The sequence below is a fragment of the Callorhinchus milii genome, unplaced genomic scaffold, assembly GCF_018977255.1.
Source record: "Callorhinchus milii isolate IMCB2004 unplaced genomic scaffold, IMCB_Cmil_1.0 Scaffold22, whole genome shotgun sequence".
NCBI classification, from domain to species: Eukaryota; Metazoa; Chordata; class Chondrichthyes; order Chimaeriformes; family Callorhinchidae; genus Callorhinchus; species Callorhinchus milii.
This window is the reverse complement of record NW_024704763.1, coordinates 2,408,981-2,553,159: the sequence shown is the minus strand read 5'-3', so window position 1 is coordinate 2,553,159 and position 144,179 is coordinate 2,408,981. Positions and strand designations below refer to the sequence as shown.

The following is a 144,179-nucleotide window of genomic DNA, read 5'->3' as shown; positions in this document are numbered from 1 at the left end:
AATAAATCTTTCATATGGAAAATTTCTAATTTATCATCAACATTTTTGAGGAACTGATATTTGCCATCTGAAATATTTTTGTAATGATTTCTGTCTAACCTTGAAGATCAAACAGTGAGCTTGCATCAGTTGCTTTCTCAGAAGGAGCCTGTGTGATGGGTAGAAGATAAGATCTGTAACCCTTCAATATGGAGGCCATGAATCGGAGGAAGACTTCTTGTATTTCCATCTCCAACACCTGCACCTTCTTACCAGAGTTTAAATCACAGTCATTCATTGTCATCTCCATTAAAGCCTCTTCCCTCGGCCTTTGCTGCACTGTAAGGAAATGAGTCCCAGTTACACAAGTTATAGGTTTATTCACCTTATTACAAAGATTAGTGCATAAAGTGGAGGGCTGATGGCAACACACATTAGTGCAGTGTAGCAATGCATGGTAATACATAATGGAAGAACAAATGAATGGCTTACAGACCCTACACTTCTATAACAATGGGGTTTGGCCGAGGTACCAGAGGGTTGGCAGCACACTTGGATTCGTACTCCAGTAAGTCAGTGAGCTTCAGGATAAATTCAGTTAAATATAGCTTTACAATGGTCTTGCCTTTAAGTTTCCTTAAAAATCATTGTCCCATGAAAAAAAAGAGCTCGCTTACAAATACTAAAAGACCTGTGATCAAAGCGATGGCTTTTTATTCTTGATGTCCAGAGCTGGCACTGTAGTGCCTCGTGAGGCATTCTTAACCAATCCCTACCTGGAGCTTTAATTTACTGTACAAATCCCCAGGGCTTATTCCCAGTTTGAAGAGCACTAACAAGCTGTAGCGTTATACAGCTTTTTCTTTACTTACGTTCTGCAAGCTGTTCGTAAAGATTGTTTAAAGAGTTCATCAGATTTTTACAAGCTTTCTTCGGCAGGATCTTCCATGTAAGGTTCTTTCTGTCTTCAGTTCTGAAATAATTTTTTTTTCAAATTACAAGTCTTGGGGACAAATAAGCAACTTTAAAAATTGCTCTTTCAGTCATTTTCACCAGATTGCCAACAATATCCATTGTGAATGGTGTTGGAGGCAAGTACAAAGCTGTAACAATATCTTTGTACCATCAGTCAGATTTACTATTTTAATTATTTAACAGATTACAAAGCCACAATGTTATATATATATATTGCTGCTTCCAGCTTCAAGTGAATTGCTTTGTGAACATGAATAGAACTCATTTGTAGTGGGGGGGGGGGGGGGGAGGGGAAGTGCAAATTTAATAAGGAACACATAACTTCAAAGGAACACAAAATCAAATTACAAAGTTTGAATGCAATGTACAGTGGGATCCATTTGTTCAAAATGTAGACAACTCATAAAACTGCATCCCTTTTCTCACTCCATCTCTATTTCCAACCTAGTTTTAAACTCCCAAACTGTAAAAGCAAACAGCAACATGATGAAAGGCTTACTGTGAGATGGTGTTGGTATCCAGGTCCACACAGCTTACGTCATTCGGTGGATCATAGAGGTCAAAGTAGCGTGAGTCAACCCCTACGATGAAGGGACAAGGAGCACTGAGCACATCGGCAAGAGCCAGGGGGCACAGAGGAATGTATGGGCATGGCCAATGGAATGGAAATATCATCTGCAAATAAAAAAAACATTGTCAATATTTTCATCATAGCTTGAACATTTCCGTCAAGCGTTGCTTCATTGTACAACTGACTCAGCATCGATTTGTCAGCAGTTTCACATTAAGCTATTCTCACAAACTTGCTTAAAAAAATCTCAAATCTCATAACCGTTTGAATCTGTCACTTACTCTATTTACGTGCTAGGATCTGTAATAATTTGAAAAATAACCATAAAAAGAATAAAGTCTAACATATGACTAAAATAGTTTTCACAATGTACATTGTCATTGATTACACAAATAGAAGTCAAGGTTGGTTGAGTCTGTTCAATAATTTCACTCAAAACTTTCTTTTAGAATGAGCCTGATCCAAGTTTCCAGTTTATGTAATTTAGTTAGTTACATTATAGCTCACATTGCAGAGATTATTGCCAAGACAAGACTGTCAGTGTGCTTTGGCACATCTTCCTGACGTGAAAGGCACTATATAAATGTAAATTTGTATTGTATTAGTGTGACTCCAGAAGGTCGAGCTACAGCCAATAGCATTGTGCTGCGTGGCATGGATCATAGTAGCTCACCCAGATAATCAGGAGTCATGGGATCCTGAATGCCTTGTTAAACATTTGACATCCTTTTCTTAATCTGGAGAGGCAGTTGGATTTAATGCATAACACAATGCTTAAATCATAAAATCTGGTGACAAGAGCAAGCAAGTGTACATATATTTTCAGAATGAGTTCAACTTTGTTTTTTGCATATTTTAATTAAATTTTCTTCCCCTTTATGGCAGTGCCAAAATCTATGACCTAAATAGAATCTGTGTTTCTTTATGGTCTTCACTAATGCAGCCCAAGTAAAACATGTATTTGATAACCAAGGTCAAGCTGTCAGAAATAAGGTCATGTTCCTGGCATTAATATCACACCTCCATGTTTATGGTCGCAACACGAAAGCTGTTACAGTTATCCATAACTTATCAAAAAAACAACTTAACAACAACAACTTGGATTTATATAGCGCCCTCCACACCGGAGGGCGTCTTAGAGCGCTTTAAAAAAGAAAAGAAAAAAAGAAAAAAGAATTTGGATGTTAATCCCCAAGCTGCAAATTGTTCAGCCACAGAACATACAGTCTCTGCACCTTATAATATAGCCTTTTAAGAGCTTTGGGACATCCTCCTAACCTGAAATACCAAGTATAAAGATAATAAATATTCTGCTTCTCCTGCTTCTTATTGTCCTTCAGAGCCTAATTGCCTGAAACTCTGTTCACTGTATGCAAAAGTTATTGTAGTGCAGAATTAACCAGTGAACTACAAGGCAAGTTTTATTACTCCATAACACCTGTTTACCTAGCAGTAAGAACCCAGTTTTTAGTTAATTGGTGGATCGCTTTCTGGGGATAGGAATCCCTCATGATAAATAAATTGGTAACTCAATCCACGACTGTTTGTGGGACACTGCTCTGCAAACATTTGACTCTTACTCATGTACTGTTGCAGTGACTATTTTTCTGGTCCTCGATAAAAGTTAGAGTTATCAGATTTACAACTTTGCAGCCCATACACTAAATAGCATTTAACTGCTCAAATGTTTCTCTTAGTTTATTATCAGTCTTTTGAGTCTGAAGGGCAAAGAAATGTCTGCTGCTGAAATGCAGTTGAATATTAAAATTAAACTACTATTCAGCATTAACTTTTAAATTCTGAAATTCTGTTTTTAAAAAAAATGTAATTCCTAAATCTTTGCAGAATGGGATTGGTAAACATGACTGATGATAAAATTCCCTCATTAACAACTGAATTACAGAGGAAGCCCCTTTGTGTCAGTGAGTAAATATTCTCTTTGATTACTGCTAACACAGCTCGCATTATACTGCGAAATGAGGCAGTCTGACAAAGCCAAAATAGACAGAACACATTCTAATTCCATAACCTTTGCAATAAAATCTCTCCTCAAATGTAAATTATAACCAGATCTTTTAAAAGAAAATTATTCCAACTTAGGTAATAATGTCCATCACAAATTTACATAACAATATTTGCAGATTTTAAATGAAAGATGTGCATAAATTTTGAAAGCTGAAAAAGTCTGATTATCAAGTGGATTATTCCAACAAATGAAAAGAGAGATTAAACTCAAATAACCCATTTTGGGAACAAAAGTGGCAAATAAAAAAAGTCTAACTGTGCCAATTTCCTTACAAAGAATCCCTCAACAAGTCCAGTTTTGTACTCACAGATACAAGTGCTTCCGCCACACTAGTCAGCACAGCTGGTCGGAGAGAGTGGATGAGAATTTTGTGTTCGGTCACAGCGTATAGCAGCATTGATATAGCATTTTCAGGTCCCAGATTTTGTAGCAAAGTAATGAAACTGCCACCGCTGAAAGCAAAAGGACAGATATCAGCATTGTTCTGTGAAGAAAATGATGATTTGTGTTCACCTCCTGTCAGCTCCAACATTTTCAATAATTTCTCCCCTGCTTTAGACCTTGCATCACAAGGCTATTTGCCCACGTCTATGACTTTGAAACAAAGAGGTCCCTTTGGAAGTGTAGACAAAAGGTCATACAATGAAACATTTAATGTATCTTTCTCTTTCAGATGCTGATTGAACTCCTGTGAATTCCCAATACTTTCAGATTTCCAATTCCTTTTTTAAACTAAAATCTTCTCTTAGATAAATTGCTCTACCTCCAAAGTTGGGAGGGAAGGTGGGGGAAAGGAAGGGAAGCAGTGCAATGCTGGGGCAAATCTTCATCTACCTCGCTTTGCTCTGGAAATTTGTGCACAATTCAGAAGTGTGAAGAAAACTGAATAAAAATGGGACTCGAATGCTTGGAAAAAAAAGTCTGGATAACAAATTAGGTACCAAGTAGAAAGTGAATGATATGCTTACCTCAATGGGAGTGGGGATGATACCGGTTGACAAAGCATCAAAGAATCATGAGGTGATTGCTGAAATAGAAGATTGTGTGGCAGATTGAAATTCAATAGCACCTAAATAATGTAATTCTAGCTGCAGCAAATTTCCCCTCTCCCAGTCCCAGGAGAAGCAGGACATCAGTCAAGAGAAGCTCCAATCCTTTTACCTCTTTTATTTCATGGATCCTTAATTTTCTCAACACTTTTCTACCTATTTTAGGCCTCTTAACGGACCCCCATTTTGCTTCTGGAGGTAAGTATTTTCTTATTGTAAAACTATCCTAAAATTTGATCTTATTGCGAGACAAACTACATCACTGTACAATGATCAGTGCAGATATTACAGTGATATATACTTCTCGTATAAATTATATAACTATCAATAAGGATACATTTCACAGTAACATATTCCAGCTGGAATGATACTGTAATAATATACATCAGATCTTTTTTTAACAATAGATTGAATATAAGTGGTTTGTCATGCAGATACACTCACCTGCACGAGAATCCTTGGCCTCTGTGGAGAAGGAAATGGGGCATTGTGCATAAAATGGCAGATGTGTCTGCAAAATAGAGATATAAACGTTATTAAAGCATGATGCATACACAGGGTGAGTGTGTGCAGGAATCTGTATTTGCCAACAACAAATAAATGTTATTTTGTGATTTATTATTAAAATCTGCATCAACTCCAAAACTTCATTAAGAATCGTTCACTGAATCTATTAAGTAACTAGCATCATGTAGTGTTTAATATATTTAGAATTTAAGCATCTCCTGTAGACAGGAAAGAATGATCTTATTAAGTAAGAAAGACTTACTTCTCAATAGGTAGTGCATGAGGTCCAGAGATGGAATATCGATACAAAAATGTGAGAAATTTTCGAAAGGCATCAAAGAATGGCCAGTGTGACAGGAGGCAGATGCACTTGTTTGTGTGAACTGTTTTGGAGAGGATGGGTTTTCGGTCCATAGCACTGACCAACCCCAGCTGTGATCGCTGCTTATCTGTCAGGCTCTCTTGAGGAAGAGGCTCATAGAACTGAATAGCTGCTCCATAAACCTAGGAACAATGAGTAAGTTTGAGGCATTATTATATATTATATTATCATCAAGGCACAAGATCAATATGTAATTACCTATTTGATAAACTGCGATGGTGAAAACAGAAACATCCCACTCAATCAAGTACAAATGATTGCAATTAGTTCGGGAATACACTTCAAACACTTTCTTCGTATAATTTACTCATCAGTGCTCAGGCAGCCAGCAAAATACATCTGGTTTTGTTTTGCACTTTCCTCCAAAGTATAGTAAATAGTTATTAAAGAGGCTAAAATGGGATTGTATTTCACATAACCTCGTATACACAAATGCTGCAATAACAGAATTGGAAATACACCAAAGCCATTGCAATTTATTTTAATTAAATTTAAACCTCCTGTTCCATCAGAATAGTACCCTTACTTATCATGACCAACTAGTACACCCAATTTTCTCCCATTTTAAGTCCGTGGTCAACGGGTAAGAAATGAATTCAATATGTCACGTGCTGACAATTGGATTATATAACAAGTGTGGATAATATAATAGGTAAAAACAATTTGGTACAATTTTGATCTAAAAATAGAACAAATTAACTTCAAACAAGACTTACATAACCAGTATCGGAGAAATGCATTGAATATTGCATCACAACAAGGTTGTTATAAATGTACCTTTTCTCCCGAAGCTCCAGTTAACACGAACGTAGAGAAGACAGGGAGTGGATATTTGGTATTACAAGGCCAACACTCAATGGTTGCACCCATAGGCAAGCAAAAGAGAGGTACAGATGCAGGCAATGGAAAGGATTCATAATCTTCTTCTGGATACCTGCATATCAAGCCTTTGAAAGACAGAAAATCATAGCGAGAAATTAAAACATTTAACCTTTGTGGACACTGTATACAATAGCAAGATTAGAAACCAACGCCTGCAACAGCAAGACACTGTTCAAAAATGTGCATGATGAAGATCCAAAGCAATTATATGTGGCTGGGTACCTCACAAAATGGGCAGCATTTGTGTACCACGTAAAACATTGAAGATCCCTGAAGGAGTGAACGTTTAAACTTTTCAAACTTTTACTAATCATGATCCTGAATAGATCACACAGATATTATTCTACACCGCACGTTACAGAGCAGATATATTCTTGTAGGCTAAGTGACAGATTTTTCTGTCATTTTAGTTTTGCAAATTTGTCCTCGTATTGAAAAATATTATTTCATTTCATGTCTTTGTCATGTTATTCACATTTTAGAAATGTCATTAAGAGTCACATGTGCAAGGGAACAAATTAATAAATATACCAAATGTAGATTTTGAAATATCCACATCAAAAAATATGCTACGTGGAGAGTAAAACATATCACCTCCCACTAGGAGGTTGCAGGGCAGCCAAGAATTTATCCTATGATTTCTTTCCCTGTCGGACACCTGCAGCTTTCCATTGATATATTCTTCAAAGACTGCAGAAAAAAGGACACATCTACATCTCATTGCTCCATACTGAGCACACAGCACAGTGCTGGCTTCCCATTCATAATATCTTTTAAAGTAATATGCTGAAATAAATGGACCAGCAAAAGAGGCAATACAGTAGTTAAAGCAACAGAACAAAAAACAAACATATTAATGTTACTGATCTTTCCAATTATACATTGTACAAAAGTGTGGCTTTTCACTGCTCCTGTCCTCAATTGCAGTGTCTTTCAATCTAAAAATCTGAATACAAATTTTGCTCCCACAAAGAGCAATTTCCAGAAAACTGAAACAACACTAGAGTCCATTAAGAATGACTGCTACAAAAGCTACTGAAAGTTTGCGTTAAGCCATATTCAGGTTGCAATTAAAAGTGAGCAAACAGTTTGTATCACCCAATGAGTGCAATTTCCATATTCCAAATCAAGTCAAAACTATTTTATAACTAGTTACACCAACAAAAATTGCACAGTTTGGCATATGTTTTAAGAAGAATTCTTATCAAGAGAGAGTTGATATCTACATTTCCATGACATGTAGTACCTTAGTGACTATAAGGAGAAATATTGTAAGCACAATATAAATACCTCCTTTACATCTTCCACAGATACAGCCTGGCTTTCCATTCAAGTGATAGCTAGCCTGCTTACAGAGCAATCATTAACCATCTCTCTCTTTTTAAAAAGCACTCCCAAGTTTTCATTATGTTCTCAGTTAAGCAACTGCAAATCTCCATGGGGAGGACTCTGAAAAATAAAACTATGGCTCCCAATTGGTCTGCAGACAGACTGACTATGAAATATTACTTGCCAACCAGCAGGTAGGAGACCCAGTATCTCCCATTTAGATGGGTATATAAATCTAAATAAGTCCTCATGCCTTAATCCGACTCATTATATGAAGGGTTTTGACTTCTTGGTTGACATAAAGACCTATATCAAGTGCAAACTTCTTTTATGATTTCAGTCTCTGGAACAGTAAGTATTTACAATTCTGGTAACTCAGAAAAAATATTTTTGGCCTTGACTTTTTAAAAAAATAAGGTACTTAAACGCATATCAGAAATGAAAAAGATTACTGTATAGACAGGGATCTGATTTCATGTCTCCAATACAAACAGTAAACTATAGTGTTGATCACTAACAGCATCCAGTGCTTTGTCAGCAGCAAGCAAGTATTGGCTCAATGCACTTGTGCTACAAGACTGCCAGCAAGGAAGTTAAAAACATCTGTCAACAGTGTAATTTCCTGCAACAAAATCAAATTGCAACAGATTTCTCTAGTCATAGGTGCCATAGGAGAACAGTCATTGCTAGGTCTCATGGCTGAGGTCAATCCTCTGTTGTAATTACCTCATTACATTAAGGAACCAAGAAAAACATTTCAGAAATAATTCCAGGACTCAAATGACATCATAACCTAAGAGAATGAAGTCTTGTAAATGTTTTCAAAATCCCGTTCCATATTCTTGTCGATCTACCCAGCAATACGACTTGCAGAAAATGTTCACATCAGTATTGCTCCAAATTAATTCCATTTCACAGTATTATTCCATTTCAAAGAGCTCTGGGATACTATCCAGTGTGAGGGGCACCATATAAATGCAAGTTGTTGTTGTAGTTGTTATTATATACGCAATAAACCCAATAACAGAGGAGCCCAACAATTCAGTGTTACCCATTTTTCAAAAGCCCAGCTTTACTTATCCATATCTCTTCAACGATGCACTACTCACCGGCTTTGTAAGCTATAGCATTAGTCTTGGCCAAAGACTTCTTATAAGACAGGTACACTGCTGATCCCCACTGCAAAAGAAAATTCATTAAATCAATGAATTTATCCGTATCACATTCAATATGTCTGCAACAACAACAAAATTACATTTGTATAGAACCTTTCACGTTGGGAGGACATCCCAAGGTGCTGGACAGACAGAGTTACGGCCCGAGCTGAGGATCTGGGTGGGGGAGGCAGGGAGATCGAAAGCACGGTCGAAGAGGAGGGTCTTGAGGTGGGTCTTGAAGGTGGCGAGGGAGGGAGGAGGGTGGCTGGGCGAGACAGAGGGACTGCGGGATGGAGTTCCAGAGGGTGAGTGCAGAGTGGCAGAAGGCCTGCCCACCGATAGTGGGGCGAGCAAGGCGGGGGATGTGAAGCAGACTGGAGCCCGATGAGCGGAGGGAGTGAATAGGGTGGTAGGGGATTAGGAGGTCGGAGAAGTAGGGAGGAGCAAGACTGTGGAGGACTTTGAAGGTGAGGGCCAGGATGTTGAACTGCATCCTCTGTGTGATGGGAAGCCAATGGATTTGGGCAAGGATGGGGATGATAGGGTCGGGGAGCCTAGTGCGAGAGAGGACACGGGCTGCAGAGTTCTGAATGATCTGCAGCCTGTGGAGGGAGGAGTTGGGGTGGCCGACAAGCAGTGAGTTTACATAGTAGAGCCTCGATGGAATGAAGGCATGTATGAGGGTTTCGTCAGTCTGCGGTGTGAGACAGTGTCGAAGCCGGGCAACGTTGCGGAGATGGGGAAGGCAGAGCAGGTCATGGTGCAGATGTGGGGTAGAAAGGATAGTTGAGGGTCAAACAAGACCCAAGGGTCCGGACTGGCTTAGCAAGGTGGAGTGTACAACCATGGATGGTGATGTTGTCAGCGCCTGAGGTGAGGAGGCGCTGACGGGAACCAATCAGGAGAGCCTCAGTCTTGTTGGCGTTCAACTGAAGAAAGTTAGCTCTCATCCAGAACTTGGTGTCTGACAGACATTCTGCCAGCAGAGTAGTGGTCCTGGAGTCAAGGGTGGAGGCAGAGAAGTAGAGTTGGGTATCATCTGCGTACATGTGGAAGTTGACCCCATGTCTGCGGATGATATCACCAAGAGGGAGCATATAGATGTTGTAGACTGCAGTACGATTATTCTCAGTGAACTTTGCATGGCCAACCTTACAGTGCTAGAAATGGTTATACAGATTATATCATGATGCAACATATGTATGCAAATCACGACTCAGAAATAAATATTTAATAGTGCCATGTTAGGATTAGAAACATCTTCCCTTTTAATAAAATTGTGCAATTTATGAAAATAGTTCTAGATATTAATTGGAGAAAATGAACTGGAATAAATCTATTCTCTTGATTGATGAAGAGCTCGTCAGTGGAGGAACGCATTGTTACAGACGAGAAAGGAACCGATACAGCTGAACAAACTAACAATGAAGGATTGGAGATGAAAGGATAAATATCAGTTGCTAATTCTCCAATTCCCAAAAGAAGAAAATAATTTGAGTCTTCCAAACCAAGTACATTATAATGAGCAACCTGAAAAAATACAATCTCTTTAATTAGGATGAGATCATTTTCAGATAAATCACCTTGAAACCAAATCAGAGATATCTAATGCAACATAATTAACCCATAGGGGAGCCACGGAATCCATCATAACAAGATTTTTCTTCGGTCGTTTCAATGATATGCTGAAGAAAAAGGGACAGGAGCATCAATACACGATTCAGCAAAAAGGCAAGTAAAGCTAGGGAGACTCCATTAGAGCAAGCCCCGGTTTAGCACGTCCCCTTATAGTATAGATGTACCATGGACAAGCCAATTTCCCATGCTATATGGCCACTTCCCAGCTCGTCAGGTTTCCGCCGAATCCACTCACTTCCTGATTTTGTACATTTATGCTACTATTGCTGTTTCCTCTGCACTCCAAATGTGCACTATGTGCAGGAAGTGCCACTAAGCCCAGGAAATGCTACTAACACCACCACATTAGCAGCAACCTGATGACACACGCCAGACATACCTCAAACTTTGCTTTAACACAGAAGTCTGTATTTAAGCACCGTGTTATAATGAGGTTGTCCCATAACAATAAAGAAACGTAATTAAGATATCACTACAGATAACAGACCAAAGAAGAACGAGACAATAGCAACATCTACCAAGCACAATGTCACAAGTTGGATCTCTCCAGATCTGCACAGAATTCACCATCTTTTAAATAAAGCTAGCTTTTCCTTTAAAAGTGTTATCTCTGTGGGAAAGTTTCAGGTAAGTTCAGTTCTTGGTAAAACTAAGAACAGCTTGCTCTTAAAACTCTGCAACACTGCCAACAAGTTGATGGCCAGGGAAAGGTCACTCTGCAACAGATACTATATCAGCTATAGTACAAACTTCTGTGATGCAGTTCTTGTGCATTACTTTTTTTTACATTAAGAAAAATTGGTATGAAGATTATTGATGACACAATTCTGAGGCTCTGGAACTCCCTTCCTCACTCCCTTCGCCTCGCTACCTCTCTTCCTATTTTCAGGTCTCTGCTGAAGACCTTTCTTTTCTACCACGTCTTTGCTCAGCTTCCTCCCCCTCCCCCTGGCTGGGCCCCGGGATCCGTTACTGTGAAGCACTCTGAGATACCGTCCAGCATGGAGGGCGCTATATAAATCCAAGCTGTTGTTGTTGTTGTATCTAATCCCATTGCTGCATTATTGTCTGGTCAACAACTTGTAAAACTGTCAGACATCAATGTCCTTATAATTTTAAATGCAATCTGAAAAGTCACGGGTTGATCAGGAAGTGTTGCACAACTCAAGGTTAGACAGAGCAGCAGATGTACTGAACCTATCAAATATCACTGGACTCTAAAGCCCTGAGCCAACACACACACTGCTGCAAGCAACTCTAAGATGACATATGGAACTGGATTTGTGCTCGCCAGTCTTCATTAAACTGACTTCATGTGGTAATTTTAACAAGGCATTGGCTGGAAGCTCGAAGCTGCAAACTTATTCCAATAAGCCAAGAACATAGAGGGAATGGAATTCTCTAAATCCTTTAATTAATTCTCTAACCTCATAAAGTTACATTTCCAAGAAAGATTCCAAGAATTGTATTAATTCTTATGCAAAAGCATGCAATGAATTCAATAAAAAGAAAGACAAACTCAAAATATCTCTTTATATCTCAGACAGTTGTAAAACTACTGAATTACACTTAAAAATTTGAATTGAGGTGAACCAACCAGTTTGATGGCTGGAAGAAATTAGTTCTCAACCGGATATTTTGCATTTGCCAAACCAATGTAAGAACATTGATAATAAATATGAAGGCCAAATTAAGTCCATTGTTAAAAAAGTATGTTCTGCATTCTATATACTTTGACCTAGGGATTCTGATTTAACTGGTAACAACCTAATAACTCAGGTTGCTATATTAACAGCAGGGTGGATTTGAATGATACAGCCGAGTTTCTTACAATTAATGATGTTTTTAATTTGTTTTCTTTATCTTGCTTTAAAGCTCATGTGAAAATGGATTGTAGAGCTTACCATGCTGCTGTTTAGGTTCTTGTCCACTTTGCAGAAAGTGTGTGGCGGTGTCTCTCCCTTACTAGGAATAATTATGCAAATATCAGTGACAGCCAGGGAATTCTGGGCTATGTTTTCTTGTGCCCTGCGATATGTTATGTAGATTCGCTGAGATGAAGTCCCACCACTTATATTAGCAGGACGACCGTAAGGAGTTGTTTGAATAATCTGACATCCATGCTTTAGCCTCTCTTTCCATTCATATAAAACCCTGTAAAATAATACAACAGATTAGAAAATGCAACCAGATAACAAAACTATTTAACCATGGAGCACTTATTGGTAACCACATTTACTGTAGGAAATAATGGGGCTTATTTCAGTATTACTCAATAACTCATTATCTGGTTAAAATGATCAATATATTTAATGAGTAGCATTGCTGTTATTTTACTGAGTACTAACCACAAATGTTGCTGATTTTTTTTTAACTGGACATTTATTATTTAAGTGTGTCCATTAAGACCTGAACATATCACACTATGCTCATTTACATAACACAACCTTTAACTCACAGGCTATCATTAATCTCTAATCTTGGATATCAGAATTTTGCAATTTCAGTAATCTATTTACTACTGTGCATTTAATGCTTCAGACTGCTCTTCCTATTGTGAGCTTTTATTATCATGATGAGTTTGTATAAGTGCACATCAAGGGTTTAACAAAGGTAACGATCATTTTCACAAAAATAAAACAAATAGTTTTTATAACCTTTCACACTTTCTCACTTATTTGACATTAGATTCTGTTTCTTTTAACTGATTTATTTTTAAACCAGTGAGCGACAAGGAGCTGTTAAGTATAAATATACATTTCAACAGAGCAAAGTGAGAAAACAATAACATTTTAAAATCAGTATTTCCAAGGAGCATAATCTGCGATATAAATTTCACAGAACCTGATGAATCATCTATCAACAAACTTCAGCCTAAAACACTATACAATTGCAGTGAGTTTGATCATTCACTTTAATCAATTCAAAACGATGACACGCAATCAAAAAATACAAAATGGCAAAATATTTCTTCCTCCAAATATATTGGATTTCCCAGTAAAACAGAATAAATATCTAAATGATTCCCTTGAACTTGAAGGCAATGCAGACAGGGTCAGAGTATACAACATAAAAACCAAATCCAGATAGCTCTTTACAGATTAAAGCTAGATGTTGAAATTTGAGTTTGACAATATTTATAGATTTTTTTCATTTCTCACACTCAGCCAAATGGAACTCCCAATTTGTGAAAAAGCAGCAAGAAAACGACCTTGCTGTAGAAACTTCTGCCATCAATCGTGAAGCTAAAACCAGCATCTGATGGTGATTAATGTACTGCTTGCTCTCAGCAGCAGTACTCTCACCCAGAGATCCAGCAATGCAAAACAACAGATTGCATAATATTTGAGACCACAATAAAAATGATCTAATCTCCCATTGTACTTAAGCAATATGCTTTCTGATGTGACACAACATCACGACTATCCTCTTGAAAATGTATTTCAAAATAACAAGATATTTCCATTATTATGTATGAAGAACCAGTATCTTCTCAAGATGCTGGGTGTGACTTGGGATAAAGAATTGAGTGAAACTTTCATAGCCTAGGATTGAAAAATGACAATGTTCTTTGAATGAAACACCCATTTATATTGTATTTCACCCACAAAATATACAATTTACTTTGCAGTATATTCTGTGAAGTGCTTTGAGACGTCTCAAAGACATGATAAGGCTCTATATCAAATGCAACGATTATTATTTTTGAAACATCAAGCAGACACTCCATTTGATGGCACAAGTTTCTTATTTTGTTTCGTCCACCTAAACTAACTGTGCAAACTATACACTTGATGTTATAGTATTTAGACTAGATTGACCAGTGGCTGCATTCATGTGTATGAATGTGAAGCGCTTTGAGACGTTGAGAAGACGTGAAAAGCGCTATATCAAATGCAAGGATTATTATTATTATGAGTTGAGTTTGAAGTTACCTACCCCAGATCAGTCAGTGGTGGCTTATCTCTCCCTCTTTTGTAGCACAGGAAAATCTGTGGTCCCATCAAACTCCCATTGTTAAGATCAGCTGATAATCCAGTTGGAGTGACTTCCACACACGTATACCCTTGGGGAACGTCCTCTCCTAATGACTTCACAATGACAGCCACATCTGTGATCGGCGCTTTAGGTTTGGCGATTTTGTGGCAGCTGTCATTGAACTGAATTTCTTCTTCAAGTGGTTTGGATGCACTTGTCATACCTGCCACTACAAAGTAGTCGGCAACACGTGGACCTTTATCTTCCATCATGGCTGCTTATCTGAAATTCAAAAGAAGATTGTGATGTAGAGTGGTATCTCCGACATCTGGTTCAAAATCTGGCATAATTGAAATGTTCCTCTCAGGTTAAGGAACATTCTTGGATCAGAATATTCTTTCATTGGCATTGTAGTAAGGTCACCAATTTTCCTATCAATTCAAATCCTACAGTAACCATTTCTCTATACAGCACATGGAGGACTGGAATGTACTGGAAATGTTACAGTTATAATCACTCATTGAGTGGACAGAAAACAAAATAGATTACACTTAATGCTTGAGAGTTGCAAAGCAAATCCCAAATTCAGGATTTTGCATGTTAAGTGGTTCTTTCGTTTTGCTTTTAAAAAGACAAGTTGAATGATGAAAGCAAATATTACTTTACCTAGGCAATTGGCATTAAAGCTGAAATTCGACCAGGATAAAGGGCATGATGCCCTTGCAGTGTTTCCAACAGGTGCAAGATTCTGTTGCACACAATTATGCAAGTAACCTGACCAATATTAAACCCATTACAGTACAATGTTCTAGAAAATACTGACATAACATGATGTTGCCACTCTATTTCTTTACTAAGGATAGAAGAAAGTAATTGCTTCCATCTAAAAGCTTTGAATTTCCATAGCTATTAACTACATGTACTTAGTAGTTTGGCTTTCAACCAACTCAGAGCAATAGAATGAAAGCCTCCTCACTGAAACAGCTTTACGTATACTAACTTTGATGAGTGGCAAGATTGCTCAATGTCCAGTCCATCTAACAAAACAACTTATGCTGTATTTCATTATTAAACTAGGCCCTTTAGTAGTTTGGGCTTCAGAATGGAAATACTGATTTTACTGTTAAGATACATTGTTGTGGCAGAAAAGAGAGAGCTTTAATCTGGTTCACACCAATGCTATGCCTGACCTGGGAGTACATGTTGGTATCACTGGTTGGCAAAAGAAGAAAAACATATTATTTCTTGTACTGATATTCTAAAATCAAATAAATGAAATAAAGGAATCTAAAATAAATGTATTCAAAATTGATCCATTAATAAATAGGTAGAAGGCAAAGATCATTATGCTTAATATAACTCTGCTCCCAATTGATAAATCAATTAAAAACTGCCTCTCCGTCCCTATAAATAGAGTCAATCTATTCAAGATCCCTTTTACATTCTATTTACCTTATCCCTCAGAGGTTGTTGTCTCTTCCTGATTGTTATTGCACTGACTGAGTAATCTGCTTTAGAAACAATCTACAGCTACTTTAAATAATAATAAACTCAGCACCAGTTTATCTGCTATTATTTATTAATGCCAGTTAGATAAGAATGAACAGATAGGAATGAACAGCCACAGTTAGGAATAAAAACAGCAAAATAACAGCTTAAAAGGAGTACTGAAATTCCATGACTTTCTTTCTTGTTAAGATCAATGTAGATATAGTTTCCACAGTGAGGTTGCCACGCTGTGTCAGGAAAGGCAAGATGGTCATTTTTAAATCAGATTCACTGACCCACCACAGATGAAGTCTTATAAATTATAACATTTTATCTGGATATGACACAAATACAGGTATTTTAATAGAATGGTAAGAGCCCCAACTGTGCAGATAATCTGCATGGTGACTCAGAACCATAGAAATTCACAGGACTGGAGGCCATTCAATCCATCAAGCATGTACTGGCTCTTTGAAAGAGCTATCCATGAAGTTCTCTATACTTGATGTGCTAATATACATATACTTCAGTACTGTCTCTGATCCTTTGATATTCATTTACTCCTTCCTCCAACTGATCTCTTCTTTATTAGCTCAATGACTTCCTCCTTTGTACAATTTAACAACACAATATGACAATAAATGGCTATTGTATATTTAACATCTGGTTTCCTAAACACTAACCTGGGTTGCATCAGATGCTAAGAGGTGACACAAGATAGTTTTATATCTTTGCCAAGGTTATTTATTATTATTATTATTTGGATCTTTTCAAGCCATTTTATTGACATGCTCTTGGCTGACCTCTTCTTCCTCCCTGCGGTCTGCCAAACAAGCCTCATGTGTACATCCACAACAGACAGCTAGCTATGCCAACCTTATACTTCGTTGGAATCTCCTGGCAGGAGGTGGTGCTTTTAACCTCATTAGGTGTTATTTTCTCCCTAGTTTATTATTTTTAGCATGTATTCCATTTTATTTTGGGGATTTGAGTATTGGTCCAAGTTTCCGCTCCATAAATGTCTTAGGGTTGGATTACGTTAAATTGGTGTCAATTCCACTATTTTGTGCTGAATAACGTTGCTTTTACGTCATGCCGATACAATTACATTTATGGATCACTCGTATAAGGCAAAGGTAAGTACTGAAGATTAGAGTGAAGTGAATGTTCAGACAAATATCTATTCCACTAAAAATTTGTTTTCAACTACATTTTCAAGCTAAAACATTCCATTATTCTATTAACTGCACACATCTTTTTTTGTCTATTTTCCTCAAAAGATGACATAAAACATTGCCACCCAAATCATCTAACTAAGGCCTTTGCAATTTCCATCTAGATATTCTCATCTTCCATGCGACAATCAAACAATCAAGCATTCGGGATACTAGGCTTTATATATAGGGGTATAAAATCCAAAAGTCAGGAAGTTATGAAGAACCTTTATAAAACACTGGTTAGGCCTCAGCGAGAGACTGTGTTCGGTTCGGGGCACCACAATTTAGGAAGGACGTCAAGGCATTGGAGAGGGTGCAAAGGAGATTTACCAGGATGGTACCAGGAATGAGGGACTTCAGTTATCAGGAGAGGTGAGAGAAGCGAGGATTATTCTCCTTGGAGCAGAGAAGGTTAAGAGGAGACTTAATAGAAGTTTTCAAAATTATGAGGGGATTTAATAGGGTGAACAAGGAGAAACTATTTCCACTGGTGGGTGGTTTGGTAACCCGAGGGCACTGATTTAAAACAGAAGGACGGTGAGGAGAAATTTGTTTTACACAGCGAGTTGTTCGGACCTGGAATGCATTGCCTGAAAGGGTGGTGGAAGCCAATTTGATAACAGCTTTTAAGAGAGAAGTAGATAATTATTTGGAGAGGACAAATTTGCAGGGCTATGGGGAGAGAGCGGGGGAGTGGAATTGAATTGGAGAGCTCTTTTCAAAGAGCCGACACAGACACAATTGCCCGAATGGCCTCCTTCTGTGCTGTATAATTCTATGATTCTAGTACTGGTAACAAACACATACCTCCTGTCAGATTCAGATACAAACCCAAGAAATTCTATTCTTTTAAAACTTAGCTTAAAACTACAAATAATGAATCATCTACATTTTGCTTTACATGCACATATCACACAATTTCAGATCTGGTGCAAAAATGGGCTTAATAGCCTCTGACTGAGTGGTACAGATCTACGGCATGGATCTGTCAATAAACCACTTGAGATTTTCTGAACAGTTTTAAAGTTCTTCATCTTGTGTCATCACATTTCCTCTTTTTTTGCTAGGTTTTTAAATTTTACATGTTGCATCACTATCCGGTTGGTCAAAATCTACTGCTGTAGAACCTTATGTAGAAATTTCACAAGACCACACCAAAAAGCTCACAAAAAGAGGATATGCTGGTTTTAATAATGTGGGATAGCAGAGGTGAAATAGCCACCATAGGGGCAATATTGATTTGACATTTATTATACGTGTATTGATCAATTTTACATCGCTGCTGTGGGATTTAAATTTAGGAAGCAAACTGAATTGTATGCATTTGAGAAAAATACTTAGCTCAACTTTGAGATTTACTCAACATGTGCTTGATAAAAAAAATACAACTCAAAATACTGTGTAAATAGATACTTCAAGATGCTCTGTCTACTTGTACATTTCATTTAAGTGCTGTCAATCTGTCAAAGAAGTAGATAACTGCTCAAGGAGATGGATTGTATTTGGTTACAATGTCAATTTAAGTTAACAAAAATCCATTTGGTTAAACACTGTATAATTCTTTGGGTCATAAACCAGGCATTCAGAACAAATAAAATGTCATTTTCTCAAGACACTGGACGTAAACAAATAATGAACATGTGTATCCAGTATCAAAGAAACCACCATGGAAACCACCAGCACTGCAGTGGAAAGAGGGGGAAGATAAACAATTTGAATTGAATTCCTTTACATATAATGTGGTGAACAGGGAACCAAACAAAAGCGACACTAGAGACAGATACCATCAGCAATTTCAGGTAGAGATGAGTCTCAGAATGTAATTGTACATTAGAACCCTGTTATAATGTAGGAATTAGAGTTCATAAAATTCCAACCTGCTTTATAACTGCAATCACAGAGCATCCATCTCATAAGCAAACCTATAATTGTAATCAAACATGTTATAACAGGGTTCTACTATATTTAAAAAAATACAGTCAGACAGATAGAGAGTAATGGTCTTTCTGCTGTTGTACATTCCTACATTCCTAAAGAGATTAGAAGATAAGCTTGATTTGTAAATTGTGTTTAATAGATTCTGTCCAGACAAAAACAGATACCATATCTTCCAATTACAACCATCTGTTGAAATAGTAAATGCCAATTAAGTGGCTGGATACTGTGGCACTATCTAATTAACATGGAGGTTTCCCTCAAGGCTCAGTTCACTCCAATGAGACCTCATGCAGCACAAAGCAACAACAGTAGACAAACAAAACAGGCAGCACTATTGTTAAAAGGAATATAAATGTTACATAAAATAAGATTCCGCCACCAACTGCAATAGTGTGCTTCTAAAATTACTACAATCCTTTCATTATTATTTAATAATAGTATTTCAGTTCAAAATCCAGAATCTATTGCTTTTAATTCTGTTATAATTCTGTGCTGAATACTCTCTCTAAATTGTCTCTTCCTTATTTTTATTTTGCTGCTAAAATTACACTAAATAAAAGCTTCAACAATGTCAGATCATATTTATGGAGCTCATTGTCTTTCAATCTGATGTTTAAGATGGTTAAACTCCAGCAATGTGTTCTCTAGGGTTCCCAAACCTTTGCTCTTGCCAACCTGTGCCTAAACTCTCCAGGGTTGTGTAAGCAGGGTGTGGCCATTTGAGGAGACTGAGAACTCCATGCCAGATAAATGGAAATCAAATGCTACATATGTGGAATTCTCAGTAGTTTGATTTGGAGATTCCTAAGCATGGTGATAGATTTCTGCATCAGACCAAAAAAAAGACAACTTTCATTTTTCACTGAATAATTTAAAGCTCTCACAAAGGAAACACCATCTTCCACTATCACAAAGTGAGAATCTCACAAGAATAGGGAGCACTGTTTAAATAATATACAATTTCTGACTAGACTTAACTCAATGATTGCTTTCTCTCTTGTGCTGTAAAAATGTCTCCCATGGCTGTTTGTGGGACATGGCTATGCACAAACTGGCTGCTATGTTTGCCCACAAAATATAGTCACCACTTTACAGTATATCTTGTGAAGCATTTTTAGGCATCTCGCCAACTTGATGAGGCGCTGTATCACATGCAAGGATTATTATCATCATTTTTCTTTGCTTTCTATTCCATAAGACTGTCTCGTTCTCATGAATATGATCAGATAGCAAGAAACAACTACCTGGCCTACAAGTGACTTATAAGGTTAAGAACCCAATTTAAAATTGCATAATACAGGGCTAATTCTGACAAACATCTGCATAATCCTTGACAAATTGCCTCCTTTCACCCACCACATAATATACAGCAAGTTCTAAATTTTAAAAAGAAAGCAAAACTAGTTCCAACTGGCAGAAGCTGAAAAAAGTCAGGTCATGTCAGCATAAGAATGGAGTTAAAGGGTAATACATCAACATGAATAAATGCTTTCACATTTATTACTTAAAAGTCAAAGTGAGTTTTACAGCATATAGAAAGTCACTCAATGTCAGGGTAATTTCTCTTTCAAAGGACTGTCTGCGCACTTCTAATTATAGCATTCTTCACGGAATAATTTTTCAATTGTAACTATGTTGTCTGGGTTTCAGACCTTGATGTGAACGTCTTTCAGACAGCTGTCTGCTCTATATAAAAAGAGTACATAAAAGCATCATCACAACAGAAGAAAAATAAGACATGATTGGAATGCAGAATTTTTTAATATAAAATACTCCGTGAATTAATGCATTGCACATCCAGTGACAGTGGAATCATGAATGCAATATTTTATATCCCACTTAAAGATTTATGCATAAGCTTTAAGTAGTACTCAACGTATGCCAGTAGACATCAGATGATTCTGACTGTTCTACACCACAAGGCTTTGATTCGGGTATTAAACTGGTTTCATTCAAACATGTTGCAAGACTGTTGATGACATAAAGAAACGCTGTAGCAGCCAGGTCTGTGAAAACAGATGACAAGGAACAACCATTATTCAGGTTTAGCTTCAGTTTTGTTCTTGCTACAAAAAGTAAACGTGTTAACACTTCAGTCAATAATTCCAAGCCAGTTGATTCCAAGTTGATTCATGAATGTGAGAGAGAACTCGCACGTGAAAGAATACGGACTTCTCACGGACAAGTTAAATTTATTTTGTACATAAGAGGCTGAGCAAATGGCAATAATAAAACTGGGCAAGTTTCTTCTGGCATATTTCTCTGTACATCCCAACTGGATTTTTAAGTTGCTTTTGACTTTGCTCATCATGTTTCTTTGTTTCCTTTACAACCTTCTTTTGAACTCAGTCTCCACATATCACAATCCTTCAAGTACAGAAAGAATACCACAAAAAAAAACATAAACTACTGTATTACCATTTTCTTTACTAACTTGAACAAACCAAAATACATCTTAAACATCTGTTAATTCCTTTCCATCTTTAATGCACAGTTTGAAGAGTTCTATTTAATTGTGATTAAATCATTAGATTCTGCTATCAATCAGAGAAGAAAATGAAGCCTGAATGAAGCCTTGGGAGTCTCACAAAGCTACTCACTATTATGCAATATTAACATGGCTACCCTACATACACTGGCAACATAATTGATTCATCCTTGTAAGTAACATATTTGTAAACTTACTTTCGTCTTTTTGCATCTGGAAAAAGTTACTACCACCATTCTGGACATGATTCTATTAAAATCAAGTCATTCAGATCTTCTGAGTCTAGCCCAGGCCAATTTTCTCTTTCCTGTTCTGTTAGATTCTCATTAAAATATAACTACAATCAAGAAATTTCCACAAGGCAAATAATAGACTAAGTTTCTTCACTCCACAGACCGGCGCATTTGTACTCTAAAGAACTGTACTATTATTCTGCCTTGCATGCTGCAATTCTGAAATGAATTTTATTTTGGAAAAATTCACCAACTTCCACATCCTATCCTACAGTTCTCTTACTTGCCCACATGCCTTAAGGGGCTGAGCAATGATGTGCACTTTCCCTTACAAGACATATGCTCTTTAATCTACCATCCTGCAGCATTTCACTACTGAGGGCAGTCAAGGCTTTGGCAATTCTGTAGTTGTTCTTCAGATTTTATTAAAAACGTTAAGACTCTAATGCTACAAGAGATTTAAAAGTAAGGTGGGGGAGGGAGGGGGGATGGGGGCGGCATATCCATCACTGTCTCCCCATCTACCGAACAAATAGATTCTAACCATGGTTTTAAAATAAATTGGCAGAAATAGGTCACAATTGGCAATCACAAATCAAGCTTGTGAAGGCAATTGTTCAAAAAATGTATTTTCTTTCTTAGGTATTGGAAAGGATTCAAGTTCATAATAAATGCACAAAAAGATGTTAGATGTGAAAGGCTCATTATAATCCAGAGGCACAGGAAGTTTAATTAACCAAGAAATTTTAAGCTTGCTTATTAAATTGTTTTGAAAAGTCTAATCAACTTATGAAGGTTTAACACAACCCAAGAGCAAGACAATTTCCATTTCCTCTCTACCCTACTCATGAAATAGTGCCTTTAATATTGACATATATGTATTAAAACGAGTACACGCATCACAAAGGAACCACATTCCATCTGTGCAGAAAATGTACACCCTTTTTTGCACCTGATGCTGTATCTATTTGTTAAAACAAATATATAGCCATTCTTCTATCTCTCACAGTGTGACCTACTGTCAAATCTGGTCTACGGTGATCCAGTAGTTCTCAGTTGCTCTGCTGTGCACTCTGCCTGCTAACCTTACCTAATGACATACAGTGTAATACTCTCCATATATAAAATAAACTGTCTTACTAACTTGTAATACATATTGTTTTTATAATTAGCAGAAGGTTACAGCTACAACAAAAACGATCAAAGTATGATATTGATATTGGTTAAACTTTAGTAGAAACAAATTAACAGATGACATTTGCAATAGTGGGACAAGGTTTAGCTGTATGAATAGCAAAATGTTATGCTTAAAATAGGTTTCCTTGTGTACTTTGTAGAAGAGGCTCTCAGAAGTAACTGAATTCTACACTTCATACTCCACAAGAGTAGTCAGTTTGACAGAGGTATGGAAAATACAACTATAACCATTGAAATGTCTTATAGCTCCGTGGTAGATTGCATCATGTCTCCTTTCCTGTAACCATATAGTAATAACAGGCATCAGTTCCCAGTTAAGTAGTGACTCAACTGCTTTAAAAGGATGATGGTGGCTTATTTAGATTCAGTATAAGAATAGTGGGAATGCTGCAGCCTAACAAGAGTGACAATTACAATCAATGACATTTTGCATCTTTGCAACATAATTAACACCAGATGGGCTGCACATTATGCCTGTAGACCGACCGCACTGTAAAAATAGACAACTATTTTCAAAAGCATAAATTCTCCCTCTATTACTGAATATACATAGCTCACAGAGTTTGACATAAAAATTGCTACTGTCAATCTCCAGTCTTCTTTTGATACAATACTGAAAATACTTAGAATCATATCCATGATAAATTACAAATTGAAGACAGACCAGAAAAAGGTAATCAGCATTCTCAGTTATTCAAATAAGTGATATTAGGAAAAAAAGGGACCAGCAGTACAACGGTTTAGCATACATCCTATCTACATGACTAAGGCGCAGTGTTAGCACTCTTGCCTCTGAGTCCAAAGGTTGTAGGTTCAAGCCCCACATCAAGACATGAAATCACATAGTCTAAGATGACTGGGGGGGTGGGGCTTGTTGCATTGTTGGAGGTACAATCTTTTAGATGAGACGTTAAACCGAGGTCCCGTCTATCTGTTCAGGTGGATGCTAAAGATCACATGGGGCTATTCGAAAAAAAAGGGAGAAGGGAGCTTCTGGCCAATAAAACTGGTCACTCACACCATGTAAGACATTATTGTGCGCAATTATGTATTTTGTGGGCGACAGTATATCCAGTGAAGCGATTCAAGACGTATGAATGGAACCTGATCTCAGAAGTCACAACTGAATTAACAGTCTATTCAAATTAATTTGTTAACTTGGGTAGTATCAACCACACCAATTACCCTATCCATAGTTTGTACTAAAATGACAATCTCACTCGGACTCCAAAAGTATTATAAGATCTGTCTTACACAGAAACTACACGTGTTGGGGTGTGCGGTGGGGGAGGGAAGTGATACTAATGGAGCAGAAGTACTTTCTGAGGTTCAGGAACAAGGATTTTATTAGGCTATATTGTTGGGACAGCTTTAATAATAATAATAATAATCTTTGCATTTGATGTAGCGCTTTTCATGTCTTCTAGACGTCTCAAAGCGCTTCAAATAAACTGTAATAATAATACTTGCATTTGATATAGCGCTTTTCACGTTGGGAGGACATCCCAAAGCGCTTCACAGAATACACTGTAAGGTGAATTGACTGTGTATTTGTGGGCGAACGCGGCAGCCAATTGTGCACAGCAATGTCCCACAAACAATCATGGATTGAGTGACCAAATTTTTTTTTTTTTAGGAATTATTATCAGCCGTGTGGAGTAAGGAAACTTGCCCAAGGTTTCACCCTGCTGGGAATCTAACCCAGGTCTCTCACTTGCAAAGCGAGTGCTCTAACCACTGATCTACAGGATTCCACCTTTAATTTACATCCAGCAATATATATCTATGTTGCATCTAATTAGTCTTGCCCCACATCCCTCGAACCCACTAGGAGCTCAGTAAAAACTTAGAATTCTGAGAAAAATGGAGAAGTTCTCATTCCGTTATGTAGGTTGGATTCAAACAAGGCTCCTTGAACCATAAGGACAGCATCCTAAGAAAAAAATGTATATTTATATAGTTATTTTTAATGGAATACAATAAGTACTCACAACAGCTCAGTGGTTTGGGGCCAGTTAAAGGGAGAGCTAAGTAATGATCACTAATCTGTTATCCAATAATCCTGCGTTATCAACAGATGAGTCAACACTTCAATTTCAAGCATCTGAAGGCTTACATATTTTTACATTGAGAAAATAATGATACGAAAAGTCTGTTCTGCTCTTCAAATCGACAAAAAGGTGCCAAAATAGGTTATTTCATTGGTTATATTATACTGTATTGCAGGCATAAAAAACAGATTAAAATTGCTCACCTAGTCTGATCACATATCTTACAAATCTGATATCCAGGCAACCCAGCAGCTACACATTTCAATTCCATTTATCACATATGATGAACTGATAAATCACTATGTCATGAGGCAGGCTGCTTCAGATTAATAGCAGTACAGTGTCACAATATTGTTTTCAAAAAAATAAAAAAGGAGTTTCCATCTCAGACAATGCATATCTGCCACATAACAGGGCAAATTTAATGGAATCGTCTCCAACGCTCAGCATAGTTACAGAGCCTAGAAAATTGTGATGATAATGGGATTTGGGAAAACTATACATTTGTCAATGTACGTTAATCAGCTTATGTATATTAATGTACATCATTCAGTAATAAATGCCATAAATGGTCACTGATTGATGGATGGTGGAGTCGGGCGAGAGAAGGAGTGATGGGGTCACAGAGCTTAGTATGTGAGAGTACGCGAGCTGCAGATTTTGGATGATCTGCAGCTTGTGAAGGGAAGAGTTGGGAAGGCCGATGAGGTGGGAGTTCCCGTAATCAAGCCTTGAGGTGACAAATGCATGGATGAGGGTTTTGGCAGCCTGAGGGGTGAGGCAGTGGCAGTCTGGCAATATTGTGGAGGTGGTGGTAGGCAGTGACCGTCATGGCACAGATGTGGGGGAGAAAGGGCAGTTCAGGGTCAAACAAGATACCCAGGTTCCTGACTGGCTTAGTGAGGGTGAGTGTGCAGCCGTGGAGGCTGATGCTGCCACAGCCTGAGGTGCGGAGGCGCTGGCGCGACCCATCAGGAGGGCCTTGGTCTTGCTGACGTTGAGTTGGAGAAAGTTGGCCCTCGTCATTGATGTCGGACAGGCAGTCGGTCAGGACGCCAGTAGTTCAGGAGTTCAGGGTGGAGGCAGAGAGGTAGAGTTGGGTGTCATCCACATACATGTGGAAATTTACCCCATGTCTGCGGATGACATCACCAAAGGAGAGCATGTAGAAGGTGAAGAGGAGGGGACCGAGGACAGAGCCCTGAGGAAAGAAACTAAAAGTCTAATGAGAAAACATTATCCAATGAATTTGGTGAAGTCCTGTAAAGTAAATGTGGTACATTGACACTCCATTACCACCTATAATCAAATACTGTTTCTGAATTAAATATGTATAAAGGAGACAGCCAAATGCCACAGCGTTTTAGTGCATTAACATGCTCAGCCACTGAGGAATACGACACAGGTTATCAATGCAATTCCCTAGAGGGTTGATTCTCAACCTGTCTGGCCAGATGTGGAAAATTAATGAGGAGTTAATACAGGCTGCTCTTTCACAGCTGTTCGCAGCTAATTCCATATGCAAACAGATGATCCTTTAAGTAATCTACATTAAGAATAAGGTATTGGTACAAGTTTTGAGTCTCTCAGAAAGACTCATGTGCACAAATCAGTTAATCACTTCAACAATACAATCTGAAACAAAAGAAATCTTGATGACATTGGAGAGATAAGGCCCAGAATATCATGCTGTCTCAGGAACTGACAAGACACTGGGGACTTCTGATCAAGTTTTTGCTCCAATTGGGTAATGATTGTATTCCCTGGTTCCTATCTTATTCTAATCAGTGCTCCATTTTCACGATAGCCCAATTCTCAATGTGAATTCTTAATTTAAAATATATTCACTAATTTATGAATATAATGTAAAATAAAATCACTGCCTCTAAAAGGAAAAACACATGGCATATCATTAGATGGTAGGACACATCATCTTTCCAATAATACAGTTTACTAACCTTAAACAGGCAATCAGAGGATGGAACTGATCAGAGGGAGGGAAGGAGGGGATTAATATCAATGACCATCAATACACACTTCACTTCCACACCTAAGCAGAAGACTAAGAGTACAACAACAGCAGCAACTTGCATTTATATAGCACCTTTCACGCCGGACTGTGTTTTGGAGTACAACAGAAAAGGAGAAGAGAAATCCGTAATAGTTTCAGCTATATAAAGGTTGATGAAGAGTTAAAGAACAGATAAATCCTTTCAGAGATAAGTGGAAATTTTATGGAAGATCAGGAAATGGCTGTTGTGTTAAATACATTCTTCACTAATGAAAGCTATGGACAAATTCCAAAAAAGTCAGTTTGGCACAGGACATATATAGAGCATGCGTTATGAAGAAACACAAAAAAAAATCTACAAAGCATCTAAACCAGATGGGAGACACCCAACAATCCTCAGGGAAATGAGAGAGAAAATAAGTGAGGCTATGGTTAGTTGCTTAGGAATTCCTAACTAGTTTTAAAAGTACCATAAATACCTACCCTGACATGAAAAACAGAGTGAGGCAAGATCCCAGAATTGCACATTGAGAAAGGATGTTATTTATGTACCTTACTCTGCATGGACACAGTGAAAAGTCTAAAGTACTGGCAAAATATTTTTTTCTTGGCAGCAAAGGTGCCAACTTATTTTGTTATTAACATTTTGCTAAATGTGTTGAAAGTATTGAAAGTGTGAAATGACTCTCGCGGGTCCCTCAAAATAAAATAACCTATTTGAGGCTAGATTTAATTTTATGTTACACCATATGTGAGCTCATAATAGGTTTAGAAATGATTTTGTGAGCTTTCCCAAAGTAGAGATTCAACCATAAAGCTATATAGAACTTTTTGTGTGGTTTTATGTACTCTTTTGTAATATACACAAAAAAGTATTGCTCTGAATTAGTGTACAGGAACAGAAACACTAATCTACAGTATTTACAATGCCAGACACACACTCTACAGGGGAGTTAGTTTTAAGCAAATTGGCACTGGTTCAGGTTGTTGCAGCACAGGGCAAATTTCACCAATGAAGTATTTGTACATTCATATTATTGACCTTTACTCCAGGATCACGCTAATCGTGGCACCAGAACCTAGAGGCAAATAACAGGAGTCAGTGGCCCAAATGACAAAACATCAGCGCAGACTTAGTGGCCCCATTCTGTGCTGTAATATTCTATGAACTGATCACTACTCATTTTCTGATCTCATACAGGGAAAAGCACATGGAACAGGGAAACAAGAAAAACAAAGACAAAAATATGATGCAGTGCTGAAATTGTACCTTGTCCTTAAAGCAAAGATTGTCCTTGTTAAGCAATGATTGTCAATCAAATCAATTACTACAGTATTAAAGTATTTAATTACCTTAGCTGTTATTAAAAAAGAGATATAAATAGATTTACAAGCATTTGCTATTAGTGTGAAACATGAAGTCGTGTCAACATGGCACGGTTTTGAAACAGGTTGTTCGAAAAACTGAGTGTTCTCAACTGTCCACCCAACAACCCCCCACCCGCCCCCACCATCAACACCACCACCCACATCTACAGATTTCTTTTAATAAAAACAGAAGTTGCTGGGAACACTCAGCAGGTCAGGCAGCATCTATGGAGAAAGGAAAGTAAGTCAACGTTTTGGGTCCATGACCCTTCATCAAAACTCACTAAAACCCGTTTTCACAGCCACGTCTCTTCCCTCAGTAACTGTGACTAAGGGTCGTGGACCCGAAACGTTGACTCACGTTCCTTTCTCCATAGATGCTGCCTGACCTGCTGAGTGTTCCCAGCGACTTCTGTTTTTGTTTTCAGATCTCCAGTATTTTGTGTTTTGTCCACAGATTTCTTCATTGCTCTTTTGAAAGTGGGATTCTGATACTGTTCCACAGGTGCTGGCTGCTTTCTGCTATCTCAGCTGTGCTTTATAATGGCAACCCAGACCAGGGCATGTCAGCAGTCTATTCTATTTTAAGGTAAAATGTGACAAACAAATTGTATGTCCGGTCTCCTTCCCTCAAATTAATTAATTCCCAGCACTAATGGACTTCTCTAGCTAGGATTTCCTTATTTGTCAACATTGTTCAGTTGTTATAAATATAGTTTTGAAAATGTTGAAATCAACTGAAATACATGGGAAAATGAAAATTTAAAAATTGATAAGATAAATTGAAAGACAATTTCCACTTTCTTTATACAGAACTATATTCTCTTACCAAACACACAATCACTGCACTTTATAGTATATCCTGCGAAGTTCTTTGGGACATTCTCCCAAAGTGAAAGGCGCTACTAAACTTAAGGATTAATGATTATTATTATTTTTGTTTATCCTTCCCCAAATCAGTCAGCCACTGCACCTGACAGTACAAGTTATGTTGCATGGTGTAAAGTCAAAATTGTAATCAAAGCACAGTGACTTACAAAATAATCACATTGTGGAGATATACGAAATATGAATTCCCCTAGTAGCAAAAAAAGCTGTTCGTCAATTGGGGGTATTCCGAGGAGGTCACTACACAAACTGAGCTCCCTCTCAGACACACAAAAATAAAGACAACACAAGAGCGGCTTGCATTTTTCCACAAACGCCACCAAGCATCTCACAAAGACAACGGGGAACTCCAAACAGGGGAAGGAAAGGGAGATTTGAACAATACCATTTTACATTATAATCTGACAGATCAGAACAGAGGGGACAAACCAAATACCAAGTGGTAACATTCACGCTTCTGGCATACTTTGTATGGCGAGAGTCTCTAATCAAATACAAATTTCGCTATTGCTATTTCAGCCCATGTTGTTTCAATTAATTTCGCTAAAAAAATAAACGAGAGCTTTTCACAGCATGGTTGCACAAGCAATGCTGAATACATGCTGACAGATCTAGAGTCACTGGAAACCTCAAGGAGGATCACAGAAAGTCCTTAGTAACATATAAACCCAGAAATGACGGTTCACTGTGGCCAGTTACTCCCGCCACCCCACAACCATATGTAATAAGAATTCAATCTGAAATGCATATGCCTTATCTCCAAAGAAAAATTAAAAAAAAGGAATAATCTGCTGTGAAATAACGCGAACGATCACCACAGACGTTCAGAGTTATGTCTGCATTTGCAAAGCAAACGCCTCGTCTTAAACGTTGACAAGTTCGCTCTCGGGGTTTTGTCACGTTTTTCGAATTTAAATAGGAGGCATTTTTTTTAAAAAAAAGTAACAACATTTACATTAGAAACACAGCAGCAGACTTTAATATGGGGAAGACTTGAGACAGAACCGGAGACCGACCACCTGTGGTAAGAATCCCAACGCTGCATCCGATTCGACTCACGAATCCCTCAGCCACGGGAGTTTCCCCAAGACCGGAGGAGCATTCCCGGTTGGCCGCGCGTTCAGCGAACGAAATAAACCAGTCAACCCCGCGCTCCCCGCCAACCAACCCCCCCGCCCCCCCGCCGCTAACACGGTTTCGGGGCAGCTTAGAATAACAAGAATAAAATGTGCCCGTAAAATAAATCGCCCGCTGCGGCGTGTCTGAAGGTTGACCGCCTCACCGTCGCCTTTACCTTCCGAAAAGGGCGACGAAGCAAAGCCCGTGATGCGACGTGACGGCGGTGACAGCCTCGCCGAGACTTCTCCGAACGGTACACGAACGGACGGGGCCGCCGGCCTTGCGATCGGAGACCGGGTTGGCTGGCGCAGGGTCAACAAGCACGAGCTACTCGGACACGTTCACAGCCGCGGAGTTTGCGCTGAGCCGCAGGGGTGGGGTGGGGGGTGGGGACGGGACACGTTGACACCTTCCACATGTCAGCGGCCGGACCGGTGTGTCCTCCGGAGCGCTCTGCGCATGCTCGGCCTCTCGTGTGTGTGTGTGTGTGTGCAGCTGACAGACCCGCTGGGCGGGCGGTTGGGGCTCGGGCCGGGTGCGCATGCGCGCCCGGGCGCGCGAGCCGCCCAACCGTTTCTTTTCAAAAAAAATCGAACGGGAGTTTTTTTTTTACCCCTTCCCCCCCCCTCACCCCAAAGAAAAGCCTCCTCCTCGAGACATTAAAAGCACCAGAAAGACTCACGGCCCCGGCGCTCGGCTTCTCCTTGACGCGACTGGGGCCGAGCCCGAGCGAAAGGGCTTTACCATTCACGTTTCGGGGCTTGACAGCTTTTGCCGAGCGACGCGCGGGCGGAGCAACCCCCGCTCCCCGCCCACCGCCATCTTGGTTGTGATGGGAGCAGGGCGCATGCGCGGGCACCAGAGCCACCGCGTCCCACTCCTCCCCGGGGTCCTAACGCCTACCTCGCAACGTACCGCACCATCGGCATGTCCCTGCCTTGGGTGCTTTGCATTACAACTCTCCCCCTCCTCCTTTCTCTCGCGCCCCACCCGCCCGCCCCACCCCCAAAAATCATTCAGATTGACTTTTTATAAATTCCTGTATTTTTTAATAAAATACAAACTACAGTCGCTCCAGTTTACAGTGTATCCTGTGAAGCGCTTTCAAACGTCTCAATGAACGTGATAAGGTGCTACATTAAATGCAAGAATTATTATTATTATTATAATTAATTTTCTCCACTTTTCCTCCTGACTTTCTTCCTGCACCATCTGCCTCTGTTTAACCTCTGCCTCTGGTGTGCAGGTGGATAATATAGATAATAATAATCCTTGCATTTGGCATAGTGCTTTTCACATCTGCTGGACGTCTCAAAGTGCTTCACAGAATATACTGTAAAGTGACTTGCCTGTATATTTGTAGATGAATGCTCTGGAGGAAATCTGTTGGTTGATTATATGGGGTGGGCTGAAGTCAATAGTATTGACTATTGATGCAGAACGTTCCCCAGGAGATAGAGTATGTAGGGTGAAGTCCACATTTCGGATGGTTTTACATAGTCTATGGATGAAGGCTTGTTGGCCAGAATAATCTTCTTGTTCCATGCTTTCTAATGTTCTTTAGGTACAGTTGAGATAATAACATTGGCAATAATCCTTGCATTTGATATAGCACCTTATCATATAATTGGAACATCTCAAAGCGCTTCACAGAATTTGCTGTAAATTGGATTGAGAATGTATTTTGTGGGATGGGAAGGGAACACCCCTTGTAGGAACCGCGAGGCATAGTGTCACATCCAACCACTTCCTGCTTCCATGCCAGCAGAATAGAGGTTAATAAATTCATTTTGAACAAAAAATGTATGAGCTCAGAAGCCAACCTCTGACAAATAGTTACACTCCACAATATAGTATATTATTATTACAGTCTAAAGCATATTATATTAAAGAATATTTGAGATGTCGTGACGCTGTGATAAGGTGCTCTACCAAGGCAAGGATTATTATTATTAAGTTTTTTTTAAACTTTTGTTTGCTGTTCAGAATTACATCAGTATCACAGCTGGTGTACTTATGGCTGTGGCCTTTGATCTCAGCCCAGTTAACAGAGGTCATTGGAAAACTCACGTTTGAGATCATGTTTTTTAAAACAGTGTATTAACATTCTGATTAAACCCTTCCAGATTTCTTCTTCACCCCAGAGGCCGATGTAAAATTTCCATTTCCCATGGCTGTCAGGTCTTTGATTACTAACTTACTGTCAATATGTGAGCCTCCGAATCTCGAGTTTCACTTGATTCACCCTTAAAAGTTCACGGTGGAGTGGACTTTTATGTACTTTGTAGTTTTTATTCCTTCAAGAAAGAATTGCACAGGTACCAGTTTGAGAAGATGACTGGAGGATTTGGGGACCATCTGACAATGTGGTGTGGCCACACAGGGGCAAGTCAACCCAGGGGTAGAGCTCATTCTGACTTGATGGCAACATATCAAGAAGACATGGTGCCATCTTGTGGCCTGAAAATAAGGTGTCAGTTATTACCGTCGATTTTTAAGTTAATCTTTGAAAGCCAAATTTCCGCGTTCTCAGGACAGCAAACAACTCATTGCATTTACCGTGCAGAGCAACGTGTGAAAAAAGGGAAATGCGGACTATAGGGCCCGTTTACCATTGGCCGTGTAAAGCCAGACATTTGCAATTTATAAGCTTTGTGACCGACTGCTGATTTTTAACAACAAACCACATTGATACAGCGCCTCCCACGTCAGAAGGGACGTCGAAAATAACCAAATAATAAATAAATACTAAACGGCGCGAGGGGCAGAGGTAGAAACGCGCGCTTTAAAAATGAGCCCGGACAACCTTTGTAAAAATCCACGAGGATTTGAGCTGCGAAGCGCAAAATCGCATCGCGCACCGTCATTCGTAAAGCGTCATAAGTAATTCAGTAAATTTAGGGAATACTTTCGAATATATTTTTTGATAAAATCCACCCCTCACACAAAATACACAGTCAATTCACTTTACAGCATATTCCGCGAAGCGCTTTGGGGACGTCGAGAAGATGCGCAAAGCGCTTTTTTTGTTAAAAAAAATCAAATGCAAAGGGGATCGTTGTTATTATGACTGTTATTAATACTAAAAACGCAGAAAGACATAATAATAATAAAAGGTTCCACCGAGATTTGAACTCGGATCGCTGGATTCAGAGTCCAGAGTGCTAACCATTACACCATGGAACCCGCTGGGAAGACGGCGCCCCCGCCAGTCTATCTAACGTCAAGTCGACCGCCGCACCGGCTCCCGGCAGAGGGATTGGCGGCCCCCGGGCCGGATCCTCCGGGTGGGGGGACGGGGACGGACAGGGACTCGGTTCCTTCGCGATCCCCGGACGATTATGTGTTGCTCTTTATTTTATACGGAGCCCCCGCGCCCCCACTCCTCCTCTCCTCTCCTCCTCTCCTCTCCCCGAACCACGTCATCCCCTGCGACGACACAGCGAGGAGCTCGCGCTCCACCGCCACCCGAGAGCCCTGGGATGACGTCACCACGATTGACGGCGGTTGCCATGGTCGCCGGGGAGGGAGGGAGGGACGGGAGTGTGGGTGGGTGGCGTGCCCTACGCTGCACCACGTCGCGGTGATTGACACGTACACGCACGCCGCTCGCCCCTTTGCGTCCGCGGGTGAACGACGGCGGCGACGGCGGCGGCCGGTGGGGGGGGGGGGCGGGAGGCGGACGGATGGGCGGATGTCCTTTCCCCGGAGATTTCTCCGTTTTTTTCCCCCCCCAAAAAAAATACTTATCCACTGCAGCTCTTTTGTCACCGCAGGAGCGGCTGTTTCTTCTTGAAACCGCCGCGTGAACGGTAGAGCCGCCACGACAGCCTGAGAAGCGCGAATAGAATAGAGATTGCGGGCGGGAGGAGGAGGGAGGGGGTGGGGGAGAGAGAAGGAGGAAGAGGAAGAGACGGCAAATGTGACCTTTGACCCGGTCCGGTCTCCGGAAGCGGAAGTGACGACAAACGGCGGCGGTGCCTGTCCAGCGGCTGGGAGTGGGGAGTGTCTGCTCTCGGGAGTCTCCGCTGCTTTTTTTTTCTGTCCTCTTTTTTTTAAACCAAAAACCCAGTCTCCCCCCCCACCCCCTTTTTTAAAAAAAATATTTATTATTTCACGGACAAGATGGGGACGCGGGATGACGAGTACGATTACCTCTTTAAAGGTAAGGTCGGGTCGGGTCGGCCTGGGCCGGTACCTGGGCTTGTGTCCGCCTCGCATTTAGTTCCTTCCCTGTCAACACTCCCTCACTCACTCACTCACTCAACCGAGCCCGGGGCCCCGGCTCCAGCCTCGAACCACCCCCAACACACACACACACACACCCCTATCCCCTCCCCCCGGGGCCGTTGCGCCCTCAACAAAGCTCCCGAGCGGCGGCTACAACTGCCGCCGCCCTCTCCGGTTGCTGTGAGGAGCAGCCGCTTTCTCCCCGCGGCCGGTCCCCTCCCCTTCCCTCCCCGGTGTTGGCCTTTCGCTGTCACAGTCTTCTTTTGTCCTTTCGGGATTCTTTTGTTCCACGAGCTTCTGCTGAGGTGTTCGTTTATAGCGCGGCTTCGATGCCCACCCCCACCCCCCCCCCCCCCCCCGTGTCCACGCTCGGAATTTTTTGCACATATACACACACACACATACACACACACACACATACATACACACAAAGAAATGCGTTGGCTGTAAAACCAGCGAAGGGACGTGTTTTAAGAAAATGGACGGCAGGACAGGACAGGACAGTTCCTTGTTATTCTGCTAAATGCAGATGTAGGAAATGCAGGTTCTTCAGGGACGTGAACAAGGTTCTTGTCACCTTCGGTTCCCCCCCCACCCCCCCTCCACTCCCCACCCCCCACTCCCACTCCCTGTTTTATTAAGAGTAACACGCGTTTGCTTCCGAGTGTTATTTTCACTCCTTTGTTTCTATCTTTTGGTTTCCTCTGTCCTGTATTAAATGTAGGGATTTTAGTATCGATTGAATTTTGCTCTCAGGCCTCAACCAATCCTGATGTCCGGTTATCTTATTCAAAAGTGTAAGGAAACCCCAAGGGTGCATTTCCTCTCCTCCTTTTAATAGGGGGAAGCGGAGGCGGGAAGTAAAGATGCCTGGCCTTTGCCTCTTTTGGCTTATCTGATATCAGATGGTTGTAATATGGGTGCGGACCTGTGTTGCGCTGGGGCATGATGTGCATCTTGCATAAGAAGTGTTACTGAAATGACTGACAGAAAGTGTATGCTGAAATTGTCTTGCTGAATATTTGTACCCATTTTTTTGTTGATTGATGCAATTAAATTGTTGAGACTTGTGGATGGGTTTATCCATTTTCAGTAATCAATGACTCATCTACGTAAAATGCCCTGGTATGTTTGAAAAGCACCTCTGATGCCTGCAGGATGTTCTTGCGACAATTTAAATAGAAGGAAGTCGTCTATAATTGAATACATTTACCGGTAATTACATCTTTAGCAATACAATGATAACCACACACCCTACCATGTGAGGCACGTTACCAAATTTCATGGTAATGCTGCCCAGTTTGGATAGTGCATTGTATACCATCCTTTTTCCATTGGGATTGAAGTACAAGATCGCTACGAAATGTCGCTTCTTCGTTATGGCTGAAATTAAGACCTTCTGTGGGGAATCACAAATGTCTGGGGTGTAGTTCCCAAAACACCAGCTACCTATAATCCACCTCTTGTTTCTAACTCCCAAATGCCTGAGCATCTGTATTTAACCAGATGGTGTTGAGGAAGTGAATGACATGTAGATGTAATATTGTTTTTCTGGCCCAACATTAGGTTTGAACAAACATCTGAATCAACAGAAAATTTAATTCTCTATTCATCATCTTGTCATCAAGCCAGCTATTGTGGCTCATAGTACAGCACTACACACAATTGAACTAGTCATTCAAATTCTGTCACGCAGAACTGTGCTGACATTGTGAAGCCACTTTTAAAAAAAACTAACATTTGAACGCTTTCGCTGTTGCTTAGCTGAGGCATCTGACAGATTCTATTTGCAATAGTCACTCAGTTGAAGTTATGCCTGATGTAAATTAGCATATAAAACTACTATATTTAAACCGGAACCTCAAACAATTTAATGTGTTTATAGTACAATGATAAACATCAAGGAAATGGAAAATTTTAATTAAAGAATAGGGACCTGGGCAAGATGTACAAAATTAATGTAAAAGAATGAAGACCAGAAGTGTAATTAAAAAGAAGTTATGAAAGCATAATAGGATAATGAACTGATAATTGTCAGCTGTTGCGTACTTACTAGATGATTGAGTTCAAAAGGGGGAGGAGGGCGCCGGGAAATATAATGGAGAATGTTAGGTGTAGCTGCCTCTTAAAATGGGTTATTTTGTGCTAAATATCTGATGGAGGATTGTGCCATATCTTTACAATTGGTATGCCAGGTGGTAGGTACAATTAATATTACTGGTAATTATTAAGTCATCAATTGCTGATGGGAGGCTAACAGAATACGCCCAAGGAGAAACTCAGCTCATAGATTTGTATCTGCTTTGTGAAGTGCGTTTCTGATGTCTAGTGGGAGGGCAGCAGAGAATATCTTTGGGTTTGTCACTTCAGGCCATTCTCATTACATCTCCTGCCAGAATTCAGCCTAGACCCAGCAATTCATCTGTTCATGCTTTGTTAAAAATTGGGATGAGGAGTGTGAAAGGTACTTTGGACCTTGTACATGTATAGGAAAAAAAACGCTCTTGGGGGAACACCATTTCAAAGCTATGGCTAAAGGGTAAAAAAGTAATTAATAGATTCATGCATGAGTAATGAAAGATTGGGGATGTGAACAGAGCTTAGGGCAAAAAGAGATTTTAAAATCACACTCTTCCAGTTTCAGGAATTATAAATGGGATTTATCAAAATAATTAAACATTTTTCCTTGGATCCATTTATACTTGTTTGTTCTGATCATTGTAAACAGCATCTCCATTCGTATCTGCTGATATCATACCTTGTTCTGATTTTGAAACTCTTAAAAATTGACCGTTATCTGTTTTAAGATCATTTTTGTTTTATAATTTGTTTACATTGCTATTCACCGACAAAATACATGAATCTGGTGAGTGTCTGTAGGATAGTATTGGTCAGTGTTTGGTAAGTGAAGCTTAATGTTCTTTGTAACTAAATCACACAGGTGACTGAGTCATTGATTCGAGAGTTGGTTTTGGGTGGAGTTTGGGAGTAGTTGCACTCATGCAATGCAAGATGAGTAATGAAGCAAATAATATTGGGGTGATTGGTGAACACAGTAGAGCATGAGGTGTGGTTTAGTGGCAGGTGAGACTGAAGATTTATTGAGTTTCACTTGTGTACCTCCAATGCGATGACTGGGGTGAACATATAGATAGAAGACTGAGATGGTTGCTATGCCTTTGAAGACTGAGAAAGAAATATGCTAATGTTGACGTTGTTTGTTAAATGATTGAACTGGTGTGTTAACTTGCTTTATTCTGCTTATTCCTGTTCAATGTTGGGGCCGAACTTTGTTCTTTGAATAGTTAGTTATGTAGCGAGAAGAGGAGTCGTGTTAAATTTGGAGTTTGTAAAGTCTGAACTGGTGGTGGAATTCCCATCCTTTACTTCTACCTCTTTGCAGCATGTGTTTAATGTTGTAGCGATGAATAACTGGTTGGGAGGTGAGGAAGGGAAAGTGTAACACCAAAAACTGAGTGATCTGGACCAGGCTTTACAGAGATATTGTAGTGTAACAGGTTGTGTGTATTAACATGAAGATATAAACGTATTCCTTTTATCCCAATTTATTTTATGTTTTTAAGATCGAACCGAGCCCAGGTGTGAGTGAGTGGTTGGGACTAGTTTCTGATGGAAGGATATTGCTTCATAATGGTATAAGATTGAGAAGATTAAGAAGCGCTTGCAGAGGACTTGTGAGTCAAGCTGCTGCCCAGTGTAAATGCAAGATTTGCAAAAAAATGAACTGTATGCACGCTGAAAGCTTGGGTCCCCAGGCCAGAGTTTGGACAGCCTGTTAAACTGCTCGGTCGAGCTGTTACGTTTTTCTTTGAACTATCTAAACGTTTAAATTTGGTCTATTTAATGAGTTTTTAAACTGCTGATGTTGCACTTGCTAATAGATGTCCTCAAGCACCAGCAGCATGGAGCGTGCTGACAGTTACTGCCGCACTGCTACTGGCATTAAAACTTAAGAAACGTCCACATAAAATGTATCGGTGAGTTTAGGTGGTTATGTAGATAATAGCAAATAACCTGGGAGCGTTAAAGGTTGCAATTTAATTGATGTTTCAGATGTCTCAGGTAGAAAAATAACCAAGGTTTTTTGGATATCTGGTTTCAGAACTGCACCCTCAATTCTTTCAAAGGAAATGTCTTTTTAGTAAGCAAATAGGGAAACTCCCATTAGACGATCAATGTTCACATTTTATTTAAATTAGCACAGATTCGTGTTTTAAACATCAGAAATCAAGTCTTACTTTCAAGGAATCGTAAGTGAAGACAAGGTTGATTCTGATTTGCTCTGCTCCAAACAAGACCTTTGCTTCATTAGCCACATGTGCTGACAATATTTAGTTGCACAATACCAGCTTTTATTTTTGTTGGAATTACTTGCTTGCTCCTCATAGGTAGCAGGGAGACTCATTGATACCAATGTGAAACTAGTAAGGGCATTGCTCTCAAATGTGTAATTGGCTATAATCCTCAGACAGACTATGCTGTAGTTATTGCCTCTTGCCTGCAGGACTCTTCAAACTTAATCAGTAGGAAGAAAAAGTAGTTAAAAAATATTTAGCCAGAAACTTTGGCTGCCATATGTAATTTTAATGGTCAATTGATGAAGTGCTAATTTGCACAGTACTGAAATGTAGTAATTATCTAACTGAATCCACAAATTCACTGAACCAGCAAACTCAAAGGCAGATTTTAATTGGGCCTTCCTTACAAATCAATAGAATATTCTCAAGTTTCCGAAGGGGTGATTTGGTTCATAGTTGAGTAATCATAGATGACACATCAGAGAGTGGGATCTCATTTTGTTATGTTAAGAATGTACTGCAGATAAATCCTATTTATGCTCTTGCTATTTCAGTGAAGTCCACAGTTTTCTTCAGATGTGGCTGAGTGCTTTGATGCGGCAAACTAGGAAGAGACTGGTTAATCTTTGTCGCACTGGCTGTTTTCCGTAACAGCTCATCTTCCCCCTTTTCTGTGACTTACCACATCATCTAGGTCTCAGGCACACTTTTTCTGTCTTTGGTCTGCCTATTTTGTTGCATTCCCCCTCTACTTTGTTTTTACATTTTTAACACCTCTATTTCCCTGTTATTTTGCAATCCCCCTTTGTTTTGCATCATTAACACCTCTTTAATCCATCATCCCCTGTCCTCTACCCCATTGTCTCCTTTGTCTTCCTTGCCCTGCCTCCCCCCCTCTCTGTTAGCCCTTAAAAGCCTCTCCCTCCCAACATGCCCCAGTTTTGACGGAGGGTCATGGACTCACTTTCCTTAGATGCTGCCTGACCTGCTGAGTTCCCAGCGACTTTTGTTTTTGTTTCAGATCTTCAGCATCTGCAGTAATTTGCATTTTGACCAGTCTAGTACCTATTGACAGATATGTAAAATACTCGGAAGGATAATTCTGAAGCCAGTACAGTAAAATTGCTTTTGTCATTTAAAAGAAATTGAAATGTTCTACTTGCGGAGCTGTGTGCAATTCACATCTCAAACATTTATGTAAATCATTGAGGTGTATTATTACCAAAGAAACAAAAAATGCTTTGAGCTGAACAGATGCAGTTGCATAGAATTCCCCACAGAATTCCCCTTCTTACTTCTGGCTGCTTTATTGAAGTTCCCTTTGGTCCTTCCCCTCCATGTCTGGCTGCTTTTATATCTGTGATGCTTTCGTCAATCAATGACTCTATTTACAATTATTCAAGAATTGGCAAAATGATGCTTTTATAAGAATTTTGTTTCACTTAAAAAAAAGCAAGACATCCTGAATGTTTGTAAATCAATTCTGAGCAGCACTTTGTAGTCTGTGCAGGCAAATGTGCAAAAAAATTCTGGAACAGGAACACGGCAATTAAGTAGTTTGTTGCACATAAATGTTGGCTTGCCAATCTAACAAGAATTAACTGTAATCATGTCTGACCTCCACTTGAATTGACTGCAATCACTTCTGACTGTAGTCTGCAGTTTAAAGAGTGAAAGTTAGGCCATTGAATACAGTGTGTGTGTGTGTGTATATGTGTGCGTTGTAGGGCCATCTGCACTCCCATTGTGACCGTCCTTGTCTACTGGAATCAGTGTTCGATTTTGAATTCCTGCGATCATTGACACAAGGGTATCAAGCACAGGAGGGTAGAAGTTGGTGTGTGCAGCCACACTGTGAATGTGCAAGTTGGCTCCATTTCCATCCTCTGCAGAGTAAAAGAGTTCTGCCATTCACACAGAAGCGAGCTATAACAATGAGGTCATGCATTACAGGAACTGCTGAGAGATTAGATTGTTGCAGCCTATTTTTTTTTTGTCCACTGCTTCTTCCTGTACAGCTGACAAATAACCCATTCTTCAGCAGGATAGCCTTACATCCCAACCTGATTACATCTCAAAAGTGTCTGGTGTCAAAGCTGTCATAATCAAGGCTTGATTATGGAAACTCCCTCCTCATCAGCATTCCCAACTCTTCCCTTTATAAGCTGCAGATCATCCAAAACTCTGCAGCTCGTGTACTCTCGCGTACCAGGCTCCATGACCCTATCACTCCCACCCTCGCCCGACTCCACTGGCTCCCCATCCTTCAGAGGATCGAATTGAAGATCCTCTTCCTCACTTTCAAGGCCATCCATGGCCTTGCCCCCTCCTACCTCTCTGAGCTGCTGACTCCCTACCAACCTGCCCGCTCCCTCCGTTCAGCAGGCTCTGGCCTGCTCCATGTCTCCCGCCCGACCCGCCCTACCATCGATGGCTGGGCTTTCAGCCTCTCTGCCCCCACACTCTGGAACTCCATCCCACGGTCCCTTCGCCTCGCTTCCTCCCTTGCCTCCTTCAAGGCCAGTCTCAAGACCCTCCTCTTCGATCGTGCCTTTGGTTGCCCTCCCACCTCTCTGCCTTCCCTCACCCCTACACCACCCCACCATGCTCGGGACCTGATCCCTGACTATCCAGTGCCTTGGGACGACCTCCCGACATGAAAGGCATTCTATAAATGTAATTTTGTTGTTGTGTGCCAATCTGGTTCTGTCAATTGCCGCAAGTCATGTTTTGCCTCAGTTTCGCAGACTTCTACTTTGGTGGACGGTGTGTGAACACGTTGACCTCACTCTACATGAAGGATTCATTTGATATGATACAACCCAAAATTTATCACAATAGCATTACGTTGAATGTGTTGATGTTCAATTGAAACGTTGACTGGTCAAAATCTCTGTTGCCTTTTGATTCAGCGTAAAGCTTCACTTCAACAGAAGTTGACCAATCGACAAAATCTCAGATGCATTTTGTGCTGAGAGCTACTAACATTATTCTCCTGATAATGTCCTCCAGTTAGCTTGGTTGGATTCGTACAGAAGTTCACAAACCTGCTGCTGCCCAGACGTTTAAACTGAGGACTGGGGCAGAGCAGCGACACTGGGGTAACACCCCTCTCTATCTATGACCAAGGCTCCCTTTGCCTCCTTGTCCTCCTGGACCTCTCCGCTGCATTCGACACAGTCGATCACGCCATCCTCCTCCACCGCCTTTCCTCCGTCATCCACCTTAGTGGGACTGCACTCAGCTGGTTCGAGCCTTACCTTACAAACTGCCAGCAGTACATCTGTACAAACGGCTTCTCCTCCCGCACCCACCCGGTTACCTGCGGGCTACCCCAAGGGTCAATCCTTGGCCCCCTCCTCTTTCTGATCTACATGCTCCCTCTTGGGGATGTCATCCGCAGACATGTGGTACACTTCCACGTGTATGCAGACGACACCCAACTCTATTTTTCCACCTCTCTTTGCATCCCCAGTCCCCTGATGTTCTGTCAGCTGCTTGTCAGATCTCAGGGGCTGGATGAGCACAAATTTCCTTCAGCTGGCTCTTGTCAAAGTCTAAAATCTCATGGCTCTCACCTCCTCCACCTATCTGACCTCCCCCTAAAACTTTCCGAACCCGTACGGGACCTCGGCTCGACCCCCAATTATCCTTCCTCCCCCACATCCGGTCCCTCACCAGCACCGCTTTCTTCTACCTCTGACACATCGCCTGTCTCCGCCAATATCTCGCCCCAAAAGCCGCTGAAACCCTGGTCCATGCCTTTGTCACCTCTCGGCTGGACTACTCTAGCGCCCTCCTCACCAGCCTCCCCTCCACTACCATTCATAAAATCCAAATCATTCAAAACTCTGCCGCCCGCATTCTCACCCACACGAAACTCCACTCCCCGATCACCCCAGTCCTTGCCAGACTGCACTGGCTGCCTATTCCAGAGAGGATCGACTTCAAGATCTTCACCCTTGTATTCAAGTCCCTGCACTCCTCTGCACCCCCCTACCTCTCTCCTCAAAACAGTACCTGTTGTCTTCGTTCCTCCGGGTCTGGCCTCCTCCTCGTCCCCCGCTCCACCCTCGGTGGCCGTGGCTTCAGGCTCTGGAACTCCCTTCCTCACTCCCTTCGCCTCGCTCCCTCCCTTCCTATTTTCAGGTCTCTGCTGAAGACCTTTCTTTTCGACCGCGCCTTTGGTCTCCTTCCTCCCCCTCCCCTGGCTTGGTCCCGGGTCCGTTACTGTGAAGCGCTCTGAGACGCCGTCCGGCGTGGAGGGCGCTTTATAAATCCTTGTTGTTGTTAAACTGAGGACTGGGGCAGAGCAACATGCAGTACGTACTGTCTCTTTTGAAAGGATATGTAGGTCTTGTGGCTCACACCATTTGGGCTGAGAATTGGGCAAAATTTCCTAGGTTTCAACCAGTTCTTGATCTGCGTGCAGGGTGATATGTAAACGCTGCCTGGGCTGCACTGTCTCATCCCACCCAGTGGGGGACAATTACTTTTCAGTAACCAGGAGGTGAATAAGCACCCATTTCTCTTCCTAATGAATTCCTCTTGCCAGCTCTGAAACTACAGCTGAGACCTGTAACATGAGTACGTGGGGTGAAGTCACAGCATGCCTCAGCGCATAAAATATGCAAACTGATTATTTTATCTGGAAGATTTCAGGAGTTTGTGAATTACTAATACGATCCTTTTGAAGTTCTGGTTCTTCAAAATTTGCATTTCATAATTGGGAAACTTATTTGACCGAGATGGGGGGAGTGGGTGGATTGGTGCAGCAAGAACAGATATTGCTACAGAATGTTGGGGGCACCTTTGATTTCAGTTGCCACTGCAGGACGCAAAATAATATCCCCAATGTTTGCCATAGGGAAGGCATTGCCTACTGTTGCGCACACTTTTGGAAGACAGGTCCACACCACTGTTAGTAGAGGACTGGGAGCAAATCTCCCACTGTACTATAAAACAAGAAGAAATGTTGCACAATCTAGCAAGTAGATGTAACCTGCACCCGGAAATCTTGTGAAACTCAGACAAGATAGTGCCTGCGAAATGTAAACAGCTGTGGCATGTAAACTAGGTGCACTAATGTACTGCAAGACATTTTGTGGCTACGTTTGCGTGTAAAATTTCCCAATTAATGAACTAAGGATGCCTTTATAACTCCCATTGTGACGATGGACTCGTTAAAGCTTCAGCACAAGCATCTGTTTCTTCGGGAATGGTTTTAAGGAGTTGCTTTTGTTGTACCTACAACTAAAGCGTATTGCGTCCATTGTTGTTTGGTGTCGGCGTATTTGTCTTACAAGATGTTCGTTCTTCACAAATGAATCTGCAGCCCGCACTCTTTCCTTGAACCTCCCTCAAGGCTGGACCTTTTTCCCTTTGTAGCTGGTTTCTGTAGCCATTCCATTTGTCTTTGTAAAGGCTTTATAGCTGATGTTATCAAATGCCTTCTAAAAAACCCAAGAACACTGTATTGTCCACTAATTTAGTTACTCCCTGAAAGAATACTACTGAATTTGTGAGTGTGATGTATTGCCTATTCTTTATAGCCTGAGGGCTCGTTAATGATTATTGATGGTCTCTCAAAATGCCCTTGAGTGACTTTGTTTATTACTGTGGGTTTGAATTCCTGACTTTGTGTTTTGCTTCTTTATACAAATGCTGCACAATCAATCCTTTGGACTCAGTTTAGCCCATATATTCATCCAGGTTTTTTTAAAAAAAGAACACAGACTAATTTTATAGTTTATTTCTTTCAGGGTTCTGGAATGGAGCCCATTTGCTCCAGGTGTTTGCCTGGATCTGGAATTGGTTCAGGTTTTTGGGAGGGTTGATTGGTTAAACTCTTCACGTGTAGATTTTTGGCAAAAGAAACAGCAGACAATACAGTTCATTGTTTCATATAATTTTATGAACTGACTTGTTTGCTCCCAAGGTCACTCGGTTTAATTTCCTTGTACCTTTTAAAATTTAAAGTTATGCTTCGTTTATTGAGTCACTGATGACTTTTCTTGTTGGGGTTTACAATTCTGCTCTCAGTTTGGCCTTCAATTTCCATCTTCAGTCTTTTTTTAAAATCGTCACTTCCCTAGTTTCCTAATCGTACACTGGTCATTTTAGCCATTGTCGACACAAATGCTGTTTTGTGTAACCTTTTACTTCCTTCTCTTGCAGTTGTACTTATTGGTGATTCGGGTGTAGGAAAAAGTAATCTGTTGTCACGGTTTACACGCAACGAGTTTAACCTGGAAAGCAAGAGCACTATCGGAGTGGAATTTGCAACAAGAAGCATCCAGGTGGATGGAAAGACCATTAAAGCACAGATCTGGGACACTGCGGGTCAGGAGCGTTATCGAGCTATCACTTCGGCGTATGTTGTTATCTTTAAATTTCTCCGTTGAGGAGAATAAAGAAATTACTTGACAGTTTGTGTGAAATCCTGTTTCAAACCTTCGTTCTATTGTGACTAGGTATTACCGTGGGGCTGTTGGTGCCTTGCTGGTATACGATATTGCTAAGCACCTCACTTATGAAAATGTGGAGAGGTGGCTGAAGGAACTGAGAGACCATGCGGACAGCAACATTGTCATCATGCTGGTGGGGAACAAGAGCGACTTGCGTCATCTCCGAGCTGTGCCTACAGATGAGGCGAAAGCCTTTGCAGGTTTGTGTGTATAATCTCGTTAATAAATTGCTCCTATGTTCAAACAAATGTTATCAATGGCCCAAAGCATCCGTGAGCTTTTGGAATATCTTAAACCTGTTTGGAAACTTTCAATACTCTGAGGCGCCCCAATTTTTCAAGACAATGTTTATAAGAAGTGGATTGCTCTTAAATCTTGTCTGCTAAGCGGTTGGGTGATTCAACACAGAAGGAAGGGTAAGTCCAAATCCAGGCCAGTTCAGAGCCCTGGGAGAATCCTGGAAGATTACTGCCCTTGGCAGTTCTGCTGTCTGAGAGTTTGTGACTACCCTCTCTGGGCACGCTTAGAAGTTGGACTTCCCTTAGAAATTGGCTAATTATTAATCAGCATTTGTTTGTCAACTGACCAATCGTTTTGTCTGATGGCTAAACATCTATCATCGTTTTGTTGACAGAAAAGAATGGGTTGTCCTTCATCGAAACCTCAGCTTTAGATTCCACAAATGTAGAAACGGCTTTCCAGACCATCCTAACAGGTATGTAATCTTTTATAGTCCAGAGTTTGTAGCTGTTAAACTTTTAACAAAGTTCAATAACCTATTCTGGTTAATTTGAGTTTTTAAAAAAATGCTCTTTATGACTTTTGCAGTCAGAGTTTTATCTAGAGATGTTGCTATGTATGAATTTAAAACTAGGTTTGGTTTTCATGTATGGAATCTATGCAAATTTAATAGAACATCTGTTTTGCTGTACTTCTACACATTATCTCAGCTGAGAGGCAAGTGACTTGCTTTCAGGCCATGCTGATAAGTGTGTAGGGGTGATCCACGTTCCTTATTTTCTGTCTTCCTTTCTTGAGGAGCCAATGTGTCCCTTGGCTACAGAGTTTGCCAGCAATGCTTCCTCTTTATTTACAGCGCTCGGGTGAATGTTCCATTCAGAATTTCTAAACGAAACCTGCTGGATGACATCAGCCGAATGGCCTCGCTGAGTGCGATCGCTGACTGTAAAATACAGTCATTGGAATTTGTGTTGAGACGGCCAATGTTAATTATGTAAGAGTCTTCAGTCTCTTAGCCTTGGTAGATTCCTATCAGTGGTGAAAAATGTGCTAATCCAAATTACTGGAGACCAAGGACGGAACCTTGAAGTAATCATTGCTGATATTAATCTGCAGAGCTATATTCTCAGGTTGATTCTATGGCATTCTTAATCCTGATTGAATAGATGGGATGATGCTGTGCAGTTACCCTGGATTTAACCTCCTACTCGTAATTTTTTTTACCAAAATCCTTTATTTGTCAATTACCATTTTACAAGCAAGTCTGATTTTAACTGTGCCAAGATCTGTTTGCTTTGGTATGTTTGTTTAAAAAAACGAATTTGCTTGTCAGCAGCCATGTGTGGATTTAAATTGTATCTGTAATCCAATTACCATTCTCCTGGGGGGGCAGAGAACTGGGGCATGATCTTTACTGAGCGGCATTGTTCTATAACAGCTTTGTACGAGCTGACTCAACGGAGTGTGGCTCCTACTGCTGTTGGTGCTAGATAAGCATATCTCAGTGGAGCTGGCAAACTCTGAGACCAACTCAGCCTTCCTTTATTATTACTCTGAAGTGATGTTCAGTGACTGAATGGTACAGGAAGTGTGAGAGTGAGATTGCCTGATGGCACTGTGTCTACTGTATTGGGAGGCATCACATTAAATAATTTGTACAGACAATTCTTTGCTCTGCAGTTAGCTGGGTGACTTCATCCAAGATTGCCTCCTGTCTCTGTCTGGCATTAGTAATGAGAAGTAGAAGCTTAACAGTTGTTAGGAGCGTAGACCTCAATGGGAGCCAGCCACATTGCATCCCAACACCCAGAATATATAAACTACTCCCAGACTAATTTGTGCCGTAATTAAATTATCACCTTGTGGGAGGTAGAATTTGACAATATTCTTCAGCATTTTAAGTAGCTACATCCTTAGTGTACCATTTCCCCAATAGACGTATGACAACACAGTGCGTGGCCTCTGGTTCACATTGCTCAATCGCCTGTCAAAAGTTGACTGTTCAGATCTTTGTCTTTGAAGAGGGGAGAATCCCTTGGCTGTTACCCAGGGTGACTCTGTACCTCCTGCCTTCCAGCTGAACTGCTGCTCTAGAGGCAAGAAGGAGATTCTTTGTAAGCTGTGGAGTAATCCTACGGGATAAAATAGATAGAAACCTTCCCAATAAAACGTTGAAGAAGGTGCAGAGTAATGGATTGTTCTGCATGTTTTATTTTTATAATTGGTGTTTCAAACTACTAATGATTTACGATTACTTTCTATGTATTTTTTTTAAAAAAGAAATGATTTTCAGTTCAGTTTAACATCGTGATTTTACTCAGCAGAATTTAACTGGGCTCAGAGCCAAGACATTGTCAAATAATGAATCAAACTGTGACCTTGCTGGGCAAGCATGTAACTCTTAATGACTTCCTGAACACAGGGGAAAAATGCATTCACATATGTTTTGCTCAGGGTTCTACTGGCGAAAGTTTGTAAACGGGGCATTCTCTTCAGTGCTCCGTTGGAACAGTAAAGTTAATGCTTTGTTTTTGAATCTGATTTTTGGTTGTCACCCGTACAAGATACAATTCTAGTTGCTGAAAATAGCTCACCCTTCTGCAAATGTCCTCCTCGCTGCTTTTCTTTAATATCCCAGATGAACAATAAAAGCTTCAGAGGGTTTAAGACCGAGGGAATTGAGGAGTAGGGCATGATTTTGAGAAGCACTTGGATGTTTCTGTGGCTTTTCTCTTATCAGAAGTCTGGATTTAGAATTCAAGAAACACAATCGTTCAATCTTACTCCTTCAGCAGTCGTGAGACAGTGTTACTTCTGTTGATTGCATGAACAGGGTGATCATGGAAACCTATTCTGTTTGGTGTTACTGTGAAGGAGTTGATATTTCTGGTCTTTCAGTTTTGTCTTGTGCCTGAATTGGCTGTGTTGAGGCACAGCCTGATGGAAAGTATGAAATAAGGAAATCAGTTTTAACATGAATTTGGGGAAAGGTAAATTGTTGGCATTGTGGATAGACGGATTGCCTGTTAAGTGCAATTAGTGACTCACAATCTACCACGAGTGTACAATCATTCTAAAAACAATCTGTAAAATGTACTTGTCTTGTATTGTTATGGCTGCAATATTTAAATATTAAGGCTGCTGTACCTCCCTCCCAATAGTTGAGATTAAAAGGCTATTTTAGGTCCAATGTAATTCACGCCATTCCATTGAATCAAATGGAGATTTAAATAAATTAGCTACTTAAACCCAATCAAGTGGAAAATTGGAAGCAAAATGAAGCGTTCTGTAACAATGGGTTGTAACGTTTTTTTCTCTCCCCCTCTAGAAATCTATCGCATTGTGTCTCAGAAACAAATGTCAGACCGGCGTGAGAATGACATGTCTCCGAGCAACAATGTGGTGCCGATTCACGTGCCTCCGACCACTGAGAACAAACCAAAGATGCAGTGCTGTCAAAACATATGACGTGACGTTCCAATGGAAAAGGGCTCTCTCCATTCCCTGAGTCTCCATATATTTACTGTACCTGTGTAACGCTTGCTGTTTCCTGTTTTTGTAATTCAGAATTTGCTGATTAATGTGACCATTGTCTTAAAAACTTATGTTAAACTGTCTTTATATAAATGAAATGCAACACGTTAAATTAATGTCAGCTGTGAAGCATTTTTATATTGTATACACACACACACGGGCAGTGTAAAATGGTAAAACCATTTTGTAAATGAGGTCATCATGTAAAGTAATGCTATTTTTAAACGGTGTTAAGCAATAGGGCTCGATTGAATGCGATACCATGCATATCTTATTGTCTTAAATACATTGATATGAGAATCACAACTTCTTGCTCAGAGCAATAGCTGCTTGTTTGGGCTGAGCATGCTCATGAAGTGTGTGAAACACCGAGGGCACTGCTTTAACCAATGTCATCACTAATTCATTTGGATTTCTTTGTCGTGTTTCTCAGTATTCAATGTAATTGTAAATTTTACTCCTGTGTATTTATGCATGTACTCTGATTGTCTTCTTTTTTAATTTTCAGTTATGATTTAAAATATTATATTCAATATGTTTCAATCCTAATAAAAGGAAACAAAAGGGGACTGTTTGTTTTTATTCAAGTAAAGCAGTGTTTATGGATCTGGAACCTGCTGACAGAGATTTTTGAGCTTTACCTTGTCGACGGCTTAAGATCTTCCTCATATTCAGAATATCTTCTCAGAAGTTGGGGGTTAAACAGCATTATTAAATTGAAACAAAGAACTTTTAATCTGACTGTAGGCCATGCTCCACCTGGACATTAACACAAGTTGTAAAGAAAATGTACAAATCACCAGTCCCACCCCATTGCTTCACCTTGCCAACCACAAGCATTTACCAAAATAAAATCTTTTCAGAAAAAAATCAAAATACAATATTGCACATGAGCGAAAGTAATTTTTATTACTTTTCACGAAATGGCAACCGAGTAACTTTCTTACAAATTAGTTCTAAAAAATAAGCATTGACGTCGCCTACAGTAATGGGTTTGTCTATGCTGTTGCACTATTGCTGGGGGGCCTGTTGCATGTTCCTTTGTAGAGTACCATACATACGAGCTATTTTTGATTAAAAATGAAAAGAAAGCAACCTGATTACATACTGTATTTTGGAGCTCCTAACCAAGAAGCGTGTGGTACTATAGAATCAGGCTGACCCGAATGGCTGTTTCTCAGAGCCTGTTCCACATGCCATGTGAAATTTGCCCCATCACAAGTTCTGTCATTTCATATGCTATGGTATTACATAATTTCTGTGGCTCAAAGGTAAGCAGTCAAAACATCAGAATATATCAATCTCCACTAACAAACCCAGACTCACTGCCTTACTTGTCACAACAGCATATAGGGAGCGTCCTACTCTCATTATCCCTGTAATGGTTAATCAAATTCATAACTGGGTAGTTAGACAATTCTTATTTGAAATAATTGATGCTGTATTTGCTGTTTCTTTTGAGTGCCTTGTCCACGTATTACTCTGCAAAGGCATCTAACTCTTAAAATGCTTTAACTTAATCGCTGCTTAATATGTAGGAGTGCATAGAGAATTGTAATTAAAAAAAACTCATCAACAATTATCTGAAATCAATCTTAAAATTAAAATTAATTAATAGTACTGTTGTGACATGTTGCTAAACATTTTAAATATTGTAATAACCAAAGTACTGAATGGTTTTCAATGAAGAATTAAGTGAAGTCATTTTGCTGCATCACATCAGTGTAATTCTTCGAGTAACAAAAATAAAAATTACAAACGCTGGAAATCTGAAATGCAAGGAGAAACGTTTTGCCGAAGGACTGAATAACCGAAGTGTTGAGCTGTCTTTTTCTGATGCTGATTGATCTGTATTGCTGTGCGCTTCCTGTTTTTTTACTCCGTTTATTCTTACACTAATTGCTGCTGTTCTTAATCACAACTTAAGTATATATTTTTGGGTCAGGCCTAAAATATTACTTACCAATTTAGCCTGATGGTGATTTACTGTTCAGCTTTGTCAGGCTCCAAAACAAAGCACATTTCTCTCCATTTCTGGTCCTTCGCTGCTGCTTTTTGTGTCTGAAACTTGACCTGATGTCAAGCCTTTTCACTACCTGACTCACTAGTTTCTTGCCTGCATTTGTTTCTGTATTTTTTTAAAAAAACGTTCGATGAACGAAAAAGTAACTTGCTTTCACCTGAAGAAAAGCAAATCATTCTTGACAAGTGTTTCCATCTCCAGTCAAATTTAACAATAAGAGGCAAATGATTCCTATAATATCCTTTTAACACATGTCGCAGTTTATATACATCATAGCAATAATGTATCACGTATTCCATTGCTAGCGTAATTTGGTCAACATTTAACTTTGATGTTTTTGTTACCGTAAAACACACACACACACACACACACAGAATAATCAACAGTGAACTTATAAGGAAAACATTTATAAGTGGATACATAATACAATTTCCCGCAGTTTTAAGTGAAATCAACCCTTCAAAGCAATTCAAATCGCAGGCTCTCTGCTCTCCTATCCAACAAAAAGTCACAAATATAAACTAGAGTAAGAAAACAAACTACACATTTTATCCTATAAAGAATAAAACAGGTGTGAGTTTCAAGAATGCAGAACATTTTATGCTATCGGAACCTATGTAATTCACTCCCATCACCAGGTTGTGCAGCCTCCACCAGCACGATACTGCAGTCACCATCAGTCCGGTTCCCTTGTTAGTGTCCGAGGAAGCGGGCTTTGTATGGTTCCCTCATAGCTTTATATACTTACCTCCACCAGAGACTGCCAAAGCTCCCTCTCCGAGGCGGGTGATACAAGTGCAAATGACAATCGAGACTGGGATTTACGTTTGGATCTCTAATTGAGTCTGATATCTCACAGCATCCCAACTAAACACTCAGCCACCCCATCTACTGTACTTTTGCCTCAAACTTTGTTCAGCTTTGGACATGCTCACTTACCCTAGAAGATAATTGTGTCACTGACGCATACAAATTCAGGTCAGGAACAATTTGTGATACTTAATACATTGTCAAGATGATATGGGTCCTCACATTGGATGGAACCACAAACTCATTATTTTGTCAATATCCTAGTTACTTATTTTTTTTATCAACAATGCTTCATGCTGCAATGTAAAGTCCTACAGGGAACACCCTATAAATTTACTAAATACTATGAGTTGAATTTAAAATGCTTACTAGGTTGGTGATTTAAACAGCTATATATTACCAAGCCATTTAAACTCTGTGTCTCAATGATCACCAGCAAGAAGTGGCAATGTAGAATAAGAATGAAAATGTTTCCAGATTTTCTTGTATGCTTTCCCCTATGCCCCCAGCTGTTTGATTCAATGGTCTCCCCTGGCATCACAGTTTGTTGCTGTTGAGTTGAATAATTACAGATGCTGGTTTAACCTTACAACGGTTGAATTAGGTAGTGCAGACGAAATTCCTTTTTTTCAACAAAAATGTACATTTCCAAGTCTTGAGGTTCCAAGATTGAGGTTCCTTGCTTTGACTGCATTACAGTCATATGAAAGTACAGTACTTTTCCATTTTAATTACCATGCAGTAGTGAAAAGTCAGGTGGGAAAGGGGATATTTTGTATTCATTGTCCACGTTAACTTGAGTTTCAGCATATTTCAGGGCAAAAAGGATTGTCTTCTCTGCCGCTATTTCTTGGAAGCAACAGACAGAGTGCATAGCAATAGGTGACTCGACCAAAGTCATGCTTTTGATTGCTTTTCGTGCTGTTTGTCCTCAGGGGTCACATGTGTTGGGCTGTGACGCACGGGGAGCAAATCATAGTGACTGGGGATGTGACTGTTCCGAGGAAGGTCGTATGGGTTTTGACTGCAGTTGGGGCTGATTACGTCACATCCTTGGACAACACTGACTGTTGGTTCTGGAGGAAGGAAGATAAAAAGACACCTATTAAACTCATTGGATTCACAAACCATATGAAAATCCTTTAGGCAGCAGCCAGGTTTCTAAAAAAAATCGTAATTACCTTCTGTTTTACTTTGATTAAATTAATCTCAACTTTAATTAAGCTTATATTTGTAGTCGGTGCATTTCAATAGAAAATACAAAATCCTATTTCCTAACCACACCCATTGTATTCACTGATCCTAGCTCATAGCTTAGGGGTAAAGAATGCAACAAAAGTCACTTAACTCTATCCAGCTTGTCCGCCTCTCAAAGAACAGTAAACTAATCAATTACATCATCTCACAGAGTGACTAAAACCTGATTTTCCAGTCACTAATGTTACACATTTAACTGATGTCCTTTTGTGTGACGAGGTCTCTAGAACATTCAAAAAATGTGACACTGCCCCAGAACTTAAACTCGAGAAAGACAGACTCCTCGACGACTGAGACAACCGTAATGAACACAACTTGCCAACATCATAGACGTTTTTGTTAGCAGAGGAGGACGTCTCGATCTCAGTGTAAGGCGGGTCCCTGTGAGCAGGAGACTTCATCTCCACGTAGCTGCTTTCGGAGTGCTTGCACGTGAGGGCTGGAGGGTCTTTAATGGTAGCGTAAGGGTTCTCGCTGCTGTTTAATGAGCAGGTGCTGGAGCTGCAAGCTGAGCCTTTCACATAATCTGGATCAAAACAAGAAAAGATAAATGAGAGGTCTCACTCATCTTTTGTACAGATGGACCTTCAGCCCCGGCTGGTGGACACCTTATGTAGGGCTTCCCCTTGCCTTACATGTTTGAAAGATGTCCATAATAACCACGGGGTTACACAAGACTCTTAGGCTTCATAAAGGATACAGAAAATGGTCAATCAATGATTTCGAAAACTGATCGTTGAGTGCCCCATTCCTTACGTGTGAGTCAGTACACCTTCAAAAACTGATAATAAATATGTGTAATAAATATTAATACCTATTATTAATATTAATGATAATAATTAAATCTGATTGGAAGCTTCTCAGAAAATATCAGCTACCACTTATAATTTCAGTCACAGCTGACCTTCAGTGCACAATTCAGTGTTCAGTTCATGCAATGATAACTTTTCCCAGAAGTAAAAATTATATTGTTTCTTAAGAAGCTGGAACCCTTCCCCTCATCACACTCCCTTGAAAGGATTATTGTACAGTCATGATCGCTAAAGTAGTTCATACTCTCTTCAACACACTCTCTAAAAGACATACGCGTACCTTTCATTGTAACACTGATCACCTCACATTCATGTGTCCTCCCATTCTTTCTCTCTCTCATAATCGCTTATGTTATGCCTCATCACTCTCAGACTCACACTGTTATGTATCTTTTGCGCCTTGTGTCTTTAACACAACTTTCTCTATCGCACATTGACATAAAGCACTAAGAGACTGCAAAATTTCACTACGTGTAAAAATACAATCACATATATCTATGGAACACACTGCTGTTAGATCGGAAGGAGAGGAAAGCACAAATTAAAGTCAATCTGTTCACACTCTGTCTGGATTCAGTGCGTTCGAACCACAATGTTACAGTAAAGTACACACTTGGCGACAGCAATGTTTTTCTTAATAAGCAGAAACCAGAAGCCATTCTGAAAGGTTCTACAGTGGTTCGCACATGCTGATCATGACTCGGAGATCCTTAAGAAAATACAGGTCAAATGAGAAAAGGATCAGTTTCAACAGTGGATAAGAAAGTCCGACAGAATTATAGCTTGAAAAGAAACACGGAAAAAGACTTCAGTGTTTTGCCCCCACCACCCTACACCTTCTTCCTTTGCTGCTAACAGTATCAAAGGCGAGAAATTGCCATGATCCACAAATGGCTGAATGGAAAACAAAGACAAGGTTGGAAACCTAAGAAAGAGAAAAGTGTAGTTAACAGTAAAGTTCAAAATATTGCGCGATATTTTACACATCTCTCTTTTTCGTTATACTTCATTGTTCAAACGGGTATTTTTCTTTACTGAGGGATCAAAAATGTAATATCTGCAAATTGGATTCAAGTCACTAATTGAGAGTCACAGGGATTTGCAGAACTGCAAAGTCAACAGTCTGAAAATCAGTGGTGAGCAAAACTTAGATGGAAAACATGTGACAACGTTCCATGATACTGCATTAATTGACCCTGAGTCCAAATGACCCAAAGATGGCTGACGTCCATATTCTATAACCTGACACTAATGTGGGACAAACAGGGTGCAGGGCTTTACATGTGAATGTGTAGTCCTGTACTAACCCGGGAGCAGTAACTTACATGTGCTTTCACGTCTACACAGACTTGTTTAAAAATAGAAGTATTGTTTACTGACCTAAATCATTCAAGTTACTGTAGTGCCTCCATTCAGGATGCAGTGTTCCAGTGAATTCCTGTCCACAACCTCCTTGCCCAGCTCGATCTATATTCTTGATACTTGAGAAAAGCTGGCTTTTTTTCTGTTCGTGAACAAAATATATGACATTTAATTAAACAGATCAATCTTAACCTGAGATAAAAAGTCAAATCTGTCACTTCAATACATTGCATTCTAACATATAGAAGGTAGTAGCAATAATAAGAATCCTCGCATTTGATACAGCGCCTTATCACGTCGTTGAGACGTCTCAAAGCACTTCACAGAATATACTGTAAAGTGAATTGACTGTGTATTTTATGGGTGAAACACGGCAGCCAATTGCCAAGGTATGAGTGCTCAACAGAGAGACACATCAATGGGTTCAAATAAGGAACACTCCCTAGTGGTGAGATCACAGACACATTCCGCATGTCTTATGTCTGTAATACTGACACAAGTGACGCTTCTGCTAGTTGTTATATAATTGGTACAAATTAAGATTCATAAGCTGTTTCTCTTAAACCTTTCGTTTGATCTATATTACCTTATCATCTGTGATGCGTTGATAACTTGATGACTACATCACCTACATGATAAAAAAAGATCAGAGGCTCGAAGATGTGGCTACCACAGTCTGAGTGAACTAGGCAGCTGTACGTACCTTAATGTAATTGTTTCCAGTTGGGTTATTGATGAAACGAGAGAGTTTCCCACACCGTGACAATGTGTGATAACTAGGGTTGGAAAAACAGTGAAGAGTGCTGCTACTTTGCGTTGGATCTAGAAAAATAAGTCAGCAAAAAATATGCAAATACATCTATAAATATATAACTACAATTAATCAGAGGGAGAGTTCAGGTAGATAAAGCTTATTCAGCTCCACATAATAAATTCGATGATGTGAGCTAAACAGTTATCATTCATTTCAGTATCTTTAGTAAATTCACTACTGTTACCTTGAATATGTATAACTTTAAGAAGAAATACCTAATATCTCATTTAATTTTAAATTCAAAATATATTTTTTCAAATTAAAAAATTGCTTTGTTCCCAGGTTTGTACGTCTCGAGACAAACTCCTTAAACTTACGAGCACAAAACACAACAGTACCAATGCAGTGTTACTGAGGGTAGATCACAAGACATGAAGCCAAATTCCTAATGAAACAGGAGGACTGAATGGGATTGAGACAGAGAGAAATTGAGACAGAGAAAATAGTACAAAAGAAAAGTATTGGGAAAGAGAGAAAAGAATGAGACTATAATTTCCAGACTTCCCGCGGACTGTAAATGAGATCTTATTAATTAATGATAGCAATGTTAATAATATTGCTTAGTATCATCTACAAATTCCTGTGAAAATTACATCATCAAGAATATAAAAGGAAAATGGGACAAAAATAAAACGTTACTTCGGACAGAAATAAAAAGCATTAGACTCAAGAAAAGAAAACAAACCCAGCACTTATAACTAGGTTAGAGCACCACCTGTAAGCAAAAACCTTTTCCATTGGATCTGTGACAAAGAAATGGGAATAAATCGGATGCAGAGACATTTTAGGTTAACACCGTCACACTTTGCGAGGAATATTTTAAGATTGAAAAGGACTCGTTGGTTAGAGGTTAGGAAAAGATGCTGCTGAGTCAAACAGTTACTTTCACTTTGGACAACACACCACAGAGAAAAAAATCTAATTCAGTTTGCAATAGTGTTCTTCAAGAGACAAATTTATGTGTAACATCCCACACGCAGATTGGTTAATTTACCTGTTGCATTACCTGTAAATGAGAGTGGACTCCCAAAGTACACACAATTCCATCCGGATATTAACAAGTTAAAAATTATCTTCTCCGCATCTCCCTAGTTTCCCTAGTGAAAAGGGCAAGCAAATGATCTGCCTTAGGTTTCCCCCTCTATCCCGTTAGAGGGTCATACACAAGAGCAGGTAAGGGTGGTTTGACGGAAATAATAATAATAATCACGTCTTCGAGGCACTTTATCCTCACTCTCCGATTTCATTCTCTCGATATCCCAATGGAGAACTCCCCGCGTAATATTTGCGGAAATGTAGCAAATGTCCAGTAGGTTCTGACAGTTCCACAACAAAGTAGTCCCTAACTAATCTACAAATAGACTATAAACACTCAAACCCCATTCCCAGCAAAGATCTAGTGTGTTGCGTCATGGTATGGTGGGATGAAGTTTCACCAACACACCTTGACATGGCAAGTTTCTACTCTTCCCCAGACTATTGGAAGAGTTGCAGAACAGAGGTTGGATAACTTTCTTAGAGGTTGGATGGGTCTTATATCTGCGGCAATATCTGGCTCTTAAATCCCAACTAACAAAACAATTGCCTATGCTCTCATCTGTAGAACATGTGTTGCCAAGTGGATGAGTCCCAAGAGGAGGCAGAATACACCTTTATGCACAAATATATTTAAAATGTAAAATACTGGACATAACTTTCCAGTGCTACTGTCAAGCGTTTGCACTCTGATTCCTTTCTGAACATTAATGTGACAGATTGGATCTACACCAGAATGTGTGCAGTGCTCATTCATACGTGAGGAAGGACAGGGCAGAGTATTTGAAAACCTTCTCTGGAAACCTTCCATGAAAGTAGGTGTAGATTTTAATCAATCTACTACAGTACATCCTTGAGCATCCAGTACCAATAACAATAACATCTAGTGCACAACGACATATCAGTGCACAATACTCTACCTGGTAACACAGATGACCTCAAATGTAGGTTATTACAATACTATGTATGGAGAGAGGATAGTCAATAGGGAATTTATTGCATCAGTCTACAGGCCNAAAAAAAAATTAAGTGATATAAATGATGACAGTCATGAAAGGGTCTGTCACTCTGGGGAGAGATGTTTGTTCAATGTTTCCTTGAGCAGAAACTGAAGCAAATGTACTGGGCAAAAGTTGTCCTAGTGGAAATTTGTCCAAGTCATAACATATTCTGCGAATCGCTTTGAGACGTCTCGAAGATGTGATAAAGTACTATATCAAATGCAAGGAGTATTATTATTTTATTTGTTTATGGTCTGTTTAGAGAGTAAATAATCTCCTGCCATTTTTCTCTCCCTTTACACGTACAAACAGTATAGATTTTTTATATAAAAATTAGTGAACATAAGAATTACTTCCCTTTTAAATTGAGGTCCGGAGAGGTCAAATTTATACCTGAATGTAAGTTTTACTGGAAGGAATTTTTCGGGGGGCTTTTTAGGACTTGCCTGTACAACTTGTCTTGGCATGGTAACACGAGTGACTAAAGCTCTGTGGGTGGGTGTGGTTTATCTTTTGGCATTCAAAGGGATAACAGATGTATTGGGTAAAAGGTCATTAACATTTTTGCAGGAATCCAGAGAGTCTTTTGTTAATAAAATAAATAAAGGATAGTACTTTGCGAAGATCGAGGCAAATAGCGTTGCTGTTGTGGTTATTGTGCAATAATAAAATGTTTGGAATCATTTTTTGATGTGGCGTAGAGGAGTATCTTCTGTATTTGCCATCAAGAGTAAGTCTGCCAATGGCATTCCTCATGTATGTTTTGCTGCTGCTGATATGTGTAAATCTGTTCATCTTTCAGAAGCTTTCCAGCCTGTAACAACCAGCACAACAGCAGGCACGTCTTTCTGTCAAAATAATCTTCTGAATTGATCATCTTTTGAGGGGATTCCCAATGTTTATGCGAACGTACTCAATTATCGGAGTAATTTGGCCGAGCAGACGACGTGGGAAAAAGACTCATTTGCTTCACGGTTCAGTTCTGCGTTTTACTCATCTATTTTCCCCCAGTTTTAACCTGCTTCGTTTTCTCTTCTCTTCCGATCTTTCCTGTGTCAGTGCCTTGTAGTTTCCTCCCAAGGCTCTGCCATGACTTCTCTGGATCCAACTGCTCAGATGTACAGGAGCAGCATGGAGTGATGACCTGCTCCTTCTGATTAAAGGGCTCTCTGTTCTCACCTCAATGTACAACTCCTGTATCATCTCATTCCTAAATCAATATTTTAGTAACACGCAGCCTGCCCCATAAATAAAATACATTTTGTTTTCATCCCTTCAGGTCAAAATAAGGGTGAGATTTGTTCTGCAGTCACCTCCTTACCCTATGACTCAACCTCTAGTTCCACGTTGGAGTCCTATGCAGTCTTCTCTCTCCCACTGCAATTCTCCTCTGCTCCCTCCTCCTCACTTTGACCTTGCTAAACCCCCTCTCATATCTACCATCAATTATTCATAATAAATGAAGGCGAGGGGAGAGGTGACTGAGCGGATTTACATGAAAGGCTATTTGGGGTAAAAAAAAACTGCTGAATTTAACACATTCATTCAGAACGTCAAGCAAGCAAGCAAAACAATCTGGTTGTTTGATTTCTCTGTGAAGTGCTGAAGATATCCTTACCAGAGAGGGAATGGTCTGTATTAGTCATCCGCATAGCGGGGGTGTAGGATACGCTAGGCATGTCGTGGCCTTTCTCTTTCTGATTCCATTTGTACCAGACGAACAGAACCAGCAACACGACTATTATCAAGAGAAGGATAACGATTCCAGTGATTGCTCCAACTGAGTGTCTGTCAGATGCAAGCGCTGGGCTGATTTTCGTGTAGGGGTTCAATTCATCCATTATCAGGGCCGCTGTGGAAGAGAGCATGCTCATGAGATAAAGAACATATGGCGCTTTCAAATGAAACCTATCGTTAAAAGTAATACTGTAGCAGACGCCCCTACAGTACATATTTTATTAGAGGGAAGTCAAGTTGCCCGTGATGTTTGTCACATGCTCTACATACCCTGGTCACATCTGATGCCTTTGAATCCAGGGGAGCAGTAGCAAGTCCCAGTGACGTGATCACAGGTAGCGTTATTCATGCACTCACATAGATGCTGGCAGCCATAACCAAATGTACCAGGTGGGCACTCTGCAAATACATTGGAAAGAGTGTCACTCAGGAGCTTCACACCACACCACCAGATAGAACATACAGGAACATAGGCACAGGAGAAGGTCATTCAGTCCCTCTAGTCTGTTTCTCCATTCTATAAGATCATCGCTGATCTGCCCCTCAACTCCAACTGCCCTCCCTTGCCCCATCTCCCTTGATACCCTGACCTAACAAATATCTATCCACCTCAGCCTTGAAAACTTGAATGGATCCAGCAACCACAGCCTTTTGGGGGAGAGAGTTCCAGATTTCCACTACCCGTTGTGTTGGGGATATTGAATCCAGATTTGTGTGAACTATGACGCAATATGTTACGATAAACTGCGAAAGTTACAAATAAAATATTCCTTCGTTTCTCAACTAATCTCTGTTTAAGTGATTGGACATTTTGATTTTTGAGTGCTGGAGACACTTTTTTTTAGGAAGAAGTGGTTTCAAGGAAGTACTGAGTTGTTTAACGTCCAGTTCACATAACTGGAAGCAAAATAGGAAAGAGTAATGGAGAGGGAAGCTTGACTTATATTTTCTGTCTCAATTGCATTGGATGAGGCCTGAGGCACCTGGATTCACATTAAAAAGTTCCATTAAAGAGATGGTTTCGTAGTGACCTCTTTAATAACATTACAAACATGTTCCTTTAAGAGTTTGTAGGTGATCCATTAGACTACTCAAGTATTTTCAAAGGACCATTTCACAGCAAAGCTCAGATTGATTCACACTGCATTTATAGCGCAGCAGTGAAATATCAATGTGCTGCCAAAACTACCTCATGATGATCTTGGCAGCGAGGTCTACAACACGATTTACTTACGTATTGTGGGGAATCTCGCTATTGGGTTGTCGAAATTAAAATACGTATCTGTTAGACTTACAAACAGTTGAAGTGTATACCGCTCTTCTCCTACTTACTCTGCTCACAGTGTTTTCCTGTGAAGCCAGTTCGGCATGTACACTCTCCTGTGATATGATCACAGTCCGCACCATTTTGACACTTGCAGAGTTTTGTGCAGTCTTTTCCAAAGAAACCCATTGGACATCCTGGAACATAAATTCCCACATAAGAACCACACGTTCAAAAACATAATCTTTTCACTCAATATCGACCTCTAACGCAAATCAAGAATATCCCTCTGGCACACTTCATACTCCAAGTTCCTGTGCCCTGGATGCAGCGTCCCATAGGACGTTTCTTTTTTGGTCAGCCGGGAGTCTGACACATATGGAAACCCATCACTGTTGCTTAAGAATATCCAAACCAAGCTGAGATTTCCAGGCATCCCACCTACACATGGAAATCCCAGAGATAGATTGTTGGACTGGAATGCGCTCTCTCTCTTCCTGGAGGGACGCATAGTGCTTACCCAATTCCAGAAAGTATTAGGCGCAGGTTGGCGTAGAGCCAAGGTTTTGGCAGAGCCCAGAGTGTGCTACGGGATAACTGCTGGAGCCTAACCAACTGGGACATAAAATCATTAACTGCACGAGAAGAGGACCCCAGGGTTATATTATTCTGCCACAAGGTGGCAAGCTATTCACAGGGTGTTTTTTGTTTGTTTGTAGGAGAACGTTCAACTTAAACGGGTACTCACTCTGGGTGCAGTACAAGCCTGTCCAGCCCTGTGTACATCGGCACTCTCCATCGTAAGCACTACACAGAGCTCCATTGTGGCAGTTACACGTGTGAATGCAGTTCGGGCCCCAGTAACCAGAGGAGCAAGCTAAACAGGAACATAGCAACGATTAGAAGCTTATTGAGAAATCCTTTATTGGAACATTTATTGCTAAAGGGTATTTCTGAGCACAGTTGTACTTACTCATTTGATATTGTCAATCACTTTGAATAATTAGTAAGTTGAGCGGGCATGGTGTGAAAACGGGGATCGAAAGCCACAATTTCAAAGTAATAATATTGCACTGATGCATCTAAATGCAACGTTTAAAAGGAGGAGTGATTTTAGGAGACACATCTGGGATTGTGTGAGATTCTATATGAATGTCTCCATATCTATATTTCGTAACAAGTTCCAAGTCGGCACAATGACTGTTCTATGTTATAAACTGCCACACAAAAAAAAAACAAAAAAAAAGCTTTAGGGAGCTCTATACTTTTGAGAGTGTATTCTTTCAATTTCCTTGCAGACTATAAAATTGATTGGCTGCTGTCGTGCACTGTTACATTGAGCCACAGATGATGATTTGCAGAATACCAATGCTTTGCAGTTCCACAGTGAGGTTTGGCTAACTCTGCTGACTGATACAGTGCGTGACGTAATCTTGACTAACAGCTTGTTGATCAACAGTTCACAAGGAGTTTCAGCTAATGCCTTACAGTCACACGGTATCTGAGGCTGTCGGCTAATAGATCAGTTTTACAAACCTTTTTACTTTATTCACTGATATTTCTACAAAATGTAATCTCGTCTTAACCTTGCTCATTGAGAAAGCGATTAGGTTGTACTTGAAAACCTTGCTGTAGGTAGATTTGAGCGCACGTATGAAGCAATTTTCATGATGGTGCGTCTGAATAAGATGAAGCTTTGCTTTCATGCCTAAATGAAATTGACTATTATAGTCTTCTCCATCAGGTAGTCAACTTTTTAAGAGACTGAGAACAAGTAGGAGAGACGATGCGATGATTTCAGAAATAGGTGTGACTTCTAGAAACTCAGTCTTTATGGCTTTTACTTCCCCCAAAAAATGGAAATCCTTTCCAAAAATCTTCCATTTCCAGTTTGCTCACTACTTACATTGTGAACAGTCCTTTCCAATCCAGCCTGGGTAACACTGACAGGTGCCATCGATAGGATTACACGTGCCATTGTTTGAACACACACAGGTTCCAGTACATTGCTTGCCAAACCTTCCACTCGCACATACTGTCAAAATAAAAGCACAGCTCACATCAGGTACACTGACAAGCTGCAAAGAAGCATTTGTTTTTCCCTCCGTTTACACAGTAACTTAATGCTCGAGTTCCACACTTTGTTTCATAATAATCCTTGCATTTGATATAGCGCTTTTCACGTCTTCTCGACGTCTCAAAAGCGCTTCACAGAATAGGCTGTAAAGTGAATTGACTGTATATTTGTGGGCGAAACGCGGCAGCCGATTGCGTCCCACAAACAGTCGTGGATTGAGTGACCAAATTGTTATTGCTTTTTGTTCTTGAGGGATTATTATCAGCCGTGTGGAGTAAGGAAACTTGCCCAAGGTTTCACCCTGCCGGGAATCTAACCCAGGTCTCTCACTTGCCAGGCGAGTACTCTAACCACTGAGCTACAGGACTCCACGATTTCTTCTCTCTGTTGACAAGGGATTATTTAAGAACTCTTATGTTTTTGTGTGTTTTTAATAGTGATGTTACCAGAAACCACAATAATTCCATTTGCGGGAACATACTTTAACTCTCAAAATGTAACCTTTGCTGCCTTCCTGAATGATTCCTTTCATGAAGCCCCCGTTTTAGTTAATCAGCTATACAGTCTGGAGTCTGCATATAAAACTTTTCATCTTTCTGATCCAACCATCGAATTAGCCCCAAGAAAAGTCATTCGTCAGATAAGCCTGCAGTCAATTAGATGTTCTTCTCATTTAACCAGTACATGACAGAGATTTCACAGAAGTGCGAAGCACATCATATCCTCTTTCAGATGATTTATTTGGTAGTGCACCGCTGGTTTTTACCGTACTGGGAATTAAGAGCATTAATCTATATTTACTCTACTTTTAATGATTATGCCTACGAACTTGCTGTAAGTTGGTGTAAAATATCTGATGTAAAGTTGAGCAATCATTAGAAACTTGAAGTTCAACTCGTTAACGAACTTGGCACTGAATTCTGGTAAGAGACTGACTACATCAAAAACCTTTCAGAGAAGTATATAGATTACGAAATGGGGGGGAAATGTGTAGAGCATACACTGCGTGGCGAATTGAGGGCTTGGTGAAGAATGTTATTTAACCGGGTAACATATAAAAGACTAATATTACTTCAAGATAACACAATGACGAGACAGTGAAAATATAAAATTAAGACACACTGGAAGGTGGACAGTGTAGGTACAGCATAATTGACTACACAGTGCTTACCATTATATATTGGAAACTAGACCTGAAATCCAGGTACAGCTTTTCATGTAGAAATAAAAAGTTCTATGAGGTGGGGAAAAGGGCACATTACAAAAAGGGGTAAAGATACAGAAATAGACTGCAGAGGCTACACATTGGAATGGTAGAGGTATGAAAATAGGATACACACTACCACAACAATAGGGATATGTAGACTTTAATATGAGTTTATGTATTAATAAACAGAGATCTGCACGAAACAAGGGCAATTGATCATAAGGACTATTTGAAGTCTGGCAGCAAATGTTCAATCTTTCAATCTTCCAATTATTGTCAAGTATCCTGGTGCAGTACAGACAGAATTCATTAATAATACCATATTCATCTGCAGTTTCTACTATGGCCTGAGCCAATAAATAATTGTTGTACAGCTTCTATAAGTTGCTGCCTGGGCAGAATTGTAGCAAAGAAATCTTCATTGCTCCAAAGTTCCTGAAGGATGGGAGGGATAGGTTTACATAATGTTAAGCCACACTCTTCAGTTACAATGTGCTAATGAACCTCTGCACTATGGAGTGCAGTCAAGAAAGAGTTTTCTTGCTTTCTCTCACCAGAGAGATTATTAGCCGAAACGTTAAGATGCTCCAGAGGCTCTGATCTTACACTTTATGAAACCTTCTCTTTGTAGTACTCTGGGGTTTAGAAAGTGGAGGTCATGCTCAGCGCTGTTTTAATCTTTAGATTGCAATAATCAGCAACACAGTTGGAGTTTGAAAACTGTGTCACACAACTCACACAAACTGTATGTTTCAACTTATCCCATTGTTTCTTTTAATGGAGCCGTGCACAAAAATACTGATTTTCGCGTCACCCGTAAGCTCATAAACGGGTGAGAAATTGGTTTTTTTCCAATCGGAACGATTGACCAGCTGGCTGAATGGTGCACGAATCAGTGTGATACGATTGGACATTACTTTTCAGGGAGAATGTAACAAAAGGTCTTACCTACACTGCAACAGGTAATTTTAAACTGAGGAGAAGGGGGAAGCCTTGATGCACAAGCTATTCAGACGTATTCAAAGCATTACCTTGATTACAAAGGGATCCGATGAAGCCTGGCAGACATTCACAGTAGCCTGTGACATGATGGCAAGGACCATTACTGTGCACACACTGGGGACACGCTTGGCTGCAGTGATGGCCATAAAATCCAGGAGAACAGACTATAAGAAAACAGAAACAGCTGACACAGTTGAAAACAATACACCCAGGGACCCGGCGTGCCAGCTGAAAATATCCCAGTTTTACTTTTAAACTGGTTAATAGACCAACACCGAATGCATAAAAATATAATAATAATACTTGCATTTCATACAGCGCCTTATCACAACGTTGAGACGTCTCAAAGCGCTTCGCAGGGCAGATTGGAAAGTGGAGTGACCTGTGTATTTTGGGGGCCAAACGCGGCAGCCAACTGCCAGTAGTTACCCGTGCCGTCGAAAAAGGACCGGTACGGCAAACAAAGTTACCGGTACGTCCCGTTAGCTATTTGTCGTCCTCCCCGCCAAGCACGAATTGTAGCCCGTGATCGTGTGCGGAGTAGCAATGGATTTTTAACAGCCGTGCACTTACTTCTTTGGCAGGTAGCTCCCCGGTATCCAGGCGCACATTCGCAGGTTCCATCCTCAGGTGAACAGGAGCCCCCATTGTCACAGTTACACGAAATGGAGCAGTTTTGACCCCAGCGGCCTTGGATACACACACTGTCACAGTGAATACCTGGAAAAGCAAACGGATCCAATATCATTACAAAGTACTTACAATAATCTTGCGTTTGCATTTTTGACGCAACACCTTATCACGTCTCCGAGATGTCTCGAAGCGCTTCCTGGAAAGTGAATCGAACCGCACATTTTGTGGGCGAAACGTGGCAGCCAATTGCACACAGCAATGTCCAAATCAACAGTCGTGGATTGAGCGACCAAATTATTATTTTTATTTATTTACTTAGAGCACTGACAATGGCTACGATAAAAATACTATTCTATCAATACAGTCTAATATTGCTTTATTTGGATTATATTTCTTAACATAAGTAACACATTCTGAACCCAAAAAAACTCAAAGGAGAAACTAAAGGAGTTCTAATTTCTCTGGTCGGTCCCATTTGAACAGAATCTTTTAAGTGTGTTTTTAAAAATCTTTTTAAATTGTATTGTCCGAATTGTGTTACCAGCAAGAAAATAATCAGTCCTGGAAAGCGATCTGTCTTTTCGTTCCAGATGCACAGCAGGTGAAAGAACAAATAAACAAACAGCAAGATGTACTTTCACACCAGAGGAAGGGAAAAATCAAAGTGAGTCACAGTAGGGGCCTGAGTGATATAATGGCTTAGAACACTATCCTTTCATCTTTCAGTCTGAATCACTCCAGACTAATGGGTCTCTCTCTGTGCCAACTGGACGGGTCTTAAGTGAAATGAACTTGGGACAGTCTCAACTGAATTCTTAGTGGGCACAAGGCCACGGAATGAAATGGTCCAAATCTGGAACTGAATCAACATGTTCATTCAAGATTGCCAATGTGGACAATGGAAATGTCCATTTGGTGAACTGGGATGTGGGGACATCCTCCCAACACTGAAAGCGATAAATAAATACAATTTGTTGCTGTGCTTGTGGTCGAATTAGGAGGTGCCCTTCAGCTGTGGTTTGGGTATAGCAGAAGAGGCTTTATTCGGCATCTAACCCAGTGGCAAGTCAGTATTAATTGTATTTCTGTTGCATTGTTAAAGAGCGCAAGAAAAATCATATCAAGGTTTAAAAAATGCAAATTCAATGCATAATAAATGAAACGTTATATTTTAATTCACCGGCAATTAGATTAGATAAGATGTTTAAATGACTCGAGAAAAAAGGTACGGTAATGCGTTGGGAATTCAATTCTGGTACTACTCCCTTCATCAGAGAAAGCCCTTTGAAGAAGGATTTGTATTCTGAAATCTTTGTGGCTTGATGAATGCTGCCTGTCCAAGTGAATTATGATAGAAAGATGCAACCGCGAAAAGGTGCTGTTCTTCTTGTGGAAATTTAAAAAGTAGAAGTTAAGAAATAAGGTGTGTTTTGTCTTGAGACGTTTCAACCACATGATAAGGCGCTATAGCAAATGCAAGGATTATTATCTTTTACAAGCACACCGTCTCCCATAGTTACCTGGACTACACCTCCTCCCACCCAACTTCCTTAAAGACTCCATTCCCTTTTCCCAATTCCTCCGCCTCCAATGCATCTGCTCTGACGATGCCACCTTTCACACCAGAGCAGCCGAAATGCTCTCCTTTTTCCTCGACCGAGGTAGGCAGGGCCCTTGACCGTGTCAGCCCTATTTCCCACAGCTCTGCCCTCACCCCTTCCCCCTCTTCCCAGAACCATGACAGGGTCCCCCTAGTCCTCACCTTCCACCCCAGCAGCCTCAACTTCCAACAAATAACTCTACACCATTTCCGGCACCTCCAGCGTGATCCAATCACCAAACATATCTTTCCCTCCCCTCCCCGTATTCCGAAGGGACCGTTCCTTTCTCCATAGACACTGCCTGACCTGTTTCCAGCGACTTCTGTTTTTTTGGGTTTTTTTGTTTCAGATTTCCAGCATCTGCAGTATTTGGCGTTTTGCATATCTCTCCAGCCTAGGAGTATCACTCTCATTCAGTAGATTTTTATCATCAAAAAAGCAGGTTTGATAATCACATGGAATAAAAGCCCATTAAATGATAAATTAGAGGGAATGAGCCGGTTGGTTTGTAAACTAGTTTAGGAATAGAAAGCAGAAGCTGATGAATGCTGGAAAAAACTCTGCCAGAGAGGAGACAAAATGAGTAGTAAAGTTATACAAGGGTTTGTTCTGGTTTTATGTTGTAAGTGAACTCCTATAAGATCACTTATGTAAGATCCTATAAGTGCTTACATGAGAGCACTTCTAATGTTATAGAATTGTTGATGATACCAAGCTACGTGGGCAGGTAGATAATATAATGAGGATAAATGGCATTCAGCAAGATGCTGGATTGCCAATTAAACACATGGGCTGATGGTGCCAAATTGCTTTTAATGTAGATAAATGTGAGGGAATGTGTATCATGACAGTAAGCATATATACACACATACGAAGGTGTGTGCATTAGCAGCGATAGGGAAGGAAACCAGATTTGGGTGTAATTACTGATCATTCATTTACAGAGTCTATTCTCTACGAACCTGTGGTCAAGCGACGGATCTATTAGAGATTGCATCTTAGGGGCATTTGATTTTAATCAAAATAAGTTAATCTAGCCTTGTATAAATAGCACTGCTGAGGGCACATTAGAACACTATGGGGAATGTGGGACATGCTACCTTCAAAAGTACAGTGCTCAGAGGAATACACGAGACACAGAGATGCAGAAGGTTTTTGGCCCATTGAATCCCATCTTTCCAACACAGAAAAGGTTTCAGGGAAGAGGTACGGAAATTATTCCAGGATTCAGACCTCTGACTTCAAAGGACTTAGTTTTTTTCCCCTGAATTGAGCTGGGATATGGCACAGATTTTTAATATGGTGAGAGGCACAGTCGATGTGCGCAATTAGACTGATTTAGACTGAGTGCAGAACTAGAGTAGGTTTAAAGTAACAATTAGAATGAGTTTAAAATTAACAAGCCTGAACCAAAACTAGAGATCAGAAGGATATTTTATGTGGAATGGTGTGGAAGCACAACAATAGTTGACAGTGCTATATTATCTCCTTCATAAAGTTTCCTTGGGTAAACTATTGGAGGATAGATACATAGACAGACAGACAGACACAGACAGACAGACAGACGAACAGACACAGACAGACAGACAGACAGACAGACAGACAGACAGACAGACGAACAAATACACCATATAGGTGTGCTCCTGGAGCTTGAATAAATGATTGTGTCTGTGGAGGGGAGCAGACCAGCATTTAAAATGGAGATGTGGGGGAATGAAGAGATATTCTTGAATTTTAGCACTGAGACCGTCCCAAAATCATTTCATTTCGAATTCTTACATCTGCCGGAGAAAAATGACTTTCATTTTATCAGACTAGATTCACACCTATTCACAGAGGTGTAAGCACAATGTGCTAACTCAGGGCGCTATCCAGACTTAGCTTCCCTTTTATTCAAACACAACATTTTAAGAAAAAAGGTAAAGGTTGACGTTGACAAGGATCTTTGCTGGGAGTGCTTGGTAACTGGTCGCTAGGAAATAAAACCTGCAATTCGGACATGAATCTCACTCCAACTGCCCCCTCAACACCACACATTTGTAGATGTCAAGCAACAGGATTTACGGTAATTTTGCTTAAATGTGTATAACATATTTGGCGCTGTGGTCAACACTGCAACTTGAAAATTGCTGGATAAACAATCTATTATCACATCAAAGGGCAGGAAGCTTTTTGACTTCTGCCACGTTGGAGGTGCCTGAATTACCTGCTCTCTTCCCCATCCACTTCACAGGGTTCATGTCTTGTTGGGACTTTTATTTGAAGGAAACTGTGTTTGTAAATACAGCAGCAGACTCATTGTAACAGAGTAAAATTTTTTAATGTGGAATGTCGTTAAAACCCAATTAATCAGCCAGATTAAACTTCCAAAGATAAGGAAGTGAAGCCAATTCTAAACAGGGCTTATGTTACATTTAAAGCCTGTGAGAAACGGCAGGGGTTCGAACAAGAGAGATCTAACATTAAACATAAACAGAATTCCATATCCAGAAGGTTGGGAACGGTCAGAACCCAGAGGATTTTAGAATTACACCCTACGCAATCTTTCCTCCCCCAGGAAACACCTAATAAAACATGCAGTCTTCCCTTCCTTTGTAAGTTCACAGTGAAACCTCAAAGGTTTTAGTTAGACTGAGTTGAAAAATACTTTTTGACTTCTGCATTTTCAACAACTGACCATCTTTTTTCTTTAAACAACACTGCACTGTCATTTTACAAACAGTGCAATATCCTACAGATCAAACGAACCAGCGTGAAGCTCTTTAGCTTCCGGAAAAAAAGATGATGGGCAACACTGAACCAGAGTGATGAATGAGTGTCTTCACATTCGAAACTCATTCGCAAAAGGAGGAAAACCTCTGCCATAACATCAAGTCACAGTGAAACATTATTATTGAAACCTTTTCCTGGTTCTTCGACTGAAGTATGGAGGAATTCAAACCACTTTAAGATGAAAGCCTGATATCAATGATTTTGCCCGGCTACATGTGGTTCTAACAAGATTTGACTCTTCGGTCAAACCTTTAAAAAAAACATTTTTTATTTTGAGTATAATTTTGATACAGTTTATTCCTGGATGTCTGGTTCCTCTGTTGACATGATTTGATTCCAAGCAGTTTTCACATCTCCCCAGAGGTGGGTGGCTGACATATTAAATTTAGATTGTAAAGCAAATACGGTTTGCAAAACATTACATTTCAACAACCTGTCACAGCAATAGTTTACATTCCCAGTTCTGTGACTCAGTGGGAGCTTAAAAAAATGACAGTAATATTAATGTATGATAACATTGGAGAAATATTGCTGACTTCGACACATACTCTCGACACCATGACAAATTTGTAGAAACAAGGTTGACCAGTATTTACGGAACAGGAGTAAAAAAATAAAATGCCTTATAATAAATTAGAGCAAACCGTGACTTCAGTTAACTGTAATACAAGAAAAGCTGGCTTTCAAACTGGAATAAACTCTGGAATAAAGGTCTGAATAGAGTAGATTTATTATAGGGTGGCATATTGCATTTGTGCTTCAAGTAGCTTTGGCACAGCGCGCCGGAAACCAAGTTCATTCCTCACATTCCTCCAACTCCAGTTGGATTTATTCCAAGAGGTTTCATCAGATGACGTATTGCCATTGAGGACTGAGTTACTCCTAAATAAGTTCATTATGGAGCCACGCAAAAATCAACCATTTTGAAAAAGCTGAACTTCTTGTTGGATTAAAAAGATGGGGAGTGGGGAGGGGGAGAGGAATTGGGGACCATTAGAAAATAACATATGATGATAATAATCGTTGCGTTTGATATAGGGCCTTATCACGTCTTCGAGACTTCTCAAAGCGTTTCACAGAATATACTGTAAAGTGAATTGACCGCATATTTTGTGGGCGAAAAAGATGATTGGAACAGTTAAACCCAAACAATTACAGGCCCAGTCCAAAGTACGAGGAGTACACAGACTGAGAGCAAAAGAGGAATTTAACATATTTTGTGGCTTTATAGGTCAGTAATACTCACCAGTCCACCCTGCTAGACAGCGACAGTATCCAGTGATGGGGTCACAGCCGTCTGCGTGGCTGCAGTCGCAGCGCTCACTGCAACCCAGACTATAAGTTCCATCCTGGGAAAAACAATGAATAATCAAAATATATTAATAATCCTTGCGTTTTGATATAGCGCCTTATCACGTCTTCGACCTTTTTAGCTGAATAGTTGTCCAACGTGGCATTACACACACATTTGCAAATGACTCAAATGTATTTTATTTGACGAAGGGTCGTGGACCCGAAATGTTGACTCACTTCCCTCTCTCCATAGATGCTGCCTGACCTGCCGAGTTCTGTTTTTGTTTCAGGTTTCCGGCATCTGCGGTGTTTTGCGTTCTGTATTTTATTTGGATTGCTCAATATATTAAACCTATGATTTTTAAAATCCCGATTTCTGTTTTTTACCCTGTATAACATAAATCTATCCGACAGGCGCTTGCAGATGCTTTAATTTGTGCTATTTTGGTCAATTTCCCCATTGGATGAATATAATAATGAGTGCCCATCCTGTAATCACTAAGTAAGGCATTTGAATGAATTCCTTTGCCTGTCAGTCGAGAGTTACATGGAGATCAGCAGTGGGTGGAAGTTTATTACAAAACAACACCTTGAGGTATTCATTTGCTGCTTCGCACAGTGCTTTGATGTAATATTACTTGGTGCTGCACTCACTCGCTGCATCCAAGAGACTAATTACTTACTGGACATGGATGGTCACAGTGTTTTCTACGCCATCCAGGCGAACATGTGCAGGTACCGTCCACTGGATTACAAAATGCCCCATTGGCACATTTGCAAGTGCTGTTGCAATAAAGTCCCCAAGTGCCACTGGAACAGGGAATAGAGCAATGTACTCCTTGCCAACCTGAAAAGCAGAGGGTGTTAGTAAGGACAGAAGAACTAGACACACTCAACTTTTTCATAAAACATCCCAATTTTCAAGCCCCCGTGTCACCGGATACACCGACAAAGCCACTAATTTCACGGCTTTTTCACATTTGTGTACCACATTCAAAGTTTGTTTGATTCCGCTCTTGAGACCTTTTCCACGAATGTTTGGTGTGAAAAAGGGGCAAAAGGTCCTTCTGTTTCTACCGCAGTCAATTACAGTCAAGGTAACATGGGGTCAGTTCAGGATGAATTAAAATGTAATGAAATGTTGGTGACATTCTGAAATTTTAGAGATGTTTAAGATTTCTGGATTCGATGCAGGTCTACAATTTCTTAGGGACAAGATGGTTTCTTAATCTTTGAATCTGAGCAACAACGTTTTGCACAGTTAAAAGGTCAATATTACTTGCTTCCAACATCACAGCAGTAATTTTTAATCACCTTTGCAACAAATTTATGTTGCTGCTAAGACCAGTTTAAGATTACACTGAGTTTATAAGAAGGAAGTGGTACCAGTAGGAATTTTATCTTTTTCATCATTACAATTATTGATGTAGAGAAGCACCATTACTTTAAATTGTTATTAAATCTTGACGTTGATAGACTTCATTGATAAGTTCAGAATTCAGCCTCAAGAACAGTAGTATAATAGTGAACATTATACATATGTGGGTGGTGTGATCATAAATACCTTCTTTGCATATACAAGAGCCATCAATGGAGGAACACGCAGTATAATGCTTGCAACTGCACGTAGATGAACAATTGGTCCCATATTTGCCGGGCTGGCATGAGAGAGAGCAGTCATCACCCTGGAATATAAAGGCAATGGCCATCCATCAGATCTTGCAGATCACTCCAATTCATTCACATTAACGGAGAATGATTCTAATTCTTCACTCGGGACTTCAAGGTGTCAGCACAGCATCGTTCAACAATGCAGCACATGCCCAGCACTGCATTGGAGACTATACGTTCAAAGTTCCAACGTGGAGCTGAACGTACAACCTTCTGACTCAGAAGCGAGAGGAATTAAAGGTTCAAACTATTGTCCTAAAGTCCGTGACTGTATATCACAAAGAATATTGGTTCTCATACAGTTCACCCTCTTTACTAATCCTGTTAAAATAAACGTTTGTTGTACTATATTTTCCACACTTCCTCGCTACAGTGGAATGCCTGCTGGTTTTTTTCTCCAAATCTCCTGTCATGAAACTTAAGAAAGGGAAATTCTGTGCCAATGTGTCTTTGCGCCATTCACATTCACATCGCCATTTGTACATTGTAGCTAAAAAGCAGTGATCACAACCTCTGGGATTATATCGGTATTGACTGAAACGCGACACAAATATTCAACTTCTCCAACCAGATGCATAAAGGAGAGAGAGAGCCTGAATTCTAAGACATTTTACCATGAAGTTTTGTAAAACATTTATGTTTAACTTATTAATAGGATTCCAAACGTAAGCTGCTGATAGAAATAAACAGATTCCAGTAATGCCCGAAGGCTCCAAACCTGTTCTGCAATCCATCTGCTTGATTTACACCTCTCTGCCAATGCAAACAGAGTTCACTATGACATTTTACTGTTTCCCCCCCCCCCGAGTTTCCCTCCCACTTGCATATGCTGCATCACCACCATTAAACATTGCTCATTAAAAGCCTCCCAACTCATTTTTTCCTATGAATAATCATTCTTTGAAATGCTAAGAAGGTTATGCAGGTTATCACGGCGAGTGACATTATTATCTGTGTCCTCAATGTACATCACAGGAAGTGCAACAGCAAGTACCCGATCAAATGAATTCCTGCCGGGGCTGCAAATATGTGACAGATCAGACATTGCCTCCAGAAATAAGCTGCTGGCTTGAGGCATGTTCCTGGAAAGTGTGTAAAGCCCTATTCCATTTCTTATCTTTCTGAGGATTAGTTGCCAACAACTTAGCTCATACTTGAAAAAGAAAAAAGTATTGAAAATAAGAATTCTCCCTCAAAAATAATGCTCCTAACAATATGTAGCTCTCGCTTTATAATTATCAGAGAAAATCAGCTGGCACTTGGTGCAAGAACGATACCTCTTTTGCTTCTGGAGACTAATAGTGAGGACAAGGTTAGATAACATTCGGACACTTAAGCCATGAAATGGAGTACAATCTTGGAACGAATATGAACAAAATGGGTTCTCTGCAATGCAGGAGGTTTAAAGGGATATCAGCATCATTGAGTCTGTCTTGCAGGACCTCAACTAATCATTATAAACCCAGAACAAGGCATAAATCTGAACCTATCATTTTAATGGTAGTTTCTTCCTGCTTTTTTACCTCATTAGACACATCGGTTTAGAAGCTGGGTGGTAAGGGGAAATCAGAGGGCAAATAAGCCCTTTGGGGAATCCAATATCATACATATCTTAATGGTGCCTGCAAGCAGCAGCGGCTGGAGTCTGGGTGCAAATCACCAGCTGGAGCTGGACTTTCTCATAGCATTTAAGAGTCTGGATTATTTTTGTTTGAAATTTTCAAACTAAGTTTTCTATAGTTCTTAAAGTAACCCACAGAAAACTACCTTCAAAGTTAGGACTAAATTGAAAAATTGTCCCAAGTTGTCCAAATTCATACTGGAATACTAAGAAAAAGTGGAATTTCTCTCCCCCACACACCCAACCCCCAAGTGAAATGAATTTAGTAGTCTCAACCCACTTCCCTGCAGGATTGAGTCTGCATCCAGAAACTGGCTCCAAAAGTATCATCAGTGCCATTGTGACTGTTTCCCACATCACAACAGAAATCTCCCTGTGGCCTTCCAACAGAGGTCATAGACAACTGATGTTGAAGACAAACAATTCTGCTGATACTCTCTACCAGCATTGCAATATCTGGTCGGTCTGCCTGCCTGCCTGCCTGCCTACCTACCTATCAAACTATCTAACTAACTAACTAACTAACTAACCACTGACGTATATGCCCAGTACTGTATAATAATAATAATATAATAATCCTTGCACTTGATATAGCGCTTTTCACGTTTTGTAGACGTCTCAAAGAGCTTTGCAGAATATAATAATAATCCTTGCGTTTGATATAGCGCTTTTCACGTCGGGAGGACGTCCCAAAGCACTTCACAGAACACACTGTAAAGTGAATTGACTGTATATTTGTGGGCGAACGCGGCAGCCAATTGCGCACAGCAATGTCCCACAAACAGTCATATGGATTGAAAATGACCAATTTATTAGTGTTTTTTTCTTGAGGGATTATTATCAGGCTTGCCCAAGGTTTTGCTCTGCCGGGAATCGAACCCAGGGCTCTTGCTTGCGAGGCGAGTGCTCTAACCACGGAGCTACAGGACTCCACAAGGTATTGATATCTGTACGGTATGTTGCAAATGTTATTTATGGGCCCCATCGTTTTAATTTGAAATAATTATTATATCTTGGTTATGATTCTCTATAAAGGTTTTATTATTTCAATCAACCTCTGGGAAGCCTCTGCTCCTAAATCATCCTGAATGAGAAGACGGTGAATTGGATCTGAAGTTGACATGGGATCACTAGAAATGTTGCATAGCTGCAACAAAGATATTATTTGGGTTAAGACAGAAAGCCACTTTAAAATATCACTGTGTTTATGGTTCTATGACCAAGTTTACATGCTATTCCTACGAGAGTCACTGCCCACTGACATCAAATAATCCTCATCGCTTGTTAAATGGATCATAAATGAGGGACTGTTGAAGCATGTCTGTAAATAGGCCGGGTTTATTGTGCTTAATATTTCTGGGATATTATTATTCTATCTGGTCTGCAACACTTTAATGGCAACCGTTTTCCGGCGATCTTTATGCTTTTACACGGCTAACATCTATCTATGTCCTGATTCTAAATTAGCTGTTTTTATTGCAAACGGATTACTTGAAACGAATAGATGGCTTTTCAGGTGGATTTCACACATTGTGATCCTGAAAGCATGCGGAAAAATCTGTCGTTTAACAGCCTGCTGAGCTCAAGGTTATATTTGCTGAAAAAGAAACGCTCGGTGCAGGTGCAGTCATTTGGTTGGCACAGCATTTAATGGGTGAATCCAAGCTTAATATCTGTAATCATTAAATCCGAGGTATAGCTAGCTGAACTAAGAGACTCTGGCAGTGACAGTGGCATGTGCAAAGATGCATAAAAGAATCTATTCTGTTAATCTGATGCTATTACATGATTTTTTTTTACGACGTCTGTTAATTCAATTGAATCTTTTTTTTTGTGCTCCAAGTTGCAACTTGATGGTGTTCATCAGAAAGTTACATCCTTCGTGAAATAAGATGAGATTCCCCGAATGATTTTTAAAGATAAAAATAATACTAATAATCCTTGCATTTGATCTACTAGCGCCTTCTCGCGTCTTCAGACGGCTCAAAGCACTTCACAGAATAGACTGTGAAGTGAACTGACTGTATATCTGTGGGCGAAACACGACAGCCAATTGCACACAGCAGCGTCCCACAAACAGTCGTGGATTAAAGTGACCAATTTATTATTATTATTATTTGTTTTTGAAGGAATTATTACCCCCGGAAAAGCGATCTGTCAATTGACTAACAACTGGTTCCTACTTACTGCTAGGTAAACCGAGGCATGTGGAATAAGGAAACTTGCCCAAGGTTTTGCTCTGCCGGGAATCGAACCCAGGTCTCTCACTAAAGATGAATTAAATCTGTTATTCTTAGGCATAAGGGAAAGCACATTCTCTCTAAAACTGTTTTTAACAGAGAACCCAATAATGGCAATGTTGTGCAGTGTTTGCTGCATTGTCAGAGGTGCCGTTCCTCGGATGAGATGTTCCTATCTGCCTGTTCAGGTGGACGTTAAGCATCCTATGGCACTATTGGAAAAGAGAAGGAAGTTTCTCCCGGTATCCTGGCCAACAAGCCCCCAATTAAAATGGTTCATTCGTTTCATGGCTGTTTGTGGGACACTGCCTTGCTCAATTTGGTTAGCCAACAAAATACACTTTATAGTACATCCTTGAAGTTCTTTCAGACGTCCTCCCAATGTGAAGGATGCTATATCCCGTGTAAAAATTATTATAAAGGTATTGTATTTCACTTCAGCTCATCTTTGACTCTCCAAATGCTCATTTACCAAAAGCCTATTGCAAAATAGCCTTCTAGGTAAAAAACAGGCAGCATTAAAGACTGGAATGGAGACAACATTAATTTCCCTAATGACATTTTACAGAAAATTAGCCAATATTCCTCTACAGCTAAATTAGTGTTTTCAAACAACTTTGAATTTTCTAAACCAGGTCTCATCCCACCCCTCCAACCTCGATAATTTATACCAAATGCAATTTTAAAAAATATGATTAAGTTATCTGAGAGATCTTCTAACCCTATGGGCCTTTTTAATTACCGATGCCAGACTTAGTTGTGGGTATAAAGAACAACAACGAAAAGGGAGGATCAATGAGTAAGAATTATCTGAGGAATTTATTTTGTAAGTACCTTACTTTTTAATATTCAATTCGGAATACATGTATAATCACATGCTGTGACGTCAGATCATTAGCACCGTCGTTATGACCTTGGGAAAAGAGTGGCTGCGCTATCAAAGGCAGAATATGAGCAGACAGGTTAATGAAATTAAAAGGAATGCTAATGAGTATTATTTGATTTGGGTTGAAGTTTCACAGTCAATTTCTTCTAACTCCCTAGTTTTTTGTTAGTTTTAGCCCCATTCCCAGCCACCTACACCTTCCCCAGCTCTGTGTAAGTAGGCAAACTGTTCTACGTCTCTATCAATAGTGCTCCTCAAGTAGCCTTGAAATAGCGCCACAGGAACTACCAGAAGCTTCAGTTAGCGGCACATCCAAAGAGCGACATTTCAAACGACGCAGCCCTGGCTCAGTGCTACACTACAGCTTAGCTTATATCTCCTGGTGTGGGAGCTAAACAGAATCTGAAACCCAATTTAAGATTACAGCCTGTAAATCATGCCAGCCTATCTATAGTTAAAATAAAATAGGTGCCGAATTATATTTGGTGGATTACTTTTTGTTGACAGTGGCTTCCAGCGCAAACGCCAACATTGTGCTTTGTGCAAATGATGCGTGAAAGTACTGAAGGATTCAACACTGAAGGATTAATAATGCGATTAAAATAACTGCAAGAGCTTCAAGGAACAAACAGTTGATTACTGGTAAATACAAGGAGCAGTGTATATTATGAATGATATGGAAATACAGTACAGAACATAAATAATTTGACCATTGTATAAAACCATAACATGTGAATTCTAAGATTGAATTACAGCCTATTTTCTGAATAGTCGATAATGTCATGAAGTTAATTGAACAATAGTAAAGCCTGTGTAAAATCACTTCCACCTCCAGAAATTGAACATGGATTTCAATGTTAATTCACTATTATGACTGGCTTATCATTGCAGAATAACTGTACCATGTACATAAAAGCAGTTCATTGTACTTCTGAAATTTTTTTACATTACTTTTGTGGGTACATAACTGTCCTTTCCCCCAATTTTATTTATTCCTTCCCGTTTCCCATCTCCGTAGACGGATACGGTAGAAGCAATGGAACAAGATAAGACCAATTGGCTCATAAGGAACAAAACAGCTCACTGACCTTAAATCCTGGGGCACAAACGCATTTCCCAGTGACACTGCCACAATCCGCCCCATTCTGACAGGAACAGATTTGCTGACAGCCCTCTCCATAAAAACCAGGTGAACACGTCTCATTGCAATACAGTCCAGTCCAGCCACTGGCACACGTGCATTCGCCAGACAACGGATGGCAGCTGAAAAGAGACATCAAAATGACGGTGGCGTGTGTTTGTTTGCGGAATTTTCCCCTGCCCTGGGCTCCCACTGCCAGCTCAGGTGCCCATCCAGTTTTGTCAAGCGCTTTGAAACGTCCTTTCGACATGAAACGACAACTTGCAGGGTAGAGTCCCAGAGCGCTTGACAGTGCAGGAGGCTCTACATGAACGTATATTATCTTGGACTGTAACAATGACAATACTGGACTTATTTTTTTCCAATACGGAACTTAGAACAGTCAAAAGGAGAAATCATCAAGTATGTTAACACGCAAGATTATCTAATGCGATTCTCAGTTGACAGGAACTCCAGTGAAGCGACTGGAGTTGCTATCAATTGAGAATCAAATTAGCTGATATCTGAATTTCTCCACCACAACCTCTTTCAGTTCCCATTCAGCATTTCAATTCAAACAAGGGTTTGTCTCTCTTCATCTCTTCCCTACGCAGACATTAGTATAAATTGGTCTGTTTTTCACTCACAGGAATTTCAGTTACTTCGGGTGCGACAGGATTAACTAGTGCTCTGACATTATTGCTTAGGTGTGATGCTGATTTATATTTAGCTTCTAAATTCAAGTTCCGTATCTTCACGATTTACTTGCAAATGTAGTCTCTGGCATAGCTTATGCCATTCTAATTTTGTACCTTGGTCAATTGCTTTTCCCAGTTGTACAGTATTAAGTTTCCGCCTAGCATTAAAAATACATTACATTTCTTCCTCGCCCCCCCAAACACTAAACCTTTATAGATCTTGAGAATGTTGTTAATTTCCTATCTTGCATTTTCTCTGCGTTGTGACTCTCTTTATAGCACTTTAATTTAGCAAGTTGCAGCATTAGTCACATCTGTCAAATAAAACAAAGCCTCTTTCTCACTTTGGATAATTGCCTGTTAATTTTAGGTTAATACTTAGCAATTAGCTCAAAGCCTGATATAAGGAACTTCTAAACGGCTGCAAAGTAAAGTACTTACTGGTGTGAAAAAAGGTAATAAAATTAGGTCTTATATTTGTGAAATTGATTTTCGGGTTCAGGATACTGGAGTGCCAAGTTGTGTTAATAAAGAAATCCATTTTAAAACTATCCTTGTCCATCTAAAAAGGCAGTATATTTTAAGTAGGGTTTGAATTTTCGAATAGTTTACGAGCCTCGAACAATTAATAAAAGTGATGTTATTTTAACGTCGTGATTTGATTCTAAATCTAATCCTTGTGTAATTATTTAAACTGGAATAAGGATGAATCTTTCCCAAAATGTACTTTTGGGGACGGTTGTCAAATAAGCACAGTTCTTGGAAGCATCGTGTATTGCAGTGAGAGAAAGTGCAGGAGACGGCAGCCTCCAACACGCTGATCGTTCAACATCCTGATTGTTATGTTTATCTCAGAGTTTTTAAATTACCTGCTACCTTTTAAGTGTTCGGGTTTATTTTGGGCTAATCTCAGCTGTGGCTGCCACAAAAATATGCCTCGGAATCCAAGGTTAAAGAGGAAAACCAAACATCCAGCTGATAAAGTTCTCTGGCACCCTCCCCTGTGTGTGGGGCGCTATATAAATGCAACTTGTTGTTGTTGTTGATTCTCTTTTTTTTCAAAATTGAGGAAAAATCAGCTAAATTAAGGTCGAATTTAAGAATTTTCCACAATTGTGCAACATAGTCTATTTGAAAACAAACTCGGAGAAGACTAGGTGGAATTTTGAGCTTCTGTTCATGGACTGCGTGATGCTGACACAGACTTACTAAATGTCACTCAGAGGCTTTGACAGTCAATCATTCTGAGATAAAAACAAACCCCTCTCTCTCTTGTTCTAACTGCTGCTGATTCTCATAAGCCATAAATGTAACTTATGGGGTTAGGTTTGAACATGGAAAAGTCAAAGGGGCCCTAAAGATACAACAACTTGCATTTATATACCCCCTTCACGAAGCGTAGCATCTCGGAGAGCTTAGACCTCAGTCTCATGATGTCTGTTTGACTTTTGCTTTCTGTGTTCCAGCCTTATGGCAGAGTTTAATCCAGCAGTACGTGGAGGACGCTGAATGAGGAAGAGCAAAGCTGATGTGGATCCAACAGAATAAAGTTATTGCTGTGAGGTTTTTTTTTAGTAAACTATTGACTGGATAATTGAGGTAGTCAAGAGATATCCTCCTACAGGATTCTCCGATGTTTATCGGGGTGTTTTGGATCAACTTGACAACAACAGCATCTCAAACTATAAACAGTAGTAATTATCGTGCCCGCAGTCTGACAGTTAAGAGTGGCTTTGAGACTCCCTTCTGCAAACCCGTGTGATATACACAGAAAAAAAACAACTTCCACGTGTAATGTGAAAAGTGTACAGATTGACTTTTGACATTTCTACATGAACAGAAACATTCCTCAGAAGAGCTTTTTAAAACCATGCACAAAACTTCAGAAATTAGCCGATCGGAACTTTTCTTACCTTTGCGTATTTTTATCATTGCAAGGACACGGCTTATTGCAATTAGGTCCATATAACCCATCTGGACACATTCTGTTTTGGCAGCGATTTCCTTTAAACCCTGGCTCACAAAGACATGCTCCATTAATGTGGTAGCATTTTGCTCCGTTCAGGCAGTCACATTTTTGGACACATCGCAAACCATAGGTGCCAATTGGACATTCTTCCTGACACCTGTGAGCCCAAACATGCACAAAGTCAAAGTATTAGTAAAGTCCTGCACAAACTCTCACCCTACAAAACACCGCCAGGTGAGTTATTGACAGAAAGAATAATGGATACCTAGCAATTATTAGAAGGCTGCAATTGAATTGATCAGATATGTTTTATTTAGAAAATAGCAGGTATAAGGATTATACCCATCGCTTAAGTATCGAAACCCACTATTTTGGGTTTTAATATCGACATCTATGCGTGTTTACAAGGTTACAGTCTAACCAAAGGGCTTGCATGGTTTGAGCAGACAATAACTTGTGAGCGGTTATGTGGTTTTTGTCTGAGCAAAGTTTGGAGAGATTTATAGGGAATAATGGATGCCTTTGACTAACTGATTGCAGGTAGTAATCCTGTTGAAGGGCTCAGATGGAATCTTAAACCATAAAAGGTTAAATGGTGTCTAAACCAGTCAGATTACAGACTTGCAATCACATTCCCATGTTTGTATTTCTAAAATCAATATTCAATTTTTGAGACTTTCTTTTACCAGCAGTTGGTGTTGGGGCCGATATCAGCAGCAAAGATGCCTTGATGTGGAGTAACAATCACAGCCGAGGACTAACAACTGTGATGTAGTGACTGTAAATGTATTAAGCGATGAGAATCCACAAGTGACGACCGGCATAAAATAAGTCAGTGTATATATGTTTATGCTTTTTTTTGCAAAGGGAGTAAAATCAAAGGTACATTGATATAACCCACGTTGATGATTGCCACTTAAAGCAGTGCACAATATAAATAAGGCAGTTTGGGGAGAAACAGAATGCCATCTTCTCAAAAATAAACACCAAGTTATACAATATCTCACTCTCCTCACAGACATGTAGCCAGTGGCAAAAGCTTCACAGATGCCTGGCATTTCCTACGTCTTCACAGAATACTCTGTCACAATGAATAGAAAAAGTGATAAACAAAATAAACCAGCGAAAGAACAAAGCGGCTGACATGTGAAGAGAAACGCAGCAAGCTGATACGCTTAGGGTGTAAGATTCTCATCTCGTGCCTCCTGCACTGAAATGGCAGCCAGCTGGAAAAGGGAAGCACGGCAGAGCAGGAATATTCCGAACAGTGACTGTACAGATGGACCTTTTATAAGTTGATGTCACCTGGGAAGAAGGTATGGCAGCGAGCCAAAAACTGGGTAGAGTAGAAGAGGCTGCTCCTGCCTGTGTGCCCAGGGGCACAACAGGGAAGAGATTAGCAAGTGCTTGCCCCCGTCTCCCCAGATTACACAATACCAATGTCTTACTATAAGCACCGAAACCAGGCAAAGGCTTCCTAGGAGCTTGCTTTTTGTATTAAGCGCTCTGAGACGCCGTCCGGCGTGGAGGGCGCTGTATAAATCCAAGTTGATGTTGTTGTTGTTGTATTTTCTACGTATTTACAGAACACTCAGACAGTGCTTCCGTCTGACTCTGAGATCTCGAAAGTAACTTGGTAATGGGAGTCCTGAGCCATTTGGTGGTTAGAAATTCGGATGCAATATAAAGAGAGAAGCATCACAGTATTAGGAGGAGAAGAAAAAAGAAAGGACACTTGAGCACGGCAGCTCTGTGACTGCGCAGAAAGGAACGAAACAAGCCACGAGGAATGCTCAGAGTAGAGACCAAACACGCGGACAATATTCGAATACTGTTAAGAGAATTTTCTTTTTAAACGTATGAGAATTATCCGGCCACTTCTCTTCACTGAGAAGCGAAGAAAATCAAACCCTGGTTTTACACAGCGGGCAAAGAAGAGGACATTCAAGAGACAGGTTCAAGACTTGTCGGATACGGAAAATATAGCATAGTGTTGGTGGGCAATATGGAATGATGCGATGGGATATAAAACACATGGTCCTGTGAAGATCAGCTGTTGTTTCCCAATTTTAATGTGCTCGTGAAATTAATAAAATCAAAAGTAAGCATTTTCATTTCTCCCTCACAGTTCCAACACAATGCTAATCAAAAGTGAGCACAGCATCAGAAATAAAAATACTGGACACAAAAGCAACAGAAGAAATTATCTGAAACACTTTCCAATTCGTCCTTCCTCCTTCGCAGTTAAATGCACAATGTCTATTTATGTAACCAGGGATCACAGATTTTCCCAGTCACTCTTTAATTTAAAACATCAGTCACAGAAGGACTTTGAGCTACAGAGTTAAATATCTTTTTCTACACAAATCTGAAATCTACCGTGACTGAAAATCTGGCATAAACTATGTATATTTCTAGTAAATTATAAACATATGGTTACATGCAGCTTCTATTCTTGCTCAGATTGTATTTTGTTGTGGCCTTTTATCTGCCAGTAGGGAAAGGTAGCAAAGTAAGTAATTATTTTTCTTCCTACGTTAATTCTGTTGGCACTTGCAAAATTAATGAGGGTAATTTATAGGAATATTAAAAACAGCTGGTATGTATTACTGTAAAACAGGTTAAATAAATTATTGCACATATTGGTTCTGGAGTAATGACCGTCAGATTAACTGATGTTTTTTTTCTTCTTACATTCTTGTAGCAAACATTGCACAACCTCTTTAAACTTTACAATCCCTGGACAATCTTTCCTAGTTTGTAATTATGTTCTTGATCTCATAGCTTCGATAGTTCATCTGCTCTATGTAAATAAAGTGGGAATAGAATGGTTGCATTAAAACCCCTACAAGTGAGATTCCAAAACCTGTGTCAAGTAAAATTAAATTTGAACAACTGGCTACGTTATTCAGCTACAGGAATTGAGGCTAGATCCTGACATGTCTGAGCTCCCTACAATTAACATCCACCTCCTGCTTCCCCTGGGATTTGTGATGGATGAGGCCATATTGCCCCCGAATAACATTGTCTTTATATTGCTGGGAGTATAGTGCTGTACATTTATTCCACAGTAGAGCAAGCACCGGATTCCGATGTATTTACTTTAAAATAGGACCAAAAACTGCCAGAACTCCGAATTCTTTTTTTTTTTAATGTTATTGGAGAGCTGATGTTCCAGTTGTCTTTTTAACAGCATTTAATTCAAATCAAAGTTCTCAAGCCATTCATTGGACGACAGAGCAAATCCGTGTAAAGTTCTTGAAATGTGCTATATTTTATCCGAAGTGTTGTTGTTTGTATTCATTTTATTGAGCCGCGTGGGCAATCACAAGATCACAAAAGAGGTTGAATGAAGAAGGCCCTTTGGATCATTTGATCAGAATACTGACCCTACTTCCTATTACAGCATCACATTGTTTCTGATATTACAGAAATAACGTGTTTTGCAGAATTGCGGTGCACAAGCTGAAAACATGTAGAACCAGAGTCTCCGTAGACCTGGCTGCCGTTTTAAATTAAATAAACTGGTTCACACACTTTTAATTTGATCACAGCAATCTAACTCTGGCGCAGAAGAACTAAAGCGGGTTAAAACATAATTGGAAGAAACCCATAGAAGTCCCACAAAATGCGATGGTACATCAGCGGCACGTGAAGCAGACCAGAAGCATGCCCAGAGGACAGCAGAACATGGCATGACTATATGTTTCATGCTGTTGCCATTTGGTGGCTTTAGGTCCGCACCTGTTTTAATCATCAGTGGATGACCATTCCTGCAGAGCAGAACTGCCCACTGTTCCGTGAATCAGCTGCTGATACCCTGTGCCCTATAGCTTCCGGGATAGGAAATAACCCAATTATTCTCAGTATAAAACAAGGTTGAATCGGTTGCAATTAAGTTTTTTTTCCTAGGTTGCAATATTAAAGACACCCTAAAGTCTGGATCACCTTCTGATCTTTTGATTGACTACCCGTGTTTTTGAAAGTTCAGACAATTTGAAGGTAGAACGACTATACACACACACACACACACACAGCGGAAGAGATTGCAATCGCGGGTGAAAGTATAAAGAATTTGATGATGGCATTATATGTCAAGATATATATGTCCACCTTACTCAGCGCAAAATATTATCCGGAAGCCATTTCATTCTTTTTGCATTAACTGGGGGCGTGACTGCACAGAAACCGGAGTCCTGTAGCTCAGTGGTTAGAGCACTCGCTTTGCAAGCGAGAGACCTGAGTTCAATTCCAGGCAGAGGGCGAAACCTTGGGCAAGTTTCCTTACCCCACACAGAGCCTAATAATAATCCCTCCAAAACCCAAAACAATAATAAATTGGTCATTTTCAATCTACGACTGTTTGTGGGACATTGCTGTGCGCAATTGGCTGCCGCGTTCGCCCACAAAAAAATACAGTCAATTCATTTTACAGTGTGTTCTGTGAAGCGCTTTGGGAGGACTCCCGACGTGAAAAGCGCTATATCAAATGCAAGGATTATTATTATTATTTAAACCGGCCAAGTTCTGTACCTCACCCAACTGTTCATTATCTTCCTCTCTCACAGTTTTTGGTTCGATTTGTAACATCCCTAGCAGATATTAAAGACTTCTTAGTCTTTAAGTCTCAGCTTCTCACTGAACAAAGTGGGATCTATTTATAACACTTGGAACACATTTTTAACCGAAGAAAGTACATTTTGAGAACCATTTTTATTGCCAAGCAAGCTCAGTTCAAGCTGGTTTGTAATGCATTATACCATGGTGGACGCATCAGTTTATCTCTAATGCATTTTTACAAAGAAACAGTGTTATGTTAGGATTGTTCCTACCTGTCACCTGTATATCCAGCTGTACAATGGCATACACCGGTAACGTGATCACACTGTCCTCCATTATGGCACGGGCAGTTTTTGGTACAGTTAATACCAAATTTTCCAAGAGGGCATGGCTGTGCGCACACTGATCCCTGAGACAATGGTGAAGAAAAACAGCTATGGTTATTCCTAACAGAATTTTCAACTGCTTATTGTTGAAAATTACCAATTAATGGCCTGGCATTGATGTACAATTTTGATTAAGTGTACTCGTATAATAAATAGTACCCATGAACGGAATATGCAAAATTATTCATCAAAATAGAGATGTCATTGTGTATGCTGTGCACAGGCAGTGTCTCTAATATCACTTTCTCACACAACGCTACACAGGGTATGACTTTAGCGACCCTGACCCTATCCGTATCTACACAGAAATTAGGAATCTCTAGTGAAATTCCAATCAGTCAGTCAGTCAATCATTCAATCAATCCCCGCGGCTAATACGGTTGAACTCAAAAACCAGAAGATGACAAGCAATTCAGTTTTGTGTGATGACAATCAAATGCTTCACAGATAATTTTTACCGAGTCTCTCTCAATCTCAAATTGGCGATCAATCAAGCCAGCTCTCGGGTAGAATTATATTTTATGTTATGGAACATGAAAAAGAGGATAATCAGAGAATACTTCACAACGGAATAGGATTTCAAATTTGGTCTGATGTGAATGAGGGGAGATTTGTTCCTCAGCCGGTCAGAAGGATGAAGTGGGGAAAAGTTCCCTCAACACAACTTATAGGGAGACTTATCAAGAGAGCTTTAAGCTTTATCATGTTATACTTTTATATACAAACACACCCCAAGCCAAGGAGTCCTGGGTGAAACCAGCTTCAGATTTGCCCAAAAGATAAATTCCAGCTGGGTTACGTGGGCCTTGAACTCATTTAATTGCTTGAGGCAGTAATCACAGGTAACATTTCCAAGAGGAAAATTATCACTTGTACTCCTGAAGCGAGAATCCAGGACGTCAATCATTACAATCTACACAACATAACCTGACTGATGGCTGACAATTACTCAGACGGTAAAACGGACAAAATCAGAAATGGTTTTGCACGTACCATCCACCCTGCTGGACAAGAGCATTCTCCCGAGATGTGGTGGCAAATGCCCCTGTTTTGGCACGGGCACCTTAGCTCACACTGGGCTCCATGACTGCCGGCCGGACAGAGTTCTTCACAGCTGCAGGTCAGGAACAGAAAGCATCTTTGACGGTGTTGAACCCACAACAATATTCAATGATTTCAATGATACCCAAACCCGGTAACAGTCTGGCTCAGCTGACGACACTCCCACCTCTGAGTGAGAAGGTTGTGGGTTCAAGCTCCAACTCGGGGTTTTGAACTCACGTTGTCCAGGCTGATACTCCGATGCAGTGCTGGAGAGGAGCAGAGCATTGTTGGAGATGCTGTCCTTCAGATGAGACGGCATGATTTTAAAAGAGAAGGGAGTTTCTCCCAATGTTTTAGCCAACAATTACCCAGATAAAATTGGTCATTCACTTTATTTTGTGATGTGTTTGTAAATTCCATTGATCAAGTCGTTTCCGAGTTGGGAGGTCTATAGAACATTTGGAAAGTATCCAGTGAAATATCTGCAGCGATAGTCTCAAGAGGAAAATCACCCCAGTTACAAAGGGCAACTGAGTGGAACCAAAGGGATATCAATTTAATGTTACAATCTATTTTCTTCAACCTTGATCAGCAGAATATTCCAACTATATTTCTGGGATCCCAACAGGGCAAGAATCATAGTGTTCAGTCAGGTATTTAATCAGTTTATACAACTGCTTTAACACTTGTTTACTGTTTACAGACTCAATATCAAAGGTGGTTCAGTGGACTAAAACCAATATATTTAGCAATGGATCAGTGACAAAGTGTAACTTACATAATCGCAACTTACATTCCCAGACTTGCACTCCCACATGCATGAAGGTTTTTTTTATGAAGGATTGCTTTTGAAAACTGCCTCCAGATACTTATGTGTATATATATATATATACACACATACACACATAAGGTACAGGAGAGGGTAAATAGAAAAAATAAATATTTTTTAAAAGTGTCTTAAAGATGTGACTTGAGGGACAAATGGAAAAATAGCATGTAATTCAATATTGTAATGGAATAATTACGAATATGTAGAACACCATTCCAAACTATTCCTTGGTCAATTACACATTAAAAATGACTTGGACTCACAAGGCACCGGTGTAACCCGGGGAACAGTGGCACTCTCCTGTCTCGTGGTCACAGATGGCCTCATTTTGGCACTGACAGACATATTGGCACATTTTGCCGTAAGACCCGTGATCACAGGGCTCTTCACACCGCCAACCCTTATATCCATCGGCACACACACAGGCCCCGGTGATAGGGTTACACAGAGCTCCGTTTTGACACTGGCATCGGTTGCTGCAATGTGGGCCCCAGTGATCACTGTCGCAGCCTGTGTGAAGAAAAGAGACACTGCAATAGAAATGGGTTTATTATCAGCAATAACCTATGGGGCAACAGAGTGTTAGAAACTCCGAGACGCTGCACCCTGGATTGGCAAGATGCTGGGTTTTGCCTTCGTCGGCCTCTCAAGAGGAATCGCTAAGAAGAGGTCCTTTCTCAACATTCAGCAAAGGAAAAATCAGACAAAAGGAAAGTCAAAGAACAATACTCTCCAACATCTCTAAGCTGACCTGGGAGTCCTGGATGCTGACACAAGTTGGAAGAAAGAGTTAAATCGCCGTTATCATTGAAAAAAAATTTAAATTCCACAATTTGGTTTAGCATCATTGCGTTCTTCCAGTGACGGTTCTTAAGAAATCTGTGGCATTGTTAAATATTTAAATACTTTGCACTGCACAATGGTTTCAGAGACTATGGTCAGCACAAAGAAAATTGGCATGAGTTAGCCATTTCTATAATATTGGCACAATGGGGAATTTATTCCCATAGCTGCATGTGTGAAAAGCTGCATTAGGGATTAGAAGGTTATTAACATAATAAATTCTTACTCGCAGAATAAAAAAATAGGCGAGCGAGCAAAGAATTGAAAACGCCTCACATTTTAATTTTGTGATATTTCAGTGTTCTGTTTGTTCAAAAAAGAAAAAAAAAACTGTCCTAGCGCAAATCCATGATAAGATTTATCTACGCAGGTTCAATTTACGAAGCAAGTGGCTTCTTTCACAAGATGGATTAATCCATCGCAAACCCCAGACGCTCCAAGGCCTATGTACACCTGGGAGTTACAAGATCACACGATTGGTCTGGATGAAGATGGCCGTTTGGCCCGTTTGATCTCATCCCTCCAGAACATCCGCCCTACTGTTCCCCCTCCCAGGGTGACTGGCATCGGTGGAACATGGTCCATCGGTATAAGAAAAAAGAGGTAACGTGCCTTCACAACAGAAGAGGAAAAGGAGAAAACATTATTATAAATCATCATTACCTCCCACAAAAAAAAAATATTTCTTTTTGAGATTCCTGGTCCTCATCAAACCAAACTATTTTGGAAAATGAAACCTTCCGTTGGCAGTTTCCTGAGTTTAGAGTTAAGCCACATTGAGGAGGTTCTGTAAAGAGAGCTTTATCTTTCACTTAAGCTGTTATATAACGGACCTGAGAGTGTGTGACATCATCACGTGTCAAAAGTGGAAAAATCTTTTCGTTTCTCTGAACAGTAAACTGTTTCTTTAATCATTGCCAATTAGGGATAGGGTTATGAGGAAATCTAACTGTTTGATTAAAAAAAAAGCCCATTCTGAATATCCGAATGGTTTTCAAGGGAGTAAAGGAGACTAAGTGAGAAAGTTTGACCCTTTCTGTCTTTGACATTAGTGCAGATTGATTTAAGTTTGTACCTCATCGTTCTCTGAAGATTGCTATGAGGTCGCTAACAGCATAATATTTATAACAAAGCTATGTAGCAGACATGTAGGAGGAGAAAATCAGACAATGATATCGATAATTCTTACCACGCTACAAAATAAATAAAACAAATTCACAATGCCTCCCACTCACAAAAGACAGTTATTGGTTCTGGCATACCTTTTGTGTTTGTAAGCGTAAGGAAGACAGATTGCACAGATAAGCACGAGATTGTGATTTGGTAGCTTGCGGCTAGCGGGGTATTTATAATCAGAATTATTTTGGCTTGCTCCTAAAGCATTTCGGTTTTAATCTGTGGGCTAACATACGTGAATTCATAAATTGACGTATTTTAAACATTAACAGCAATCCATACTTTTTTGCCAAATATTTTTTAAAATTGCAGAAAGGAATCACTTTGGTATAGCTCCAGTACAACAACAACAACAACAAGATTTCATTTATAGAGCGCCTTTCACGTCGGGAGGACGTCCCAAGGCGCCGGACAGTTGGGGTCAGTACAATATAAGGTCATTTCTTTCTCAGATACATCCACTTTTGTGTGTGTGAATAAGGAAGAGAGGAAACTATCTTGTCTGCTCTCACTGTCTTAAAATTTAGGAGCTCCAACATGTTGCACCACCTTGTCTGACCTTTTTCCAAACGGTCTTTGGAGAAAGCACACTAATCCCATCAATGTGATGATCATCAAGCCATTGATTGCACCCCTTTCTAAAAATGTTAAGTCAAACTCAACTGAAACAGAAATAAAAAAAATTTAAGCCAAACGTTTCATGATACAACACGTTTTTTGCACCAGAATCATTTGTGACTGAGCCAGATGGACTGTTTTTGAAGCTAACCCTTCTAGGACAAAGTCACTTCCAATATTAGTCAAATGGCTATTGTTTATACCTCTTGCACCCCTTTTATGTACTTTTAAAAACCGTTAGAAGCCTTCAATAATTATTAGGGAATAATTTTCCTTGATTTTCTTATTATATATATATAATTCTTGCATTTGATATAGCGCCTTATCTTGTTGAGACATCTCAAAATCGCTGCAAAGAATATACTGTCAAGTGAATTGACTGTATATTTTATGGGCAAAACAGTGTTCACCTGCAAAACTATGATTATTATGTGAGATGTCCTGCTGGCTTGGAAAAGCACTCCATCGAGTAATGATAATCCGTGCATTTGATATAGTGCAGAACCTTGCAGCTGATTTCTGTTTTGTAACACCTACTGTCATTTTTTTTACCTAATTATATACGAGCAATCAATTTTTAATTTGTTACAGCACTGTGGCAGCACATCTGTAGCAGGTTAAATGGATAAATACAGTATATAGCTGTGCGCTGACCAATATATTGATCTGGAATGATTTCAGAATGGGAATTCATCATGTTAAAATAGACAGTTCAATTTCATCACTTTGAGAAGAAAAAGATATAATTAAACGAGACATGGTACAAGTTAAGTCATTTTATTTCTCTACACAACCGACTGAAGAGATTTTTAAGATTGAAAAATCAGTTGAAGATCATTAAAACTTTAATATGATGAATTGCAGCACTTGTTGATATTGATAACTAGCAGCAAGGCATGACAAGAGAGTTATGTGAGTCATCTGTCACAGAAACAGTTACGAATTCAACATTAATCAAAATGTAGCATTCGTGTGCTCACAAATCTCTGAAAATATGAAAGTTAAGGGCTAATAATGTAATATTGCTTATTCAGTTAAGCCTTAAACTTAAATCTTACCTTCATTATATTGTTCTTAAATTTGTCCTTGGGGAGTGAGTCAATGTGCTGGCAATATTTGCCAGACAACGTCCTTTGTCATTCCATTAACTAATGTCACAAGCTAAGAGATAAGCCGCAGGTAGCAATGGGCTGATGTCACACCGAACATTAGTGGTTTTCATCGTTTTATCCTATTTTTTCTGGTTTCATTCAAATTTATTTCAGAGGCACAGAATGATAGAAAGTGACATCACAGAGGAAGAGCATCATGTCTTTGCCGCCTCCGAAAAAGCAATCCATTCAGTCCTACTTACCTGTCTTTTCTCCATTATTATCAAATGATTCCTTTTTAGATATTTATCCAGTTCCAACTTGACAGCCTCGCCCGCTGCACCTAGCTTGGCATTCCATATTCTGACGTCAACAACAACTGGCATTTTTATAGGCTCCTCGCTTAAGTATCACCTCTTTGGTTTTATATTCCGTGCCCCAAGGTGGGTCACAATAACAGTCAATCCATTTTACAGTATATCCTGTGAAGTGCTTTTCAGACATCCTCCCAAAATAACAAGAAAGGCGCTATATCAAATGTAAGGATTATTATTATTAAACCACAGGTAGTCTCTACTTTCTTCTGACTCTAATATGATTAGTTATTCCATGTTGATGTTGATGATAGTGGCAAGACAGGTTAGCTGTCAATCTTTGGAGGTGCCTGTGATACATCAATTCCACCAAGTACTGTAGCTATAGTGGTTAGCAGACTCCCTTTCCACTCAATGGACCCAGATTTTCAGCTGGCCCAGACTGGTGGGATGAGCATTTCTTCTTTCTCCCAGTTGTAAGATTCCTAAGGGAATACGATTGGGTTAGTCTAATCCCAGATCCCAGTGTAATCGATAAAACAAAATCCCAAAGCTCAGCACTAACTAAAATCTCCCCCAGGGGGAAGGTACAAGGATAGATGGCGTGAGAAATGGAAACGCACTGGTCCAATAGGGGCTGCTCCAAGCATGGGAGATAGAAACATATCTAACCCATGCTGTTTGCTGATACTGAGTGCAAAATAATGGAGAAATATTTCATTCCTTGGCACCACCATCATTCAGCTTAATAAGCATAAATGCAACCACCAAAAAGTATTTTTGGTCAACCTATATGTGAGTAACATACTAAACGTTTTAGTTTTAGCGAGAGATTAACTTATGAGGTCATTGATGTCCTGCAATATGTACATGAATGGACCTGACTGCATAATTCACTGAAAACATGAGGGCATAAAGGTGGATTCAGATTTTTTTCTACAAATATGCAGCTGAATCATGGTAAAATATGAAACTAATTTTCTCAAGAATTGTTCACACTGAACTTCAGGATATTTCTATAAACTGTAGATTAAACAAGTAGTTCCAAACCTTTCTATTACAGCTCATTGAATCATTCATTTGACTGTTCAACTCAAACAAATATAGAAAAACACTCAACAGAAACATGCTTTCCAGAGATGTGATTAGAATTCCAGGGGAAACTGACTATATTCTCAGCTGAGCACTAAAACCAAAGCAAATATTATTCTTTCATCAATTTTATATTTGAAGTTTGTGTTTGAATTAATAATTCTTTATAATAGTTGCGAATGAGAAGTTCTCTTAGATCATAAGGATTCGTGGCTGGTGTATACATTGAGCTGGAATCAACTGCAACCAATGGCCCGTTATTGATATAATGCAGATTGAGAGGACGATCGTTGAATTTTAAGAAATGTTGATTGGAAATATATTGTAATTCCTTTGTGGTTTCTGCAGAAGCAAAACGTTTGACCTTAGCTTCCCGGTCAGAATAAAACTCTTAAGTAAAGGAGTCAAAGCAATTATGTACAAGAAAGTGTGTGTGTGTGTGGTGGTGGGTGGGGGGGGGGGGGGGATGGACTGATGATCAGTAAATGAATTACCCTAGGCAATTTTCACACACTAATTAATGACTGCTGAAGGAAACACATTAGCAGATGCTGGGAGTAATCTTTGCTCTCTGCCATCTTGCCCATAGGATTGGTGCGTGGTATGAGGTTTTCTCTCTCTCTCTACCACCCCTCATCGCTGGGCAAGTTAGGCAAAGAGACAGGCACTTCAAGCTCTCACAGATGAAATCCCTCACTGCCCCAACCCCTCATGATGATGTGGGGGGAGTGAGGGGTTGCTACCCATGGACAATCAGTTTGTTGTCACCTACGTTAGATTCAGTTGTTGCAGATTAGTAGTTAACAGGAAATTTCCCCCTTTCCCCAACATGCACAAACGATGAAACACTTCTGAATTCCAGGGCGTAAATCCAATCCAATAGGTGCATATTTTTTGCTACCGTTTAAAAAGACTTCACTGTATTCACACACTGTGTTCTATTTACAATTGCTCTCGTCATTTCCACGGTGTCAGTAGCAAAATTGGTTTGTCAGTAAAAATGTCCTCGTCTGTCAGCAAAGCAGTCTCTAAATGGGACACAATTTAACATGACACAGACCACAGTCCTCCACACATTCCTCTCATGTAGTACCTCAATGAACTTGAAAAATTACAGTCTCACTATTACTGAACAATCTCTATGTGGGAATTGAAATTCTTCNAAAAAAAACATTTGTCTTAATCATATCTATCGCTGATAAATTCTATCCACTCACTGTTCTGGGGAAACAGCTTGTACTTAACAAACATTAATTGTTTGAGTTATGGATGACAATGTTAAGGCGTTATAATAATATTCAAAATACAGCTCTTTTCATTGAAATCTAATTGTTCCCTTAGCTCGAGACGAAGCTGACTGAGCCGTCAATGTCATTCTTTTGCTTTATATTTAGAACAGATAGACAGTAGATATATTCCTGCTTCAGTAAGAAACAGGAGAGCGATGGAGTTGATGCGGGGTTAGGAAAGAAGTGAGAAATAGCCTGTCAAGAACCAGAGAGACAACCTGCCAAGGAAGCCTTTTACGAGTTGAACATATTTTACTTTTTCTACATTTTTATGTTTTAAAGTACAATCCAAGTCAGCAAAATATAAACCTGACCTTACTTTAGGATCAACCTGGATGTTTTTCCTTATTATCACAATTTACAATCAAATTACTTCGCAGCAGAACAGTAGCAGAGCAGTGAATCAGAGGAATAAAACTATTAGAATTCTGTATTACAATATGGAAGAAACAGTTAACAAAATGTTAAAACAGGGACAAAAGTGCAGGTTTACAGTTGTAAACTATTATTATATAGAGTTAATTACTATTACAGGGTAAGTTGTTTTGCAAAGAGTAAATGTAAATGGGAATATCACTAATGGATCATTATCAATGGAAGTCATAGATTTACTAATTTTATACAGTTTGGGTTTTGTAATTATAATCATTTAAATATCCATTTCAGACTGACAGTGTGCAGTTAATGTGATGTCTGTCAAACTAAATTTGGACTTTTTTTTCCACTCACTCCAACTGTGGAATTTTAACGAGGTCTTAAACTCAACTGGACCATTTTCCTTCCTTCCTTCCTTCCTCCCTCCCTTCCTCCCTCCCTTCCTTCCTTCTTTATTCACAAAGGACTTTTATGCCAGTTGTTGGGTGGTGTTCTGGGAGTAAAGCTAGTCGGTTTGTTAGTGGGCTCATTTAAGATTCAGCTGGTTACTCAGATTTACCCTTTGCTAACGTTAACAAAACAGAAGAAAATCATCCCTAGGAAAATAGGTCTGAAGTGTAACACTGAAACTAATAGAGGGTTGGAATAGCTGAGATTCTACCCCCACCTCAACCCAACTATATATTAAAAAAATTAGGTATAGAATCATTGAAGTGAGAGAGGTCAGCATAGGAACAGGATTCTTTCCACTTTTGGCACCTTGAGTCAGTATTGAGCATTTTCCTGAAGATAAGGCGTTGGCCAGATCTGGTGGCGGAGCTCCATGTACTCTTTTCTAACCCGTCACCTCCGAAAAGCAGTCCCTTCTGTCAATGTGATATTTCCATTTCCCTGACCAGGCATCCCTTTGTCGTTCTCTTGTCAATTTAATGTTAAATAATCCCCAAGCGTAGACAAGTTTCTGATGTCGACTCCCACCCAGTCGGAGCTCACTTGAGGCTGTCCAAACTCATTTCATTTAGGACACTAACAGCTGTCAGAGAGAAGAGGCTTTTTATCCAATCAGTTTGGGCTCGATTCAAACCTAGGCCCCAGGGGTAAAAAGAAAATAATTAATCTCATTGCACTGCCTACCCCAATTCTAAAGATTTTATTCAAATGGGACAAATGTTCGAACGTAGCAAACCTAGTGAACTGGATGACTTTACAACTTGTGCCGTTGCACCTATAGATGCAAATACCGTGGTCAGCGTCTAAAAAAGAAATCTGGCATTTATTTCTGTCTCAGCTAACAATAGAGGCTCCAGAGACAATGTCAAAGAAATTAAAACACACTTCACTGGCACATAATTTGTGTTGATTGATTTCCTATTTTTAATTAATAATTCTAATTATGATGCAGCAAATTTAGCCAAAAGCCCAAAGCAGATCAATCAGACAGTATTGATCGAGGCAGCAACACTATCCCCATGTACCTGAAGCCATTGATTTTCTGTTCAGAGTGTATTAGAAAAAAGAAGCAACTTGTTCCCATCGTGTGCTAACAGTGCAGATTAGGCTTAGACCATGTACTTCTCACTTGGTGGCTGACCTTACAAATTATACAAGGGAAACTACACATTTTCCCAAATGCACCACAGTCTCTGTGTCAAACAAAGATTATCTTTATTTAGAATTACTGTTATTCCCCCTAACAGCACACTGTCAATATTCAGGGATAGCTCTGGATACTTAATATGCTGTCTCAAGGACCATTTGCTGCTAAAGATGATAGTTTTCTTTCATCACTGTCTTTACACTTAGATGCCAAAATGTTCTATCAAATTTCAAAAATAACCTATTGATACTAGAGATCTTATGTCACATAAACCCAACAGTCCTTGCATTAACGCACAAATTGCTGAACGTCTACTGTAAAACCTGAGGTTACCAACTCTATGTATGTTCATATTCCCCCTTAGAACAGTTGAGTTCGATGTGTCCTCTGAAGGTCTTCCAAGATAATAACTTGTTACACATTCATTGTTTATTACTGGTTTCTTATTTAAAGGATATTAAGGTTAACATTATTATAGATGGCAATGCTGAGGTGATGTCAGTAGAGTGATCTCTTTCAGTACTTTATTGAACACCGGAACTCTCTTCGCTATAGTATTTATTGACTGATAGTCAGTAGTGTAAAATCTCAGAAACGGGTGTGTGAGATTGACCTGTAAAAGCGCTCAGAAAGACCGTCTGCGGTGAAGGGCGCTGTATAAATGCAAGCTGTTGTTGTTGTCAGAACGGCCAATATGGGGCAAATATGTTGAGTCACTCCACCAGTGCATTTGCTTCATGATGGCCTGAAATGCCTGAAATGATGCCATGTTTTCAGAGTTTAATGCCTACTTCATTATTGTGAAAGTGAGCGTTGTTGCTTTGTTGCATACAAATACTGTAGATCACTTAGTCAGGCACTAATCTCAAAATATATTCAGTCCAGTAACTGTATTTCATTATTCTGGTTAAATGCCTTCGGAATTTCTAACCCCATTACACAGTTGGGAACTGATGAGGAAAATGAAACCAATTTTTTTACTGCCAGAGTTCAATTTTCTCAATTACTGCAATAGGCATATGATTAGGATGGTTATCAGTGACCTGGGAGGAGGGCTTTCCAGTTAAATAGAATGAGACTTTTTAGAAAAAAAATTAACAGCGATATCAGTTAATATTCCTTCTTTTTTTGTTGCCGTATTTTCTATGCGGTAGATATCCTTATTCTGTTACCCCCACCACATTTGTGGCTTGAGAGGATAGAGCCTTATGCCTTGCTCCAATGCTTCTGTTAATGCCACTTGAATCAATCCTTTGGAAGCGAGCAAGAGTTGTTACCAGATGGTGACTCGGTCTTTGATTTTACTTCCCTCTTCGCTAAGGCAACAGTGCTATGCATTTGTTCTTTATGTCTTCCCTGCAACTGTTTTGCCAAATGCAGGCAGTCCCTACGTGAGGAATTATGCACAAAACATTCCCTCCTCCACCACTGTACCACTGCATAGCGCAGCATATTAAAGTAGCAATGCACCTCATGCCAGGCAGCTCCCCTATTCAAAAACAGTTACTTCTCTTGTCTCACATTTTCATTTCTTTCAGAACATTCAATACCCATTAAGCCTCCAGTTTGGCTTGCTAAAATAATAGTGCGTAGTCAATTACACTAATAAGCTTTCTCTTAAATCAAGCTAGCAGTAATAATCTGCGGAGGAGATTTGACTAGCTGCACTAAAGAGCAACAGTTTAGGAATTTTGGAGGCACTTTCTTCTTTTTTTAAAATAAAAAAATCGGATTGGATTGTTGTGAAGAGGAGGAAAAAGAATGAAATCCCCAAAAATATAAAGTTGAAGCTGAAGGAGCCCTTTTAGAATTGATAAACATAAATAAATGCCACGTGGGAACTAATGATATGGCCGGGTTAAACTGTCCCTTTAACTCTTGGCCTGGGTTTAAAATTAAACCAAATTAACAGGATGAAAGTCTCTCTCATTCTGATGGCTTTAACTTAAAATGAGTTTCAGTTCAAACATCCGGTGTAATGGAAAGACATGCTCTCTTCCCCCTTTCCCCCCCACCCCATGGATAATTAAAATTGGCAAATAATCCACTGAAATGTCATGCTCCTTCTTAAGCTTGTGTCTTATTACAGAGTAGTATTGACAGAGACCTTTGAGCAGGTTTCGCTGCCCGTCAGCCTGCCTTGTTTGGTAAATGAGCATGGCGGGGCGGGGGGGGAGGTGAAGGAATTAAATCACTTAAAAATAACAATTAATTTTAAATAGTGCAGCACTGACAGGGTTCTGGAAACAGGCCAACCTGCTTGCACTTTTGATCAGAAAACAGTATACGCTGCTGAGGCTAAGGAAAGGACCTCACAGGAAATTACAAAATGGTAGAGATAAAAAGAAGGAAAAATTTGAAGTTCGATTGCTGGGTTGCAGCAAATTCAAAGGCAACAATTTATTTTCTGTTCCATTCCTGTTGCAGCCTTCAATGGGGAGCCTCACAGTCAGTCCATACAAAACATTTCATTGCGGTAGAATTCATTGCTGAGAATTTTCCATTTATCACAAAGAATAATTCAATGTGATCCAACAGGAAAAGAGTGACCCAGTTCTGGGAGGGCGAAAGAGAGACATCATTGATGGTATTTCGACTGTGTGCAACTGTGCATACAGTTAAAAGCCAGATTAGCAGGCAGGCAGGTGTGCGAAGATAAGGTACCAATGCCGTACTGAAGGACACAAGTAGTTTATTAAACAGCGACTGAGAGAAACTTCAAATAGTGGCGTAGTCTGTTACTGTCAAATAAAAGCTCTCCGGACATTCATGCATAACATGATTTGCCCAGCACGCTGCGACTTGCAATTAAAAGCGTCGCAGATGTTTAATCATAATAAAAACTTGTTCTCGTGCAGTTATTTTCTTTAAAAAGTTGTCTATTTTAGCCAGAATTAACATATATAACACATTGAAACAAAAAGTCTAACAGATTCCCTGTAAAGGATCTCTTACATTACTGACTATAATAAGAATAATCCTTGCAATTAATAATAATCCTTATCGCCTTGTCAAATCAATTCAAAGTGCTTCACAGGACCTGACTGTAAAGTGCGGTCACTGTGCATGTGTAGGTGAACGTGGAAGCCAATTTGCACACAGCAATGTCCACAAAAACTTACAAAGTGAATATGAAGTGAATGACCAATTTTATTTTGGGGGATTGTGGCCACGGCACTGGGAGGAACTCCCTTTGCTTTCCGAATTCTGCTTTGTATAGCACTAAATTAAAGTCCTCCGCAGGCAGACAAGATGTTGGTTTAACATCTCATCTGAATGATAACTCCTCCGCCCAATTCCAACCCCTTTGCAATATAATTTACCAGTAACCGGAAAACTAAAGGCTTCGAAGTGAAGTAAATTTTTCAAGATTTCTAGGATCTTTCAAAATCCATCTGTGTTTTCTTTTTCCTTTTTTGCCCGTATGACTCCTCCATTATTTATGAAAGCGATTTCAATTTCAATTTAGGTTGATCGTAAATCAGTTGGCCAAATCCCTTCCAAAAATATCACTATGTCAGAAAGCTTGTGAGGGGATTGTAATTTGTTAATTCAAGGTCTGCTAGCCCTATCTACGCTTAAATTCCTCTTGTAGAGTGTAAAGTCAGCAGAAAGTTGAGCTTGCTGACTCCTCACACATCTGAAACTGAGTGAAGATGGATTAACTGTCCAACTAAATTGACTTGCTTCAGCTCTTACACTGCCTTTAGCTCCCATCAGCAGTGCAGTCCTTTGCCGGGAACATAGAGACTTAACCAAGGAAGATGTTGTTACGACTTTCCTTTCTTCCTCGCTTAACAGGCATTTTATCTGTAAATGTGTTGAGGGGGGAAGAAAGTGTGTTTTATGGTTCAATGATTGATGCGTCTTTGATTGTACACCTGCGCCAGACTAGATTTCGCCCTGTGTGCTCTTTAAATCTCAAGGTTCCTTCCCCGATCTCTCAATATGTAGTTTGAAATGCGCCACCAATGTTGCACTCGCCCCCAAACAACCACAACACGGATAACGTTCAACGGTACTGACTCACAGGTGGCTGTCCTTTGCAGCATAATTACTCGCTACTCCTCTCCGATCACGAGAAACACTACTCAAGCAGCCGAAGCCTGTCAGCACAGCTCACGCGCGCGGCACGGAGGGAGATGATACCCACATCAGGTGAATCCGAAAAGGAATTTGTGATGCATGAGAGGCAAAGCCGTTCACTTGACTTACAGAGAAAATCACTTTGGCTTTTCTCATTCCATGCTTTCTTGCGCTCTTGTGACAAGAACTCCGACTTCCGACCCCCCCTTCCCCCACCGCCGCCAACCACACACACACTGAGTAACTCCTGCTGGAACACCCATCTCATTAATCAAGAGCGATCACTCAGCATTTAATACAGTCTATGTGAGTTTTTGTGAAAAAGGAATAACTCAGCAAAAACACGCGGACTTTCACTGGAGCTGCTGTTCAGATATTTTTTTCCCCAGGTTTGCGCAGCCTTCCAGTAGACAAGGTTTCTGTTTCCGAGTGAATTGCCTTGGAGCGATGATCCATTTAACAATGCTGATAGCAAGCACTTAGCCATCACAGATTATATAAAGCTATTTCAAGGTAACGCTGTGTTTTGTGATTTATTTTCCACTGACGTTTAAAATAAGGAATACATCAGGGAATATAAACTGACAAGACAAAGACAGGAACTTAAATGGACTGTGATATTGCACGTTAGCATCAGATTAAACATTTATTTGGGGGGCATTCTGTACCTGAACAGCTTGGGAGTGTTCAAATAATTTAAAAAAAAAAAAAAAAGATGTGCATTGCTAGATTGATGCTCTTGGCAAGTTATGTAAAGATCACAGTCAGGATTTCAACGATTCAATGAACTATACGAGTCCCCACAAAGGACACTTGCAAACGTAATAAATTCTTGGTACAATATTACCACCAAAGGGTGTGTGGCCTCAAATCCTCAACACAATAATAACAAATGCCCTGATAAGACTGATCCCGGCAACAGAGACTAAGAATGTCTGTGCCTAGTTTTGTCGTCTTGGAGATGTATTCTTTTGCAATACTCTACGAGGCTGTGAATGTCCATCGCAGATTTTACATTTATGTCAGACAATACCTTCGCGCGTCTCACGGTGAGGAACGTCAGTTTTGGTGAACAGAACATTTTCCAGCGTTTGCTCCAGATGCCAGGATTACGTATTTCCAGACCTTGTGGCAGCTGGCACTGGGGAACAAAGCACTCTTAACTGCCAAGGCTAGTAAATGTGCCAACAGAGAATTATCCCCCTGGGCTCCTTTGGTTACTGATATGTTTGCACTGGCAAGGATATCAACATGTGTAGAGTTATCTATGGGGAGCAAGCAGTGTGAACTTCACTAATGCTGCAGTGGGTGTGAATCATACTGTTCCGAGCATTGTCTCTTAAATAAACCAGATAACCAGACACCAGACACTGCTGTGCGCAATTGGCTGCCACTTTTCGGCCACAAAATACACAGTCAATTCACTTTACGGTATGTTCCGTGAAGCGCTTTGAGACTTCTCGAAGACGTGATAAGGCACTGTATCAAATGCAAGGATTATTATTATTATAACTACAGGTAGTGTCAGGAACACAGCTTTGTGTTCCCTTCATACTTTAGGTATATTTATCGAGCTCAGAGCAATTTGCAACCAAATATGGAGCATATACGTATTGTTAAGATTCCCAATGCTGGGATCTGATACAGAACATATTTATGTGATGCAAGGGTTAAAACAATATTCAGAAACCTCCAAACAAACATACCGAGCATTGCCAATCATGAAACTAAATCACAGACCCATATTGATTCCGTGAGGAAATAATTCAACAGTCTGAGGTTTCATTTATTGCTCTATGAAAGTAATTACCATGGAATTACTGTTTATACAATAGCAATTTGGACCTATAAAGGTTCTGCACCAGGCCCTTATATTGTCCTATAAGGATGCTTTATAGAATACACCACACTGGCAAACATTATTAAAGTGTGTACATAGCATACAAATTGCAGCTTAATTGTTACTCTCCCCATCAGAATCCTTGTCTTTTAGATTTTAGGAATGCTGCTATGGTCACTGATCCTTTCAACTCTCCTTTCTTGTTCTTCTCAAATATATCACACTGTACACTCCTCCTCCCTGCACGTGCACCTGGGTTGAAATTAAGACTGATCACCTGAGGGTGTTTTACTCCAAGCAAATAAACATTTTTGCTACATTTTATAAAGAAGGGATACCAGATCATTTTTGACAGGTAAGGTACCCATTTCACAATGGTACGATCTTCCTTCTCAGCCAAGACAAGTCGCACTCATCTCAGGACACCGAACCAGTTATCTCAAATTAAAAGTGCCCATGTCCGGATTTCAATGCTACACTATGCAATTGCAAACTTTTGATCAATGCTCAACGTTAAATCCAATACATCATTACCATCCAGGTTATCGTTTTGAATACTTTGGTTACTTTGAATAATATTGCCAGCTAAAATATTTTCTTTAAATCAAACTTATTCTGCAAATCATCTACCAGCAGCTTCTTCCGACAACAATAATTGCCTTTTAATGATCAGACATTAATGCAAATTGTATTCATCTGGAAATAAATCTTGCAGCGAGTTTATGATGCTCCCCAGATAGCATTCCCGCCAGCAATACAAAAATAAATCCAGCTGGGTTCAAGCTCAGATATTTGCTTTGCTGACAGACCGAGTTCCAGACAGGAGACACGAGCAACAGCCAATGTCATCATGTGGGAAACCTGCTGGTTACCTAATGGTGTATTGTGCTGGCGTCCAGTGAGCGTGAACTGCCAAGATCCTCTCTCTATGAACTTTATCCAAACAGGTTTACGCTGAATGGCTTTGCTCAGTAAACTGCATTCTCTTGTTAAAAGCGTCGGTGGCAATGGGGAGATTTATAAGGCAGACTCAGTTCCTGCACCAAGAATAAATGATCCGTTCATAAACCTTTCAACATCTCCACATTGCCAATTGAGAAACCGGATGTTGCGATACTTGCTGTTGATCAGGAAACTTTTCAACGTAAAGCTCTAAGTTTATAAATGCCCTGAAGTAGTTTAACTGACTGCCCTTTAGAATCAATTTTTTTGCTTCGCTTCAAACCATTGTCATGGATATTCAAATGTTTCTAAATGTAATGTGTTTAGGAAATACAGAACTGTATGTATCAAATACGTTAAAACAAGGGCTGTTTATTTGATTTCTATATTTACAAAAGAGTCACAAACACTGCACACATTATCAAAGACTTTGATTGAAGGGCTATAACACCTTCTCATGAGTAGAATTAGACACAAACACACACAACGCACGATTGTAATTTTGTCAAGAAAAAAATAAAATTGTCGTTTCGGGAACAAGATATTGGAGTCGGTTTTAACTGCAAGTTTCAAATTGTGACCTAAAACCGAACACTTGCCTCGCTCGTTGTTTGCAAAGTCACTTTCAAATTGCAGACAGAATGGTGTCAATGTTATTAGAAATGCAAGAAAATCAATGTGGATTTGATCGAATCATTGCCCAATTAAGGTCAAACCATTATGATTGATACCGAGGAGAAGCTGGACAAGGATCAACATTTTTTTTTAAAAAAATTGCAAACTTGAATTTATTTCTAAAACGCACACGGCAAATCACTTTTTTCCCCACTTGTGAAGTTACATTTTCCTTTATGTTTTAATGGAAAGTCAAAGATCAATGTTAAATCGCAATGAAACGTTTTTATAAAAAGACAGTAACTCTACCATAAGTGCTATTAATGGATCATTTTCATGCATTATCAGCACTCGTTGTTTTAAACCAAATAATTATAGCTTTAGGGCTCCTACAAGGAGCCCATTACATCCTATATTTTGTCAGGTAAAGAAAGGAGTTCTCAGCACTAATGTGATCCATCTGCCTTGCGATCGATCACATTTTTATTCTCAGTCCCTGCTGGATATTTGACGTTTTAGTTCTGCAATGAAAACTTAACTGTTAATAGTATTTTAGCAAATTACATTCGACTTAATCATAAAATAATAATAATCCTTGCAATGGATACGGCACCATTTATGTCTGGAGGACGTCTTAAGATGCTTCCCAGGATTTACTAGAGAGGATACACTATATACTGTAGAGTGTAAAGCGACTGTATTTTGTACGACAAAAACGCCACAACCAATTTATGTACAGCAATATCCCATCCGAGCCAAGAAGTGCATGATCATTTTTATCCGGGGGATTGGTAGCCAGGACACTGGGAGAGAGAAATTCCTTTCTTTTTCCGAATAGTGCCATGGGATCTTTAATGTCCACCCGAATAATAATAATCCTTGCACTTGATACAGCGCCTTATCACATCTTCGAGATGCTTCAAAGAGTTTATACTGAACATACTGTAAAGTGAATTGACTGTGTATGTTTGTGTGCGAAACTTTAGCAATGCAAATAAAAATGAGATCATTGAGGGAACAGGTCCCCAATGTAAAACAACACAAACTGGAGCCCTCACTCAGGGAGACCAAATGGATAACTAGTGAAAAAAATTGCTAAATTTCACATTGACACGGTTGTTTTTCTGGTACGGGAGATATTTTCCCTGAGATGAAGGAGCATTTCTGAGGCAAAATACAAGGAAATTTAAAACGCAGCTGACTATGCTTCCCTTGACTCAAAGGATAAATGTATCAGATACTCTATTTCCAATTTCTGACATAACTCATCTTGATAAACACACGATATCACTTAAAATATAAAACTTTAATAGACGGTGAGAGGTAGCACAGTTATGATAGCCTCGCCAATGCACAGCACATGGTATAAATGTCGCTACTCAAACAAAAAGTTCCTTTTAACCTATAACTCCTCCGAGAAAAAAAAAGTTTTTGTTTTTTTTAAAAAAAACTTTTCTTTCGTTTAAAGCCATGTTTGGATCTATCTTATTTTCCGCACCTACAACTAACACTTAACCATGGGATTTAATGACTATTTCTTGGAAGTATTTTCTTTAAAACCAGGGATGAATCTAACAATGAGCTGACCAACACTGAGTAATCAATCAACAGAGCTTTATAATAATAACAATAATAATAATGGATTCATATAAGAAACAGCTTGATGCTGCAATGGGAAAGTGGCACATGGTTTATTTTCTAGAAGGATGAGATCAAATGGGATGAAGGTCTTTCCTCATCTGAATCTGTCTTGTAATCTTGGGTCAAGAAAATAAAGATAGCTTTCCCCCCACCCCCCCCAAATAAAATTCCAAAGACCAGTGCTACGTCACACAATTCTACTGCTAAGTTTGCCTTCACGCACTGAATATTTTCTTACGTTTTAAAATGTTACGTTTACCCCACAAAGCCAATAGAAAACAGGGCAGGGATTCATTCCTCTGATAAGACGTATTAAGGTTATCTGGAATAACATCGCCCGCAAGAGAAAACGACAAGAAGGAGAAAATAACTGAGGGTGCAGCACCAACAGGTTGGTAAAATTCAACTAACCCACACTCAGCATGAAGGGATATCGTCACTAGATGATTTCCCCACTGTGGGAAGATAACAGTATCTTATTCATGTGATTTATCTATTGAAATGAACAAACGTGAAGCGTTATGCTGTTACATTAAAATGACTCAGAGAGCAAGGTGATTTTGCAGCATGTCACCCATTCACATCTATCTTTGACTCTTGCAATCAGAACCAACTTCAAAAAATATTTAAGCAATATTATATATTATATATCATATATAGGCACATTTTTTTAAACATGATAACTGATCTAGAACTCTGAATCTATAGGCCAGAGACGCCAACTGAAATTCCCATTGTAAACATTAGGGTTTGGACTCAGTATCCAATTAACAACAACAACAAGTAGCGTCCCAGAGCACTTAACAGTGGCGGAGGACAACCCAGAGCCGGGGGGGAAAGTGACGGTAGACACGGTCATTTGAAACAGAAGGTCTTCAGGCGCCACCTGAAGTTGGGGAAGGAAGAGGACAAGACAGAGGGAGGGATGGAGGAAAAGTGTTGCAGAGTTTCAGGGCGTAGTGACTGAAAGCTCAGCCGCTGATGGTGGAACGGAGGGCACACAGGACATGCAGGACGCCAGAGACAACGTGAACTAGAGGAAATCTAGGGAGCAACTTACAATAAAAATACTTTCTTAAGCTTATGTGCTTGTACCCTTCGTCTTCATATACATTTACGGTATAGTATTAGATTCCTCTCCCACCCACATCATTTTTATAACTTGTGGTTTTCTCGTATTCGTTTTCTTACTGCAAGCAATAATTTCTCTTCCAGGCCCACACATTAAATCCAATAGTCAATATCTGAGAGAAAGGTTACGTTGTTAGGTCAACGTACTGGGAATTGGAAAGCACAAACCAGAAGATTACAGAGTACTTACAAATCTTTGGTGAACTGTTTGTAGTTCAGTAAGAATTGACTTTGATAAATGAAAATATATCTCCAGCCGATTGAAGCTATAGCGACTTGGGCTGTTTGTTTTCATGACAAGAGGAGTTTTTTTTTTATCGTACATAAATCTCCAAAGCAAAAATGTTATCGCAACATAAGTCTTTTTTTTTTTATCAAGAGGTATTTTTCTTCGCGTCGCTGAAGGCAAGTAATGAAAGGGTGAACCCCACTCCCTCTGACAGCTTAGCCTATCGTGCTTTTCTGGCCTTGGGATAGCTTTACTGTCAGCCCGTACATACCAAACCACATCGCTGGCCTGCCAGGGGAAGTTCCAAACCGTAATCACCGTTCACAACTTTGAAACGGGTGCACAGTTCTTTCTTTGCTGCCGCCTCTTTGCTACAGACGGGGAGTCCTCTAGCTTCAGTTAGAGTTTTGGTTAGAGCTCTCGCCTGGCAAGCCAAGAGGACCAGGGTTCGATTCCCAGACACGGCGAAATGTTGGGCGAGTTTCCCTACTCCGCACGCCTCTGCTGTAAGTAGGAACCCGCCCACAAAATATACAGTCAATTCACTTTTCAGTACATTCTGTGAAACGTTTTGAGACGTCTCGAAGAAGTGATAAAGCGCTATATCAAATGCAAGAATTATTATTAAACTCCAGTAAACCTACACAACCTTGAATGCTGCATAACCTCTTCCATCGTTAGCGGATCAACAGTAGAAAAAATTGGGAGTTTACAAATTAGCAATTACTTAAGCAAATCTATGCTCTAATGCTTTCTGGCATCACAAGGCACGTTATCATGGTGTTATCAGGGATTTTCTCTTCTGCAGTAACTTTGTTCATTAATAAACTGTCTAATTACAAAAGCTAATTCCACCGCAAGTAATGCAGTCTGTACTGTATTACTGAGATACAACAAACGTGTTTATTTGATGCATACTCCTCTAATTGTTTTAAGCTTATTTTTTCTACAGCTTTGAATCTCATTGGATCATCCATCAACTAAGAATAGCTGAGTGATCAGTTCTTCCTCCAATTCTACTACTTACTCACCTGTCAGGCAATGTACAAATAGCCGAACAATAATTATTTTCTCTGATATTTCCTCCTCTGGCAGAGACCCTATGCTCTTGCTCACTGCTACCTCACATAATGGAGCTGAGATCAGGAGAATTAGGTACTTACATAAGGCTAATTTTGAAAGGATGAGGAAAGAATTGACCAAAATAAGATACAAGTTAGTTGGTAAATCAACTGACATTTGGATATGTAGATACATACATTTGTATATTTAAAAAATTCTATACACCACATCATTTTCATGGGTCCCAGTTACCAATGAATTGCCATTTTCTCTTGGAAATGTCATGGTGTTCATATTGCTAGAATGAATGACTGCACTACTTAAACCATTCTTTTTACACAATGACAGTTTAATTACATTTGTTAGGCAAAACGTGCAAGTGGTCGTTGCCGGATCAAATTCCCAGGCTCCGATTGAGGGCTGAATGAAGAAATTCTCTTCAGGAGTTTATAAAAGAATATGGAATCTGAGGGAGGTGCTGCCAAAATCTATATAACCGAGACTTGCCAGGAATGGGGGGGGGGGGGGCGGTGAGGGGAAACGATAACACTCATAATATGAAAAACTGCAAATGCTGAAAATCTAAAATAAAAAACTGAAATGCGAGAAAACCACAGCGAGTCAGTCAACATCTGAAAGAGGAAAATAGGTAACAGTTTGGGGGGGGGGGGGCATGATCCTTCAATCAGAAAAAAACTTGTGATGACTTTTTCCAGTTTGGGAACTGTGAAGTGCTGATGTGTAAAATCCTCTATATTCTGTGGCGAACACGGAACATGCCCTCAGAAGTGCTCGATTCCCCCCAAATTATAAACCAGGGCACGTAGTAATTATTAACAGCAAATGTGACAATATTAGCATATTACAATATTCTCCTGCAAACTAAGCATTTTTGTCTGTACCCTCTAAGCGCAGTGTGCAGGGTCATGGGATTTTTTTTTAAAAATAACTGAAACGACAACTAAACTCGGAAACCAATTTATACATTGAATTGTACAGTTTGTTTTTTTAATGTGTGTGTATGTTTAACATCCTCCCAACTACCAAGAGTAACCTTTGTGTTATTTTGCATTAATGACAGCAATTCAAACTTGTGTCAATACACGTTGGCCGTTGAAAAACAACACAAAGTAACTGTGTCAATATTAACAAAATCAAATTCATTCACACGAAAACGAAAGCGAGTGTGTGATAACTGACAATGCAGTGCCCGTCATCCATAGGACTGCAGTGTTCTGCTCTGCATTAGTAATTCATTCAAGTGGGTCAGAGGGAATAAACATCATTAGTTTTGAAACAGGTAGAAAGGTTTATTGAGAAACAGAAATGTTATCTGCTTATCATTACCTCGTAGGGATGTCTGAACTTCACCAAGTCACAGATTTCTTTGAGCATCTTACCATTCTCCCGGAGTATAATAGAGAAATTGGTATTGATTTTGGTTTGGTAACACGCAACTAAATTAAGTTGAACCAAATAGCAGCTGAAAACCGTTTACAAAGATGTTGTGGCCAGCGTGAGTTTTGGGGAAGATTGTTTACGCAACAACGACAACTTGCATTTATATAGCGCTCCTCGGGCAGGGTAGTGTCCCAGAGCGAGCGCCTGACGGTGGCGTAGCTCGACTCCAAGTTGGGGGGAAGGGGAGGTGACTGTAGGCACGGTCGAACAGGAAAAATCATCAGGCGCAACCTGAAAATGGGGAAGGAAGGGACAAGGCAGAGGGATAGAGGAAGGGTGTTCCAGAGTTTCGGGGTGTAGTGGCTGACAGTGCGGCCACCAATGGTGGAACAGAGGGCACGGGGAACATGTCGAAGGCTGGAGCCAGTCCAGCGGAGGCAGCGGGTTGTGAGTTGGGGGGGTTAAGCAGGTCGGAGAGGTGAGGGAGGTGCCAAGGGGTGATGTTTCACCTAAAAGTCCTTGCTGTAATCCAGCCAGTCAGTTGCCTGAAGAAGGATAGTGGGTGTGCAGCAAACTTAACACGTTTATAATGGGAAATCAATTGTACAAATGAAAATTAGCAATATTCATTAAGTGCAGAGGGGGTGGAAAGAGAACATTGTGTTAGCTGATTCCTAGTGGTCTCTGGGGAGGAAAGTAAGCAATCTACTCAGACAATATTCAGATTTAGGTTTCAAGGGATCACAGTTTTCAAAGATACAAATCCAAAGCCCAAATATTCTAAACATTCAGCAATAGCTTCTTGCACTTAAAACAGAAGTGCTCGAAATAATTACTGTAATCTGTCTCTCTTTGCTTTTTTGTGGCTTCAGTTTGGAAATCCATATTTGTTGGCATTTCTTTGGTGAGCTGATATTAATATTGCCGTGACTGTTTCACATTGAATCTATCAGTTTACCAGGTTGGACATGCTTTTACATGTTGGGCATTTTTGTTGATAAACCCGAGTTTAACTCGTTGCAAAATAAAAATGAGAAATTGCCAAAAACGTAAAGTTGATACAGTCTTCAGGTCCCTACTTGAGCGGCAAATGGGATCGTACGTGTTTGATAATCACTCAATCCTGCTTTGAAGCTTGTCTTTTGATGCAGTTCCACTTCTAACAAACAATAATAATTCCAAACTTCTGTTTTCTGACTCTTCAGACAAGCTTTTTGTTGTAAAAAAAAATTCTCATTCACAATTTTCACATCATTTTCATTTAGCGATCCGTGTCGCTCAATTCCTCAAACTGCTGAGTTTAGTCTATTTTCCTTGTTGGACAAACTGAGGCTGTTTCTTTGACCTTAATAGCATGCAATGAGCCAGAACATATTTAGGAAATGTTTCATTTCAAGGTTTTGCAAATATTAACTTCAAATGTTAATTTCAGAACAGTGGATGCAGATTTTGCAAATAATTTGAGGTGTGGGTTTACGTGTGTGGTTTCACTTAAAAGTCCACACATTAGACACTGTATATATCATCCCCAATGGAGCCTAGCATAAACTATGTACATTGAACAACAACAACAAGATTTCATTTATAGAGCGCCTTTCACGTCGGGAGGACGTCCCAAGGCGCTGGACAGTTGGGTCGGAACAAGACTTTATTGTCTAACTGTCCAGTTACCAGTGACCTTTCCCAAAGTTTGGTCGCAGGATGTTCTGTGCTAAACTGCATGAATATGCAAGCTTATCCTTGAGAGCAAATTTCATGTTATTTTAATCATGACAAGTAAGCAGGTGCCATGGTATTAAATGAATAGGCTGAAATATTGAGTAAAATGGCATTTCCTTCAATCCAGCCTATAAACAAAAAAAATTACAGAAACCACCACAAATTCAACCACCCACCAAAGCATTTTTCATGCAAATAAGTTCCTACACATGTCATATTGCTTTATTTATTGCTCTGCCACTTACACTATTATCCTATTCTGTAAAATCAGTTAACATGACTGTTTTGTTCGGTGTTGGTTACATTAAACTTAACCAAAATTTGGCTCTGTCCATTGAACTTATTCAATTCATTTCGTACCAACGCAAAGCATACAAACAGACTATGGAAATTACTGAATAGGGTCTTTAAGAAAAGCAAGAATACCCTTTTTTTAAATATAATCAATGCAACTTATTTTTCTTTCCTTTGAAAAATAACTGCCTGTCCCATTCATGGACCTCAAAGAAAATAGTGCATTGTATGTCATTCTGAAATTTTAGGAAATCCTCTTGGGGAAACAAGAAGATTGTTTAATCGTGCTGGAAGCAACAGGACAATCGAGCCAGTGTTTCCCTACAAGTTAATTGGCATTGGCAAGCTCCAAGTTAATTCATATGTGTTTAGCGGATTTGTTGCAGGACACTGCTGTAGCAATGTCCCAGGTGACAGTTTGTAATCACTGCAAAACAAAATTAAGTCTAGGGTTAAACATCCTGACAGCAGGTGAAAGCAGGACTCGAGCAAATGTTAATGCTTTACTTTGTTCTCGGTGGCCAAGGACAGCGATATTAACTAAAGGCTCAGAGAGAGATTATTAAAAGTTCAGCGTATTACAAGTAATTATATATTATCAGTAATTACAAAAGATGGATGACTGAACTTCTATGTGCACATGTATAGACTGTACTACACTTGTAGCTGAAACTGGAAAATACAAACATCGAAATGATCCTTTATCGGATTCCATAATTTAAACAAAACGTTGTGCTCTTTGTATATTGCTTAATGGGTGTTTGGTTTTGTCGCCAACAAGATTTTTCCGATCAAAATACTGTACGTGTAATATCATCTTCGCAGACAGAAAACCTTTTGAGCTACAGAGCTGATTGATTGCTATTCAGATCTGGAGGAGACAAAAGTCCTGGGTGCCATTTAACCTCTCAAGAGATTAGAAAGGTCAAATATTTGTGGGTACACCTTCTAATGGAGTCTCTGCATTCTTTGATAACTCCTTTACATCCACTTTATGCCTTGCCCTTGCTTCCAAGGATGATCAGGAACTCACTACAGGCTCAATCTCACAACCCATCATGTTGCAGTACATTCAATTAAAATAGTATTTTGCTCTATATGCCTATGAAACATTTTTATTCCACCTATAGTCCTGAACCAAACCTAAATCAGGGTTAATTATATTCCAGTCAACAACAGCGAGGGGTTCTTGAACCGTGTGTTCTTATCCTTGACCAGTAACAAATTTACAACCATTTTAAATTATCACTACTGCCCTAAGGTCATTTGACAAAGTAACTGACTATTGATTTTTATGCCATTTGCAGCATTCACATCGGTTCAAAATGGCTGTTCAGAAACATATGGCCTGACATATAAATCCATTAACTTAAACAGGCATTCATCTTAAATGTGAGGAACACTCCTGAAGTAAATAATTGTCCTAGCAATAAATTCCAGTGCTACAACGAGTACCGAGAACAAGTACCTCGGGTTTATAAATGGGACCTGGACAAAGATCACACACACCTGGGAGATCAACCAGGTCCAATCCCAATGGAGGTATTTTGGACAATGCCAAAGTGTTCAACTGAAACATACTTTCTTACAAATGGATACAGGTTCCTACATGGCTGCAGCCAACAGAAAAATTAATACACCCAAACTATTTATATATTTCATACCTATACAGACAGAAATTCTCTTCGCTCCCCTGTCATAACTGCGCTGTAGACTTCATTACACTTCCTGTGTGTTCACGAGCCAATCTATAAATCTGAACCTTTTACTAATATTGATTGAAATCTCTATTTTCCTTCACCTTCAATCAACACTGCTGTTGTGGTCGCTGGGAATTTGAATGTAGTAGTATAGCTATTGGCATGAGACAGGAATAGATGGTGTTAGGAGCCTGTGGTTTAGGTACATTTACTGTCCAAGTGTTCTTACTTTTTGTCTCCACATGGTGTCTGAAGAAAATGAGTACGCTGAATAAATGGAATGCAATTTATCTTGTCGACAATGCACTCACAAAATAAATGGTGGTGGTTCTTAATGTTTGAATAAAGTGCCACACAAAAGAATGTCATTGTCTCAAGTTTAAAGTTAAATTGCTGCAGCCAAGAGAAAATTAATACACCCAAACTATTTATATATTTCTAAACAAATGTATCCTTCAATCATTTGAATAACCGGGTTCTCAAAAGTTGCTTTCATTAAAATCTTCTGGTTTTAGATTAAACCTTCAATTCTTCCTGCAGCTACACTTGACTGAATGACTTGATACAACAGGGAGGGCTAATCTCGCACAAAACAATGCAGATAAATAAATGATTTGTTTCCGATAACACAATTTTTCTTCCTCGTCGGTTTCTATGCAAGACAGCCAGCACGATATGGAAATGTGTGACAGGAGGCCACACGTCTCACTCGAGTAATAATGGGCTGTTAAGAGATGATGAATAGAGACGAATTTTGGCTCATACAAGCAGTAATAATATAAAACCTATGTAATCAGGCTCCAGTAGTTCCATCTGCTTATGCATCAAATGTAACAATGAATGATCAGACTTCCTAGTTTGAAGAATTCACTGCGGGATTGGAAATTGCACACACAGCCAGTTCTCGAAACAAACCGTTTCATCGCTAAATCTCCAAATTTGCCTGACTTCTTTTTTCCTTCATCATACCCTTTACAAAAATGGCGTAAAATGAGAAATTGAGCGCAGATCTCAAAAAATGCTCGTCCTTTCAATAGAGGAATGCTGAAACGGTGCTGGGTCTGAAGTCAGGGTTATTTAAAGAACAGCATTTGTTCTTCAAAAATAAGGTAAACGCCTGATATGGTTTAGTCAGCAGATACTTCTGTTCCAGAATCAATGGATGTTAACCTTGCTTATTATTTGTTCAATTGGCTTGAAAGGTCACATTCTGTTTGAAAGGACTCCCTCTCTGGACTATGAATACTCTAAGGTGAGTTCACACGGCTCATAGATAAAGATTTTGTTGGATAGCTTTGTAACAGTCAACGGAATCGTGTGTTCTCTGCCACACATCAGATCAAAAAATATTATTATAAACCTTAGAGACATTAACAGCCCATGCTGAATGGCAGCAGCTATTCAGCACTAGTTTACAAAACGCCAGTACTATAAGAAAAGCTGGATTGTAATGGGTTATTTTAACGTAATTCATATTCTTTGAACAGAAAACCACGGCACACCAATAAATCTGCTGACGTTAATTAACAAGTTTTTTTTTCCCACAATGAGTTAAAAACACCAGTACTTTTCGGAGAGTGTATTATAAGTTATGTCAGCTAACTCAACATTAACTAACCTCAAAGGCCAGAGAAGCACAGTTGACTGTCTTTTAATGGAATGAGAAATGTGAGGTACCCTCTGCATATTAGAAACATCCAGTACTTATCAATTCACTCCACAGTATATTCTGTGAAACACTCTGAGACGTCTCGAAGACGTGATAAGGCGCTATATCAAATGCAAGGGTTATTATTACTTCACAGAGCGTAGACACATGCTGACCGACCAAGGTATTCTGTTCTTTTTCACCAACACTGGCTAATAAATACGAATAAAATAATATCTGTAAAGTTATTAACTTAGAGGGGTAATAGAAATCCTAATAGGGAGCAAAAGGAGATACAGTATGAGATCATTTACAGAGTGACATTGGGAAAGAATGACTCACGAACCAAGCCCAAAGGCTGAGTGAGTCACATGTTTTCAATCATGAGTTGTATAATTTTTCCTTACCTCACTGTCAATTCTATTTATAACCACAAATTTGAACGTAAAATAGTAAAAAAAAATATATACATCTGCAATTGAACCCCTGACTGGCCTTCAAGTCCTGTGATCTGGGACATTTAACATCGGTAATATTACAATATGAGATCATTGTACCTCTGAACACAAGTCTGTTTTAAATAGAAGTTATAGACAGTCCATTCTTATTGCTCTGAACCAGGACAAAAAATGTACAATACCCGGATGAATGCCCATCTTGACAAATTATCTACCCTAACTTCACTTGTACATATGGCATGGCAATCTACAAGTTGTCCTGCATTATCTATTGTTTCACTTAGCAGGTGTTTGTTTTGCAAGATGTTGTGAATGAGACTTTTGAAGCCCACCACAGATCATTTAGTTTTATATTTCAAGCAGGCTTCACCATAGAGGTGAAGGGAAGAATCAAAGGAAGAATTATTCATGAATCACTCTTGGAAAACTGTTAACCATCAATCCAGAGCAAGTGAATACTAGGGAGAGGCTTTTCTGCTCTCTTACCTCATTAGATGATGTTATGGATGAAAAATACAGACAGACATATCCTCAAGTAAAGAAACAACAAATCAGTTCATTGATATTTGTCACAGGCACATATCCGAATCATTTTTTTGTCTTTAAATCAAAATTCAAGGTGACAGCCACAAACTGAGATACAAATCCTTTACATTACAATGGCACCTCACTTTATTCTTGCAATAAAAAAAATTCAGGATGTACTGAAAATAAAGTCATCGCTAAACGAACGTTTCAGAGGTTAATGTTTAGCGGGAGTATTACATTAACGAATGTTTGAAAGTTAGAAAAGTTGGTGGTGAAATGACTGTAACAATATTGTCAGAATAAGGGCTGAACTTTGGAAATTCATCTTGATCGCTCGTTTATAAAAATTAACAAGGCAGATTTAATTTAAAAATTGGCTCAGATTCCCTGTTTTAGGAAATGAGAGCTTGCAACTGAAAAACATTATTTATTTGGAACAGAGCCCAGTAAGGGAATAAGTCATGACAAATGCATCCAATTAAATCATTGTGAACATTTTTATCCCTCAAAGAAAAATAAATGTACTCCGTGACAAATTGAAAACTTTTAATTTACTTTATGTATTTTATATATCTGGTAAATGACAATTTGTAGTGTTCATTAAACTTGTTAAGTTACTGACCACACATTTTTGAATGGATGCTACCCAACTCTAATTAATGACATTACCCAGACACAAACTCTCCTCCAGCAAGAAAATTCTGCAATTGATCTCAAGTAACATTAATGAAAATCAAATCTCTTACTTGTGTGAAGTCATCCAATTTATTTTGTTTCAATAACCTTTGTGATTAGGTTTATTTATTTTCATTAACAACACAAACGTGATATTAAATGCAATCTATTCAATCATAATAAATAGGCCGATGATTTAAAAACCTGAATTCCTAAGGCGTTCTCTTTAAATCCATTTTGCAAAATGTGGAACTTTTAATCAGAATTTTTTTGTCATAAAATGAAGTTTGTTTCCCTGTCGCCATTTTTCTTCCCAGGCCATGAACTATTCTTGCCTAAGAAATTATCTTGTTCGTGGTCTCTAGTCTTGTGACTTAATAATGTCAAGGAGGTTTCGGAGGAGTCTGGAAACATTTGATCGCTAATCTCTCTTCCCCCTGTCTGAGAGACAGTGAACTCGTACTTTTTGCTCGGTATCTTCATCAGATTCTTGGGCTGAGGCAGTAAACTCACTCTGACAATACTGTGGGGGAAATCGAGACATCCCATCACCCATTTTATCAAAATAAAGGCACATTTCATATACAGAAGGTGCATCTGTTGTGTTTATGGATTGAAAATTCACTTAAAATACAACTCAAAGTAAAATTGTTAAATGTGAAGCTTATTTCATTATAATCTCTATACTTCCTCCTCACTTCCTCCCCTTCATCCCGGATTCATCTAAAAGCAAATGGCCTCGTTATTATCACAAACCCTCGTTATTATCACAAACGCTTGAGAAGGAACTCCTATAAGCTCCACTTTTCCTTTGGTGGACAAATTCACTCTGGGAAAAGCCCATATATAACTCTCAGTTGAGACTGACAATCCTAGTAGTCAAACAAACAGACTTAGTTTCAATAGATTATTGGTCAATTCATCACTGCACAAACCTATATCTGTTCCAAGTATTCAGCCATTTCGGCTCACAATCTCATCACTCCCTAATCAAAGACATCTCGCACTTTGACTCAGCGACCTGGACGCTGATTTGAATAAGGAATGTCCCTGTGAACTGAGCTGGGAACAACAACAACAACAACAATAACAACCAATTACATTTGCATAGCGCCTTTCACGTCAGGAGGACGTCCCAAGGCGCTGGACAGTCAGGGATCCACACCCGAGCTGGTGGTTGGGATCAGGAGGGGGCGGAGGGTGGGGAAGGGTAGGGGGTGACCAAAGGTGCTGTCGAAGAGGAGGGTCTTGGGATGGGTCTTGAAGGAGGCGAGGGAGGGGTTGAGGTGGGGGGGGGGGGGGGACTGTGGGAATTTTGTCAGGGTGAGTTGTTACTCATACTCAATTACTTGCTCCGACGCACAGAATATTCCTTACTGCTGCTATCACAGTTTCAGGCAGTATATTTGAAAGAGGAAAAAAAATCCAACGTTAGTGCTAAGCACAAATAAATTCAGAATCAAAATTCTAGCTGCAACTATTCCACTTTGTAATTTTCCTCCTGCTGTGTGAAGCTCAGCTGATTTACTTGAGTGTACGGTTTCAAATATAATCCTCAAATTGTAACGCGTTCATATTTTGACAGCTTGTATTGAGTGCATAACGGGGTCTGTGTTAGGGGACTGAGCAAAATAAATGTATTGTTTTATGGGCTGCTATTACTATGTGTCTTGCGAGATGCCTGAACATATTTATATACAGTAGAAGGCCCAACAACACATGTATTAATCAAAGATGCATCAGGACGTACAGACCAATAGGTTTTAATACAAAAAAAACGTAGAAATTTGCATTGTAAGACTGTCTGCATCTACTTCAGCAACCGTAATAGTGGCCTTGATTTGTAGCTGATTTATTGGAGCACTCCATTCCTGACAATATAAGGAACGGAGCCTGTCTTAAAAGTCCATAATACAGCAACGTCACAGTCTGGGTTCCTTACATTTATCCCTCTCTTCGCAGCTGGTCACAGAACAACATCGGCAGAGGTTTGGAAACATCTTGATCAGGGAATACCGTGGGGAGACCCAAGAATAGCAGAAGAGAACACTACAAGTAGCTCACTCTCTCTCTCTCCCAAAATATAGAGCAACAGATAAACAACTAATCATTAAGCATCGAGACTAATGAATTAACCTCCCACACATACTGTGCACTGACAGCAAATCCAGTTTCATATTATTTTCTTGTCTCGTACAAGTTTTCCTAAATTTTTGCTCTCTGTATCCGTTTTTTGATTAGATCCCATTGTAATTGAAATTTGACCTTCAATCATTCATTCAGATGGCCAGTACATTAATTCTAAGCATTTTACGTACCCACAACCAGGGCAACCTTCCACAATAGTAGATAACAGCTCAACCTTGACAGGCAGTGCAATTCCTCAAACTCTGGAATGCCGTCTACTTTCATTTTACACGTTAAAATCAAACCTCCAACTTAATTCAACCTGTGGCAAGTCTACATGTAGGGTTGGCACATCAATCAAACTGATAATTTAACTGCACTAGAATAACCAAACGTATACAAAGTTAGACGTTAGTTTCCTGGCATGTTAATGTTCAAATGTTTGCGGAATTATAAAATCCAGCTTCTTGTGTCCTCAGTTCTCTGCATCACACAGAGGCCATCGATGCTTGATCTTCAGACTAGGAGATCAAGACACTCCCATGGTTTCAGAGGAGGAAAGGAAACACGTCAGGGATTGCCCTCTTACTCAGAGAACGACACACAACATGGGGAAGTGTGAAAGGGGGAAGGGAAAGTATGCAAAGTAATTCAATTCAGTCCCTAGTTTACCGTGATGCTAACCTGAAGAAAGTCCAATTCATCCAATGATTGACAAATCAATTATACTTAACAATAAAACTTCATTTTAAACGTGTAGTATATTTAAAAGATATCCATTACCACTCACCACTCGAACAGTCTGTTCCTCCCCATCCAGGTTCACATTGACAGGTGTCAGGGGAAACGCATCTCCCATGCATACATTCTTCTGTGCACAGCGCTATGGAGAGGAATGTATAAATAAATCATTAATACTGTACTGGCGGGGTATCAACTAGCAAGGCATTAATATTTCAGTTGAATCAATTATTAAGGAAGGTGTCTCGCCTTCAGTGGCCCTTTTAAAAGCGTAATTGTTTCAAAAAATTATGATTAACATTCTTTCTGTTCTCGTTTCTTGATTCTGAGAGTCAACAGTAAGTGCTGATGAGACATACCATTGGGGTATTTCCTTGGAAAAAGTACCCAAATGGCAGACTGCAATCAGATGTGAACCACAAAGCCCTTTGATATATACCATGGAGACCTTGCAGACTGAAAGCACTGTTGCACGAATTTGCTGACTCAACCAGCGGCCTGCAATTTAAATTTCACACGCTGGTCTACTCCACAATTAAGTGGGTGAGTTTCCTGTTCAGTTGTTTTATCCGCTGCTCTGGACAGGAAGTCAGGCCATACCAGGGGAGAAAGTACTCTCAGTGGCAAAGAAATACCATCAAACTGTAAAGAAAGAGAAAGGTCTCAACTCAACTTGGGTGATTCCACTTGAGGAATGGAAGCTGAATGCTTAGGAAAGTCTAGGTGTCTAATCCAACCAAATTAAGCGACCAACCATTCTATGAATTATTCCAAATTCTAAAGTTACCTGGTACAAATATTTTAATATAGTCCTGATCGACGGCTGTGGAATAAAAAACAAGCCGCTGCCAATGTTTCGCATGAGGAAAAAAAAAGAGGAACAAGTATAACAATCAGAAATTTGGTAATAAAAGTGATTGACATGTTTTTTTATTTTAAACTGATGACTTTGCAATGCAATTCCTTTTTGCATGGCTTTTTGAGAAGCTTTCGACTGGCCACAGCTGACTATATTCAGATTGCATTGATCTGAGTACATTAACATTCTTGGCATGATGCTAGAATGGGTTTGTAGTTTCATTCAAGCTAGTAATAAAACTGACCTACAATGCGACCTGTAACTGTGCCAACTCTATAGTAACGCATTTAGCATGAATTATTCCAGTATATCCAAGGTCACCCAGCCCGTTAAATCAACCGTCCCTCGTCAAGGAAAAAGTCAACATGAAGAGTTTCAAATTTAATTTAATGCTCATCATTTTCTCTGGTACCATCGTTTTAAGCCATATTCGCCCACAAAATACAGTCACTCCACTTTACAGTGCATCCTGTGAAGCGCTTTGAGAGGTCTCAACGACTTGATAAGGCGCTGTATCAAATGCAAGGATTATTATTATATTTCTACAGAGTGGTAGAATAGTGTCACAGAATGATTAACTGAATTCATATAGCAGAATAATACTCACATTAATAACAGTATTGAATGATAACTAGGACACTTATTTACATGGGAACAACAACAAATTGCATTGATACAGCGCCTTTCACGTTGGGATGATGTCCCAAGGCATTCGACAATTAAGGGTTTTTACCCGAGCTGGTAGTTGGATACGAGATGGGTGTGGAGGGGGTGGAGTGGTCAAGGAGGAAGGTCTTGAGATGGACCTTAAAGGAGGCTAGGAATAATAATAATAATAATAATAATCCTTGCATTTGATATAGCGCTTTTCACGTCGGGAGGACGTCCCAAAGCGCTTCACAGAACACACTGTAAAGTGAATTGACTGTATATTTGTGGGCGAACGCGGCAGCCAATTGCGCACAGCAATGTCCCACAAACAGTCGTAGATTGAAAATGACCAATTTATTATTGTTTTGTTTTTGGAGGGATTATTATTAGGCTCTGTGTGGAGTAAGGAAACTTGCCCGAGGTTTGGCCCTCTGTCTGGAATTGAACTCAGGTCTCTCGCTCGCAAAGTGAGTGCTCTAACCACTGAGCTACAGGACTCCACGATGTATTAACAAAATACAAAATGAGGTAAGGCAAAGGGATTTGGGGATGGAGTTCCAGAGAGAGGGAAATATTTTGGTGTAATATTTTGTGGTAGGTATAATATTTTGCTCATCAAAGCAAGGTTGGAAGGAAAAGCAGTCAGAATGAAAGTTTATGCCAACTATCTTTCTGCATTTCTCCTGCTATCTTTCTACGAAGGACTTCTACAAGAAGTAGAAGGACAATGTAGAAGGACTTCTACAAGAAGTGTGAAGGGTGAAACCTTGGGCAATGATAATAATCCCTCAAGAAAAAAACAATAATACAATTGGTCACCTCAAGCCACGACTGTTGGTGGGACACTGCTGTGCGCAATTGGCTGCCACGTTTCGCCCACAAATATACAGTCAATTCACTTTACAGTCTATTCTGTGAAGCGCTTTGAGACGTCGAGAAGACATGAAAAGCGCTGTATCAAATGCAAGGATTATTATTTTTATTTTATCATTTACTTTTCATGTACATATTATTTCTAAATGCTCGGTGACGGACATCAGCAGCCGGATGGCAGTTTACAATTTTCTTTATGGGGGGCCACAATGATAACACATCAAACTTTGATATTCAGAACTGTAATAACATATTGACATTGAGTTATTGGGCAATATTTGTAATTCCTCTTTGGCCTCTGTACTTGCAAAGATTTCATAACTTATAATTGACAAGGACTTTAAAAATATAAGGAATTGCAATATTAACAAATCACAAATATAAACCTGTGCACTGTAGTTTGGGGGGGATCCAACATGTTGTCGTACTTTGATATCCTCTATATACCAGATTAACATTAGTTTTAAACAGCCTGACAATCTCATTTCTTACTTGTTTTATTCGACCAGACATTTTTGTATTTATTTTTCAAAGTCAGACTTATAGGAAGAAACTATTTCCGACGGTTGTGAGCGTCAAGAAATGAGTTAAAACTGCGGGATAAGCAAAAGGCTAAAATAAAGGCCAATTTCCAAGGCATCTCAGATTTGAGGAGTTTTTTTTTGTTTAAAACTTCTGAGATCTTTTCGTCAAGAGTAACTCTAGAAGATCGAAAGCAACGTAGAGGAATCACGTGGTGTATAAGGTGCAAAGAAGAACTTCACCATGTCGGGTGTCTGCAGCCAGGGCTGGAATTTTTTTCTGTCAAAACACCATATGACCACGTGTGAGATATACGTCAAGTTCTCATCCTCAATACATCAATACTGCAAATCTATACCACAGAAGCAGCATGTCAAATGAGTGGGTTTGATCCCTGAGCCTAACCCAAAACTCTACTGAGAAAGCATTGCCCTTTAAATCTTTTTTCATTACTAGAGACTTGTTTGTCTCCAGTAATTCATCAAACATTCTTTTGAAGCCGTCGAAGCCAATGGGCTGCACAGAACGAAAGTCTCAGAACATACGACCATCTGAGAGTCAGGCAATTAGTTCTGGAAATGCTTATTGAATGATTTCCTTCGGATTGGCTGATGCACTGATTCATGAGCAATCAATAACAGTAAAGCAGGTCACCCTCAGAGACAGATGAAGGCAAAGGGCAGCTGCACAGGGAGCAGACTTCAGCAACTTCCCCGATTTCCATTCCTAATAGTGGCTGCCGGGATTCTCAGCACAAATGCAGCTCGAGCAAAAATCTTCAGTTTGGGGTTTTTTTTTACTGCGAGTTTATCACTCAGTAAAAAAAAAACGATCAGACCCAGATCAATCTTGCGTTTGCTTGAAGATGTTTCCCCCACAAAACAGCCATGAAACAAATGGCCAATTTTGATTAGGGGGATTGTTGGCCAGGACGGACACCCAGGAGAAATTTCCTTCTCTTTTCGCTCCTGTAGGAAATTAACTCTTGTGGGAAATGGAAATGCCACACCGAGGCAGTGAGGAGGTATCTGTGGATTGTTGGGGTAGAATAGGAGAAGCTTTACATTTGGCTGTTCTACACCTAATCGTGGAAAGCTTGATGCTGAGTGAAAAAGGCCTCCACATACAGCACTTTAAGTAGTTTCGGTCTGGCTGGCAGACATTTAATTCTTTGCGTTTCCTCATAATACATGCTCTGCTGATATCTGCTCGTGTTAAAGATTACCGAGCCATAACAACTGGAATTGGACCTCAACTGAAGAAACAGATCAGGAAAGCATACATAGTTTTTAATCTGAAGAAGGCACTCAAAAGAACAAAGGACTAAAGCGAAAGATATACCTGGAAGGCAGAAAGCAAGGTTAAAGTAGCTGAAGCAGTAAAGAGAACCCGAATACAAATCAAATTTATTACATTTATTAAATAGGTGACACGCTGTTTATCTGAGAAAAGAGCACCCTGGAAATCTCATTTCACACTGCGAAAGAGAAGTCAGTGTGTCCACAATTGATCGAATGGACATTAAGATAATAACAACGGAAAAGAACAAAGAAGTATGTGATGAATGGACAAATGAACACGGCAAGAAAGATTGTGAAACAGAATAATGATCCCAAATACTATTACAAGCTTAAATCAACACGCAAAGGATTTGATGCAGGGTAACACTCATCAGGAACTCCCAGGTTTAAGAGGTTAAAAACAAGGGAAAACACGACCTACATCTACACATCGAATTGTTTCTTTCTTCACCCTTGCAGTCAGTTTCCCAATCTTTTGGGGATGCACTTAAAATGGGAAATTCCATTATTCTGCCCTAATGCCCAGAGCTTCTATACATTGTGATGTTCTTATCAGTTTCCTGAAAAGTTAATTACAAATAGAGCTACTCGAATCAGGTCCCATTTTTGAAGTGACGAGATGAGTTAAGAGTGGCTACACAGTCCTATCCATCCTAGTCTGATCGCATTTCTCAAGATACAGGGATGGAGATACATGAAGTATCACTAGGACCGAATGAGGAGTAGCCAATACAAGCCCAACAGCAATGTCCAAACCCACTTTGCTTCAAATCCAGTGATTTAACACACACGCATTTTTAAAAAGAAAAATACATTCAGGAAGACTGAAGGTCATGCTTAAAAGAAAACAGTAAGCATTAAGAAAAGGGATTCGACACTTTTACAGCCCAAAAAGTCAAATGTTTTACATCAATGGCTGAATGTGCCCGCCAATTTAATTCATATTTTGCTCAAAATAAAAGTTGGGCTCACAAACTGAGCGATGAGAAAAGTGCATACATGTCACATGATTTCAGGCATTGAAAGCTAAGTCTATTTGAGTACCATGTAAACCTACAAAAACTGCTTCAATGCATTTTTTTTTCTGGTTCAACTATATTTCTGCCTGTAGGAACTGATCACTAATGGTTCCCTCCTTCATTTCTAATGGTCACCCTACAGTACAGCTCTTTTGTTGCTTGATACAACCATCCCACTACTTAAGTTCTTTTGTAAGGGTCCATGTCTTCAAATGTCTAAATGGAAGTTTTGCTCCTTTATTCATTCCATTTCTTTATATGTACTTTATTTACAATAGATCAGAACAAACCCAATGCACGCTGTGACTTTCTTCTTATGTTGTCAAAGTCATTTAAGATGACTGGAGCACAAAACACAAATGCATTCAGGGATTTAAAAGAATGATTCCTTTACAAATTTAACTCGACAAAACACAGCCAATATCCATTAATGTTAACATTGTGGTTCACCCACGTTTATATTTTGCCAACAGCTGCCTTCTTAAAACACTGTCCTTTCACACTTTACATGGTAAATGTTAGCAATGGGCTGTTAGTAACTTTCTCTGGAGTTATTTTTCATGAGAATGAAAGATATCGGTTTGTAAAAATCACTGTGGCATTCGGAGCCGTGGTGGTATAATGTAACGTAGCACATCAGAAATCTCAAGTTATCACCTCTCAGTCAATGTATGATCCGTTCATACCGTAAAAAAATGCTGCAAATGTCACCATGCTCAATGGCATTTATTGATAAACAGAGAATTGGTAAATTGGTCATCTCAGAGTCCGAACAGGTCCCGGAACTCTGGAACTTCATCCATCAAATACTATCTATTTACTCGTTTTACTGCCTCACAATTTCGAATCCATCTTCCCTGCCTTGGGTAGTAGAAGTGAATTGGGATTCAGTCATCTTCATGGTACTATTCCCACCAACTGATGACCTATTCTTTTTGTACTTTTCACATCAATTTGCACTGGAGCCTCTCTGACCAAACCATCTTGAGGAGGCTGTTAACTGGGGAATTCATTTGCTATATAAATGATTTAACTTCTGCTCAAAAATTAGTTCTTGGGGGAAATCAGCTTAATGTTATTAAAGATGGTCACACTTCTGGCTCTTCAGAAACATTACAAAATTAATTGCTATTTGTATTGGTTAGAGGAGTTTTGCCCATGTGCTCAACTAAGCATGTAAAAGCAATATAAATGGGGATAAGACAAGGCATGGTTCATGTTTTCTGAATGTTTTTCTCTTTACTGGTAGAGAATCTGTCTTACCCCCTTTTCTTAAAAAAAACTGCAATCAGAAGAGCATTGTGTAGGATTATGATGTTGAATTAGAATAGTGTTATTTGTTCTGGAGGCAGAATTTTACGAAAAAATCATGCATTCATTTTCAACATATCAAATGTGGGCCTTTTTTCTTTCAGAACCTAATAATACGACACTCTCCAAAATTGCAAAAAAATTCTCGAGGTTACATTTCAATCTAAATCCAACACCTAATTTGCCTTGCCCAAAGTGATATAACTGCTTCACTGGGATCCGGTTCCATCACATTACTGTGTGCCTAGCTGCAACAATTTTTATTTTTAATTACACAAATAACCTGACAAATAGTGGCCTTAATCTGAGCTGATCACTCACTCTCTCCTAGTTTTGTCTTCTCCTCTATCCGACTGTTCTTTTGATCTGCCCTGTGTTTCTCTGTTTAGTTCCTCTGCCTCGTCCTTCCTCCATCACTATTAGGATTTTATGGAAATCTTAAACAGGAATCTAAAACTAAATAAATTGTTCCCTTTCCCAACGTGAAGCTAATAGAGGTTAGGTCACCAGTGATGTGCCACTGCCACCTATCTTCCACCTATATTGACATTGGATAATAAAAATAAAATATTCTATAAATAATAATTCATTTTGTGCTAAAAAAAATGAAGAATAAGTCACAAATTATGTACACATCGAGAGCGTAACATCTCACAAAATTCAACAAATGCATCATTCACAGAAGGGGAGAGCTGTGAGGCAGTCAGAAAGGGTCTCGCCCTCTGGGACCCGAGTTTAAAATCCATCGAATCTGGATCCATAATGGGAATGTCATTTTCATTTCAGGCAAACAATAAGGAAGTCCTCCAATCATTAATGTTGGTGATGAAATCCATGGCCTCTGAAGGTCAAATATGCTACCAATTGATGCCTGTCTAATGCGTTACACAGAACTGTGTCATTGCAAACTGTCAATGAAAATCTTCAAGGACATGTTCTTGTTCCAGCCCCTGTGAACCTTCACCACAGGATCAACTTTGCATTTTGATAAGTGTCACCTATGTCTGAATGGAAGGTGAATATGAGGCACGTGACTAGGTTCAATTATACACTGAGAATCTTGAGTTCCAGTTATGTTGGATCCAGTCAGAAAAGCTCCGACATATAAGACACATTCTTGGTGGCATGGCTTAATGACAAGCACTTGAAGCAAAAATTGTTCCCTGATATGACTTTGAGGCATTGTCGCACTTAACACAATGGTTGAAACCAGACCTTGATGCAATTTGTGCTTCCGAATACTGCTTTGATATTGCTAACACTGACCCTAACATTTTCCAAGACCTTCCAAAATGTAGATAATGGAAAAAGCCACGGAGATTCAACATGTGGTAGGACTTTGACTTTGACAGCGCATTTCAAACTCCCAGCAACACAATATGAAAGAAGATAAAGATGTATCAGTTTCATACTAGTCATTAAAAATGTAGGCATTTGTGGAATAAAGGCAAAACTTCTGCCTTCTAAGAGTTCATGCCCTCAAAAAAAGCATAGTTTCAATGGTAACGATTCACTCTTTAATCGAAGAGTCTTCTGGGTCTAGTTACTCAGTGATTTATATCTACTGTTAACAGCAAGCAATACTTTGGTCAATAAAATCCAATACAAGAGTCAAGCTGATATTAATATACATTATGTGTGGTCTTTGTGTAGTCTGTCTGGATACAGGACAATACATCTCTGTGGAATGATGGGACATTACGATACACATGATATCTGGCCAAATGCTCGAAAAAGCAACAAACCACAGGAATTCATTGTATATGATGAGGAAAAATAACTAATTTGGTCATTTCATGACATTGGTATCTACCAGCTATGTATACAAATAAGCAGTGAAATTGCACTATTTCCAAACCAACAGTGATAATAATCTTTCATTTACTACAGCGCCTTTTACATTGGAAAGACGTCTCAAAGAGCTTCACAGCATTTTACCGAAAAGTGTTGTGACTACATTTTGTAGTTGTTTTTATGAAAATTCAAAACCTAGTCAAAAATAAGCAAAGCTCAATTTCCTTTCGAATTAGATTGATTTCTGCTGGAAAATAGGAGAATTCTGCCCCAAATTTCCTTGTTATTGACAAGTGATGAAAATTGCGATTGGAAATGTGATGTACATTAATAGAAAACAAAAATGTGTCAATAAGGAGCATTGAATATAATAAGCATTGCTTGTACAGATACAGTTCATATCCATCAGTGAGTCCATGTTTTCAGGGAGAGGCACTGAGCAGAGACCAGGTATTGTTTGTAGGAGTTGGAAATTGGGGAACATTTTTGAGGGCAATTCTCAACTAGGCTCCACTCCCATTCATTACCAGCTAGTACTTGGTCATACATCGGTATTGGTAAAGGGCTAGTGCTGGTTTGCTGTCTAGCCTCTAAGGATTGTATTTGATCAAACCACTAAACGTGGGTTAAGAGAGAAAATATTTACGAAGATAAAAACTACAGAACCTATCTATGAATTGGAAAGGGAATAGAAATAGAACAACTTAATGAAAGCTGTGTGGGTATTGCGTCTAGAAAACGTGAGAAGCGCTATATCAAATGCAAGGATTATTATTATTATTATTGCATCTTTAATGTGCTCTTCTGTTAAAGCTTTTGCCTTTTGAAAGGAATCTTTTCGATGAATTTTCACAAGAACGTGTTTTTTTTTTTAAAAAAAAAAGATTTTTGTGAAAATTCATTGTTACCGAATGAATGTGCTCAATAGAGCGGTTTAAAACCTTTCCAACTGCTGCGGTATCTGGGGACCTGACTCATTATTGAGAGTTGCTATTCCAAATGCACCTCACAAAGAGTGAAATGACAACAAAGAGACCTCTATAGTTTGTCTCAAGGCACTCTGTCTAATCAGTGCCTGCTTTTCCTTTTTTTTTGCCCCAAACCACAGATAAACAAAGTCTAGGAAATATATAACAGCTGTGACTGGTACTTCTCGCCATGACTGATCCTCAGCTCTTCTGTTTCGAATTGGGTCAAATGCTTTATGGTCATTCATAGGGCGGAAATGTTGTTCGAGATACCAACATAAATTTTATACACGGTCAATATTCCTTATCCCTTTTCCCTACTGTCCAACTATATCTTACTTCTCATGACAGGGCTCTAAATATTTTGACATCAGGAAAGTCCACAATTTTGTGCAATCAGATAAGACTTGGCACATAGTGTAACTACAAACATTTGTGCAGAAAGAAGTATTTCACTGATTTGGATGTTACCTCCTCGCCACTCCTCTCCTAACCCATCCCAATCATTTCTCACAAGCCCATTCTAATCTTTCTGACGCATCTTATTTGAAATTTAAAAAAAACACCTGATTTGCATTAATATTTTGCAGGGGGATCTAATACCTGCCCAACACATAATAAGTGCTCCTTCCTCCGCTCAGAAAGACGTTTTTGCAGTAAATTTATACTGCAATGAAAATGTACTTATTGCATTTTTACGCTCTGTCTTTTTTCACACTGACGTACACTTGGCTGCAAAATCTGTCACAATCAGGCGACATTGCATTTGCTGCTCGTCTGCTACTTATTCCTGTTTTCATACTTCTGCCCTTCTGCACAGAACAAAACTGGAAACAGCAAACAAACTGACAGTTATTTATCAGCCTTTTCATTTTCCAAGTGCCATTGGAAAATCAATTTTTATTTCCCTATATAGCATTCCATGGCTGTGAAATTCACTGTGTAATATAAAGGCCGGTGTAATTCTCGACATGATTTCTATAAGGTTCCCAAATGAAATGTGTTTGGAACAGTTTTATACCACACTTATATTAAAGCTTTGCCAACGGCACCTCTAAAGTTGGAAGCAAAGTTATAAAATAACCAGAGGCAACAATCACTACCAAAATAGGTACGTTTTTAGCCTATTCTCTCAGATCCTTGCAACAAAGTGGTTTCCCATCACTGTACAGTCCCACTTCACAACCAAAGCATCAATCCCAACAAAATGAATAGAATCAAAATAACTGAAGTGCAGGAGGATGCCATTCAGACCATCTGGTTGGAGCTAGTGCATCCACTGTAGCCAAATAATCTTAATTTTCTCTTATTTCACCTCATCTTTTATTTTCTTCCTCTTCAAATATTTGCACAGTACATTTGCTGCTTGCAACTTTAAAACAGTTATTCAAACAAATGTGATACAGTGACTGCACAAACTTGCCTGCAATTATACACAACATTGGGAGTGACAGCTGCATGAATTAATATGGATGTCAGTTTAAATTCTGCATATAATGCCATTGCACCATGATTGATTGATTGGGCAACTGCGAAACGCAAGGTGATTATTTTAAATTCTGTCCTCCCTTGGAGTACAATGGATATTGGACAGATCCAAGACATCTGAACTATCAAAAAGCCCTTTGGATCTTTAATATAATCTCTGCATTTGATATAGTGCTTTAGGTCACGTCATTGAGACTTCTCAAAGTGCTTCATACTACTGTAAAGTGGAGGGACGCTGCTTGTGCAAGTGGTTTAGTGACAATTACTTGATTATCTGCCAATTTAGCACAATATGGCCTGCTAATGGACCACTGTAGCTACTCCAATACAGTTAGAGCAACTGTTCCGTTGCTGCTTATTCAAGTGAACTTTAAAGATCTAACACAATACAGTGGAGAGGCAAATAAAAACTCAGCAAAGTGATTTTTTTCACTCCACGCTGCAAAGCAGACAAAGCAGGAAAATAAATGAAATGAATTAAATCCAAACTGCTGCAAGAATAATTTATGCTTTTGAAAATCCATTGAACTGAATTCTTGACATTCTGAATGTTTATTTTATCTTGAATTAAAGCCCAGCCTTATGAGGAGGGAGGAAGGGATTTTTGTTAGAAACCTGGAAGCTTCTGAACACTTTTGATGGGATTGGGATCAAAGGTTAAGTCAGGTATTGAGTTGTTTGAGCAGCAATATGTTTTAACTTCAAATGCATATAAGTGGCAACCACTCTTAGTTAGTCAGGATAATGCACTAATACTAATACTAAAATTACTGTGGTGGAGCTCTAGTAATACAATTTTACATTGATAACATTAACAATAACTTACAACTTGTCACTGTAGTCAGAAGTGAAATATTAATTATTGTTCAAAGATAACTGGATTCCAATCTACAAAGACCAGTTTCTGGTCAATTATAAGAATTAAATATAAATAGAGCCGACTGACAGATGTAACAACAATTTAAAGAGGAAATGTGAGACACAAACCTCTGAACAAATTGGGGGAAGGGCTCAACATCCAGCAACAATCTACTTTAGGTTCTCTAAGGGTTAATGCATTGAAAATGTTCTTACGGATACAAAGATCTCCATTCTCATAGTATCCAGGGCAGCACTGGGACCTTCTCCTGTACATGGTTCTCAAGCCTCGACGATAAGCTGTCTTGTAGCTGATTCTGTAATGGAACAGTTCAGAAACTCGTAAGTGTAACACTTCCCGTAGTTAACAATTAGTGTCACGTGGAAAGGATTTAAAACGTTTTCCGATGTAAACCCAGTTTATATTCACCGTCTGGATACGTGTCATATCCTCTTTTATAAGTAAAGATTCAGATGGCATAGCAAAGTTCTTCACAATTCCCTTGGTTCAAACTTCCTTTTACAAGTGCTCATTTGTGTGTGAGCATAATCAGAACATCCAATTGTAGGCAATTAGCCCATTTTCATATAAATGTACAATATAACTATTGTATTTTTCTTGGCATGTGAACCGTATGTCAAAAACGGAAATGTCTAATCATCGACTGCAAAGCGTTTTTCATACTTTTGGCCTCATATCAATCTGTAAGATCGAACACGAAAACTAACCTGTGTCTGGTACATTTAAACCAATTCAGGATGTCAGTACATCTGGTATAGTAGACTTGGTCAAAGGGGTGCGCATAAGATTCCTGAACAGTAACAGCATAACTGAGAATACAAAACACAGAGAATAGTTTTAATGCACGGCAAACTACTAATAGTGCACAAACAAGAAGAAAATGAGTTTCTTAATTTACCAAACGAGAGGAAGACTACATTATCCCCAGATCACTGTGACATATATCCAAGCGGTGAATCTAAAGTAATTACCGTCAGAAACCTGACGTCTAAACTAAATATTGTGAGGACACCCAAGTTGTCATCACGTGTGTTAGTTTTGAAGAGCTCAAGCATCAACAATTATTTATAATTTACGCTGGATCATTCAATAATTTTCTTAGTTAAGCTGTGCACAGTAGGTTGCTCAGTTTCCTCAATGCCAAGTTTAAAAACTCAAAAATATTTCCATTTAAAAATCTTTTACCAGTCAAATCACATCACACAATCATTCTCGGTATCTTCCAAGTTACTTGGAAACCCACTTACATTTTCAAACAATTGAATCGGCGGACCAGGGGAGAAAAATCAAAGGAGATTAAAGTTAATTATGTTTATTGGAACATTCCTCTTTGTAAACTATCTCTTTGGTTACTCCTCTGTTCTCTTTGATGTCTCCTATGCCACATAGCAGTGACCTATAGACCTGATCCAAGTTGGCTGGAGGACAAAATCCCCTCTGAATCGCCATCATTCTTGTGCAGAAATGCTTGGCTTCCGTCCAGTCCTCGATGATACAACTGAGATCTGACAACTATGTGCGGTTCCCACTATTCAGTGTTGCATTTTTTTTCCAGATGCAGTGTGCGGTGGCTTCGTACTGCTCCCAGAAATTGTTTGATTTTTCTCTTTGAAGCAAACCTTTCTTTGGGGCAGAGGAAGCAGATTATCAGAACTGTTTAATAATCAAAATTTACCCCAAACTGAAAGAAAACCCACCGTCTGCAATGTGATTTATTAATATCCATGTGACAAAGCATCACACGGCATACAGCAAATCAATACAGGTACTTAATCTAGCTTTTTTCTTGATTGGAATGCTGGGCTCATACTCGCCCTTCAATCAATACTCTGCATTTGTGCTTTTGATTTGCAAATGTTTCTTTTGAAACAAAGATTTGTTTCCTTAGTAATTACCAAACCAAGAACAACTCCAATGATTAATTCCTCTCTTGCTTGAACAAGCTAAGTTTAACCAATTCGTAAAATAAATGCTATTTTAAACCAATATCTCATGACTCACACTTTATTTCATATGCTCTGATCAGGAAAAAAGTTATCAGATAAGCTTTAAAGCTTTTTTTCCCCCCGCTTTTGAAGTAACTTTTTTGATTCACTGACATATACCAGTTGTTTCAGTTCCGATTAGGACCTACAAGTGAAACCAACACACACCAAAATGGTATCAATAAATGATAATGAAATCTACTGACAATAGGAACTTGATCAAGTGGGTGTTTTCTTCATACTTTATTGCAACGATGCCAAAGCTCCTGTTAAACATGTAACTGTGCTTTTAAACAAAACAAATCGAAGCAAAAAAATATTATTCAGTTTAACCAGCCAGACTCATTTGATTTCATTCATTCTTTTATCAATTCATTCAGAATGTGAGCACTAGAGTTTTCAAATGTAACTAACCTTATGCTTAAACCTTTATATTTTAGTTGGTAGATTGTTGTCGAAGGCCACAATTGAATCTCAATCCCTTTCATTTAGAGATGGCAAATAAGATAAATAAATTTCAAATAAGATACCATTTGCTGGATACCATTCCAGCAAAGGTTCTTGGAAATGCACCGTTGCTGAGGTTCCACAGGTGAAACCGAAATTGGCTTCGAACGACTCCCAAACACACAATGACTATCACTTGATAAACGTTTCGTATAAGATTCTACTTTCCAACTGATGCTGAGAGCTACCTTACTCTTTTAAAATAATGTACACGAAAATCCCGTTATAATGTTAGCCTTACCTTTCCCAGTGACTGCACACATTCGGATCATCGGGATTCAAACAATGTACCACTTTCGCGAGGTAGCAGATGGCAACTACACATTGGCACCACTTGAACACACCACACACCATTCTTTCAATCTAAAGAAAACAAACAATAAAACAACGAATGTTATGTTTACATCAGTGGAGCCGGATTATTACAGTGCCTCATTTAGCGTGCACGTCCCTCTCAATATTAGACATGCAATTATACTTTTTATCACTGGTTCTTTTAAGGATTATGGAGAAATGTTAGTTTCTACATCAATGGGAGACAAAGAGGTATCTTAATATGAAGATAGAGCATCCCCCATTGTGCCGGTCTGACATTTCCATTTCCTCATAGCCAGCCATCCACAAGACATTTTTCTGTGAAATTGCCAATTTGGCACTAATTTACCACTACATCCCTGTTATACACTTGTCTAAGACTGTCCAAATTAATTTCAGCCTAACAGAGAGAGAGAGAGAGAGAGAGCTTTCATCTAATCAGTCTGGCTTGAGATAATTTTAGCTGTCAAAAATATTATTTTCCAACTACTTATGCCACTCAGTCCCCACTCTCTTGGCCTTCTGTAAACTTTCCTGAACCCTATAGATGGATGTTTTTGTTGGCATCACAGGCTGTATATTGTGGTGGGGTGGGGGGGGGGGTAAGAATGCAACTTCTGGTGTCAGATTAGTCACTGAGATATCAGAGCATTGTTTGCACATTATAAAAGTAACTGTAAATAAGCGAACCTGTGACTGATACCTTCTGGAATTGGGTAAACTGAATGTGTCCCTTTGGGGGGTGGGAGGAGAGTACACCCTCCATTTCCAGACAAAAGTAAATCTTACTGCACATGGGTAGCACATACAGGTGGAACTCAGTTTGATGTGGACAGTCTTAAACACGGTAATGGTTTTCTGTGAGGTTCAAACACCTGGCTGACCAAACCAAAATTGATTGCCTCCACAAGTTTTAAATCACTTTGCTGTTATTCTGTTTGCTGTCATGGGGGGAATATAATGGCCTCTGATAAACTGACCAACATCACGTTAACCTACGGCTCTGTGGATACTCTGCCTATCTACACGAGCTGAAGGTGCATTGATTTTATTTTGAATCATGAATTAATTATATTCCCATCAGCAATATTTTATCAGAGAGCACAGCTGATGGATAAATGCTATTTCAAGTGGAGTGAGAACTGCTGATGACCTGGGCCAATAAAAAAAGTGCGGATATATTTGCCAAAAAATTGCAGGGAGATTTGAAAATTCTGAGGAAAATTGTGGTGGAATGTCACAAATTGCAGAAAAACTGCAGGGGGTTATAATAATAATAATCATTACATTTGATATAGCGCTTTTCACGTCTTCGAGACGTCTCAAAGCGCTTCACAGAATATACTGTAAAGTGAATTGACTGTATATTTGTGGGTGAAACATATATGTTATTTGCTAATATTCTGCACCTGTTAATGCATCCCACCATGGCTCCCAAAGTTAGCAAAGTGAAATGTTTTGCCCATTGTGCTATTCACAATAGATGATGCATTTGGGCAACTGACAAATGAATACAGAATGATTTATAACAATGATTGGGTGTGATACAAAAAAGTTGTACTAAACAGTTTAAAAGAGATTTTATTGACACTGCAGCTAAAGCAACAAAAATATTTATTTATGCATGACGTTTAGAGTCTGTCACTTTATATACATATAAAATATATATCACTACACAAAGACTGTACTTATCTGGAATCAATTCAATGCATACCAATGGGCTATCAATCAACACACAATTTTATACAAGTAGATTAATAGGATTAATCCGAGTTTCGTTTTTATTTTTATCATTCCAGGAACCAGCTGTCGGCATTTCAGAATTATTGTTCAATTTAAATGTGAAACACGGTCTTACTTCAATCACTCAGACACTCTCAAAGCCCCTTTTGTTTGACGGACAGTAAAATACATTTCAATAGATTCATGTAATTGGCAGGCATTGAAAGCTAGCCCCTCTAGCAAGATCCCCTAAGGTGCTTCAAGGGGGTCAAGATACAAAGGGCATAAAATTAGTGATGGTCTCAAAGGAAAAATCCTGAGCTAATGACAATAGAAGCACAGACAGAAATTAATCACAACAACCTAATCGATACATGGCTGCTTGTAAATTGAAATATACTGCTTCGCATTAAGATGCAACATAGTCAAAATTCATAGAATCTGATGTCCAATTTGATCCTTTCCCTGACTGTTTGAGGAGAGGTCGTGCTGATTTGAATGCTGAAAAAAAAAAAATCTATGCAAACTGAGAAAGTCAGCATCTCCAACTGTGCACAAACAGCAGCAATAATGGGAACACGGTTGAGCTGTCGTTCACAGAGACAGTCAATGGTTATAACCTACGCTATAGTTCCTCTTAGTGCTCAACAGCATTTCCAATATTCCCATCTGTCCCGTAGTTGGGGAGGGAAGCCTCCTCTTGATGTGATGGATTGCATTGATTTCCTTTTCACTCTATTTCTTTCATTCCAGATACTGGGTCACTTTAACCTTATTAAAAATAAATAAAATAGACAGCAATATTGTAGTGCTCCTCCAACACATTATCTTCCAGAGCTTATGAGAGGAATCAATTCCTTGTAATTTCCTGCATTTTTAAGTGGGGGGTAAATTAGTAGAGGTCAGCAAGACCACAAACTGGGAAAATATAGTACTGGGTGTAGTATTGCAGTATAATATTGCCAGTATTGTGGTATTGTAATATAATATTGCCGAATGCCTGGCGGTAGGTTAGCTGGCTTCACTCCTAGCAAATGCTAATACGAGGGAAAAGAAATTCATGAACAGTTTACCGGGTAATGAAGAAAAACACTCAGAAGCGTGATCTGCTTGTAGTACCTGCCCAGCTCGTTGACGGTAAAGCAATTTTATGGTCATGATTTCAACTGTTGTAAGTTTCTGTTTTTAAGCTCTGTGTTGAGCAAGAAGGATGAACAGGTTTTCAAAGAGCAGAGGGAGGATAAAACACACTCTTGCAATGATAAACAACTGTTAGAGGACAGGTTTTGTGTAAAAAAAGAGTTTCAAATCATCAGATACGAGCAATAGGCATCTTAAGAGCTCCGTTTCACAGATGAGGATGGATTGAAGACGGTTGTTTCTGTCAGGAAAAGTGACAACCTATTGAAAAGCTGCGGTTATAAATTTTTTACACACGAGAAGGGCAAATTCCGATCAGAATTGCACTAGACACCTATAGAGGTTAACTAATGTATGCCAATTCATTCAGTTTGGCCGACAGCGATTTCAAAATAATTTAGAAATTATAATCAACAACAACAATATACATTTTTATAGCGTCTTTCACGTGGGGAAGCCATCTCAAAGCACTTCCCGCTCAAAGCTATTTTGAGCTTTGAGCGGGAAGTTTTGAGCTCAAAGCTCCTGCAGAGACATTAGGATTGCAGGAGGTCAAACGTGTTTGCAATAGGAGAAAGAATACATAATACTTATTCCAGATGATGTTGCTCCTCCTCCCACTAACAGAATAAGGAGCACTTTAACTAAACCTTAGGGCCTTATAAATCTGCTTCGTATAAAGAATGAGAATACCTCTTTGTTACCAGAAACCTTTTAACTAAAAGGGTCTTTCTTTTTTTTTAAAAAAAAAGAAACAAGACTAAGTCTTCAGGGTGAAAAGACTAAAATCTATCAAAACGAATTTGATTTTCTCGTCCCTGTTTAGTTTCAGCGAGAGAAAATATTTTTGGAAAAGAAAAACATTTTAAATACTGCAGAGTATTGCTTGTCGGAGTTATATTTGCTGGCTTGCTTCTCACTGATAGTGGGAGGATTTCCATTCAGTTTAATGATTCCTCTCCCCAGAGTTCGAGCCAGTTAATCAGTTGGGTGATTTGTAGTGCCACATCATATATATTCTAAGAACTTAATTTACGCTGTCATCAAGCTTTTCAGTGCAACACGGTTGCATTCTGCATTGAACTAAGAATGGTCCTGACCTCTGAGTGACAATGTGCTAAACAATGATTACTTTTGTGGGGGAAAAAAAAAGCAAATCATTACGGTACTCCTGAACAATCAAGTGCCAGCCTGAAAAAAAATGCACTCAGAGAAGAAGTATTTACCTGGAAATATATCAACCATAAAGCACTCTGTTCCCAAGGGAACTTGTAAATTATAGTTTTCCTAAAACACTATCAAAATTGTTTTTATTGAGGACTTGTGTTCAAACATATCTGATCTTTTAATATGATTTTACAAGTCGAGATAACAACAACAACAAAATCACATTTATAGAGTGCCAACCTATTCCATTAATGTTTACCTACAGTTAACTGTTGGAAGTTGGGTCATTTGTTGGTGCTGGAGAGCTATTTCTGATATGTCCTCGTCGGGCACGGGGAGGAGAGAATCAATCCAGTATTATTTGTTGTTGCTCGTTCAATATGTTTGAGGTTGAGAACTCACTTGGCCAGCTGTGTCTGCACTTAGAGCAGTTTTCAACAACAACAACAATACATTTGTCGCGTGCCTTTCACATCCTAAGGTGCTGGGATAAAAATATTCTATTCAAGAATAGGCTGGACCCAAAGTCTTCTCCAACTGCAATGCAGAATCTCTCCAAACTGTCCCTCAAATTAAATCTATAGCTTTATAAAAGCTAAGCTGCTTGGTTTTTTTTTTTACCCCCCCCATCCTCTCCTTTTCTGCTGCTGGTGACATCCTGCCTCGGGACCTTAACCCTTCACCCAACTCTCTCACTGAAATAAGAATATTGTGTTATGCCATAGTTCTGCTGCAGTGCACCACATTTTGGAGAGAGAGAGAAAAAAAAGGCTGTCATTGAGATCAGTGATTGGGTGATTGTCTCTCTCTCTTTCTCTCTCTCTCTCTCAGTTGTGAAATTGCTTTTCTTTCTATAAATGTTGTACTTCAACAACTTCCACAGTTGGTTCAACTACATCAGGGAGAGAGAAAAAAAAAAAGTGCAGTGAATGCAGATAACTGTTTCATATCAGCATTAGCATTTGAGGTTAAAAATGAACATTTGTTTTTAAATGTAATGTGTGGTGGGGAATCTGATTCAGCCAACCCAAACCGAAGGTGGAAAGGATTACCCCTGACAAGGTGCGAATGTGTCTCATTCCATACAGCATTTATGAAGATACAATACAAACGACATTTACACAGCGCCTTTCACGTCGGGAGAAGGTCCCAAGGTGCTGGACACTCGGGGATTTGGACCCGAGCTGGGGGGGTCGGGATTGGAGAAGGTGGAGAGTAGGAGGTTGATCGAAGGCATGGTCGAGGATCAGTGCAGTTTGGAGCATTATCCCCTAAGTGATGTGAGCATCGTTCCCAAATGCATATAGGGGCAGACAGTGGGCAAACTGCACCCAAGACATCACTGCACATGAACAAATTGCAGATGAGTTTTATGAACTGGTTCGATTGGTTGGACTGTACAGACACAGACGCGACAGCACCTTCAACACTCCCCCAGAGATTCAGTTAAAACTATTCCTCTCGTGAATGCGCAGCAGATGGTTAGATAAGCTGTTTAAGATCATTTTCAATGCAACAGATGTAAATGATTAGAAAAAATGATTCAGCCGCTCGTCACGGAAACTGCATTCCGTCAGGAAATGTTTCAGGAACGGCCACAGATCAGGTGGCAAATTAGAAATCGGTTTACCTTTCCGCCAAGCGACTGAAAACAAGTGAATTTGAAAGCAGACCAAAGGACAGAAAGGTGTGCGGCCCAAGAAAACTTCAGGGACATAATAATAATAATATAATAATAATAATCCTTGCATTTGATATAGCGCTTTTCACGTCGGGAGGACGTCCCAAAGCGCTTCACAGAACACATTGTAAGGGGAATTGACTGTATATTTGTGGGTGAACGCGGCAGCCAATTGCGCACAGCAATGTCCCACAAACAGTCGTAGATTGAAAATGACCAATTAATTATTGTTTTTGGTTTTGAAGGGATCATTATTAGGCTCTGTGTGGAGTAAGGAAACTTGCCCAAGGTTTCGCCCTCTGCCTGGAATTGAACTCAGGTCTCTCACTTGCAAAGCGAGTGCTCTAACCACTGAGCTACAGGACTCCACGAGGACTCCACATAGAATGAACCGCCAAAAATTTGACTGGTTAGAGTTTAGTAATTCAAAGAGACTGTAAAAAAAAAAAAAAAAAAAAAAACTGCAGCGAGAGAGAAATGTCAGGGTCACTTGTCAAGTGCTTGTTCAAGACCAGTTGTGTAGCAAATGAGTGATCGCCGGGGCCAATAGAAAAGTGCGGAAATATTTGCCAAACGTTGCGATGAGCCCAGAATCCAGAGAAGAGAATTATGGCAATTTGTATATGTGAGCATCAGGTTTTTCCACCTGCCTGCTCTCAGTCTAAGGTGTCTCGCAAAGAGAGAAATCAATAATCTCAATCTGATGTGTAGCTGTTCTATGATCTCGTGTCACAATTTTGTTCTTTTTTTTTTTAACGAGCATTAAAGAGGAAGTCTCGTACTGATTGTCAGTCCTTCTCAAACTAAAATGGGCGTTGGCAGCATCAGCCTCCACGGCTTCACACTCAACCTCACTAAGCCAGTCAGGAACCTGGGTATCTTGTTTGACCCTGAACTGTCCTTTCTCCCCCAAATCCGCACTATGACGGGCACTGCCTACCACCACCTCCACAATATTGCCAGACTGTGCCACTGCCTCACCCCTCAGGCTGCCCAAACCCTCATCCATGCATTTGTCACCTCAAGGCTTAATTACGGGAACTCCTTCCTCATCGGCCTTCCCAACTCTTCCCTTCACAAGCTGCAGATCATCCAAAATCTGCAGCTCAGGTACTCTCACATACTAAGCTCTGTGACCCCATCACTCCTTCTCTCGCCCGACTCCACCGGCTCCCCATCCCCCAGAGGATCGAGTTCAAGATCTTCGTCCTCACTTTCAAGGCCATCCATGGCCTTACCCCCTCCTACCTCTCTGACCTGCTGACTCCCTACCAACCTGTTCGCTCCCTCCGTTCAGCGGGCTCTGGCCTGGTCCATGTCTCCCACCCGAACAGCCCTACCATCGGTGGCCGGGCATTCAGCTTCTCTGCCCCCACACTCTGGAACTCCATCCCATGGTCCCTTCGCCTCACTTCCTCCCTCGCCTCCTTCAAGGCGGGTCTCAAGACCCTCCTCTTCGACCATGTCTTTGGTCACCCTCTCCGCCTTCCCTCACCCCTACACCACCCCACCATGCTCGGGACCTGACCCCTGACTGTCCAGCGCCTTGGGACATCCTCTTGACGTGAAAGGCGTTGTTGTTGTAAAATAATTCTTATCTTCTTGATTTCAACATTCTTATTTTTAAACTCACTCCTGTTAAGTTTTTTTTTTAAAAAAAGCTTTTTATTCAAATAGTGAGTGCCACTGACATTGTTGGTGTGAAGGATGTATTCAAACTAACAGTGTGACGGAGATGAATTAATAATAATAATCCTTGTATTTGATATAGTGCTTTTCGCGCCTTCTCGATGTCTCAAAGCGCTTCACAGAATATACTGTAAAGTGAATTGACTGTATATTTGTGGGTGAAACGCAGCAGCCAATTGCGCACAGCAGCGTCCCCACAAACAGTCGTGGATTGAAGGGACCAAATTATTATTGTTTTTTTTCTTGAGGGATTATTATCAGGCGTATGGAGTAAGGAAACTTGCCCAAGGTTTCGTCCTGTCGGGAATCGAAACCAGGTCTCTCGCTTGCGAAGTCCTGTACAGAAGTTTCTATCATTATATTTCATATTTAAAAGCGCAATCATAGCGAGACGTTCACTTTGAAAGGATGCTCCTGATTTACCCGCAACTCCATTCACCCAATCCATTCACTATTTTTAAGCTTGTTTTGTTCTAAATCAGCCTAACGCTGCTTCTGGTATTCAGATGACAGATTTCATTAGAGACGTCAACAGTGATGAATTATGAGGTTCCTGATCTGCCAGGAATCATTTATCAATTCACGCAAGACAAGACGTACATTTTTCTGGAGTCGAGCAGAACAAAAAAAAGGCACATCAAAGGTATCGAGACAAATCCCGCAAAACCTGAACACGCTGCGAGTTTTGAGCGGCAACGGAAACCTTGCACCGCCTCCTCAACAACAACCTGCATTTATGGAGCAGAACGCCATCGTTCCAAACAGCCGGCTCAAATGTTATTAGAGAAAAAGCACCTTGATTGGACAACCTCTGGACTTAGAAAGGATCCACACCGCAATCTGCAAAGAATTGCATTCGAAACCTCTCGCCTCCCCCCTCTACCACCTATGGCATCGCAGGGACTGATCCACCAATTCAAAATACACCACAGCCGAGTGCGACTACGGCTTTTTTGTGTGTATTAATGTACAATGCAGTATAAACCACAATGCAATTGATATAAAAATTGCCTGGGCCACAAGATGTTGGATGGGATTTCCCCACAACCTGGTGAGTGACCTCAGACTCCCACAAGCTGGTATAAGTGAAAGAGGTCCTGTGTCATCAAGTGCTTCATTAAAAAAAAGTGGATTACGCAGCAGCATTAATAGTATGAGAGCAGACATTTGATCACCCTCTTTGCTAAGCAATAGCGAATAGTGCGGAACCGATAGGAGAGAGAAAAATATCTGGAGAGCGTTAGAAATGAATACAAATTTTGTTTTAGAACCGAGTGCTTTGAGAGGCAACACACAACTTACAATCAGTCAAATAGTATACCGGTAGAAGGAACAAAAAGGAAAACTTAAAAAATATCAATGTCTTCAGTCCTAATGATTAATAACACATTGGTTACAACAATTGGTTATTTCTCATCAATCCCACAGCTGTACTGAACAGCAATGACAAATTACATTTCAACCATACTACTGTATGTGTCGAGTTTGAACAACTACTAATAAAGTCACTTTAAAGAGATTAAACGCAGGGAACAGAGAGAAAAAAAAAGTGTGCTGCACTTGGCCAGAAAATACTGTTGTGTGTATGTGTCTGCCTCTCGTAATGAAATGTTAAATAAGCTAGAAAGAAAATTCCATGGCCTCATTGCTCTTCTGGTACCCATCTTGTCATGCCTGTCAGAGTAAGATAAATATGGTTGGAATAAACAACTTGTGAATAACAAGCAATTGATGCCGCAGTCTCCAACAGGTCAGTGAGAACCGACAGCCAACAGTTTCAATCCAATCCCCAATGGAGGAGACACAGTGAAAAGAACACAGTTTTGACCTTTCTGACACAATTCCCAGCAACAGTTATTTTCTTCCCTTCGAAGAAGATTTATTATTTTATTTTTTTTAAAAATTATTTTTCTTCCTGAGCCAGACACCGGACACAATCTCCTGCAGCATAGACTCGTGCCTTTGCCAGTCCTGCTTTGTAACTGCTCGGTATTAAGCACTTGGGCACACTACCCCACATGAAAGGTGCTATATAAATGCAAGTTGTTGTTATTGTACTAACTGCACAACAGTATGTATGGAGAAAAGCA

General features: G+C 39.7%; 3 protein-coding genes and 2 non-coding genes across 5 annotated transcripts in view; 1 reads left to right on the top strand and 4 right to left on the bottom strand.

The window, feature by feature from the left end:
- dennd4a (DENN/MADD domain containing 4A) overlaps positions 1–14,755 on the bottom strand; it is a 35,229-nt gene extending 20,474 nt beyond the window's left edge. Inside the window, 11 exon segments of the mRNA XM_007905468.2 lie at positions 100–318; positions 852–952; positions 1,454–1,629; positions 3,859–4,003; positions 4,520–4,578; positions 5,045–5,111; positions 5,370–5,611; positions 6,267–6,436; positions 8,810–8,879; positions 12,400–12,649; positions 14,435–14,755. Coding sequence (XP_007903659.2) covers positions 100–318; positions 852–952; positions 1,454–1,629; positions 3,859–4,003; positions 4,520–4,578; positions 5,045–5,111; positions 5,370–5,611; positions 6,267–6,436; positions 8,810–8,879; positions 12,400–12,649; positions 14,435–14,745 — 1,810 coding nt within the window. The 5' untranslated portion in view covers positions 14,746–14,755.
- An 18,830-nt stretch (positions 14,756–33,585) lies between these two features.
- Positions 33,586–33,657, bottom strand: trnaq-cug. Its single transcript has one exon. It is a non-coding gene; the product is annotated as a tRNA-Gln (tRNA).
- Positions 33,658–34,335: 678 nt separating this feature from the next.
- rab11a (RAB11a, member RAS oncogene family) lies at positions 34,336–49,830 on the top strand. Its single transcript, XM_042342967.1, has 5 exons — positions 34,336–34,636; positions 45,198–45,393; positions 45,494–45,687; positions 46,122–46,202; positions 49,056–49,830. Exons 1-5 carry the CDS (start codon positions 34,597–34,599, stop codon positions 49,193–49,195), a joined length of 651 nt encoding a protein of 216 aa, XP_042198901.1. The 5' UTR covers positions 34,336–34,596; the 3' UTR covers positions 49,196–49,830.
- A 1,845-nt stretch (positions 49,831–51,675) lies between these two features.
- Positions 51,676–134,717, bottom strand: megf11 (multiple EGF-like-domains 11). Its single transcript, XM_007905422.2, has 23 exons — positions 134,617–134,717; positions 132,591–132,692; positions 132,078–132,178; positions 120,267–120,359; positions 89,249–89,495; positions 88,106–88,226; positions 86,999–87,135; positions 82,111–82,323; positions 79,468–79,642; positions 73,526–73,646; positions 72,645–72,808; positions 71,915–72,017; positions 66,236–66,382; positions 65,692–65,826; positions 63,283–63,411; positions 62,125–62,253; positions 61,445–61,573; positions 60,383–60,511; positions 59,994–60,227; positions 56,229–56,347; positions 55,544–55,667; positions 53,671–53,877; positions 51,676–53,170 (listed from the first exon to the last, which is right to left on the bottom strand). Exons 3-23 carry the CDS (start codon positions 132,136–132,138, stop codon positions 52,992–52,994), a joined length of 3,096 nt encoding a protein of 1,031 aa, XP_007903613.2. The 5' UTR covers positions 132,139–132,178; positions 132,591–132,692; positions 134,617–134,717; the 3' UTR covers positions 51,676–52,991.
- On the bottom strand, positions 63,750–63,821 carry trnaa-ggc. The gene has a single exon. It is a non-coding gene; the product is annotated as a tRNA-Ala (tRNA).
- Positions 134,718–144,179: the final 9,462 nt, after the last annotated feature.

What these genes read in the sequence shown, in the direction of transcription:
- rab11a (XM_042342967.1), top strand. Translation starts at nt 34,597, where the DNA reads ATGGGGACGCGGGATGACGAGTACGATTACCTCTTTAAAG. An exon ending in GTACGATTACCTCTTTAAAG is followed by an intron (nt 34,637 to 45,197) that starts GTAAGGTCGGGT and finishes CTTCTCTTGCAG; the next exon opens with TTGTACTTATTGGTGATTCG. An exon ending in TGAGGCGAAAGCCTTTGCAG is followed by an intron (nt 45,688 to 46,121) that starts GTTTGTGTGTAT and finishes TTTTGTTGACAG; the next exon opens with AAAAGAATGGGTTGTCCTTC.
- megf11 (XM_007905422.2), bottom strand. Translation starts at nt 132,138, where the DNA reads ATGTACAGGAGAAGGTCCCAGTGCTGCCCTGGATACTATGAGAATGGA. An exon ending in AGGAACAGACTGTTCGAGTG is followed by an intron (nt 89,496 to 120,266) that starts GTGAGTGGTAAT and finishes TTCTTCACACAG; the next exon opens with GCTGCGACAGTGATCACTGG. An exon ending in TACAGACCATTCCCTCTCTG is followed by an intron (nt 56,348 to 59,993) that starts GTAAGGATATCT and finishes TTATTTTTCTAG; the next exon opens with ATCCAACGCAAAGTAGCAGC.